A 144,179-nucleotide genomic window follows, 5' to 3' on the forward strand; every position below is an offset into this window, starting at 1 on the left:
CACCAATGCATTCAATTTCTTTGGGGAGGATAAGCACACATTTACAGGAGCTTAGCAAAGAAGCACACTATGAAGGAAAATTCATGTGATTTTGGTAACTCTGGGCTGCAGGCTTTGATGTCACTGATCCATTGGAAAATATTTACATCACACAAAGCAGTTTCTCTGTTAACTGATTATCTCTTGGTCCTCACTATACTCCAGCTTGGCAAAATCTCTTCTATCCTCAAGAACAGATGTAGCATTTACAAGCTCTTTCAACTTATGATCACATTAAAAGGGCATCAGATGCTCTAAATAACCATTGATTAGAAAAATGCAAATCAAAACAACTTTGAGGTACTACATCACACCTATCAGATTGGCTAACATGACAAAACAGGAAAATAATAAATGCTGGAGAAGATGTGGGAAAATTGGAACACTAATGCATTGTTGGTGGAGTTGTGAACTGATCCAACCATTCTGGAGACCAATTTGGAACCATGTGCAAAGAGCTATAAAAATGTGCATACTCTTTGACCTAGCAATACTACTTCTAGGTCTGTATCCCAAAGAGATCATACAAATGGGGAAAGGATGCACATATACAAAAATATTTGTAGAAGCTCTTTTTGTGGTGGCAAAGAATTGGAAATTGAGGGGGTGTCCATCAGTTGGGAAATGGCTGAACAAGTTGTGGTATATGAATGTAATGGAATACTATCATACTATAAGAAATGATGAAAAGGCAGACTTCAGAAAAACCTGGAAAGACTTATATGAACTGATGCTGAGTGAAGTGAGCAGAACCAGGAGAATATTGTACACAGTAATAGCCACATTGTGTGATTACTAACTTTGATAGACTTATCTCTTCTTAGCAATGCAACAATCTAGAACAACTCCCAAAGCCTCATGATAGAAAATGCTATCCACATGCAGAAAAAGAACTATGGAATATGAATGCAGATCAAAGCATATTACTTCCTCTCTCTCTTTTTTTTTCTTCTTTCTTATGATTCTTCCCATCGGTTCTAATTCTTTACAACATAACTGATGTGAAAATAGGTTTAATATGAATGTATATATAGAGTCTATATCAAATTGCATGCTGCCTTGGGGTAGAGCAAGGAAAGAAACAGGCAGAAAATTTGGAACTTAAAATCTTATGGAAATGAATGTTGAAAACTAAAAGTAAATAAATTTAAAAAACAAAAAAGGACATTAGAAAAAATGCTATTCTATTAATTTGGATAGCATTTCCATTTAAGCCTAAGAACTATAAAGCTTATCAGTGCTGTCCTTTCACTTCTCAGGGTCTTAGTTGAAGTCCCACCTCTCAGCACTAAAGACCAGACTATTAATCTATTAACCAATTAATTTACCAGCATGCTGTATTGTCCATTCAAGTTGTAACAAGCAGAATTTGTAGCAAAACAGCTCATTTTTTACTCTCTGAGAAAGACTACCTTCACTCACCAGGATTCTATGTCATCCAATTAAATATCAGTATATTTTACTATACAACAAAGGAACTGCAAGAGGTCTTTCCTCTTTAGATTTTTTACTCTCAAACTAGAGGGGAAAGTTTCTGAGAAGCTTCTGTCTCTTAAGTTCTAGGTGGCACTGAAAGGTAGTAGCTAGAACCCTCAATCTTTATTTAGCCAATCAGGAACTAACAGTCAATGCCTGCTTGTCAATGGACTTCTTCTATTACTAATCTCTTCAAACATGTGACATTCTCAATCTTCATCTGCCAGGTTCTTTACTCTTTAAACTCAGCCTCAGCCTCTTCCCTTCAGTAGTTTAAATATTGAATGTTTCCTGGAACTCAGTGACTTACACTCAGAAATTTCCCCTATAAAATCAACAGACTTTATTAAATAATATAGCATTTTCATATTAATTATATGATTTCTCTCTTTTTTAGTTTTATCATCTTAAGCCTTAAAATAGTTATATACAGATGAACCAAGAGACCATAAATATCCTACATCTTCAAGTTCTCAACATGGTCTAATGGTTTCTTCGTAGTTACATTTTTCTAGTTTTTAATAAAGTTCCTTCTCTGCCCCCTTTAAACTGTCAAATTGTTTATGTTCAAACAAGGCATTAACCCCATATTATTTACTTAAACCAAGTCTTTATATTTGTATCACAGTTCACTTTCTCTATAAAACTGCTCAAATCTCAAAACTTTCTTCACATACATATTTTAAAAGCTTTTTTTTAAAAATTGAAGTTATTTTCTTACTCCTTTCAGGAACAATGTGTTCATCTATAACAGAGGCAATGCTTTATATTCTTTATCAATTTACATAACTTTTTTTCCCTAAAAAGCAAAAGTGCTTTTTCTAAACTGCTTTGTATGAAAAGAGCACTATCGTAAAGGGATGTACTCCCTTATACTACTATGCAAAAAAAAAAAAAAGAATGAATACACCAGTATCTCAGGTATATTTGACCTCCTGTTCTTTTTCAATACTTGTAAATGTCAAATGCCCCACCCTACTCCTTGTTCCTCTGGACTTAGCCCCCAGTTCAGCTCAACTCAGCTAAAGAAGTATGTCTTCCATCTCTAAAAGAAAACCCATTCTCACCCCTCATCAGTATATGTGCATCTATACAATACAGCCAGTCTTGTGGTTTTGTTGGCCAGTTTTATCACATTTTAAAAGCTTAAAAGTGAACTTTTAGGAAATTAATGACATTTCCAGACATCTTGATTGCTTTTTTCCCATACATCCTAGAGAGGGCAGATTACTGCTGTTCAGTCTTTTGGTTTTCAAAGAGGCCCAGTGACATCACAGGGTGATATTTTGATTTGTGAGTGAATTGGACTTAAGTAAAGCAGAATTGCACAAAGTCATCAGCCTCACGCTCTCTTCCTGAGTCATTGAAGTCCACTGGCAGGACAAAAGTCAAGACAAGTGGCAATGGTCCGGGATGCAGTGGATGACCAAGTATGCCTGACCAAGCTCTAAGTGCTCCACAGCACCTGCTTCGGTCACCTTCATGGCCATTGGAACGAATTGTTCTCATCTGCCCATTTCATAAGGGAAAGTCTTTACATGCTTGGGATAGACATGACGTCATCCTAACTCACCAAAGGGCTTGAAGTCTGTTAGTTACCCTCAACCTGGTTTAGCCCATCTGCCAAGATGGTTTACCAGGGTGTGACCACTGTGCGTGCTACAGCTTCTTGGAGCCACAAGGGAGAGTTGGGTGCAGGCAGATGCCAAAGATGGATGAGGAGCCCTGAAGAGTTCAACAAGCGCTCATGACAGAGGTGCTAATCCTTCTATATTGTATGTATGTAAACACACATATGCATACACACATATATAAGTGTATGTGTGTGTATATATTCTTTTTGCTGTTCACAAGTAGTAGTAATGAATTTTGTAGTCAAGAAATGTATGATTGGGAGCAGCTAGGTGGCACAATGGATAGAGCACCGGCCGTGGAGTCAGGGGGACCTGAGTTCAAATCCAGCCTCAGTCACATAATACTTCCTAGCTGTGTGACTCTGGGCAAGTCACTTAAGCCCAATTGCCTCACTTTAAAAAAAAAAAAGAAAAGAAAAAAGATGCATGATTGGAAAAGGAGATAGAGTACTCATGTAGCAAGAATAAGAACTAATACAGTGCTGTTCTCATGGAATTAAAAAGACTTAAGAGGAAGATATCTAGTGTGTTGGGTTGGTCCTGTATGGAATATTTATGGGAGGTCATGAATAAAATGGGATGTGTATGGGTTATGATCTATAAAATTAGAAGAGGGACCCCTTCAGTGAAATATTGACACATAATATATTTGAGACAAAATTAGAAACTGTCACCCTCTGAAATGAAAGCTAACACAAATCACAATCAGTTAGATGAGATTAAATGAGTACAAGAGGAATCTACCCTAAGAGAGATAGTTGGTCATGAATCTCAGGGAATTGACCATCTAAAATGTAACAAATGTAAAGACAATTATTGTCCATTGATCAACCAACAAGCATTTATTAAGTGCCAGATAATGGGGATACAAAAACAAAACTGAAATAGTGCTTGCCCTCAAGGAGCTTACATTTTATTAGGGATAAAACACACCCACAAATATTGTCTTCTATTTCATATATATATATATATACAGAGAGAGAGAGAGAGAGAGTAGATGACAGACAAACAAGGTAAAATGGAGGGGATGCTAATGTCTGGGTGATCTGCACAAACTTCACCTAGAAGGTGGCATTTGAACAGAAATTTGAAGGAAACAAGATAGACAAGAGGTGGCAGTGCAAGTCAGGTATAGGGGAACAACTAACTGGGAAGGTACTGTTGAGAGATGAAGTGTCCTGCATGAGGAACAGCTAGGAGGCTAGTTTGGCTGGATAATAGTGTTGATAATAGCATGAAAAGGGAAGTAATAAAGTTAGGTAGGTTGGGGTTCAGTGTAAAGAGCATTAAAAGCTAAGCAGAGGAGCTTATATTCAATACCAGAGGCAACAGGAAGCCACTGGAATTTATTGGGTATGGAAATGACCTAGTCAGACCTGTGCTTCAGGAAAAGGAGTTCGGCAGCTGACCCTAGAGTAACATGTGCGTCAAAAGCTAACAGAGAAGGATCTGTATGTAATTCAGAATAAGGAGTACCAAAGAATAAGAATTTGTTAGGATGTTTATTGCATCATTATAGAAAGTGTGGCCCCTGATCAGTTGACAGCAATATCTGTCACTTAGCCAAACATATCCCAATAATTAGAAGCTATTATAATTTGAGGGCAGTATTTTTTAAGATTGTTTAGTTCCCTTTACCTAGAGTCTGTGTTTAGCAAATCATTATCTATTATTAACTTGTTGTTTCAAGTAGACTTTGTTAATGGGAAGGGAATGTGCTGACCAGCCAACCTAAGTTCCTGATTATGTTGGCAGTTTTATTCCTCTTCATAATTTAATAAATTGGAATTCTAGTTTATTAATCAGTCTTTTAATGAATTTGGTTACCAAGAATTATTTCCCAGAGCCTGATCAACTATCTTCATAGGCTGATAAAATCAAGTCTCTGAGCATGAAATGCTTAAGACTAGATTTCGACCCTGAGGTCAGAATGACCCTCCTTGAACTTTTGGCTCATAAGGCTCAGTATGAACAGCCAGCCAGTGGGTCTCCATCTTTTTATTTTATTAGTTTTTAAATTATATTTTGCATTCCAAACTTAAACATCAAAAAAGATCATTTCCATGCACACAGCAGAACACAAAAAGAGGATTTTATATGAAATCATGAATATTTGTTTCACATAAATTACTTTAAAAAAAAAAGATTATAATGAATTCCACACATTTCTTTCAAGACTGTCTTGCTTGTCTGTATTTCTGTTCTCTTCAGTGCATTTTAGAAAAAAAAAAGTTTCAATGGAATCACAGTTGCTAAAACCCCAGCCCCTCCATTAACCTAGGGACAAAAGGGGGATTTTTTTTTTTTTGGTAACAAGCATAAATGAATCCACACAGTGGCCATGTCCAAAATGTACGTATCTTACGTCATCACTTCTCTGTCAGGAGGTGGGTAACATGTTTCATCACAGTTCCTCTATCAAATAGTCAATAAACATTTATTAAGTCCTAATTATGTGCCAAGAACTGTGCTAAACATTAGGAATACAAATAATGAAAAAGATAGTCCCTGCCCTCAAGAAGCTTAAAATCTAATGGAAGAAGACAACACCAAAGAAAGCTGAAAAGGAGAGAAGAGAGGGGGAAGAAGGTATTGTCCTGGGGGAATGACAGAAAAGTCCAAAGGAGTGCAGCCATGTGGGAAATAGAGACATCGTGGAGGATTGCTCTTAAGGCTTTGAAAGATGTTTTTCTTCACAAGGGTATTATCCTTGAATAAATTATTCTGTTTCTGCTCACTTCACTTTTTTGTCACTTCATATTATTCAAGATTATGTGAAATTGTCTTATAATTTCTTACAGCTCAATAACATTCCATCCTATTCATAAAACACAATTTGTTCAGCCATCCCCCAAGTATTTAATAGGCAATCTAAAGCCCCGCCTTGGATTCTAGTCATTTTCTTTTCTTCCCTCCCTCTTTATTTCTCCCCCCCAACTCAGTTCAGGAATTTTGTTTTGCTTATGACACTATCCCCTCCCCTGTATCATCTTCCCTCTTCACCACTCCTGCCACCCCAATCCTCATTAGTCTCCCAGTTGAGTTGGATGCATCTCCACACCAAACTGCTTGTGTGGGGGTTCAGTTCTCTTGTGCCTGATTCAGGTAAGAGCGAGGTTCATTTGATATGTATTCCCCTCATCCCTCCTCTCCATGTTTGTGTATCATCAAACATGAATTATGAGGCCCATTCTATTAAAGGTGCATTTGTTTTCCTTGTAGGGTTATACCCAACTTGGCAAAGTTTATTCTTGGTTATAAGCCTGTACTTTTTGCCTTTTAAATATTCTATTCCAAGATGTATCATTCTCAACAGAAGCTGTTAGAATTTGTGTGATCTTGATTGTAGCTCCTTGGTATTTAACTGCTTATTTATGGATGATTGCAATTTTATTTTTTCTTTAATGTGGGAGCTCTGGATTTTGGCTGTAACATTCTTGGTACTTTTCCTTTCAGGGTTCCTTTTAAGGTAGTGAGTGGATTCTTTCAACCTTTACTTGGCCATCCTCTGGTTCTAATCAATCTGGCCTATTTTCATGTAAGATGTCTTAAAATATGTGTCTAGGCATTCGGGGAAGGGGAATGGGGAGTGGCTCATGGTTTTCAGGTAGTTCAATGCCATAAATTATCTCTCCTTGACCTGTTTTCCAGGCCAGCTGTTTCTGACGTCAGAGTTCAATCTTTGGATTTCGTTCCAATATTTCTTCCTGTCTCATAAAGCAGAGGTGTTAAACCAATGGCTTGCTGACCTCAACATTTCCAAATGCAGCCTGAACCAGATTAAAATATAATTGGGAAACATTTAACAAAGTTTTAAAATGCATTAAAACATAGCATTACAGGGATCCATATGTACAGAGTGGTGGCTCCTATTAAGTTCCATGTAGTCTTTGATTTGTGTTTGTTCTAGTCTAGTTTTCATAATTCCCATTTAAAAATAAAAACAATATTTAATTTTTTCCAATTATATGTAAAGACAGTTTTCAAGATTCCTTTTTTACAAAAATTTGAGGTTCACATTTTTTCTCCCTCCCTCCCTGCCATCTTCCCTTTCCAAGATGGCAAGCAATCTGATACAGGTTATACATATGCAATCATGTAAACATATTTCCACATTAGTCACATTGTGAAAGAAGAATCAGAATAAAAGGGAAAAGCCTCAAAAAACAAAATAAGTGAAATTAATATGCTTTGATCTGCATTCAGACTCCACAGTTCTTTCTCTGGATGTGGATAGCATTTTCTATCATGAGGTTTTTGGAATTGTCTTGGATCATTATATTGCTGACAAGAGCCAAGTCTATCAAAGTCCATCATCGCACAATGTTGCTGTTACTGTGTACAATGTTCTCCTGGTTCTGCTCACCTCACTCAGCATCGTGTAAGTCTTTCCAGGTTTTTCTGAAGTCCACCTGCTCATCATTTCTTATAGCACAATAGTATTCCATTACATTCATACACCACAACTTGTTGAGCCATTCCCCAATTGATGGGCAACCCCTCATTTCTGATTCTTGGCCACCACAAAAAGAGCTACTATAAATATTTTTGTACATGTTGGTCCTTTTCCATTTTTATGATCTCTTTAGGATACATACCAAGTAGTGGTATTGCTGGATCAAAGTTTGATTGCCTTTTGGGCATAGTTCCAAATCTGTCTCCAGAATGGTTGCATCAGATCACAACACCAGCAATTCATTAGTGTCCACATTTTCCCCCATCTTCTCCAACATTTATCATTTTCCTTTTCTGTCATATTAGCCAACCTGATAGGTGTGAAATAGTACTTCAGAGTTGTTTTAATTTGCATTTTTCTAATCAATAGTGATTTAGAGCATTTCTTCATATGACTGTAGATAGCTTTAATTTTTTCATCGAAAACTGCCATATTCCTTGACCATTTATCAGTCGGGAAATGACTTGTATGCTTGTAAATTTGACTCAGTTCTCCATATATTTGAGAAATGAAGCCTTTATCAGAAACACTGAGTGTAAAAATTGTTTCCCATCTTTCTTTCCTTCTAATTTTGGTTGTGCGGCTTTGTGCAAAACCTTTTTATGTAATCAAAATTAGCCATTTTGCATTTCATAATGTTTCCTATCTCTTGTTCGGTCATAAATTCTTCCCTTCTCCACAGATCAGGTAAACTATTGCTTGCTCTCCTAATTTGCTTATGGTATCACCCGTTATGTCTAAATCATGTACCATTTTGACCTTATCTTTGTATACTGTGTGAGACGTTGGTCCATGCCTAGTTTCTGCCATACTATTTTCCAGTTTTCCCAGCAGCTTTTGTCAAAGAATGAATTCTTATTCCAACAGCTGGAGTCTTTGGGTTTATCAGTAGATTACTATAGTCACTGACTTACTATGTCTTCTGTGCCTAATCTATTCCACTGATCCACCATTCTATTTCTTAGCCAGCATCAAATAGTTTTGATGATTGCTGCTTTATAATAGTTTTATATCTGGTATGGCCAGGCCACCTTCATTCACATTTTTTGGTTACTTTCCTGGATATTCTTGACCTTTTGTTCTTCCAGAAGAATTTTGTTATTTTTCCTAACTCTATAAAATGATTTTTTTGTAGTTTGGTTGGTATGGCACTGAATAAGTAAATGAATTTAGGTAGAACTGGCATTTTTATTGTATTAGTTTAGCCTACCCATGAGCAATTGGTAGTTTTCCCAATGTTTGGATCTGACTTTATTTGTGTGAAAAGTGTTTTGTAATTTTGTTCATATAATCCCTGGGTTTGTCTTATCAAGTAGGCTTCCAAATTTAATTTCCCAGTTATTTTCAATAGAATTTCTCTATCTCTTGCTACTGGGCTTTGTTGATAATATATGGAAATGCTGATGATTTATGTGGATTTATTTTATATCCTGTGACTTTACTAAAGTTAATTATTTCAAGTAGTTTTTTAGTCAGTTTTCTAGGATTCTGTAAGTATACCATCATATATCTGCAAAGAGTGATACTTTTGTTTCCTCGTTGCCTATTCTAATTCCTTCAATTTCTTTTTCTTCTCTTATTGCTAAAGCTAACATTTCTAGAACACTGAATAATAGTGATGATAATGGGCATCCTTGTTTCACCCTGATCTTATTGGGAAGGCTTCTAGTTTATCACCCATTACAGGTAATGCTTGCTAATGGTTTTCAATAGATACTGCTTATCATTTTAAGGGATGCTCCATCTATTTCTATATTCTCTAGGGTTTTTTTTAATAGTAATGGGTGCTATATTTTGTCAAAAGCTTTTTCTGCATCTGTTGAGATAATCATATGATTTCTGTTGGTTTTGTTATTGATATAGTCAATTATGCTAATAGTTTTCCTAACAGTGAACCAGCCCTGCATTCCTGGTATAAATCCCATCTGGTCATAGTGCATTATCCTGGTGACAAATTGCTGTAATCTCTTTGCTAATATTTTATTTAAAATGCTTGCATAAATATTCATTAGAGAAATTGGTCTATAATTTTCTTTCTCTGTTTTGACTCTTCCTGATTTAGGTATCAGCACCATATTTGTGTCATAAAAGGAATTTGATAGGACTCTGCCTATTTTTCCAAATAGTTTATATAGTATTGTAACTGAGCATTCTTTAAATGTTTGGCAGAATTCACTTGTAAATCCATCTGGCCCTGGAGATTTTTTTCTTAGGGAGTTCACTGATGGCTTGTTCAATTGCTTTTTCTAAAAAGGGATTAAGTCTAGTATTTCCTCTTCTGTTGACCTGGGCAATTTACATTTTTGCAAATATTCATCCATTTCACTTAGATTGTCAGATTTATTGGTATACAGTTGGGCAAAATAGTTCTTAATTATTGCTTAACCAAAGGTTTGTCTATTTTATTAGTTCAACAGTTTTCTTACTTTCAATTTTATTAATCTCTTCTTTGAGTTTCAGAATTTCTAATTTGGTGTTTAATTGGGGATTTTTAATTTGTTCTTTTTCCAGCTTTTAAAATTGCATGCCCAATTCAATGATCTGCTTTTTCTCTATTTTATTCACATAAGCATTTAGAGATACATAATTTCCCCTAAGTGCTGCTCTGGCTGCATGCCATAAATTTTGGTATGCTGTCTCATTGTCATTCTCTTTGATGAAATTATTGACTGTTTCTATGATTTGTTGTTTGATCCACTCACTCTTTATGATTAGATTATTTAGTTTCCAATTAACTTTTAATCTATCATGATCTGAAAAGGATGCATTTAATATTTCTGCCTTTCTGCATTTGAAATGTGAGGTTTGTATGCCCTGACACATGGTCAATTTTTGTGCAGGTGTCATATACCGCTGAGAAATATTCTTTTCTGTCCCAATTTTCTCCAGAGGTTTATGATATCTAACTTTTCTAAAATTATATTCACCTCCTTAACTTCTTCCTTATTTATTTTGTGGTTAGATTTATCTAGTACCAAGAGGGGGAGGTTGAGGTCCCTCACTAGTATAGCTTTGCTGTCTATTTCTCCCTGTAACTCACTTAATTTCTCCTCTAAGAACATGGATACTACACTACTTGGTGCATGTTTAGTATTATTACTTTATTGTCTGTGGTACCTTTTAGCAAAATGTAGTTTCCTTCCTTGTCTCTTTTAATTAGATTATTTTTGCTTTTGCTCTGTCTGAGATCAGGATTGCTGCCCGTTTTGGTTTTGTTTTTCTAAACTTCAGCTGAAGCATAATATATTCTGCTCCAGTCTTTTACCTTTACTCTATGTGTCTAATTCAAATGTGTTTCTTGTAAACAACATAATGTAGGATTCTGGTTTTTAATTCACTCTTATCCCCTTCTGTTTCATGAGAGAGTTTATCCCATTTACATTCACAGTTATTACTGTGTATATCCCTCCATCGTATTTTTCCTGTTTACACTTTTCTCTCTCTCTCCTTTCACCCTGTCCCTCACTTGTGTTTTGCTTCTGACCACTGCCTCCCTCATTTTGTCCTCCCTCTATACCTCCTCCTTTCTATTCCCCTTCCCCTCCTACTTCTCCAGAGAGTAAAAGATTTCTTTACCCAGCTGAGTGTGTATGTTATTCCCTCTTTGAGCCAAATCCAATGAGTAAAGTACAAACAATACTCACTCCCTTCCTTCCTTCTACTGTAACAGTCTTTTCATGCCTCTTCATGTGATATAATTTTACCCCATTCTGCCTCCCCTTTCCTTTTCTCCCAGTACAATCCTTTTTTTCACCCCTTAATTTTTTTTTATCATCACAAAGTCAACTTATACCCACACTCTATAATTATACTCCTTCTAAATTCCTTAATAGAGATACAGTTCTTAAGAGATACAAGTATCTTCTCATGTCAGGATGAAACCATTTAACCTTATTGAATACCATGGTGTTTTTTTTCTTTTCTGTTTACCTTTTCTCTTTATAATGTCTTGAAAGATGCTGTCCAGGCTCTTTTTTTGATCATGGCTTTCAGGTAGTCCAATAATTCTTAAATTATCTCTCCTGGATCTATTTTCCAGGTCCATTGATTTTCCAATGAGGTATGTTACATTTTCTTCTATGCTTTCATTCTTTGATTTGGTTTGACTGATTCCTGATGTCTCATAGAGTCATTAGCTTCTACTTACCCAATTCTTTTTTTAAGAAACTTTTTTTTTTCAGTTAGCTATTGTACTTCCTTTTCCATTTGGCCAATTCTACTTTTGAAGGAGTTGTTTTCTTCAGTGGGTTTTTCTCCTTATTTGACCAATTCTATTTTTTTAAGGAGTTGTTTTCTTTGGTCAGTTTTTGCACTTTCTTTTCCAAGCTGCTTTTTTTTCATAATTCTCTTGCATAACTCTCAGTTTCTTTTCCCAATTTTTCTTGTACTTTTCTTACTTTTTAAAATCCTATTTGACTCTTCCAAGAGCACTTTTTGGGCTTGAGACTAATTCATATTTCCCTTAAAGGCTTTGCATGTAGGCATTTTGACATTGTTGCCCTCTTCTGCGTGTTTGTATCTTCCCTGTTGCCATAGCAGCTTTCTATGGTCAGGCTCTTTTTTCTTTTTGTTCATTTTTAAAAGTCGAGTTCTGGTCCTGAGATACAGGGGGCACTGTCCCAAGCTTCCTGCACTGGAGGACCAGGGGTCTGGTCAGTGGTTTTCTGTGCCAGGACCTCTGGAGCTGAAGGCTTGCCCACTGCACTAGGGTGGCCTGGCCTAGTCATGCCTGCTGTGCTGGGGTTGGATGCCTCATAGCTGGCGTGCTCTACCACTGCTAAGCCAGAACCGTGCAGCCTCGGCTGCTGATCTGTACTGTGGCTGAGAGCCTCCTGCTCGCTTGCCCAGACACCATCCACAATGGGCTCTGTTCCCCTTTTACCCAAGTGAAATAGACCTTTCCTAAAGTCCTTCTAAATTATCTTGGGCTGAAAAATTAATTTCACTCTGTCTTTCTGTGGATTCTGTAGCTCCAGAATTCTTTTTGAAGCTTAATTTAACATTGTTTCTAAGGGGAAACCGGGGAGAGTTCAGGCAACTTTCTGGCTTCTCTCCACCATCTTGGTTCCACCCCCATAATTTCCATATCTTAAGTAAAATTTACTACTTTCTCATCTAAGCTATTCATTCTCCTTCCACATCTTCCCTTAAGAGCTTTTATTTCATTTTTTTTCCTCTTTCTTCACTTCTAGGTATTCATGTAGTACTTATGGAAAACCCACTTTTTTCCTTTGAGTCCTGCTTGCAGTTTTTATGGAATTATATTTTTATAGTGGTTGGCACCACTTTGATTTACTTCTTTAAAAAATACTTCAACAAACATTTTAAAAGTTAATCTCTTTCCATTACTCCTCTCCCCACCAACTTTGCAAAAAAATCAGAAAACTAAAAAGCCCTCTGAATAGTCTAGAAAAATAAATTCCCACATTAGCCATGTCCAAAAATATATTTCTTTTACATTTCAAGTCCATCATCTCTGTTAGAAGATGAGTGGTCTATTTCATATTCATTCCTTTGGAATTGTGCTCAATCATTGTGTAGAACAGAATTCTAAAATCTTTCAAAGTTATTTTTCTCTGTTATCACTCTATAAATCATTCTATTTCTGCTCACTTCACTGCACCAAGATGTCAGTTTCTTCTGATATAGTTCATTTCACCATTTTTATGGCACAATAATATTCCACCATATTCATGTACCACAATTTTTTTTTTGGCTGTTCCTCAATAGGACACTCCCTTTGTTTCTAATTCTTGGCTACCACAAAAAGAATTGCTATAAATATTTTTGTACACAGAGATCCTTTTCCTTTTTCCTTGATTTCTTTGGGGTATAAACCTAGAAGAACTATAAAGGATTCAATGGATATTGAATTTAGCAACTTTCTGGGCATAATTCCAAATAGTTATTTGATTTACTCATATCACCATCTTTAGTTCTGGGACTGGGGCTTTGTGCCAGGACCAGGCTCTGTTCCCTGCTACACTTTTGAGTGAGGCAGTTGGCTTTGCTTGGTTTTACCCTTGTTCTTACACTGACTTCCACCTTTTATGATTAGTTCCCCTTGATCTTTGAGGTTTAGTGCTAGTTTCAGGGTACTCTTTGGCATCTCAGGACAAATTGTTAGGGAATTCAGAGCCTCTGGGCCTCGGCTATCCTAATCTGAGTGTTACGGCACTTTGTTGATCGTTCCTGGTTACTGATGGTTGCCACTCCGTTGAGCTTCCAAGGTCCCCATCCTGGGACTTTCTGACTACCACCCTGTGTTTTCTCAAGAGAATCCCACAATTCCCAGTCTTATGCTTCTTGACAAAGAGCTCTGTCCTAACTCTGGTCACGCTGACATTTCCGTTGCTTAAGGAACCCTCTTTCTTATTGACAAATACGTTTGAGAATGATTATTCAGTTTAGGGGTAGATGTTATTGTAATTTTTCACTGGATTTCATCATTCTGATGTGAACTTCAGGGTTTTGCTCAAATAGGTGTGAGGAAATAGGGCACTCTGCCTTTCATTCAGATAGTTATCAAAGTCCAAGTGATGTTTTTTGGGTTTTATTTTGATTCTTTTAAGAAGCGAAGACTTGCATATGAAAAAAATGCTCTAAAATCACTATTGAGTAGAGAAATGCAAATCAAAAAAAAAAACTCTCAGGTACCACATCACAATTATCAGATTGGCTAACATGACAAAACAGGAAAATGATAAATGCTGGAGAAGATATGGGAAAATTGGGACATTAATGCACTTTGTTGGTGGAGTTGTGAACTAATCCAACCATTCTGGAGACCAATTTGGAATTATGCCCAAAGGGTTATAGAAATGTGCATACCCTTTGACCCAGCAATAAGCATTTCTAGGGCTGTATCCCAAAGAGGTCATACAAATGGGAAAAGGACCCACAGGTACAAAAATATTTATAGCAGCTCTTTCTGTGCTGGCAAAGAATTGGAAATTGAGGGGATGTCCATCAGTTGGGAAATGGCTGAACAAGTTGTAGTATATGAATGTAATGGAATATTATTGTGCTATAAGAAATGATGAGAAGGCAGACTTCAGAAAAACTGGAAAGACTTGTATGGACTGATGCTGAGTGAAGGGAGCAGAACCAGGAGGATGTAGTACGTAGTAACAGCCACATTGTACAATGACTAACTTTGACAGATTTAGCTTTTCTCAATAATGCAAGGATCTAAGACATCTCCAAAAGCCTCATGATGGAAAATACTATCCACATCCAGAGAAAGAACTATGGAGTCTGAATGCAGATTGAAGCATATAATTTGCTTTTTTTCCCCCTCATTTTGTTTTGTTTCTTCTTTCTTGTGGTTCTTCCTATTGGTTCTAATTCTTCTTTACAAAATGACTAATGTGAAAATGTTTAATAGGAATGTATATGTGGAGCCTATATCAGATTGCACGCCATCTTGGGGAAGGAGGCACAAAGGAAGGGGGAGAAAATTTAAAACTCAAAAGCTTAAGGAAATGAATGTTGAAAACTAAACATAAATTATTTTTTAAAAAAAATTTTTAAAAGTGTTTGTACGTAGTAGGGAAGGAGTCAAAAGACAAGAAGAATTTGAAGATGAAAAGACTGGAAAGGACAATCGGAGCAATTTTCTGAAAAAAGTAGTTGAGATCAAGGATGCCTACAGAGAATTTGGACTTGGCAAGAAGAGTTACCTCTTTATGCATGTTAGGAGTGAAGAAGATGGGGGAGGAGAACACACACAGGAGGAAGAACATGTCTGAGTGATATGAGATAAGGAAGAGAAGTAAAGAGGGAACTCACAGCAAATGACCTCAATTTTTTTCAAAAAATATGAGATGAAGTTCTCTGCTGAAAGGGTGAAAGGAATTGCTGCCATGGGAGGCTTCAGAGACGATGTGAAACTAGCACTATAGAGAGTGGGAGAGTGAATAGCTTAAAAAAATGAAATGATTGAGTTGCTGCAGTGAGGGCCCAGTTGAGAGAGATTAGGTAACATCTATAGGGAACTCAGCTTGTTTGAATGCTTTCTTCCAGCTCCTTTCAACAACGAGGAAGTAAACGAGCAAAGGGGGTGAATGTTTAGGAGTAATCCAAGGTTAGGGTTTCCCATGTAAGAATCAAGTACGCAGGCAGGGAAAGAGATTGGAGAGCAGAGAACAGTACGTTGAACTATTAACTGTAAGACTGATCTTTCAAAAGGAATAAAATTAAGGTGGAACCTGGGAGAATACTAAGGGATGAAAGGACTGGAGTTCTCCAAAATATAAGTTTAGGAATGGTAAGGAAAAGGAAAACAAGAAAAGATAAAAGGTTCTGATCTGATAAAAAAAAAAAAAACTTTGGAGTTATTAATTGTTGAAGTGAAACACTACTGGGTGACCGTTAGGTTAAAGGTGTGAGGGCAGCTAGATCACAGTGGACAGAGCACTGACACTGCAGTCAGGAAGACCTGAGTTCAAATCCAGCCTCAAACACTTGACACTTACTAGCTTTGTGACTTAATCACCCCCCCCAAAAAAAAAGATCAAGGGTGTGACCATTTCTGTATGAAGCTGGGGTGGAGATTTAGGCATTCTATAGTCTAATATTCCAAGATTAGAGAATTTGTGGGACCCATCAGTACTGAAAGCCCCTAATATATAAGGGCAGGAGTGGGGATAGAGAGGAAGACAGGTGCTAAATTTGGGAAATGAGGGAGAATGTCTTAACTGCTACTAGTATCTTAAATAGGTTATAAATTTGAATGGAGTGAACAGAAGAGGAGAGGCTGCTGATTGATACTGACTGGCAAAGGGAGAGTCTAGAAGTGATCATGAGAAAAAAGAAGTATTCCAATTTCCTCCAAGAAGCAGAATCAGGAAGTATGAAGGAAAGCCTACCTAAAGAGGTGGGCAGACCTGAGAATTAAGGATTAGGGAGTGGTATAGTTTACTCTTACATAGTTCTAATTCATCCCAGGGATTAAGAGAGAAACAGGTAGGATGAGTTTATTAGTCAAAAAGAGGCAGACCAGGAAGAGGGCACAGCTGGCCCTCTTCATACCCAGTGGTATCTACTGGTGATTCTCAGTGCCTTAGCTCTGCCTCTCCGGGTCTCTGTTCCACCCTCAGACTCCATGGTTTGCTTTGCTAGGGACTGAAGGAAATCACTAATAAAGTCAGTAGTTGAATAAAAGGAGTCAATTCCTTTGGAGGATTTCTCTCAGGTAAATACTCATAACAATGAGATATTTGAATTTCTTGTCATACTGTTTCTCTTTTGTATCAGTTCAGTGGGCCAGGTTCTCTGCTAAGTGGAAAGAAACTATTTGGCACAGTCACCACAAGAGTTGAATCATTTCACGGAGATAGCAGAGAAAGGATACATAAGAATATGAGTTACATAATGCAATAAAGTCATGCTAAGAGCCAAGATTCTTGACTACACAGTGCAAACTTGAATGAGGACCCCACAATGTTGGAGTTGGAGCTGTGCAATCCAACTGCCTTTTGTTCTGGATGGCCACCCAAACAGATACATATACAAATCAGCAAGTTTTGCTATTACTAATTGACAGAGAAGCAATGTATATTATACTGTCCATTATCCCAAACAGGAGCTCACTGACCACTTCGTGGCTCAGTGTGACTTATCTCATCCAAGACAGCTTTTGGATTCTCTCTTTTAAGATCATTATACTTTGGTTCTCAATTAGTCTAATCTCCAAATAATCTGTTCCTAATACTCATTCTTCTAGAACCTTCCACATCTAGTTATCTGCTTGAATAACATTTTTCCCATCTGAGTAATGTGAATTCACATTCTATTTGAGTGGTGCTTCATGACCCTTGACCTAAAATTCCCAATCCCACAGCTCCCTCATGCAGTACCATCCATTTCAGCTCATTTTAGTCACCTGATTTGTTGCTTGGTCTCTTTCTATATATATTCATCCACTCACTTCGATGTGTTCCAAATGGCAGATAAGTGAAGTTGGAATATTGTGTGTGAACTTACCACAGTCTCAAATCTCAGGTCAAGAAATAGTCTAAGTGATTAACAAAATTTTATCTCTCTGTCATATTTGTTTTCTAAAGCCTCTCTCTGCATACTCCCCCTCCATCACCACAGTCCCTAGAGCCTCTCTATGAAGTCTGAGTGTATTAACTACTATCTCAGGAAGATTGACTACACACTTTGCTGCCCTTCTCATGTTCCTGTTCAGCCCTCCAGAAGCTCAGTCTTGGCAAATGACACTGAGAAAGGCTCTATTCATTCACTGTAGTGTGGTATGAATTCTTGCTCAAACCCATTTCATCTAAAAAGAACTGCAAATGGTGGGGTAGTTGCTAGATATGCTTGAGTCCTTTCTGTCCTTACTTTCACTAGATTCTATCTCAAATGGAGATTGCTGTCTCATCTCAGTTTCACAGAGCCCTGTAAAATAAAAGGTTGAAGAGTCATGGAATGAAGCATAAGGGAGGCAAATAAGTCTAAACATACACATTTGTGAGGCGCAATTAGGTGGCACAGTGGGTAGAGCACTGGCCTTGGAGTCAGGAGGCTTCAGACACCTGACACTTACTAGCTGTAGGACCCTAGGCAAGTCATTTAACCCCGACTGCCTCGTGAGTGTAAGTGTGTGTGTGTGTGTGTGTGTGTGTGTGTGTGTACAGAGAGAGAGAGACAGAGAGAGACAGAGAGAGTGAGAGAGGAAAACCAATGGTAAGAATCCAAAACCCACTAGAGCCATCTAGTACCACAGGAAGAAGGCTACAACTTAGGCAGACAAAATATGGTTTATTCAAGCCCTGAAAATCAATGATAAGCCTCCAAATGCCATTAGGCATCCTCAGTGCCAGACTGGAGATCTGTAGGGGATACATTAGCCAGTATAAAACCTGATCCCTAAAAAATCTTCGTAGGATCACAGATTTAGAGCTAGAAGGGACCTCAAAAGTCACCTTTTCCAACTTTCTCATTTTACAGATAAAGGAAGTGAGGCCCAGAGAAGTTGTCTTTTGCCTTAGGTCACAGATAGTGAATGCCAATGTCAGTATCTTAACACTGACTTCTGATCAAGTATTCTTTTTATTATATTTTTAGTATAGCTTGACTTATATTTTCTTGCTTCTTTGAATATGATGGCACTAAATGAGTAACGGTGAATTCTCCCCCATCATTTGAAGAGGGAATATGGGAATTAATTTACAGTCTAAATTGTCTTTCTCTCTACTGAGGGAACAATAAGTAAATAGCTTTACTAACTTACCACTACAGAAGTAGAGCCAGTTAGTTATTCCTATGTACACTTTTCTCTGTTGCCTCTACTCTTTTAGTCAGTACCACTAGCTTCACTGGTATTATTTGATTATTATTTAAGTGCTTACAAAATAATGAATGCAAGGATCAGAAGTAATTAGTATTGACAATTTATGCCAGTTTTACATTTAATTGAACTTTTCCAAATTATAGAACCCAACTCCAAAACATGAAAATTACTGCCTGTTAAGGTACATTTCATTTTCTCTCCCAAAAGTTTAACACAGTAAAATACTTACAGACAAACGAGTAAGTTCAGTGCACTTTCAATAACTCATTGGCTGATAACAATGAGACAAAAATGGCTTCTATCCATGGAAAAAGATAGTTCCACAAAAAAGATAGTTTAACATTTTCAAAATATTAACATTAAATAAAAAGAGGGTGAGGGGAATAAAACACTGTCTTTCCACCACACAGAAATTTTCCTAGACAACATTAAATATTTGATACAGGGCTTTGCAACATTTGATATGCTAATCACAGACTGGCATCTCAGTCACTACTTCACTACTACCTACAACCTCCACTCCACAGTGTTCACTGCGTCCTCTCCTCCCCTTCCTCTAAGGTTCACTCTTACTGGATGCTTTTGTTAGGACACCAAAACTTCCCCTTCTACAAATGTCCTTCCACTGAGGACCATACCATCTTACTTCCATCTACCATCACTGCACTTAGATCTTTACCACCTTTCCTTTTATTCACTCCAACCTCACATTTGTTGCCACAGTGAAGGGGCCCACTGTGAATACCCAGAGTGAGGAATATTCATACTGCTGAGTACCCCAGCCACCATTACCGGCCCAACATTCTTAGTGTTGTCCCTAAACTTAGCACAGAAAGTTGACTACGCAGCAATGAGACTGGTTCCACAAATCCCACATGAAATCAGTCTCATCCCATTATAGTCAAACTGAATAAAATGTACAGAGGATGATCCCTGATTTAGAATTTAAACATTCAATAAAAATAAGCATCACATGCACTGTTATTGAATACTTTAAAATCTAATGAGTTTTGTTCATAAGCTGTATTTGTAACATTTGGTTTTGAAATCACACATGTAAAAAAAATTTAAAGTCTTAAAGCAGTGCTGTAGTGATTAGATTCAGCTGTTAAATAAGGGAAAGCATGTCTCCTATGGAAGAACTCCAAATAGCAGAAACAATAATGGTGTGATAAGCCTTCAACTATTCCTTGTATATGTCCCTCTCCTCACTGGTTTCTGTGGTCCACAGCTTCCATCCCTTGGTTTTACTCCTGCTGCAACAACTGCTGGAGCAAGGGAGGATTGTACCCCCTTATAACCAAGGGGAGACAAAAGAGGCTTGCAGTGTTCACTCCAAATGAGCCACTTACCTACCTGCTTGAGGAGTACTCCAAACACTAATCCCAGATGAGTTCAAGAGTACAAGCTTACCCTAGCAAGTGAAAGGAGGGAGGGAGCTCAAGTTCCCATATGGTACTATATGCTTTTGCACTGTGACAGAGGATTGTTTCTTCTCCACTAATGGCTGTAGCAGTAGCAGAAACAGCATGAAGGGCAGGATAAATATATCACTCTCTAGGGCTGGAATGGAACAGAGCCTTAGGGGAGGTTGCCATGTCACTGCTGCCTCGTACCCCCCAGATGCAACACATCACTGCCTTCTCTCCCCTTGCTGAGGCATGGGAGGAATGAGGGTAGTCTCCCTCTTCATAGCATGGACAGTTCATAATGCAGACAATTCTTTTGTCCTTTAACCCCGGCAGGACTCTACTATATGTTTAAATGAATAGGTCATAATGAAGTACTACTTAAAGAAATGAGCAACTTAAAATAGTTATGAGAAAATATAATTTGTTGTTGGAAAGGCATACTCTATAGCACATATACAACTAATTAAATTTGTCAGGTCTAAGAAAATCCTTTAATTTTTTCATCAGCTGTGATTAGGTGCTTTTGACCTTATAAATGAAATAACTAATTAACTCCTATCTATGATTTAAATCTATGATTTAAAATGGTATTGCCTGAAGAATCTACATTGAACCATTTGAAAAATGAAATAATAGCTTCAGAAAGTATTTAAGACTGTAAAATATTACCTCAGTTTTAACATTAATCTACAATCTTAAAATTTTGGAAATATTAACTCAGTTTAGCATTAAGTTCCTTTTACTGGTAGAAGTTGCTGTTTTGATAGTGATTCTCAGAGGCTGCCAGCTACCTATGTAACAAGTGAAGGAAAAAAAGAACCAGACAATGAGAAAATGGCATGTCTTTGCTGCAACACCTATACAGGTTATCTGTGCCATTGTTACTCAGGTATATTCAACAAGTATCAAGAATGCATGCCATTTTACTCCTAAAGCTAAATTAGCTTAAATGTCCTAAGTAGCAAATGATGCCAAGATATTAGCTATAAATGAAGTGTATGTTTTTGTAATATGCCCAATTAGGGATTTTATCTCTATATAACAATGTTTAAGTGGGTATTTAAAAAATATATAGTCTGCACAATGATTAATTTTCAGCTTAAAAAAAGTAACTGTGTGAGAAAGGGACAGATTTTGTGGTCAATTCTCAGTTATACATGTATGGATTAAATGTAACACAGTAAAGGTCAAGATGACTTCTTCTCGTCATTCAACATGCTTCTGGACTCCCATCACCAGTATCATTTGGTGTAGGCTCAAAGGATGTAAACTAATTTTAATACCAGTCTAATCAAAACATAATTAGGAAGATTAGTTTAGCAGAAGTCAGATAATGCATTTCAAAACCAAATATTAATTACACTTGGGATTATCCACTTATTTCTCTCTCCATTAGCGCAGATAACTAAGACTTCACCTTATCTACAAATCCACTAGTCCTAGAGTAAATGTGCTAACTAGAAAACTGCTTATTACAAAATAAATATTTTCAGTCTCTCTGCTCTAGATCATGTTAAACCATTAAGTTTTAAAACGCTAACATAGGTCACTTTTGGGAGGACACAAATACTATACAATCCTGAGCAAAGTGATAAAGGTACAGTTTCTTCGAGCTCTTTCTTATCTAAAAGACCTTTAGGAAACACTCAAAAGCCAAATTATTCTCATTTTCATTACATGTACCGTGAGTTCATTTTACTTTGGTAAATAATTTTTTCTATGTAAGCCTTCAAAGTAGAAAACAAGCGGAGTTTTGATCAGGATTCCTCCATCACCTTTTGACACTGATACAATAAATAATCCGGAAGAGAAGAGCAAGAGGATCTGAACCACAGAGCAACCATTCCTTCATGAGCCCTTAAGTGAAGCAGGCAGGGGACTGAGGGGAGCAGACGACAGGCCAATATTCCTTCATTTCCTAAAACAAAACAAAAATTATATATCCTCAGTCTCAATCAGTTCAGTAGCATAAGAATCCAAAATACATGATAGGAAACAATGTTGAAGTCTACCATTAAAGGTTCACTCGAGTTCATGTAAGCACCTTTCTGTTCTCCCAAACAACAGTTACTTATTAAGCACCTCCTCTAGGCAGGATACTAGGCTAGGTGCTTAATACTTTATCCATCAATCATTAAAATTCTAAATTTTATTTTTGAGAAGAAAAATCATGATGGAAAATTTATTTTTAAATGGATAATGATCTAAGACAAACATCACTGTTTTGAATGGAAAATGATCCAAGATAAATGTCATGGTTATAAAACAGTATTTGTATATGTGGTACACAAATGTAACATCAATGCTTTCAATTATTTTACTGTCATGTAAGGAACCATGAATACACTGATACTATATTGATTCCATTAATCAGATGGCAACTTTTCTAATACCTGGTAGATGATCTATGAGACTAACTATGGTCAATAAAAGGACAGCCTTTGGTCAATGTGGTAATGACCTCCTCATTTTATATTTTGCCACAATAACAAAAAACTGTCACTATAATGTTTACTTCTACAATACACATTAATTTATATCTATTTCTTTATTCTGTGGATAGAAAAATTAGAATTATATATAAAATCATGAAATGCATAAAAACCGATTATGTAAATAATACTAAATTTAATTTTTCCACATATAAAAATAAAATGATTATAAGCAAAATTTAAAAAAAGTGTTTACTATCAAAAGTAATAATGCTCCAGTTACTACTCTACAAGTAAACATTCAAAGTTTAGTGTAATAAGATTCTTTATGTAATAAAAAACATTTTTTTTACAAAGTCAGAAAGTAAAAAAATAAAAAACACTTTACAATTTGTTTGTAAGTGTGCCTTGGGTCCACCTGACAGAGATGACCCAAGTTGCAAATTGAGATGCACATTTTCTCACACAGACAATATGGAAATTAATTTTGCTTATCTATGAATTTGTTAAAAAAGTTTTGTTTTGGGGCAGCTAGGTGGCAGAGTGGATAGAACACTGGCCCTGAAGTCAGGAGGACCTGAGTTCAAATCCGACCTCAGACCAAACACTTAACACTTATCAGCTGTGTGACCCTGGGCAAGTCACTTAACCCCAATTGCCTTAAAAAAAAAAAGTTTTGTTTTTCTTTTTTTCTCAGTGGAAAGGGAAGTGCAGAGAGGAGAGTTAGGGACAGAATTACCTCCTCCCTCCCCCCTCCAAAAAATTATTGAAACATGCTATTTAAATGCACAGAAGAGAACAGAAAGAAAGCCAGAAGGAATCACAGACAAGCAGGACAGCTTTGAAAGTAACTTCTATTTATCATACACTTTAAAAGAAAAGTAAGCTATTCATTATAGAAATTTGCAGTTTCATGTAATATGCTCTTTTTGTTTTACTGTGTATATGGAAGTGCTCATTTTAGTTCATGTTTGTTAAGCCCAGAATTTTAAAAATAGAAAAAACCAAATGTAAATGGGGCCTTGAGTACCAATCATATAACAGTATATTTCAAGTACATAATAATTGCTAATAAATCAATATGCTTTTAAGATACTTAAAAACTGATAAATTATGTACCTATTTCTTCTAAAATATTAATTGAAAAGCCATAGAAGTATGTCTCTAAGCAATTCAGCTAGTTCCAAAAGAAGACAGCCCAAGAGTTCCAGCCAGCTGTTAGAGGTGTAGGATGAACAGTGGTCATTTGTAGGCACTATGGTGATATTTAAGTGTCTAATATATAATTACAGGTGCTTTTTGCATGTGGCATGAGAGGACAAATGGTAAAAGAAAAGGCATTATAAATATAAGGTTGTTTGTTTTTTTAAAAATTATTCTACAAACCTATAATATCAATGATGTGCAGTCTTAGCTTCTGCTGCAGGGTCTTCAGGACAAAAGGCAAATTGGCTTGAGAATCTGACACTTTTATGTTTTGTTTCACATCATTTGCAAAGGATAGCCAAAGTTTGCCAAAGTCTTCAGTACAAATCTTCATTGGTCTGAAATTATTTTTTATTAGCATATTTCCAAAAGAACTAAATTATTTAAAACACAAAAACCTTTCAAATGTCAAAGATATAAATAAAAAATATGTATCCTAACAATCAGTATAAAAGCAAAGCAACCTTGTTCCTCTTAATGAGAAGACATAATTTTAACTTCCAATTAGATACAAAAAAAAACAAAACACTTGCACCAGGAAATGTACTACTCAATTCCAAACTTACAGTTTACACTTCACATTGATGAGTCGTCATTACCTATTAATTTTATTATATCAATAATTATAAATAAATATTATATCAATGTGATTTCATCAGTCCAAGTATCCCCTTCAACAATGCACATAGCAACCCAATTGTTGGCCAGTCTTTCAGTGCTAAACCTCCCCATAATGAGTTAAGGTGATGACAAACATATAATCTACTGCCAGGTCCTTACTGCAAGCATACTGAGCTTAGAAGGACCTATCAGAGTTTGTACCCCACTGAACCCAGATTTATTTAGGTTTCTCAATGAGTCAAAGTGCGATTTTTTTTTGGTAATATTCTATGACTAATGTTATTACAACTTCAAAATATTTTCTTTCACATGTATTTTCATTTTAATACTTAAATACAATCATATAGCAGGGATTAGCCAGGGGTGGGAAACCTGCAGCCTCAAGCCCACATGTGGCTCTCTAGGTCCTCAAATGTAGCCCTTTGGCTAACTCCAAACTTCTCAGAACAAATTCCCTTCATAAAAGAATTTGCTCTGTAAAACTTGGACTGAGTCAAAAGGCCTCACCCAAGGACCTAGAAGGTCACATGTAGCCTTGAGGCTGCATGTTCCCCATCCTTGGATTAGACCAAAAGCAAATAAGAATTTTTAATAAAGTATGAACTTTAGAATAAATACTACACTTCGTCTGCTAATGTTTACTGCTCTGATGTGCACTCACAGACAAAGACTAGAAGTTCTTTGAAGCCAAGGACTATATCTTATAGTTTTCTTTCCCCCATAGGCCTAACTCAGGTAGGCATTTAATAAGTATTACATATACGCTTACTATAACATTTTAAAGACAGGAGAAAAAAAGTAAAAATCAAGCAAAACTTGAAAGTCTGAGGTTTTTTAGGGGTTTTGTTGTAAGTTTTTTTTTTAACAGAATCTTTGGTGTTCCCTTCTTCTCTACCATCATAAAAGAATGCTGACCTGAATGGTATATATGAAAAAAATAAAAAGAATACTGAATTCCCTAGAGATTATGTTTTCTCTCTTTCCTTTATAGCCTCTCACATTGCCCAGAAGAGTGCTCTGAACACAATGGATATTCAGTGTTATTTTTTCTTATTAATGACAAAAAAATTAAATATTCTATTAGAAGAGATTTTCCCATAAGAATTAGTTGGATCAAAGAACATTTAATGAGATAAATGAATTATACCTAAAGAAAAAAGCTGCTTTAAAAGAAAAAAGAAACATGAGAAATTTTAGGTTGAACCAATCCAGTTAAACTGCTGTCCCAAATGGTGAGAAATCAATTACCTAATGAAATCCAGTAGTGATAAGGTTACTGAAAAATCCAGCTGAATATATGGATCCTCTTCCACTTGACATTTAATATAGCCAGAAAGACCCTCCTCTGTAAAAGGCTTTTCTATGTGCACATGATGCTGGATGCTTTTGGTGCTTTCTGCTTCTATTATAGGAAAACAGAAGCCAGGATGCTCAAGGATCTGTAAAGCAATATAACACTGTACTGAAAATCTTGGAAAAAAGTATCAATAGAATTAACATGGGATAGCTGCCATTTTCTTTTTTGAAAATTGAAAATTTCCCCCTCTATGAGCAAAAGTAATCAAGAGAGAATGTTACTGGGGTTAAATTTTATAATAAAAATGTTAATGCAACCAAAATTTTTGTAAAAGATTATCAAATCTTTGCCAATGGTCCAAGCTATATTCAAAACAAAAACAACAACAACAAAAAAACAAACTCTAGTTCAATCCCTTGGTCAGTCCAATACAATTTGCTCTATAAAATAATTCAAATCCCATTACAACAAATTCCAAATTACTTTGTTGCAACAGAAAAGACATTATTATAGATCACAATTGCAGTCTGCTAAAACCAAAGAATAAACAAAAACAACACCCAGTCATTTAATGCAAGGCAATAAATAAACAAATTAAAAGAAGTACCCTGCATGCTACTAAGGAAAGAGGCGGCATCATTCACACATTTATCTCTCAGTGAAGGAAGCAATTATTTAGTAAGTGCCTACTCTGTGCCAGGAATTTTGTTAAGGGCTTTACAAATATTATCTCATTTGATCCTCACAACAATGTTGGAAGTAGGAGCTATTATCATCTCCATTTTACAGTTGGGGAAACTGAGGCAGAGGTTACTGATTTGTCCAGAGTAACAGAATTATTAGCAAATGTCTGAGGCTAGATGTGAACTCATCTTCCTGACTCCAGGCTCAGTGCACTGTGTCAACTACCTGCTTCACCCACTTTTCTCCTCAAATTCTTAGATTTTGAATGCATATTTTGTTCTGTTTTGATAGGTAAGTGTTTTTCTGCATTTTTCATAACAATGGTGGGGATATCTGAAAGTAATTAAACAAGAAAAAAATCTGAAAGAAATGGCACCAATTTAAAATTAAAAAAAAAACAACCCTCTTGATTAAGTCATTCATTTCTCTAATTGGGGCTCCTAACATTCTTACAATGTTCTCATTCTCACCTTCTTGAAAGTATGGAAATTATGACAGTTCTTTTCCTTTTTTATTTTTTGTAGAGGGGTAAAAATTGGTGGCTGGAATAAGTTTGTGAGCTAGTACTATAACCCATAAGAAAAATACTGATAAACAAAAAGTCTCCCTTTAAAGCCACAAAAGATGAACCATCAATTTTCTTACCTTGAAATTTTCTGTAGGTGTAATTTCTAAATTCGTACTCTTCAGTTCCAAACTGCTCTTGTTGGCAACCAACCAGACCAGCAATAAGCAGTCATCTTTCCAAATTTTGCAAGAAGATACTTTTAATATTTCATTGTTACAGAGTTCCACTAAATCTGAATGTACATGTTCATTTAGCTCTTCCAATAAGGAAGAAGTTAGAGAGATTTCATTAGCAAAGGAGGAAAGAATAGGACTAGCAGGGTGAAAAATCTCCATGCTATTATCTTCAAACAAAGAAGGTGGAGACAGGCTGCAAGCTGAGAGATTCTCAACCAAATGCAGTTCAGTGAGTGACTCAGATTTTAAATCTGATTCCAAAAATTCTGAACCAAGAGAACATTTCTTTAATCCCGTGTCTCCTTTGCCCTGAAAATTGTTCAGATGATCATCATCTTCATAAGGTGCATTTGACAAAGGATTGAAAGAAGAGCAGTTAATGTTATGTGCAATGGCTAGTTCTCTATTTTTGGTGTCACTGACTTTTGATTTCCTTCGGAACTTGTGAGAGACCGTATCTGTTTTTCCCAGCTGCAGAAAAAAAAAAAAGAAACTATTCCATCGATCATGAGTTTTGATATATTCTAACAAAATAATAGCCTAAATCTAGGCAGGTTCAAATGAACAATTTCATTAGCCTGGAGAGGTTCTGTATTGCAAAGCAGAAACTATGAAAATCACAATACAGAAAGTTAATAAGCCCAGAAATTTATTCTTGCAACTGCACAGCTTTGAATAATTTACTAAATTTTATTTGTTATTTTCAACTATTCAAAATTAGAAGTGAGGTCAGAAAGCCAACGTTAACCTAAACTTGAAGATCTCTTGTATTCTAAAGCATTAGACTATAAAACCAGACAGCCCAGTTCTCTACTACAAACTGAAGGGATGGTTGAAATGAACCTTGTGAAGGATATCCTCTGTATTTTTATGTAAAATATGACACTGCTTACATTTTATAAAAGATATAACATTACTTACATTTACAGCCCCATTTAAGGACATAGCAGAAACCAAGCTAGTGATGCAAATCAGTAAGTTGTAGGACATGAAAAAAATTCTGAGAATCCAAATGATGCCAAAATGAGAGTCCAAAGGAAAAATAGTTAAATGTGAAGAAGTTATTCTAATTATGATTAAAACATACATTCTATCTCTGATGATTGTTAAAAATGTAACACAAGGTGTATTAGAAGTTGGCATAAAAATTGTGCCCAGATAGAATCCCTAATAAATTGAAACTAGAACAAAATGCAACTAATGTAAATGAAGAACCTAACATTTAAAAGACCAAATGTGAGAAACATACATATATACACACAGGTAGACACACACATATACACATAATAAGGAAATATGGTGAGGCAATAAAAAAAAAAGAGTCGAACTTGAGAGTAAGAAGAGACAGGAGCCTGAAACTTGGGTATGACATTTACTACTTGTATGACCTGTGCAAGTCACTTAATCTCTGGCACCATCAGTGTTCTCAACTATAAACTGCTTGTATTATCTAGGTTATAGCATTACTGTTAGCACACTGAAAACTTTAAAATACTATACGTAAATATAAACTTATCCATATGCAGCATACATAGAACACATGACACATCTGGCCCATTCTTAATGCACATCAATGAAGATTTCTCATCACATCCAGGACCTTCCTTCAATCATTCCTTCTCTCTTATTCAATTTCTTTTTTTAATTCAATTTTATTTTATTTTCAGTTCTGAATTCTCTCCCTTCCATCTCCCTCCCCAACTCAACAGAAAGTGAGAAAAACAAAACTGCTACAAATAAGTATAGTCAAGCAAAAAAATTCTGTCATAAATCATGTCCAAAATAAAAAAAATGCTTCAATCTGCACTCTGGGTTCATCAACTCTATCTGGAAGTAGATAGTATGTTTTATCATGAGTCCTCAGATGGTTACTGTACTGATCAGAATTCCTAGGTCTTTCAAAGTTGGTTATCTTTAACAATATTGCTGTTACTGTATAGACTGTTCTCCTCGTTCACTTCACTATGTATCAGTTCAAACAAGTCTTCCCAGGTTTCTCTAAAACCATCCTCGTAATTTCTTACAGCATAATGATATTCTGTCAAATTCACTTAACATAATTTGTTCAGTCATTCTGTAGTTGATATCCCCTGACCCCCAGTTTCTAACTCTTTGCCACACAAAAGGAGCTACTATAAACATTTTTTAAAAAATACATGAGTCCTTTTCTTATTTCTTTGATCTCTTTAGGACATAGTCCTAGTAGCAGTATTCACTAGGTCAAAAGGTATACAAAATTTAATACCTTTTTGAGTACAGTTCTAAACTGTTTTCCACAACAACTGGACCAGTTCATAGCTCTATCAACAGTGCACTTATGCACCTGTTTTCCCACAGTTCCTCCAGCATTTGTCATTTTCTTTTTTTTTGTCATCTTAGCCAATCTGAAGGGTGTGAGGCGCTACCTCAGTTATTTTAATTTTCAATTCTCTACTTATTAGTGCTTTAGAGCAATTTTTCATAAAGCTATTAAAATTTGGACTTCTTTTTCTGAAAATTACCTATTCCTATCCCTTGACCATGTATCAATTGAGGAGTAGTCTTTATTCTTATAAATTTGACTCAGCTTCCTTTATATTTTAGAAGGGAGGTCTTTATTAGAGAAATCTTGATTTTTTTCCCCCATATACCTGCTTTTCTTCTAATTCTAGCTGTACTGGCTTTGTTTGGGCAAAAACTTTTAAATTTTATATAATAAAAATTGTCTTATGTTACCTCCCATGAAACTTTCTAATTCTAATCTGGTCACAAACTTTTCCCATATCCATAGATTCCTAATTTCTTCTATGATCTTTTAGTTTTGTTTATGATACCACCCTTCAGGTCTAAATTATATAGCCACTTGGTGCCTGTCTTGATACATGGTGTGAGATGTTGATAGTTTCCACCAGATTGTTTTCCCAGCAGTTTTTTTGTTGAAGAGTGAGTTCTTGCCACATAGGTTGGATCTTTCGCTTTATTAAACAGATTAGTATGTTCATTTGTTTCTATATTGTAAATTTAATTTGTTTCACCGATCAACTTATTTCTTACCTAGTACCAAACTGTTTTGATGATTACAATTTTGTAAACAACTTTGGAGATCTGATACTTCCAGGACCCCTTCTTTCTCACTAATGAAATTTTTTTCATTAATTCCCTTGATATTCTTGACCTTTTATTTCTCCTGATTAATTTTGTTAATATTTTTCTAGTAATGTTTTTAGTAGTTTGATTGGCATGGCACTGATTAAGTAAATTAATTTAGGAAGTACTGCCATTTTTATATTGGATCATCCTACCCATGAGTTATTAAAATTTCTCCAGCTATTTAGATCTGTCTTTATTTGTGTAAAGAGTGTTTTATAATTATGTTCATATAATTCTTGTGTATATCTCCATGAGAAGGTTCCCAAGTATTTTATATTTTCTGTAGTTATTTTAAATGGAATTTCTCTATCTCTTCCTACTGGATTTTGTTGGCAATATGCAAAAATGCTGATAATTTGTATGAGTTTATTTTATATCTTGTAACTTTGCTGAAGTTGTTCACTGTTTCAACTAGCTGCTTTTTTGTTGACTCTAAAGGATTCTCGAAGTAAATCATTACATTATCTGCAAAAAGTAATACGTTTCTTTTATGCCTGTGCTTATTCTTTCAATTTAGATAACATACTAATTTATCATTTTGAGAAGAGCTCTGTTCATTACTATGCTCTACTAATGTTTTTAACAGGAATGGGTGTATCTTTTCTTTTTGTTGTTGTTGTTGTATCTTTTCTCTCTCTCTCTCTCTCTCTCTCTCTCTCTCTCTTTTTTTGGCAATTGGGGTTAAGTGACTTGCCCAGGGTCACACAGCTAGTAAGTGTCAAGTGTTTGGTCTGAGGCTGGATTTGAACTCAGATACTCCTGACTTCAGGGCCAGTGCTCTATCCACTGCGCCACTTCGCTGCCCTCTGTTGTATCTTTTCAAAAGCCTTTTCTGCATCTTGATATAACCACATGATTGTGTTATTAATATAGTCAATGTTGTTTATAGTTTTCCTACTATAAGAGCAGCCCTACATTCATAATGTAAGTCCAATGCAGTCAAAGTGCATAATCTTTGTGATATGTTACTGTAATATCCTTGTCAATATTTTATTTAAAATGTTTGCTTCACCACTGATTAGGGAATTAGGGATACTGGTTGATAGTTTTATTTCTGTTTTCACTTTCCCTGGTTTAAGTATTATTACCGTTTTTGTGTCATACAAGGGATTTGATAGAATTCATTCTTTTCCTATTTTAGAACAATTTATGTAGTATTGGAATTAATTGTTCTTTAAATATTTGTTAGCATTTTATTGTAAACTCATCTGGTCATGGAAGTTTTTCTTTGGGATTTCACTTATGGCTTGTTTAATTTCTTTTTCTAAGATAGGCTATTTGAGTACTATACTTCCTATTCCATTAATCTGGGCAATTTATAGTTTTGCAAATATTCATCCATTTAATTTAGAATGGCAATTTTATTGGCACGCAGTTGGGAAAAATAACTCCTAATAATTTCTTTTATTTCTTCTTCATTGTGAATTCACCTTTTCCCTTTTTTTTCCTTTTTAAATCAAGTTAGCTAATGGCTTATCCATTTTATAGATTTTGTTTTCCAAAAAAACCATCTCCTAATTTTATTTATTAATTCAAGGTACTGGGGGGAGGGGGGAATGTTTTGCTTTCAATTTTGTTAATCTCTCCTTTGATTTTTCAAGATTTCTATTTTGGTGTTTAATTGTGGTTTTTTAATTTGTTGGTTTTCTAGTGTTTTAACTTGCATGTCTAATTTATTGATTTGCTTGTTCTCTCTTTTAGTGATGAAATTTTGTTATGTTGTCTCATTTCTGTCATTCTCTTTGATGAAATTATTGTTTCTGCAATTTAGTCTTTTGACTTTTCTATTTGTTAGGATTAAGTTATTTATTTTGCAATTAACTTTTACTCTTTGCTTCAAATACCCTTTATCGAATGTAGTTATTATTCCATTGGTGTTGATTTTTAAAAATTCAAACTATTTTTGCTTTTCTACATTTGCAATTTTTTTTTATGTCCTAGTACAGTCTATTTCTGTGAAGTACCATATATTGTTGGGAAATAGATACATTCCTTTCTCTATCCATTCAAAATTCTCTAGGTCTGTCATATCTAACTCTAAAAATTTTATTCAGCTCTGGCTTTTTCATCAGGAATGCTTTCACTAAAGATCCATTTTTTCCCTTATAGGGTTATGCTCAGTTTTGCTTGTAAGCCAAGATCTTTGCCTCCTGGAATATCATGTTCCAAGCTCTCCATTCCTTTAAAATGCTAACTACTAAATGTTGTATGATACTGACTGTGGCTCCTCAATAGCCGAATTCTTTTTTTCTAACTGCTTGCAGTACTTTCTCTTATACCAGGAAGCTCTAGATATTGACTGTAATGTTCCTGGATTTTCATTTTGGGGGTTTCTTTCAGGAAGTTTACTATAGATTCTTTCCATTCCTACTTTGTCCTCTGGTTATAAGAGATCTGGGCAGTTTTCTTTTATGACTTCTTGAAATGTGATGACCATTTTTTAAGCCATGGCTTTTAGACAGCAATCTAATGATCCTTAAATTATCTTTCCTCAATCTATTTTCCAGGTCAGTTGTTCTTGCCGAGATTTTTTTCTATTTTTTCAGTGTTTTGTTGTTGTTCAATCATTTCAGTCATGTCCAACTCTTTGTGACTCCATTTGGGGTTTTCTCAGCAAATATACTAAAATGGTTTGCTATTTCCTTCTCCAGCTCATTTCACTGATGAGAAATTGAGGCAAACAGGGTTAAGTGACTTGCCCAGGGTCACACAGCTAGGAATTATTTGAGGCCAGATTTGAACTCAGGAAGATGACTCTTCCTGACTTCCGGCATGGCATTCTATCCACTCTGCCACCTTCCTGCCCTTTTCAGTATTAAGACTATTTTTTTTAAGTGTCTACTGATGTCTCATGGAATCATTGTTGTTTTTCTGTTGTTCAGTCATATCCAACTCTTAACGACCCTGCAGACCACAGCATACCAATACTGTCCATGGGGTTTTCTTGGCAAAGATACTGGAGTGGTTTGCCATTTCCTTCTCCAGTGGATTAAGGCAAACAAAGATTAAGTGACTTGCCTACAGCTAGGAAGTGTCTGAGGCTAGCTTTGAACTCAGGTCTTCCCGACTCCAGGCCCAGAGCCCTATCTACTGAGCTACCTCATTGCCTCTCATGAACACATTAGCTTGCTTCTATTTTAAATTTCAGAAAATCATTTTGTGATTGTTTGCATATGTGCTATGTGTTCCTACTAAACTCCAAGGTCAGGACTAATTTTATTTATCTCTTTCTCCCTCCTCGCATCTAATACAATACTATGTACCTAAATGTTTGGTGAATTCCTTGACTTGTATCTAGGGATGCTAGAGTAATAGCATAAATGGGTGAACTAACAAGTTTAACTAATCTGTTTAGAAATACTCTTTGTGCCCATACTAACTGATTTTAATCCACCAAGAAAATTTTGGCAGGCTAACGTGCAACAAACAAAATAGAGCTTAAGTGAATCAAAAGACTGGACTGGGATTTGGTCAGCATGACTTTTTCTATTAGGGTCTGATTACTTTTGGTGTGACTGACAGCTGAGTGCTTGGACCAAGAACTGAGTAACCAGAGCCTGCACTACATGATTTACATGATGAAAAATGATAAGCACTTAGCACAGTGCCTGGCACAAAGCAGGAGCTTAACAAGTGCTTGTTTTCTTCCCCTTCCCCATTATAGACCACCTTATGTCTAGATGGGTGTGACTTGAAAAGCACTGGGAAAATAATCTCTCTCACCAAAAATAATTCATCACTGGCCTAACTTGGTGCCTGAAATTTCCACAATTAGTTACTCTTCCTTTGTGTTAAAGCACTGAAAGTAGTTGTTATGTTGCAGATGTTATATGGAATAACATTAAGTCATTATCATCTATTAATACTTTAGTTTGAAATAGTTTGTAAAATCCCTAGCAGTGAGCAATGCCCTAAGAAAATGGGATTCAAGATTGGTAACTTTTTGTTGTTTTTTTTTTTTAAGTGTCAAATGGAGAAAAAAGCTAGGACTACAGGTTACTGTTTTTGTTCAATAGTTTTTCAGTCATGTCTGACTCTTTGTGACATCATTTGGGATTTTCTTGGCAAAGATACTGGAGTGGTTTACCATTTCCTTCTCCAACTCATTTTACAGATGAGGAAACTGAGGCAAAGTGACTTGCCCAGGGTCATACAACTAGTAAGTGTCTGAGACTGGATTTAAACTCAGAAGATGAGTCTTCCTGACTTCAGGCCCAGAGCTCTATCCACTGCGCCACCTAGCTGCCTGCTTGGTCCCTACCAGGACACTAAAGTGGGGCACCATGTAGTTTAGTAGCAGGAGTGGGGAACCTGCGGCCTTGAGGCCTCATGCAGCCCTCTAGGTCCTCAAGTGCGGCCCTTTGACTGAATCCAAACTTCACAGAACAAACCCCCTTAATAAAAAGATTTGTTCTGTAAAACTTGTACTTGGTCAAAATGTTACACCCAAGGACCTAGAAAGCCACATGGGGCCCTGAGGCCACAGGTTCCCCTCTCCTGAAGGAGGGGGCATCTTGAAGACAACAACTCACAGCGTGGCTCATAAAAATGAAAGTACCAGAATAGAAACGGTGAGAAAGCTAAGAAAAATTTTGATCATTTTGAAATTCTTCTTGAAGCAGGTCCTCCACTTCATCATCCAGCCAAGTCATTGTCCTCCCTAACTAGGGAGGGCATTCTCCTGGATGGGCCTTTGTGTCCCACTCCAACACATTTTTTTAAAGTAATGTAGAAAAAAAAAGTATTGAACTATGTAGGGAAGTGTCTGGGAAGCACGAAGTTAACAAGCATTTATTAAGCACCTAGTATGTGCCAAGAACTGTGCAATTATCTATTTAGACTAAATATAAACCTAGAGAATGAAAGTTTTTCTCCTCTTTGTAGCCTCAGGAACCTGTTACATGGAAAGCACTGGACTAAAGAGGAATCATAATAACAACTTTGTCAATTCACAAATATGTGGTATTCGGTTAAGTTTAGAAAGTGTTCTCTCAAAATAATCCTGTGAGGTAGGTAGTGTAAATATTATCATCACTTCCATTTTACAGATCAGAAACTGAGGCTAAGAAAAGATTTAAATGCCTTGTCAATGTGCCTCATCACATTCAACAAGTGAGAGTTAGACTTCAAACCAAGGGCTCCAGACTCTGGATTCACTTCTCCTTCTACTACACCATGCTCTAACTCTAAGTAATCTCACTGATTGTATTCATTTAATTAAATTACAGTCTTGCTTTTTGGGAGGTTCTTAGTGTTTTTCTCTAGGATAGTCACTGAGTAAATTCTTACTATCCTTAATATTATCAGCCAGTAAAATTACATGATGCGTTATCCTGATTTTATACACAAAGTGCTATGTAACACCATGTACAGCCATGATTTATTTTCTGGCATAGGTTTAGGGGGAATATACGCAATAGACCTGTGGGAATGTCTCTGGCTGAATGGCAAGCAGTGCTAAGCTTTCTCAAAAACCCCTATTTTGCTTCCTTTGTAGACACAGTGATACTGTGGTTTTAAGCAAATTGGTAAGAAGTTCAAGGAGACAAGATTGCAGGCCCTGTTTCTCAACAGAAAGCAAAAATGTGGCCTATCCTTAAGATGTACCTGGTTACTATTTCTGCTACTGCAAGCATCATCTGCCTTTCTCCAGGGCAATTAGGATCCTCAAACACAATTTCCTCTCTTCAAAGTCTACTACAACAACTAGTACTTCCTTCTTCTATTGTTAATCATATTCCCTACTGTCCAGTCTTATTCAAACCTTACATAGCCCTCTCACTTTCCTAAGCATCAACTCCTTCCATTCATGCCCAGACTGTATGTCACTGTTTGTGTCCCTCCATGATTGTTCTTCATGGTGCTTCTGCCCAAAGTATGGATAATATAGATATACAGAGAAATATAACAAACTACTTACCAAACTGACCGCACTTTCTGATCCCAGCCCAACGAATAATGTTGAAGCCAGACGCTGTTTTTCTGCCTCTTCCTCTGAATGATGAAGAGCCTGGGACTGATCCTTCTTTATCATCATCTGATCCACATTCTCCACTAATGTACTGTCCTGAGCAACAGGTTGAAGCTCAGGGATGTTTCCCACTTTGTTTTCCTTTTTCGGAAGATAGCCTTCTTTTCCCCATAATTTTTTCACACCTTCCAGCTTCAGGCTATTTATCCTAAGGAAATTGGTAATGAGCCAAGTCAATTCAGAACCAAAGAATTACTTTCCTGAGATATTCTTCCAAAAGCAGCACTATTCCTATAGCTTTCTTGCAGTAGCTTATCACTAATATCACAAGACATAAGAGATGCCATATAGCCAGAATAAGACACAAGATTCTAGGCATCATCCACTGAATATGTGCCCTCATTTTAACACATAAATATATTCCTGAAGGCTTCAAAAATGAGATAATCCACTAGTGACATTCCAGAGATATTTCATTATACAATGGCTTTAATTTCAATTTCTTTGTCATATCATTAATGATCTCTACTCCAACACCTAAAAAACAATGCATAGTAGATAAAAGAGATGAACTTGGAGTCAAAAATACATGGATTTGGCCCTGCCTCTGACATAAACCTGTGTGACCACGGGCAAGTCATGCAAATTTAGTGTCCCAGAGAACTCTCTAAGGTTATACATTATAGACAAGTTACTGATTGATATTCACTAATGAAGAAAGTTTCCACACTAGGAATACCCTATCAGGGGCAGCTAGGTGGCACTGTAGATAGAGCTCTGGCGTTGGAGTCAGGAGGACCTGAGTTTAAATCTGGCCTCAGACACTTGACACTCACTAGCTGTGTGACCGTGGGCAAGACACTTAACCCCAACTGCCTCATCAAAAAAGAAAAAAAAGAAAAAAAAAAGGAATACCCTACCAATGAAAGCATATAGCCACATATTACTAAAGGAATCATTTTGAGAAACAAAGAATCTTTTCTAAATGTGCAGCTTGTTCCTAGGTTTAGTTTTAGTTCAGAGGGTTTTCTGATTTCGAAGTAAATAATACACTGTCAACTAATATATGTGCATGCTGAGTAAATGAAAGGCCTGAGAATCATTCTCTAAAATAAATATAACTTTAAAATAATTTTTTTAAAAATAAGCTCTTAAGAAAAAGAAAGAAGTACTCAGGAAGGAAGAATAGCAGTAGTTTTTTAGGATCTCTAAAACACATCTCTTTCCCAGATCAAAACAGTGATAAAGCAACAGCGAGAATGTTGCTACTCTCTTACTGCTTCCTATCCCCAGGCTAGCAGAAGTAACCGATTTGTTAACTCTACACATTCATCTTCCCAAGGAAGAGCTAAATTCAGGAATTTGCCTTACTTAGCACCCCCAGGATAAAAATAATAGAATGAGTGAATGCAGACACTGAAGTTTGTGGCTGGCATCATAAAGACGCCCTCTCTGTCTTGGTAAAGGTGCACTGCTTGTGGTGGTAATGATTATCACAATGCCTGTTTTGTAGCGAGTGCTCAGTAAATATGTTTACTGATAGACTGATCACAATGTTTTCTAATCCCAGCAGCTGCCTCTTCCTCATTTGCAGATTTAAAAAAGTAAGGAAGGCTTATAGAATTGGTAGCCTTTAGCCATACATGCTCCACATAATACCAGACTGTGCACAAGGGTTTGAACAGGCTAGAAGCAGGGAATCTCAGAGCCAGGAACTAGCCCAAGGGCCTATGAAGTGGCATATAAAATGTATAAGGAAGCCAAGCGAAAATTCAGTTAGATTTAACTACTTAATCCAAAACATAGACTGTATTACCTCTTCTCTTTAAACAATGGAAGTGGGAAAGGTTACTGTTACAGCACTGTTGCAATCAACTACATCCACAAGTGTTATCATGGCAGGGTCAGAAAATACTGCCCCTCTCTAGCTTTCACAGGAGCACCAATAAGCCTTTACACCTCAACACATAGAAACTCAATGCATGAAGAGCATTCTTCTAGACGCTGCAGAACCCAGGAATGTAAGGACAAGACATCACTTGCTAATAGACACACTTTTAAAGGAAAAAAATGAACTTTTTTTTAACATTTGGGGCTACTTGTGTCACTCACACATAAAGTACAGTAGCCACCAATGGATCCAATCCCAAGGCTGATCAGCACAGAAGCTTTGACCTGCTCCACTGCTAATCTCAGCCAGTTTGCCTCTCCTTACACAGGCTAGTAGCTCCTCACTCCTAGAAGCTTACCATATCAGTATCAGACTTAGTGAGGACACTCAATTGGCTTTATTTCTATTCTAGCTCAGAACTCCTGAGCTCACTGTTCAGGGATCACAGCATGCATAATCGCATCTGGCAGGATACATTCAGACAAGTCTCTTAGGCAGAGACCATATAACTTGACTTCCTATACCATGTCTAACATGAAAGCCTTAAGCAATTATGCTTTTCTTAAGTGAGGCACTAATAAAAAGAAGTTCCAAATGGCTTTTAAAAATCTGACTTATCAACCTATCATTTTATTCAAAAAGAATAAGGTGAAAACTGTTGGGCTTACTTATCATTACTTCCCTTTTGCACCATTTCTGATGAGTGAATTGTACGCTGATTCTTGGCTGCATTAATTTCTAATTATACGCCTCTGGAATATTAACTGGTCCCATTTAGCATGATATCACCCACAGGCCTACTATTGCTGACATTCAAAAAAGTTCAAACAGAAATGCAGTTAATAAAGTTTTGTTTTGTTTTTTAAGACTGGCAAATTGAGGAAACAATTAAGAAGCAGCTTAATAGCTATTTTTAAAAGCTTTTTTCCCTATATATTTCATTAACAGACATATTGTCAGTATTACCTATATCCCTCATCGATCTTATAGAAATTTCAGGAAAGAGACGTATATGTTCAACTACTGAGAAGTAGGGTAGCATAACAGAGCATCAAACCCCTCAGAAGACTAGGATTTGAATTCTAGCTCTTCCACTTACTCAATGTGCCCTTACATAAGTCACTTGGCTTCTATATATCCCGGTTTCCTGATTGTAAAATGTGACCAAAGCTCAGTGACAGACCACATGTCTATTGTCTGAGGGTCTGACTAACTTAAATTTGGAGAGACTCATCCGTAGGCTAAATACTAGTATGAAAAAGAACTCAGATAAATTTCAATGAAGTATCTTGGCTACTGAGGACAAAGAATGAAATACACATCCTTCCTCTCAGTATGGAGATACGAAACTGCAGGTACAGAATACTTCAAACAATGTTGCTTTGCTGATCAGTTTTGTTTAACTCTTTTTCTTTACAAGGGAGAATTCACTGTACATGGGACAGAGTTAATTTTGGGAAATGACTGTGATGTAAAAAAAAACCCATAAAAAGTATCAGTAAAAAATTTAAAAGAGGAAACTGAGAAGAAAATAAGAAGCTTCTCTGTGACTACACAATTATCCTGTGTGCCCCACTCTCTACACACAGCACGTTAACATTCTCAAACAACTTTTCTTAAGCTACCATTCCCATAAGTCACAAATATGCACAAGTAGGCTTTATAAGAAAATTTCAAAGTATTCAGCTCCAAGTCCAACTTGAATCTTCTGACATCTGTTCTGTGGAGCTATGCTAATTTCTATTTAATAATGGTGGGTTGCCATTTCTTTCCTCCCTCTTCCCCTGGCTTCTTAGTACTTAAGCCCTCTTGCCAACTATCATTTGCATTCTCGGCTCATTCCTCCAGGGGTAGGGAACCTGTGGCCTTCTAGGTCCTTCGGTGCAGCCTTTTGACTGAGTCCAAGTTTTACAGAACAAATCCTTTTATTAAGGGGAGTAAAGTTTGGATTCAATCAAAGAGCTGCACTTGAGGCTGGAGGCCATAGGTTCCCCACCCCTACTCCAGACCAAACCTACTGCCCTTTGACCTAGCTGAGTTGGCAGGCAAGGAAATGATATTAGGCGCAAAGAGAAAAACGCCACCACAATTGGAATTTATGCTACTCTATTCAGCACATCATGCTTCCATGTATTTATTTTTCATAATTATCTCATTTAAAGAATGATACCTACATGAGTAACAACTTTTAAATCACAATAATTTTTAATCCTATGTATTTTGGATGTTTAAAAACATTACTCTGAGAAGAGGTCTAGAGACTCACTAGGTGTTCACTGGACCACTAACTTGGATTAGCTGTGTGACCCTAAGCAAGTCCCAATCTTTATCTCATTTTACTTATCCTTATGTTGGGAATAATATTACTTGCACTGATTACAACACAAGTTACTGTAAGGAAAGCACTTTGCAAGCCTTAAAATACTACAAAAATGTGAGTTATCAGTATTATTATTCAAAATATATGCCAAACGTCCAAGGCAATTATGAAGATACTTTGAAAACATTTAAACACTAACATCACTTGAATAAGTGTGGTTATTTTGAAGGGCCATGACTCTTGTAAGTTATTTATTTTTTTTAAAGTTGTATTACTGATTTCATCTTATACATTTAGCATACTGCACTGAAACAGGACATTAAACATTTTCAAAAATTAACTTTCTAATAATTTGTAACCCAAGGACATTATTAAGCCATTAGAATGAAATGTGCTACATCAGATGTTACTATCCCTTTGGGAATTATTTGAACACCAGAAAAATTATGAGAATCCTAGAATTCATTCTAAACCATTAAAATAAGCCAAGAACATAAACAAATGGAAAATAAATGGCACACTGGAAGACAGACGTTTAAATATTTACATGTTCTCACCTAGCATCTAATTTCAACAAGAAAGGAACTTACTCCTTCTGTCCTGTTTCAGCACTATTCCCGGATACATCAGAACTAAGAGAGATGCCAGCTGGAGACTGCCGTCCAGTGCAACCAGATGAGGACATAGTTGAAGAAAAAGACAGTCCATATGGTTCAAAATTGAGAACTGGAATTTTAAAAGACAACAGGGGATCAAATTTAAAACAAAACACACAAAAAAGGGCAAAGTTATCTTTAATTACTTAGAGAATTAAATTCTTTGCACAGGCCGATTCCTTCTACAGAAGGAGTATTTCAGAACCAGATAGGTTATAGCAGTGATTCTTAAATTTTTTGGTCTTCAGACCCTTTATACTCTTAAAAATTATTGATGATTCCTCCAAAGAGCTTTTACTTATGAGAGTTAGAGCTATCAATATTTACCATGTTAGAAATAAAAGTTGGTATTCTTAATCTAAGTATTACTATGGAAAAAGTTTTGATCTCACATATCCAACTAAGAGAGTCTTGGGGATCCCAAGGGTTTCCGGACCACATTCTGAGAACTACTGGGTGACAGGATACATGACACATAGTACAAACAGCTATTTCCCCCCACTCTTTTAGAATATCACTTGCATCCAAGTTACACACTGAATTTATTAGATACTTTAAAAGAAAAAACAAGTTCTACATAACAAAGATTCAGTTTCATGTACAATCTTCCCCTGTCCTACAATGGAAATGGAAATGCTGATATTATTTGGTATTTAAGTTCAGAATAAAAAAATTAAACAAAGCCTTGTTTTTTATTTTTTAACCATCACTTATACACTGCAAATGGTCAACATCGATTCCTTCTCCATGTGAATGACCAAGTCTCCAGTACAAGACTTAATCATCTCCAGACAAGTAACAGAGATCTCCTGTGCACAAATACTGAAGTTGTTCTTCTTCCCTATACTGTCACATAAAGATACTATTCTTTCATGACTATGAAAATATACTATATTCTAAACTGAATCCCAGTTCCTCTTTTAAAAGGCCCTTCACCAGGCTTCCATGAATTTAATATAATCTTATCTCCCTACTCTGTTGTTCCTTCTTAGGGTAACAGATTCGGAGCCAAATAGCAACTTAAAGATCACTGAACCAAATGCCTTCGTTTTATAAATGAGGAGACTGAAGCCAAGAGAGATTATGCGACATAACCAAGGTCACATAGCTAGTAGATGTCTGAAGTAGGATTCAAAGCTACGTATTCCTGACTAGGTATTACATCTTTTTTAAGTCCACTACTCCCCTTCTTTCTCCATTACACAATGTTTCCTCAACTGATTAAATTCTTTTCAACACAGAATTTATCTATTCCCAAAAGAACCCCCATCTATTTCTTTGCCCAATGGATTCCTTCCTATTTTTCACATATGGCACAGTAAAAAGTTAATTAATATTACTTTACTGATTTGGAATAGTAAATCAGACAACTTACCAGCTACGTGACCCTGGGCAAGTCACTTAACCTCGACTGCCTCCAAAAAAAATTTTTTTAATTTAAAAAAAGGGGCAGCTAGGTGGTTCAGTGGATAGAGCACCAGCCCTAGAGTCAGGAAGACCTAAATTCAAATCCAGCCTAAAACATTTATTTTCTGTGTGACCTTAGGCAAGTCACTTAATCCCAATCACCTCCCACCCCAAAATTTCCTTTTTTAAAGAGCATCATCCTTTATCTTATAATTTAATCACAGAACATGGACTTTTAGCCATACTGATAAAGCTCAGTCAAGTTTAAGCAACCCATTCGCTAAAACTTGACCTAGTTAATATTTGTTTGGCGACCTGAAAAACAGATTTTAATCCCTTCTTGTTACTGGTTTATCTTCCAGGAGCAGATTCATTTCCTTCATTTCCGGTCTTCATTATATAATCATCTCTGTGTGTGTGTGTGTGTGTGTGTGTGTGTGTGTGTGTGTGTGTGTGTGTGAGATTTCGGACCCAGTAATCCTTTATTTAGTGCTCTGTTCAAAGAAAACTATGGTCCTAGTTAATTTTCCAAATTACACATCTCTTGAATCTCTTCTATTATTTTGCTTATACTCTGGCCTCAGTTTATATTATAGTTTGAGGGAAACAACCAGATGAAATCATGGGCAAAACTCATCCTCCCAGGTTTTCCTAACCTGGCATTTGTTAATAACAAAAACAAAGATTTGTTAGGCATCCACCATATGCAGGACACAAACAGGTAGCTTTCTTTTTGTTTTAATTAACTTTTATCTTCAATTAGCAAGTATTTTTCTCTCCCTCCCACTTTTCCCTACCCCACTCTTGTACAAATACGCATAAGTTGAGCAAAACCAAGTCCAAGGAGCAGCTAGTTGGTACAGTGTATATAGCAGTGGCCCTGGAGTCAGGAAGACCTGAGTTCAAATCTGGTGTCAGACACTTGACACTTACTAGCTGTGTGACCAACCCTAAGCAAGTCACTTAACCCCATTTCCTAGGCCCCCCACCCCCCCAAAAAAAGTCCAACATCAATCATATCCAGAAATGTATGTCTGCATATTAAGTTCATCACTTCTCTGTCTCCAGGAGGTAACATTATTCATCAGTAGGACTCTGGAATTATGGTTGGTCACTGCACTGATCAGAGATCTTCAGTCTTCCAACCTTGTTTGTGTTCACAACATTGTTAAAGGATAAACTGTTTTCTTGATTCTACTCATTTCACTCTGCATTAATTCATAACAAATCTTTCCAGGTTTCTCTGAAACCATTCATTTCATCATTCTTATGGGACAATAGTATTCCATTATATTCATAAATCATAAGTTATTCATCCATTCCCCAACTGATAGGACTCTACCAAAAGAGTTGCTAAGAAAGTTTTATATATAGTCAAGAAGACTCAATTTCCTGCGTCTAAATTTAGCCTCAGACACTTACTAGCTGTGTGGCCCTGGGCAAGTCACTTAATCCTGTTTGCCTCGGTTTCTTCATCTATAAAATGAGCTGGAGAAGGATGGTAAACCACTCTAGTATCTCTGTCAAGAAAACCCCAAATGGGGTCACAAAGAAGCAGACAAAACTGAAAAATGACTGAACAACAACAGTTAACAGTGATATAGATAGACCAAATGATATGTACAACTGAGTAATTTTTGAGACACAGTTCTAAGCTGCTTTCCATATTAACTGATTCATAACTCCCCTAACAGTACATTAATGTGCCAAACAGTAAATTTTCTCGAGAACCTCTTCATCTGTATCTGCCTCTCTAGTATCTGCCTCTCTTCAATGACTGCCTTTTGCATCCATCTCTCATCTTAACCCTTTCCCCCTCTACCACACTGTTAATTTTCTCTCTCTCAAGGGGCATGCTCAATTTGAGTCAATGGGAGCTAAAAGGGCTCTTACAATTCTAGACAAAGTATCTAGGAGCAGAGAAGTAACATTCTAGTCAGTTCTGGATGCCACATTTTAAGAAAAGCAATCCAAAAAAGGGTTCTTGGCCTGGGGTCTATGAACTTGTTTTAACATTTTGATTTAATCCTACATGTTTTATGCATTTAATAAACATTCTGGGAAAAAAAAAAAAGCACATCTGAGAAGGGGTCCATCTGCTTTACCAGACTGCCAAAGGGATCTATGGTAGGAAAAAAATGGTTAAGGAACCCCCAGTCCAAAGAAAAGCAATGAGGATAAATGACCAAATGAAAAAAACATTTGTTAGGCACTTACTATTTGAAACAATCCCTTTTCTCAAGAAACTAACATTCTAGGGGGTAGATAATATAGGATAGATTCTAATGGGGTAAATAACACATAGGAGATTTCAACTGCAAGTCATATGGAAAGATCTGATGGTCCTTAAGGTGCAATGGCAAAGCAGACAGAAATGTACCTTTTATAATGATATTCCCATTGATAAAATCACATTTGTTTATGATTTTTAGCCATCTGACAATGCCAAAGACTTTGGTGTCAAGAATTTTATTTTCTTATTCTTTAGGAGCTGTGGCTGCTGAGGAGGCAAAGACTTCAGATCCTACAGAAGCAACCAACAGACTGCATCTCCAGAGGTTTCTTCCCAGAAGGATGGCTGCAGGAACTAGGCTGGAAGTAGGATAAGTGGTCTAGGGATCCCTGGTGTTCTTAGGGCTCTTGAGTTTACTTGCTCATTGGTGGTAGCTGATGAGTAATTGCTGGAAGTGGCAAAGAGGATGGGCCCCTTTTCCATAGTGATTGCTTCCTTACATGATAACTACAGGGAGAGAGGCATGAAGTAGAGCAAGTATTTTAGGAGGCACTGCTCTTCCCAGGGCACCTGTGTTCACAGTCCTAGGCTGTTTAAGTGGAGGTCTGAAAAGAAATGGTGGTCAATGTGCTACCAGCGGTCATATGGCCTCAAGATTATGCTTTATGATAATTAGTTGAAGGAACTAAAAATGTTATGACTGAAGAGGGCATGACCTGGGAAGCAGGATAGCCAGCTTCAAAGAACTGAAAGGTTGTTACTTGAAAGAGATATTAGTGTTCAGCTTGGCCCCAGAGGGCAGAACTAGATGCAATACTTTGACGTTACAAAAAGGCAAATTTAGCCTTGATGTAAGGAAAAACTTCTGAATGATTAAGACCCTCCAAAAGTGAAACAGCCATGCCTCAGGAGGTAGTAAGCTACCTCCTCCTTCAGTGAAGTTCTTCCAGCAAAGGCTGGGTAACCAATTGTCAGGTATATTGTGGAAGGAATTTCTGTTCAGGCATGGGTTGAGTGACTGGAGCCTATAAGGTTCCATCTAATTCTGAGATTCTACATTTACAAGTTGCTTTATAATCTGTCCAGCATTTGAGAGCGGTAAAATTTTACCTTTAAAAAGATATTTTATTAACAAAGAATTCTTCCTTTTAGAATAAGCTCTCTGAAGGCACACTGACTAAGTAAAGGCATCACTCTCATACATCCATCCTTTGAAAAACTGAAAGCTATGAGATGGGGGTTCTAAAAGTGACCAAATGCTCAGCCAGAACAGCTTAAAGCTTCAGCTCCCTGGGGTCCTTTTTACACTTCAATCCCTTGTTCTCAGTTTCCAAAACCATACCATAAAGTGTTATACAAGAAATTCAGGGGGCAGCTAAGTAGCGCAGTGGATAGAGCACTGCCCCTGGAGTCAGGAGGCCCTGAGTTCAAATCTGGCCTCAGACAATTACTAGCTAGCTGTATGACCCTCCACAAGTCACTTAACTCCCACTGTTTCCAAAAAAAAAATCCAGGTTACTGGAACTGAACAAATCCCACTCCACACACACACACTCCTAGACTTAAATGGATTTCTTTAATTAACAAGATAAGTAGAAACATAATGAACTAAAACTGTCATATACCAGCAGTAAACTTAAAATACAGGTAAACATCCTTTGTAGCACACCACACTGAAGTCACTAAGAAAACAGATACCAGAGAATGGTCAAATTGGGTCTCTTTTGAAAATTATGCGTTTACATAAAAATGTTCAAGAAGATTGGAGGGGATAACCCTATTTCTGTTCAGCAAAGCACTGAGATAAACATTTACAGGAGTGGGATTGTATGTCTCCTACCTACAAAAGTGACTTCAACTTGTAAATCTCCCTTATTGCCCCAGTATAAAATTCAGACAATCATTATCTCTGGTTCCTCTGAGTCCTGAGACTGCCAAACTAAATGAACTGAATCAAAGACCTTGAAAAGCCATTTTACCTATGTTATCATCCTTTTGGACAATATAGTTCACGACTAGCTTCAAGACAAAGGTCCTTCTCATATCCAGAGTACGCACATAAAGTGGCCTCTCAATGACTTCAATGAAAGCATACTTGGCAAGATGATTTCTTAATTCATGTGAATGGATTGTGATCTGTACCCTTAAAGGGAGTATCTGATATCAATGTAATCATGAATCCAGTGAAGTATTTGTTTAACATCTCTAAGGCATGGTGCTAAGGCCTGGGGATATGATGATGAAAAATAATACAATCTATACTTTACCTCAAAGGAAGGATAAGCCATGTATATAAATAAATGCGATACAAAGTAGAGCATGTAAGAACAACAGAAGGGTCTAGACAAGGGATGGGGATCCCCTTAAAAGGATTTGTTCTGTAAAACTTGGACTCAATCAAAATGCCACACCTAAGGACCTAGAAGGCCACATCTGTGGCTGCAGGGACCCCACCTGTGGTCTGGAAAAAGTGCTATGAGAAACTTGCAAAGCTAAAATCACTTTCAGCTAGGGGGATCAGGGAAGGCGTCATAGAAGTAGTAGCACCTAAATTGATCCATAAAGAAAGAAAAGGATTTCAACAAGAAGAAAAGTAGACTGAGTATAATCTAGGTATTTGGGGAAAAGGCGAAGGAAGGGAGAGCTCCAGGAATACAGAGGCAGGAGAATGCAGAACAAAAGCAAATAACAGCTTATAGTCCAGTTTAGCTAGAACACCAAGTACAGGAAGGGGACAAAAGTAAAAAGAGGCTACAGAAGTAAGTTGGCATTAGATTGTGGAGGGTCTTAAATGACAGACTGAGAAGTCTGAATTTAATTCTATGGGGAATTAGAAACCATTAAAAGGTTTTCAGCAGAGAACTGTCATGATCACACAGGACAGCTAGAGGCAGTTAGGTGGCACAGAGGATAAAGCACTAGATCTGAAGCCAGGAAGACCTGAGTCCAAATCCCACTTCAGACACTTTTTAGCTGTGTGTCCCTGGGCAAGTCACTTAATCTCCATCTGCCTCAGTTTCCTCAACTGTAAAATGAAAATAATAACACCACCTACCTCACAGGGTTGTTGTGAAGATCAAATTATATAATATTTATACATTTCTTAGCATAGCGCCTGGCATATAGTAAGCAATATATAATGTTTATTCCCTTCCTCCTTTCCTTTCCCTTCCCATCCCTGCAGACCTCTGCATTAGTAAGATTATTTTGGCAGCTATACAAAGGAAGGGGAAAGACTGGAGAGAAGGAAACCAGTTATGTGCCTGTTACAATAGTGCCAGTCAAGAGCTGATAAGGGACCAAACTAGGTAACAGCAGAAGTAAACAGAAGGAGTTTGGTGCAAGAAATACTGGGGAGATGAGAACAGAGCTTAAGTAATGTTATCTGGGGAGTGAGAAAGAGGAAAAAGTAAAAAATGATTCCACAGTTTCAAGCGTAGGTGAATACAAGGTTTGTGGTTCCATCAACAAAAATAGAAAAGGTAGAAGGAGGGGCAGTTTTGCTCAGTTCAATGCTGGACATATTGAGTTTGAGGTGCCACCAGGACATCCAGGTGGGACTGCCCAACAAACATTTAGAAATGTTTCATACTGGGGCTGAAGAGAGAGATTGGACCATAAATTTGGGAGTCATCTGTACAGAAGTGATAAAGCAATGGGAATAAATGAGATTTCCAAAAAATGTAAAGAGAAAGACTATACAGAGAAGAGAAAGATCTTTTCTTGGAGCTTTGGGGGATGCTCGCACTTGAAAAGAAAGAGGAAGGACCTAACAAAGAAGAATGAAAAGATGCAGTCAGGTGGATAGGGGGAGAATTTGGAGAACGAATTGAAGTCAAGGAGAAAGTATCCTTAAAGGGTAGGGGGGAAAAGGAGGTGTCAACGATGTCAAACAGTGCAGAAAAGTCAAGGATGATGAACACTGAGAAAAGGTCATTGGACAGGACGATTAAGATGTCATTAGTAATTTTGGACAAAGCAATGCCAGCAGAGTAGCAGGAATAGAAGCCAGATTACAGGGAGCTGAAGAGAAAATGGGCAGTGGGAAAGAGGCAGCCAGTTCAGACTACTCTTTCTAGAAGGTTAGCAGCAAAGAGAAACAGGACAACAGACTGAGGGATAAGCACAGTCGAGCAAAGTTTTCATTTTTAGGACAATGAAGATTCAGCATGTTGGGGAAGTGAGTAAAATATTAGGAAAGAATGAAATTTTGAACATTGGTGCAGCTGCAAAGGGCAAGAACATGGGACAACAGACTGAGGGGTAAGCAGAGTCAAGGGAAGAATTTTTGTTTTATTGTTTAAAGAACAGAGGAGATTCAAGTGTGTCTGTAACAAGTAAGCTGGTGAAAGACAGGAAGATTTTAAAGATATGAGGGGTGGAAGTTGAGGGATGAGAAGTATGATTGTACAGTAGAATACCAGAGGAAAAGGGTATGAATGAGATCAAGGACTCAACAGCTGAGTTACAGTACTGGGTTTATAACCTAAAGATGTAAGCAGAAAGAAAAGCTTCTTATACATCAAAATATTAATCTAAGTTCTACTTACAGAAACAAAAATTTATTAGCAGATTACGTACCTATAGGAGGCAGCGAATGCCTGAACAAATTGTTGTATATAATGATAACAGAAAGTTACTCTACCATAAAGAAGGATGAACATGAAGAATTCAAAGAAATATGTTAGACTAAAATGAACTGATAAAGAGTGAAGAAAGCAGAACCAAAAGACAATTTACACAATGACTATAATAATGTAAATGACAACAGCACTAAAAGGCGACAGAATTCAGGTCAAATACAAAGCCCAACGATGACTCTAGATGACTCATATCAAAACATACTTCCTTTCTGTTAGGAAATGGTAAACTCTAAGAACAGAAACAGTTCTGTTTAGCTTCTTTTTTAAAGGGATAGTACTTGGTAGGAACTGTTTCTGTGAAGTGATTACTATTAAGATAAAGTGTATCAATTAAAAAGAAAAACTGGAGGGGTTAGCCTTGGCAAGGAGAGCCATTTCATACTGTGAGACTAGAGAGGATGGGTGAAATCAGACAGGTTATAATGTATAAAGGAGGCTGAGTGGGGGAGTTTAGGATGTTTAGCTTCAATTTTCTTGATAAAGGAGAACATTAAGAAAGGTTCATTAGCTGAGAGGGATGCAGGGATGCAATTAGGGGCTTGAGGGCCAAGGAGGTTAAGAAAAGCTGCTATGACAGGAGTCAAGAGATAATAAACAGGATTCACAGGACAGGGGAAGACTCAGTTAAATATCCAGTTCTTAAAGTTTTGCTGTCTAAATTCTACCTAAGAATGACCAGAGACACAACAAAGCAATGACTTGAACAGGCCTTAATAACACTTTTAAGCACGTTTCCTAAGTGTTTCATGCTGGAAGCTATAAAGAAAGCAAACAATTTATGCTGATCTCTTCCCATTAAGCCTGAATAACTCTTTATTAAATAGGCAGCTAGGTGGTGCAGTGGATAGAGTGCTAGACTTTGGATCCAGGAAGACTGGAGTTCAAATTCAGACACAGGCACTTAATAGCTGTGTGACTCTGGGCAAGTCATTTGGGCTGTTTGTCTCAGTTTCTTCATCTGTAAAACAGGGCTAATAATAGCATCTACCTTGCAGGACTGTTATGAGGATCAAATGAAATAATATTTGTAAAATACTTTGTAAACTTAAGGTGCTATATAAATGCCAATTTATAAAATAATATATTTATATATAATTTATTTATATATATTTAATAATAACATATATTTATTTACATATAGTTGTTATTACTATTATATTATCATGTGAAGCTAATGAGCTACCAGTCTATAGTGTACAAATGTGATTAAACAATCAGTAAACGACCAAGTGACAGGAAAATACTTTCACATGCTAATATTGTATTTGTTTTGCAGAATGAAGTGAAATAAGTAATTCTTAATTCAAAGTTTTTCTCAGAAAGATCCACCCTATCCGTCTGCTGATTTCTGAACTTCCTGCTTTCTTGATATACCACCCGAGGCCTCCCTGGGAACACATTCTGACTACCACCCCTTCTACCCACAGCAGTCCATGTGTTTATGTCATTTGCCATGGTATTTAAAGTTGTACTTCAATGTCTTTAATCAAGTCTTTCTTCTACTGAAGGCAGGGAGGTTCCCATGACTTTAATTCATCATGCTATCAAACAGTTCCCATTCATATTAAATCATTTTCAATGAGAGTTGATTTAACTAGCCAAGATAGTTTTAGTGCTCCTATCCTGTTTAAGGGAACCAAATGAATTGTGGAATCTTAGAGTTGGAAGCTATCTCAGAATTGATCTAATTTAATCTCCTATCCAATAACATACTCCCTAATAGAGGCATACTCCTTCCCTTAGGGGGCTGAGGTGGCTCAGTGGATAGATAAAACACTAAGCCTAGGGTCAGGAAGACCTGAGTTCAAATCCAGGATCAGACACTTACTAGCTGTGTCACCTTGGACAAGTCACTTAACCTCTGCCTCAGCTTCCTCCACTTGAAAAAAAAATGGAGATAACAATAGCACCTACCTCACAGGGTTGTTATAAGGATCAAATGAGATAATATTTGTAAAAAGCGCTTGGCACTGTGGCTGGTAAATAGTAGGCACAATATAAATGCTTATTCTCTTCCTACCCCTCCCTTATTTCTCTATCTTCCTTATCAGAAAGTCATCTAGGACAAGGTACTGTTTAAAAAAATATGATCTGGATCATGCTTAAAAGCAATGAGGTGTGGGACAAAAGAGAAAAAGAGGCTAAAAATCAGAAATTGGAAAAGAATGAGAGTAAGGAAGGACAGGATAAGAAAGGGAAGATCATATAATACTATGAGTACAGAGAACCCATCCTATGTAGATGGGGTACTGTAATAAGTCAGGAAGGCTGGAGATTTATAGGAAGAGGGGAGGAATGTTATCAGAAGGAGATCTGGAAGGAGGCCAAGATAAAGGACAAACTCAAGCCTGGATTATTTAGTCTTACCAGCAAAACACAGAAGCTCTTCACAAATGACAGAAGACCGAAAGAAATGGGAGATGAGGTGCTAGCTAATGTGTCAGGATGCATGCAGACTGTAGGTAAATGAGTTAACAAAGCATAAGGAACAATTAGGACAGAAGTATCAGCACTAGGACTAAAGGATATCAGCACATGTATCTTCTTTTGGAAGCAGTTCCAATGTTTCTGTATGCCAGCAAGAAAGAAGTAAAGAACAACAAAAGTGATTGTGAATTAATATCATAAGCAGTAGAGGGTCAATACAAAAGTGAAAGGGAGAAACAAAGTAGTCAGGATTTGTCTGATATCATGGATATCAGTTTTCGTGATGAAGACACCTTGGATGCCAACTAGTTCAAATCTGTCATTTTACAGCTCAATTAACTGAAGGCCTTTGACCAGAGTAATCAGAGAAGGGAAGCAATAAGAAAGGGAGGAGAACATAAACAGGACAGAGATTTGCCAATAAAATCAAGGTCACATAAAGTCCACATAGTAAACAATGTCAGAGGAGACAAAATAGATGTAATGATCTACAGGGAAACTACAATCATTTTAATGTTTCAAATCATCAAAAACAGAAAATGCAACTGTACTTCAAATAATTAAAAAAACTCCAAAAGAGTTAAAATTTCTTAAAATAAATATATAGCTTTTCTATGTAGTAAGTAATCTATAATAATATTAAGTTCCTAAAATATGAATCCCCCAGGACTGGTCTGGACCAGATTGGGTTGAAGAGGTTAACTTGATCTGGATTCCTAGAACTAACCTGTATTTCAGTGTTATAAGCCAGAGGCAACCTACATGCTCACATAATAAATAGGTACAAATGCTATGGCTCTGGGCATCCCTTTAGCCCACAGCTTCCATCTACAGCTACATGTATGAGAACATTTAGCTACTATCTGCGCATCAAAACAAATGCATTTTCAGAAAAGGTCAGATATATTCATTTCAGTAGTCAAATCTGGGATTTTGATAATTAGTGACTAAGCAAAGGAAACATCGCTGGGTAGTTTCAGTGGTATTATTTTTGTACTTTAGCTCAAATAGCACGTTGCAAGGAGAAAACAGATGAGGGAACCAAGGTACAGGGAAGTTAGCTCACACAATAACAGACAGTCTAGGTCACTCCTAACTCTGGGTGTCAACTAGTTCAAATCCCTCATTTTACAGATCAATTAACTGAAGGCCTTTGACCAGAGTAATCAGAGAAGGGAAGCAATAAGAAAGAGAGGAGAACGTAAACAGGACAGAGATTTACCAATAAGATCAAGATCACTCACGTAAACTGAATCTGGGTAATCACTCATTTTCTGAAGGAAAAACACTAGCCTAGAAGTCAGAAGACCCGAGTTTTAATCCTGGCTTTATTAACTAGTTCTATTTTGGATCATAAGATCATAGCCCTTGAGAAAGTCACAAATTCTTTGGTTTTTAAGTTTCTTCGCCTAAAAGGAAATAATAACTGCTTTACCAGGTCTGACTTGTGGTGCATCCAACTTAATGGTCTCTTTGACAGCAGTCACAAGAGATATGTGACACTAAACACCAAGAACAGAGTTTCTTGGTTTCTCTCAATAATTCATTATGGAGAGGCCATCTAAAATGTTTCTAAATCTCTCAAACATGCGTAATACACTCTGTGGAAAAGTACTTCGTTCTGTTTCATTCAACAGGTTTCAGCCAACAGATCTTACTCAGCACTGGCTTCTTGCCTAGCATTGTGCTAAGTGTAATGGGGGATACAACAAAATGTAATGTGATTCTTATGTTATCCTCAGGTCTTCAATTTAGTTGGTCATCCTTCAATGCTGTGGTGGTAATTCCTAGTTCTAACATATCACAATTTGATTAACAATTTAACGTTTAACCTATACACAGCCTTTAGGATTCTGTGACCAAATTCCCTCTTGGCTTGTTTCTTTCCTGAGTAAAAAGTCCTTCCACTTTTTAGTATGTCCTCATATAGCAGTTCATTTATCCTTTGACCAATTTAGTTGCTCTTCTCTGGATCTTTCTCCAGTTCCATTATTCCTTTCCTAAGGTGCAGCAATCAAAAATACATTCTATATTGCAAGTGTAGAAACACCACAGTCCTTAATAGGGGTAAAATTGTTTGTCTCAAAACTTTTTTGATTATATGTGGCATTCTTTGATTTTTAGGGCTATGGTATTGCAAGTAACAATTTTCACAAAGCAGGTATCTTTTTTTTTTTAATTTTTAGGCAGTTGGGGTTAAGTGATTTGTCTAGGGTCACACAGCTAGTAAGTGTCAAGTGTTTGGTCTGAGGCCGGATTTGAACTCGGGTCCTCCTTACTTCAGGGCCAGTGCTCTATCCACTGTGCCACGTAACTGCCCCCATAAAGCAGGTATCTTCAAGGAACAATTTACAATGACTTACAAGACGCTTTCTTGGATCAAAATGAAGAGCTTATCAGAACTTTCACTACACTATTCCTTGAGGGAAGAGACTATCTTTCGCCTCTGTGGTATACCCAGGGCTTGGCACAGTGCCTGGCATGTAGTAGGTGCTTCCTAAATGTTTACTGAATGAACTGAATTAAATAATATGATAGTATGACTCCCTAATCTGGAGTACCCAGGACCATCTCTATATCACTTCTTATGAAACTATAATATACCAGTCCCCTGGCACAGGAGCCATTCATCAACGATTATATGTGCTAGGATATTTGACTAATATAATCTTATCACAATTTTTTCCAAACTCCATGATGGATATCTGCTATTCCAGTGAATTTCCTATACTCTACTCTATACACACGGCCCTGTGATTCACACACTTCTGAGGCAGCATGTTTTACTTCTGGATATGTAATCAGGATATGCAATGTACAGAGAAGCTTAAAGTGCGACAAAAATATTAAATTTTTGTGGTTGCTTTATAACATGATTAAAAGTAATGTCCAAATGAAAGGTGTGTTACCCAAAGGACTGGTTCTATACAAATTATAATCACCTTTTCCCTGAGAAAGCTTTTCTTCTTGTCGCTGATGGTGAGGTTTATATGGTGCTGCTCCTTGATCTAGTCCTTCAGCCACAAAACCATCCAGGAAGGACAAAGAAGCATCTACCTATATTGAATGGAGAATAAAATTGGGAGTCTCTTTGAAAACATAAGCATGTAGGGAGTCACCCTTTAACTTAAATAATTTAACTTGATATGGCAACAAAAAATAAGGCATTTTATACTAATACTATTCACATAATCCATATAATTAACACATTCAAATTCTACTAATTTTTTAAATTACAGTGAAATGAACATAAGCCTAAATTCCAAAGCAATCTGCCCAAATTACTGACCTCTTAAGAAATCTAGTCATAGAAAATAGTAATTAATACAGCAGTATGAATTAGACAGCCTCAGCAAACACAATGAAAAAAACAGAACTGCTTACAATGGAACATTTAAGGCATGGTGACATCAGTTTAATTATGCTATTTGAATTCAAAAAGCTCTCACTTTTCATTTTAATTGTAATAAAAAGATAGATCAAAAGAAAAAGAGAGAAAAGAAAAGGAATTAGTGATAGTGGAAAAAAGTGAGGGGGAAGGGGAAAGAAAAGAAATATACATAATAACTCTGATCCAAATTAATGTATAACTACAAAAGCATCAATCATCTAAAAGTGGATATTCCCCAAATTATTTATATTTGACCTTTTTATATTTAATTTTGATCTTAAGGTGATGGGATTCAGAGCTGGAAGTGACCACAGGGATCATCTAGTTCATCCCCTTCACATCACAGATAAGAGAACTGAGGTCCAGAGGGGTTAAGTGACCTGCCCAAAGTCAAAGAAGTAGTAGGAGCTACAGTTCAGATCTGAACCATGGCTTCTGACTCCAAATCTAGAGTTGTATCCATTATACTATGGCTCGTCTGACAACAAGAAGATGTGATAGAAGAACTGAGTCTTCCATTTCCTTTGTATGCTGCAAAATACCTCTACTATTAGTCATCAATGCTACATGAGTTCACTGAAATAATGAATGAAAAAAGAACCCAAACTAGGATCTCTAATTCTTTACTTTCTTCTCCCAAATCCTTTGGTCAGTTTAATTCATAGAAACCTGAACATAAATGACTTCTCTTTGAAAATTTTTTGATTCAGACCAAGATAAGGAAATGTGGCTCACTTTGAGTCTCTAAAGGGGAAAATCTAATTCTGAGAATACCTCAACAGAGAAAGTAGATAATAAATAAAATTTATTAGTAGATAATCCAGAAATAACTGTATGATTTTGAACATTTAACCCTTTCTGATCTCCTTACTATAATTGCCTTGACAATGAACTAAGTAGGGTTCATGTTTGTTCCACAGTATGTTCTATACTCATTAGCTGTGACCTATTAATGTTACAATCCCCAGTTTCCTAAACACTTTACTTCAGATGTTAAAAACAACTTTACTAAAAACTTAAAGAAATACCCTGTTATATTTCAAAATGGTATAGTTTTCATAGAGTATAGATGTCTTACCACTAAGTCCTCACAACTTTTATCAATTGGAAGTAAGTTCTTCATAAGTTCCACCTTCTCCTGCAAATGTTTTAATTCAAAAGCATGCTGTCTCATACAAGTGTCCAGGGATACACTGAATTCCTGGATTAGTTTCTCAACCGTTTTAGAGGAGGGTGCTTGGGGCATCAATTTGGTCACCGCACCCATAATCCAAGCCTTTGTTTCGGAAGTGGTAGATTTATTCACAAGCAACCTGTAGAGTTTTGTTATGACGATCTCTGGTGTTCCTTTATCTAAAAGGTAGGAATATTCTCCTAATACCTGTGAATAATAAACAAAGAAATGATGATTACAGGCATATATCAAGTCAGACTGCAAATTAATCTGTGAAAATTAAACAATAAATACACCTTTCCTTACAATTGACTTTATCTACATTAGACATTCTCTAATAGCGAATGCACTCTTGAGACTGGTTCTACTGGCACATTTTAATATGAAAATGTACTTAAGGAATGGAACTAAATACCGACAATTTTCAGACATCATCATTTACTATTTAAATATGCTAGTAGCACATCATTACAAGATACCTCTTTCCAGACTAATCAGTTCTGGCTACTGATTTTATCAGCACATTTACATTTCCTTACCATTCTAAAATATATATGTATACATCAACAATCTGTGATTTAACTGGGGCAGACCAGCAATGCAGAGCACAACTCCTTTATGATTTAAGAGTTGCCGTGGCCAGTATCACCCTGCAGCCAATTTGGTGACAATTCTCTCTGACCTTAGCCAGGTTAGTTCCCAGAAGACTGATGTGTAGTCTATCACAGCCTCTGGTTATAATACACATTATTTTTATAAGTGATTTAATCCATTCATGACAGGTAGAATTCCTCCTGGACCAGAAACAACCCTTGAGCTGACATTTCATTGGCTCAGGGACTAAAGAGCATTTGCATATTTCTAATTTAGCACCATCAGGGCTGGGTAGAGGAAGAGAGTGTGATGAGGCAAAAAATGAAAGAAGGAATAATTTTTTTAAAAAGCCTTTTTTTCTCCAAGGACTTCTTCTTACCCACCCCACACCAGTCTGGAAAAAAATTGAAAAACAATAAAAAAAATTCTTTAATTAGATGTTTATGTATTGTGACTTGACATTTAGTCCCTCAACATGAATTGTAAAAGCTATGCAATAACTGTGGATAACATAAAAAAAATTCAATAAAGATGTATAATAAAATCATACAATGAATCAAACTACTAAAAGTTTGCTTTATAGAGCCAGAAAAATAACAAAATTGATCTGGAAAAACCAAAGGACAAGAATCTCAAGGGAAATAATGAAAAAAAAGTAAGAAAGAAGGGGGCCTGGTAATACCAGATCTTAAACTATACCACAAAGAAGTAGCCATCAAAATAATTTGATGCTGGTAAGAAATAGTAAGTGGAACAGATTAAGCACACATTATGCAGAAGCAAATATGAGCACAGCAGACTTGTTTTGGTTTGGTTTTTTTTTTAATAAACCCAAAGGTCCCAACTATTGGGGTAAGGAGTCAATATTTAGCAAACACCATTAGAAAAACTAGAAAGGAGTCTGGCAGAAACCAAGTACAGACCAATCTCTCACACATTATACCAAAATAAGCTCCAAATGGGTCCATGACTTAGACATAAAGGATGACATCATAAACAAAGGAATAGGAAGGAAATTTCCTGTCAAATCTATTGATAAGGGAAGAGTTCATGAATAAACAAGATATAAAGAGAATCAAAGAAGTTTAAATGGACAATTTTGATTACATAAAATTAAAAAGTTTTTGTACAAACAAAACAAATGCAGCTAACTTAGAAGAGAAGTAGGTAAATGGGAGGAAATCTTTGCAGCAAGTTTCTCTGATAAAGGTCTCATTTACAAGATAAAGAGGGAATTGAGTAAAATTTGTAAGAATAAGAGTTATTCCCCAACAGATAATAGTCAAAGGATATGAATAGGCAGTTTACATAAAAAATGCTTCAAATAAATAATAATTAAGACAAATGCACACTTAAACTACTGAGGGGACCCCCCAACACACACACACACACACACAACACACACACACACACACACACGACCATCAGATTGGCAAAGTTAACAAAAAAAGAAAATGACAATTCCTAGAAGGGTTATAGGAAAATAGTACATTAATATACTGCTAATGCGAACTACTCCAGCCATTCTGAAGTGATTCAGAACTATGCCCTAAAAGTTATTAAGCAGTATATACCCTATGACCCACAATACCACTATTAGGCCTATACTCCAAAGAGATCAGAGAAAGAGGAAAAAGACCTATCTGCACAAAACTTTTTAGTGGCCCTTTTTGTGATAGCAAAGAATTGGAAAATGGAGTACCCATCAATTGAGGAATGGATAAACAAGTTATAGTATATGGATGTGATGGAATTATTATGCAGTTTCAGAGAAAACTAAAAAGATTTGTATGAACTTAAATACTTAGTGAGGGAAGAAGAATCAGGAGAACAATGTATACAATAAAAAAAATTATAAAGACAAACTTTGAAAGACTTAGGAAATCTGACCAATACAATGACCAAGCACAATTCCAGAGGACACATGATGAAACATATTACCCACCTCCTGAGAGAGAGGTGATGGTCCCAAGAGTGCAAATTGATACTTTTTTTTAAGATAGCCAAGCAGGAATTTGTTTTGTTCAAATATAAATGGTTGTAACAAGAGTTTTATCTTTCTTTCTTTTTTAAAAGAAGGGGGGAGAAAGGTGGGAAGGAAAATAAGGTATATTTTTATTGACTGAAAATTTTAACTTCAAAAAAAATGCAACAATTTTTTTAAAAGAAAACCTAATGCAATGCTAAAATATTATAATACCTACACATTGAGAATTAGTTATTTTCGTGGACCCATAATTTCACAGTGCAGGTAGTTCCCAGTGGGAATCTTCCTTTACTAATGCAAATAAGCAGCTTCTTTGTAGAGAAGTTTAAAAGTTGCTTGGGCTTCTCCCTGAGAGGGGAAGTGACTTACCCAGGATGTTTCATAAGTAAGAATTGAACCCAGGTTTTCCTAACACCAAGGCCAGATCTCAAACCACTACACCACACTGCCTAACACAGTTATACTAAATCATTAATTAAACAAATAGATGAAAGGTTAAGAACCTTGTCTCAATCTGGACAAACCTTTCAGCCTTTAAAAGTTCATGAAGATACCACAAATGAAGCATCAGGGAAAAAAAAAAGTTGGTGTTATTGATAGTTCAGTTGATTGGACTAGTTAGAACAGAATTCCAGGTAGCAAAAGTTATAATCCATGAGTTCATTTTTTTCTCCCTAACCCCACCTTTTTCTTTTTCTTCCTCAGTTCTGTTCTGAAAATAAACACTTTCTGTAACTCCTTGACATCATGAAGGTTACTACATCCATAAAAACTATTTTGTTTTACTATCATGTTAATGCTTTCTTCTAAGTTGTGCTCCTCATTTTCCATCTGCTGAGTTTTGACTGCAGGAATATCAATGACTCCTCCAGAATAAACTTAACACCTGAAATTTCATCATGCAGATTGACTCATCTATGATAGTCAAGACCTTCTCAGCTCCCTCAGTTGAGATTGGAGTGTTGGAGGGCAGAACAACAGACTCCTCCTAAAGCCTTCCTTTAGACAGGGTTCAGAACTCTCAAGGTAACTCTTCATTTTTCAGAGAGGCTTTGCTTGGTTTTAACTCTACTTGGTTTCAATTCTGAACATCATTCCCCTACCCCTCACTTTTCAGTTTCCTTTTGTGTACTATCTTCCCCTATTAGATTTTAAGTTCCTTGAGGGCAGGGATGTTTTTGTATCCCCAGTGCTTAGCAAAATGCCTGGCACTAAACATTTTTCGACTAAGGTCAATTTGTTGTCTGCTTCTTATAAACAGGAAAAAATTAAAATATGCTAGAATCCTAAAGGATCAGCAAGTTATAGCTACTATTTGTAAGGAAAAAAAAATCTAAAAGTAAATTCAATGAACAGATTTGTAATTATCTGAGCAAGCTATAATTTTAAATTTAGTATACAAAATATTTTATGAAAAAAATTAACAAAGTGATCTGAGATCTGTAAGTAAGGCTAAAAAGATATGCATTGCATGTATTTTCCTTTTTTAAAAATGGTCATTTCCCTTTCCTCCTCCCTCATAATTATCTCTGTGGCTTCAAAATCTCCAAAAATGGTTACGTCTCACTCTGATACATAAAGGTTAACTATAATAATGATCTATAAAAACACACACCCTGATATATCCATAAGACAGGTACCTATGCATAGATGAACACATATGTAGAAGTCCACAAAAATTCAAATATCTATTAATTACCACATACACAATTCCATAAACTAGAGGTGTCAAACCTGTCTGCCAGCAAAAACCCAAGTAAGTGGGCTGCGACCAGATTAAAATATAACTGGGAAATGTTAACAAAATAAATAAAAATATAATATAAATAATGTTAATTTGAGGTTTTCTAAGTCAATATGCATCCCACAGGGATCTTTTTCTATTTAAGTTTGACAGCACTGATATAACTGAAAAAAAAAATAGAAACAAATACACACACACACACACACACACACACACATTCAAAGTGAGACAGTTCAGGAATTGGAAGGAGAAGAAAGAAGTGAACAGAGAGATATGTGGTAGGCAGTAAGGATAGGGAAAAAATGGAAAGATACCTAAAAGTAATAGAACATTGAAATCAATAAAACAATCATATAGCACTAGTACTACAGAGGTACTGTAACAACCAATCCTACAAATTTTAAGATCAGAGTATTCTGTAATGTACTGTGCTCACCCAGCTCATGACCTGCAGAAATCTCTGTGGATAAAGTGCATTTTCTATTTCTAGTAAACTGAGATAAGACTGGACTGCATAGAGTCTTAGCTGTTTGTCTTCGTTTTCATCATCAAAACCTATAGAGAAATAATACATCATTTATATTACCACTGAATCATATGTGGATGTTGTAATGAAATATATTTCATTTTTAATTTCCTTCTTTATAGAAAAGTACCAACCTTCTGCCAGGAGTCTCAAAAAATTGTTAGGGATATCAGGATGCATCACATCTCCTCCTACTGAAAATACAGCATTCATCGTCTGGATAAACCATTCATTATCAGGAGCATATGTAGTCACAATGTTAAGAAAATGTGTATTTCACAACACTACTTACTGAAATTATCTTTTCTTCTGGAATCTTTCCAAAAAAACTGATTATATTTGGTAGCAGCTTTATGTTTAAACTCAGAGAAAAATCTCAAACACAAACTCTAAGTTAGTGTCTCAGTACCTAACATTGTTCTTTCCACATAAAAAGTACTCAATTATATTTGTTGAATGAAAAAATGAATAAAATGGATTCATTACCTGACGATTTAAAGATTAAATCCCATGTGCATCATAAAGACCTAATATTACAGCCTACGTAAACTCAAATATATAATTGATTTAGGCACATACCTACTCAGTCCTAAAGAGTTTTTTTCATTCACCTTTTTTTCTTTTAGACTGAAAATATTTTCTGCTTTGGAAATAATAGAATCTCCTGTGTCCTAGTAACAGGTAAAATAGTCCCATTACAGAAATTTCAGGAGAAAAATGAAAGGTGGTAAAAGAGGAATCATGTTCCAAATGGAATGTTATTATGACAAATACTAGCATAAAAATTAGGATAGCTACGGATTATCCTAATGGAGAGGATCCTTCCTGTTCTTGCGGTGGATGGGAATTTTGTCCAGTGGATTTAATAAGAGAAATAAAAGACAGATTAAGATCAGCTTAAATACATGTTGAAAATCTTTGAGCCTAATATTATTCACTGAAAGAGAGGATTCAGGAGAAGGTGCATCATTCAAAAAAGCCTTGCTGTGCTGCCCTTGCTAGCAAAAAACTCTTAAAAACCACCAAAAAAAAAAAGATTACTATTGGCATCCTGAACTATAAATACTTCCATAAACACTTTTAGTCAGTTTTAAGAGGAAAAATGTCTAGTCACTTTAAATCTAAAGGTAATGTGTTGCTCACCCTCACCCCTCCCAGAAAAGGATATTTCTCAGCCAGCTCAGCTATTTTGCCAACTAAACTGATGATGATATATTCTTCTTTGCTCTGCTGCAAATATTCAAGCATCTTCTGGACAATAACACTTACATTCTGTGCATTAGTAATTCTATAAAGAAGTTCCAATGTCTATTTAAAGAAAGGAAATAAAAATATTATTACCAAACTATTCATAATTATGTCATTTATAAGCAGACAAGCAGCACATTGAACTATTAAAATTAATCAGATCATATCTGCTTATAACAGTTAATTTTACCCTTGTGTGGATAATCTACTTTTTTGGATTATCCACAAATTCTCCAATAAGTTCTGGGCTCTCAGATAATATATTCAATGAATGCATACTAACTTGTAATAGTCTAAGCAAAACACAATTAGAAAGCTAACAATGTTGCCAAGACATTTAAATATATATGTAGTGTACGTAAACTATATTGCATTTTAATAATCCATGCCATATCACCTCTCTATTGGTAATTGGTATCTAAGAACATCTTGGTACACATAATTAAGACCAGAAGTGTCTAAGCTAGAGGTCATTAAAAATTCTAAAAAAAAACTGCAAAATTATAAGATAAAGATAGCTCTACCCTGACTTTTATTTTTACATGTATGTGTTTGGCAACCTAAATAATAAATTCACTATTAGAAACAATATTGCCTCTTACCTTCTCATGGCACCTAAAAATTACACTTTCTGAGAGAATGAAAACTAATTATGCTTGCAGAAAATAATTAGAAAGAGAAATATTTTTCTCCTCCCCCTCAAAGAAAATATACTATATAGTCTCTTATTCGAGAAGGATCTGGATAAGTAAATACCAAGACCTATATCCACAGCCAAAAAAGTACCAAGAAAGTAGGTTCCTGGCTACAGTACTTCCTCACTGATGTTCAATCTTCCTGACCCAATACAAAATGAGAGATGAGCCCATGGTCCAAAGCTCTCCACTAGTACAAGAAACATTGGGCAACTTTCCCAGTTCCTGGGAAAGGCTTTCTAACCTAGCAAAGTTTCCAGAAAGTAGCATAAGACCAAAATACCACTGGATTATTCCCAGGGTAGTAGTTCTCTTATTTTAGGAGGTCATTACTAGCCCCAACAATCTCTGTGGTAACCAGTCTGTTTACTTATTCATAAGAGAATATGCACATACCCCACTTGCCTATCTTGTCAAAACTAACCTTTTTAGGTATTTCTTGGTTAAGTATTTTTAATCCTCATCACCATCACTTCCAGTAAGACATAAATCTTCTTAAAATTTTAATTGGGTGAGTTTTTTTATGTGTGCAATTACTATGAGAATACTAACTCCACATTAAGCCACCTAATCTATAGCATCTGGATGTATTAAGCACATTAGGTATATGTTACCTAAAGACCTACAATGAGATAAATAAGAGACATTTTTAATGCGTACCAAATTTGTTCCTTGTTTTAACAACTTTTTTAGTTTGGCATTCCAGTTTTCCCTCTGACCCTCATGTTAAAGTGTGAGTACAATATCTAAATGTCATTGGAAAATTTGATCAAAATTAGTCACTGGACAATTTTTTTTGAACTATTCCACTCTAAAAAGTAAACTTAACTCCCAGATTGCTCTCTTGGAGAGAGCCTTTCCTTATACTGAGTAGGTGGCACTGGAAGTGCCATTTATTATTATTCTTAGTTTGCCTTTCTATAAAACATAGCCAACATGCAGAAACCAACCCATTTTGCAAATAGGCTACCCTCCCTGAAAACTGGTGAGAACTACCCTAAAAACAGAGCAGATAAGACTATAAAGATGAAAAAAAGAAAACTTTGGCTTTAAGAAATCTTTTTATTTATTCAAAAATAAGGTCTTTAACTCAAAATGTCTAATACTTCTTTCTTTGTTAATCATATCAAGTTATTTTTTAAAATATTTTAAATGAACTTACTATTTAATCAGAAGTTTTGGTTCTTTTTTTCTTCCCCATCAAAACTTAATTAGTTTTAAAAGTTAGTATGCAAGTTTTTCCTCTATATTTGGCCTACTCCCACCTACTAATCTGCAGAAAACTGCCCATTTGCAGGTTGAATAGTTTCTGCACATAGGTCTAAACACACATATATAAAGACAAAGACAAATAATATATAAATATATATGTACATACATATATACATGCATATTTGAAAGCACTTTTACACAGGCCATAGATAAAAGGGGAAATAAAAATATACACCTTCCTTCCAAGGAGTTCAAATCACTTTATGGATATTTTAATTTGCTCTCTCAACATCCCTGTTTAAGAAGTCAGGCAAGGATTAATCTCTTTTACAAATGTAAAAACTGGGCTGCAGAAAAAAGAAATTATTTAACCTATATTACACTACAAATCCATGGCAGAGGTAGGGTATCCTAACTATGAAGTCAGTGCTCTTACCAAAAAAAGGAGGGCCTACGTCTAAATTAACCCAACAGATAATTGCATCTTCTCATTCAAAAGAATAATTCACGTACACTCCAGTTGATACTGCTGCATTTATTTTTTTGGAAATGTTCTTTCATTGATTGAATAGGAAAAACATTAGTGCCCAATGCCATTACTGAATGCTCAAAGGTCAGAATTTTTTCCCAGCATTTGAATAACAGTGAGAAAAGCTAAAGATATGGTAACACCTCACAAACACTACTCAAAATACCAATTTACCTCTCTTTTAATAATGGGATCAGGATGGTCTAAGCATTCAATTATTGTCATCTGGTGCTGAAGTGCCAGATTGGGATCCTGCTGGATAACATAGGTAAGAGCCTTTAGTCCTAGAAAAAAAGTTACAATCTACAAAGTGATTTGAAACAAATATATACAAAATTTTACAGACTTTTTCAAAAGTATTCCTGAAGTAATTAACTGTCTTACCTAAATATTTGAGATTTATTTTAGGAGACAAGACAAATTTTCCAATGCATCTAGCAGCCTTCTCAAGCAATTCAGGTTTAGGATAGATGGTATAAATTGTATGGACACATTCAAACAAAATAGCTAGAAGGAGATAATCAAATGGCAAATTTTTTTTCAACATAATAAATATAAGAACATATTTACACAGTACACATATAATCATAAAAGCTATTAATCAAACTGACAGAATGTTAAGACTCTTATCTATTAGCAAAAATGTAACTGACAGATTATCAAAGAATTACAATGTTACTATTTTCAGTTACATACTCAGCATAAAAGACTTGGGCTCAAGTCCCATGGCTAACACATACTAGCTCTATGACCTTGGCCAAGGTACCTGGCCTCTCAGAAGCCCAGGTTAACTCTCTCTCAGACTGCAAGCTGCAGAGCAGCTTTTCCTTCTGAGAGAACCCTACAACAACAAAATCAGATTTGGACCATCCCTATCTACTCCCAAAAACTTCAATGTTCCAAGGATCTATAATTTTATAACTAGGGTTACTCTGTGCATAGATGCAGGCTACCAACCCCTCTATAATTTATTAGCTGCTTCTTGAGAATTCTGATGATCAATTCTGATGTCACCTTGTGGACAAACACCTTGTGGTGATGAGGAACAGTACAAAGTTAACAAAAATACAAAGTGCAACAAAAATACAGAGTCCATCATCATCAATCAGTTATATATAATCACTAAAATTAGGTGAACATTACACATACTAAGTGGTCTCAAGGGTTTGCAAAAGTTACTATAAAAAAAATTTTTACTCTAAAAAATTACTATATATTGAATTGACTTTTTAACATGCCAAAACTTGACCAACTGAACATACTGTCCCCTTCAAAAGAGTCATCTTTACTAAAAGCCTTATTCCAATTATGCTGCCATTACTCAAAATATTTTTGGAACTCTTCTTTTGTATTGCTTCCAGGTTCTAACACATTCTTTTAACTATAGTATTATTTATCCCATGGTACCAAATCTTTACTCTCTAAGAGCGCATTAATTTCTAGAAACAGGCTAAAGTCATTTAGAGCTATGTCCAGCGAATATTTTGCATGATGTTGCTGGGGTTTGGGTTACAAATTATTTCACAGAAAGTTCATGGGGCAGCTAAGTGGCACAGTGGATAGATCTCTGGCCTTGGAGTCAGGAGGACCTGGGTTCAAATCTGACCTCAAACACATGACACCTACATGTGACCATGTGCAAGTCACTTAATCTCAATTGCCTCACAAAAAAAGAAGTTCACTGTGCGTTGGAGCATTGTCATAGTAAAGAAAAAACCATAATTACTCTTTTATACAGGAAAGAGTCTCTCAAGTGCTTTGGAATTCTACATAACAAGCATGACCTGATCTTGTGGAATAAAATTAATAAAAATAATAGTTATTATTACAACACACCTCACATTTCTATCAAGTTTTACAGTTTGCAAAGTACTTACGAATATATTAATTTTATCTACATGAACAAATTAATACCATCTTCACTTTTGACTCTCTGAGGCACAAGTTTTTTCTGGTCATAGACCTTGAACCTTTGCAGATCAAACCAGAAATGTCATGTTTTAATCATCAGTTACAATTTCCTCAAAAATGCATTATTTTTGCCCATTTCCCTTAAAAGATCAAAATAAGACTTTGCTGTTCTGGCTCATCACTCAAAACACGTGGCCATAATCTTTGTAGAAACTTACTTTATGCCCAAATTTTATAATTAATTCATTCAACAAATACTAAGTCACCGATATGTGCAAAGTGCTAAAGAGGATAATAAGAACAGTAAGACATGACTCGTGTCCTTTCTGAGGTTCAAGAGAAGAGACAAAAAATGAGTATGTCTCTTTATCAAATTTAATTCTTCAGTCACAATTGCCACAGTTAATCACCTATTTGAACAAATCAAATCTACGGCCCTTTCCATGTGTTTTGGACATGTGAGCAATAAAGAAAAGATTTGCAATGATGTAAAAAAAAAAGGAAAATATCTCCCATCTACTCATAGAATGGTAGCATTTCATTTTAAAATAACATGGCTACTTTTTCCTACCTATTTTAATGAGGTTTTTTTTCAGCAACTGAAAAGTCCTAAAAGAAGACTATCAACTCACACAGCCTACTGACTGTCAGTAGGGAAGTAAATTTATGTATGTATAATCCATTTAAACACCTTGCTATCTTTTCATAAGTTGGCATGATTTTATTCTTTGTCTATTCAAGTCATTGTCTGCCTGAGAATCTTCTAAAAAGCCAAGGACTTGGTTTGTATCATCTAACATGGTATCACATCCAATTATGTGCTTAATAAATGCTTTAATGAAGAGATGAAAAATACTGTAATAGATTCATAAGATCATGGATCTAGAGTTGGAAGGGACCTTATAGGTTATCAAATCCAACCCCTTCATTTTATAGATGAAGACACTGAGGCCAGAGAGGATAAGTGATTTGCCTAAGGTCACTCAGGAAATAAGTAGGAGAGGGAGATTCAAATCCTTATCCTGTGACTCCAAATTCAATGCTCTTTCCACTGTACTAAACTGCCTTCCAAATATTTAATTAAATACTCATTGTTCATATTTGCCACAGAATTGCTCAAAAAAGTTACATTTTTGGTCAAAGCAACTCATGGAACTTTGTGTTAGGGCATAGAGAGTCCTACATCAACGAAACGATCCACACCACTAAAACCAGAAACCTTTTAGTGTGCAGCTTCTTGATATCCTTCCACCTTCTGTCACAACATTCTGAATTCCTAAAAAGCTTCTGGTTAAATTATTATTCTGTAGGTTGTGACATATAAACATTTCAAGAGACAGTTTCTGAGCAATCATTTTATTTAATGCTAGCATATTATTAATAAAAGGGACAGCCATCTCTCCTGGACCAAAGACGAATCAATTGGTAGGCTCACAGTTTATATATGCTTGGAAGAGTATGTGTTCCTGAGGGTGGCAATCAACTCAACTGGCTAACAATTAATGAGAACATGAATATTATTATGAGAGTGGGCCTATTCTAATGGGGGTGGGGGAGAGAGACTTGACTCTGATTGCTCATTTACTCCCAACTCATCAGCAGCCTAGGGGAAATCCAGGCAAAGGATCTATATCCCCCAAACAATGGGCCAGAGTTTCAACCTTAGATTAAATCCTTTGTAATGTTAGGTGGGGTAGCAGTACTCAGATAGAGAAGAACCTTAAAGTTATCTGCCATCATCAGTCCTGTCCTTCAGAGGCTGAGCCTTGAAATGAGGACTTTAGAAAAAGGGGGAAAAACCTGGATCTTCCAAAATCATTAATTATCAATAACCATTTCTCTCAAAGTAGTTTAAGTGCAGCAACTCTGTGGTTCTTCATTTTTATATTCCCAACACCTAGCACAAATGTGCTTTGCACACTGTAGGCACTTAATAAGTGTTTGCTGAATTAAAAGTAAAATCTATGGCATTTAATGCATAGCTATAATATTATGAGACACATCTGGCTTCTACTATTTATGTTACTAAAAATTACCACATATATTTACCTACCATATGTGATATTGTGACTTAACTCAGCTCTTCTTAAGGACTCATCAAGAACATCATATGTTAATTCACTTGTCCTGTTTAAAAAATAATTTATTTACAATATAAAATAAAAGCTCTAACCAATAAACACAGCTTTAAAATTCGTATTTCAAAATCTTTGGTGGATATGTTCACTACAGAAAAAAATTAAAAGGCTAAAACTAAGATTTGCCCTCTCTAGGCCAATAGTCTGATCTGAAGGGCCTGGACTAGATGATCTCCAAAGTCCTTTTAACTCTAACATTGTACAAATCAATGAATTCCTTGGGTTCCTTTTTATTTATTTTTTTTTAATAAAAGCAAGCTCTGTTTCCATTAGCAAAATTTCAGTTTCTAAGTTTCTGTTTTAATATAATTTTCATTCATTCTTTATTATGTATAGATTATATTTACTGTTTTATCAATAGACTGGTGGATAAAATGGCTTACATAATCTTCTTCAACATTCCATTTAACTACTAAATCAACTTTTTTATTTAGTATTGATATTTTTATAACTTTATAAAAAAAACCACTCTAGATATTTATTCAAAACCTTATTTAAATTTTACTACAAGTTTATTGGAATCAGTCTGGACAAGATTCAATTTGGATGCATAGTAGTCCAGGGAGATGTCTTGAGACCTTCCCCTTTTCCCTACCAGTATTATAGCTAAAGACTTTTTAGCTAACATAGTTATTTAAGAGGTGTTGCTATTAAGTTTCTGCAATTATCTTCTATTGAATCAACAGATCCATACCTCTCCTGTGACTTTATGGTCAATATCTGATAGCCATTAACTTTTCAGAGACTGGCTAATAGTAACACTTTATACAATGTCAGAACCTAGAATAATATGACTACTGGAATAAGATGAAATTTAATAAGAGCAAATGTCAAATTCTACACTAGGATTCATAAAAATCAACTGCACAAGAACAAAATAGGTCAGTCACAGCTAGACAACAGTGCCTGTAAAAAAGATCTGAAGTCTGAGTTTCCTGCAGCTCCGTACAAGTCAATGCTCCAATAAGAAAGACACAGAATCCAGAATGAGGGAAGTCAAAGCCCTGCTGTCCTCCCTGGTCATGCCACATCCAAATTATTGTGATCAGTTCTGGGCACAGCATTTAGGAAGGACATTAACAAACCAGAGGGTCCTACAAAGAAGGGTAACCAGAATGATGAAATAACTAAAGAAGATGTCAAATTAAGATCTAATGAAGGAACTAGAAATGTTTATGGCAAAGAAGAGAAGATACAGAGTGTGGAGAGGAGACAAAGCTAGCTCTCTTTAAGTATCTGAAGAGCTGTCATTGAAAGAGGGGTTACACTCCTTCTTCATGGCCCTAGAAGTTATAAATAGGAGCAACAGGTAAACATTACAAAGAGACAGATTCAGGCTCCACAGAAAGAAACACTTCCTATCAGAGTTGGCTTCCTCAAAAAACAGCTGGCTCTCCCCAACTAAATATCTTCCAGTGAAGGCTGGACAACCACTACTTGGGAAGGTAAGAAGAAGTCTATGTTCAGGTACATAGCAGATTAGATGGCATCTGAGCAAACTTTCAACTATGAGATTCTGTAAAAGGAATCTGTTCCAGCCAAGAGACCAGAGACAAAGGACTATCTTCTCATGTTCTGCTAATTCAATAATGCAGAAATTTACTAGAAACATAGCATGCTGACAAACGAATATTATCTTGCGCAGAGAGAAGGATTCCATAGAAAAATGGTTCAGATAAATAAGAGATAGAGAGTCATGGACAAAGAGTGGATAAACTAAGTCACATTGTACAAAGTAGAGGTTTCACTTCTAAGATTCTTTTTGAAAAGGAAAAAAAATCCATAGGTATGTCCTGAAAAGTGACATTCATAGGCCACATTCATTTTACACAAGTCAGATTTAGGAAGAAAATTTACTCAGACCAATAAGGCATTTTGAAATAAGAGTCACATCTGCCTTAAGAAATATCCTATTTTTCATTGTTTTAAAACAAACATATGTACACGGGAAAAAAAAGTTCACGTTCAACTAGACTTTTCTCAATTCTACCTTGTGAATGAAGTACACATTTCTAAATAGTAAATAACCACATGACATTAGAAGTAACTGTACAGGTATAAGTTTGAAATGCACATAAATATCCCAAAGAGATGTTGTCCATTACAAGGGCATTACAACTGCTATATTTATTTTTTCCTAATTACTATAGAACTTCTCTTGTGATTTTTTTATCTAATAATCTGGCAGTATCAAGGTCAAATCATATATTCTAAGCCATGGGTTGGCAAAGTAGAGTCCACTGACTGTTTTTGTACAAGTCCTCCAGCCAAGAATATTTTTTACATTTTTAAATACAATAAGACTAAAATGTAAAAACCATTTTTAGTTCACAGATTAAAAAAAAAAGGAGCAGGATTTGGTCTTCTCACTCTAGTTTGCTGACCCCTACTATAAGCAATAATTACACAAAATAAAATCCTAGTATTACATGGTTCGTAAGGAAGGTTGTTAACGCCAGAATAATCAAGTGGCTCTACTATAATTCTTATTAAGTTTGATACAACAAATACCTAAGTTATTCCTTCAATAATAACTTAGAAGCCTACTAACTTGCATCCCAACAGAATACAATGCATTCCTGAAATAACTATTTTCACACTATATTTATACCATGAAACACCTTTACAGAGTCTCTTAAATTTACGGCAGAAATATTTTATGTGCTTGTCTGCCCTATCAACTCTAGTTTCCACCTCAAAGAAACATTAGTTGTTAACATCAGTGAAATGGAGGGGGTTGGGGGGTGAATACAATAATACAAAGACAGCTTCTTCCTGGGCATTCTTTCAAGTGGATGGAGGCCCGTAAAAGGAGGAATTCTCATAAGGTTCTTAGTGAGGACATTCCTGAAAGCAGTAGACTAGAGACAGGCTAAGAACCTAAATTCATATGCCCTTATGCAAAATGTTTTTTACCTCTGGAAGAAAAACTTTAAATTAATTAATAATTATTTCTAGACACCCATTATGGGCAAGGCAATAGCCTAAGCACTCTGGAGGATATAAAGTAATTTAAGACAAGAACCTTTGCCCTCAAACAGCTTAGAGTACTGTATATTTAGAGAACTCTAATATATACCCATGAAACACCAACTAACAACAAAGCAGTATATGAGAAGTGCCAAATAAATAATATAAACATTAAGTGCTACTGGAATCCAGAATAAGTTTTCACAGAATCAAAGAGATCACTTTAGGTGGAACTAAGATTTGAGATAGGCCTTTGGAGGCAGATAGAATTTGGACAAGCAGAAAAGGAAAAAAGAGAACACAACTCATAATGAAGTAACTGAAGGAATTTATATGCTCCCCAAAATAGTTCTTTTAACACTATTAAGTCACTAAGGTACCAGGAAAATATGGGCCATGATGAAACTACTAAATGTTTTGAGCTTTGTGATTCTGCTTCTTACTAATATTTAAATTTTTAATTGTCATCAATATCTTTTATTATTTACCTTTATCTCCAAAGATATTCTTCCCTCCTCCCCTACCCAGCAAACCATCCCTTGCTTATTCCTTATTTTCAAAAAATAAAATCATGTAGAAAAATTTACCTTGGATCATCTTTTCCTAGAAATCCTAATATCCTCAAGAGCTGAATTTGTAGCCAAGGTGCCGGTACACTGTGGTAATTGAAATCTACTGGGAGTTTTCCTCCCACTACTTGCTTCAAGATTGTTACAAAGCTTCCTGTCAAGTCCTTAAACACAGATGGATTCTCCTATATCAAGGGGGAAAAAAACTTCTTTTAAGCAAAGAATCTTATTAAATATGAAATGAATACAATCCATGTGCCTTAAGCAACTGATCAAGTTCATATTTCAAGTTCATATGCCTAAATTTAATACTTTGCATTTAATAAAGCAGTATTTCAATTCTGCACATCTGGTTTCTTCCATGACAACACAAGGAAACAAATAGAGCTCCTAGGATTTCCCAAACTCATGCTGAATCAACCTCAGAGATAGCCCTACCAGTTCAGTCAACAGTTCAAAAGTCCTTGTGAAACTCAGTTGGAAGCCTTAGCTATCAGTCATTACGGCAAAACAATATTGACAGAGAACTGGCATACTTAAATTAACAGTAATAACTTGACTTCTGGAATGCAAATCCAGAACTACTTGTTTCCTCTGAACTGTATTTGAAAAAGTAATTCAATGTGGCTTTTTCATCTAAAATTTAAATAGCCACTAACCTCTTAAGGATAAAGCCAATATGGCTGCTTAAATATTCGAGTGTGGTGGGGTCTGGGCAGGCTCTCACTGAAAAGGAAATTAGCTGTCACTTTATACAAACCATGTCTAGAGAACATCTAACACATAAAACTGAAGTCAATTTATAATCATTAAACAATAAACAACAGATGGCTACAATAGAGTACTAAGAAAGCCATATTTAAAAAAATTTTCTACCACCACTAGAAAACAATTAGAAGAATTTTTTTTGGTTCAGACCTATGATATCATCAATGTAAGGAACTACAGGTATGGAAAGTCCTTTCACCAATGCAAGATCTGCAACTTGCCTGTCCAATATTTAAGATCTTGGACAATTGCCAGAAGTGCTAAAAGGTTAAATGACTTGCCATTGTCAGAAAGCTTGTATTTAACAGATAGGATATGAAAACAAGTATTCCTAACTCCCAAACCAGCACTTAATTCCAGTATACTCTGCTGCCTCTTAAAGTACATACCTACTCATAATACATTCCATCATGAATATTCCAGTCTAATTAGGAAACATGTATTACCACTCCTAGATATAAAAAGGCACATTCCAATATTAAAAACTTTGCCTGTAAAATATTAGGCACTGTACATAATTCTTACCAATATAAAAAGCCAACTAAACTTCATACTTTGTCTATAAATACTTTTTAAAAAATTATTCTCTACATGCTAGGGAATTGTAGCAATCTACAAAATGCCTAGGGGATTACCTACACCACCGATACGTACTTGGCTGCCACCAGGGCCTCTCTTATCCTATCTTTTTTTCTGAACCCTTCTCCCACTTCCTTCCTTATTCCAGACACCTAGTACATTCATAATGTTCTTTGGCTGTACAAATCATGCAAGGGCACTCAATTTGTAGCGTTCTTTTTATAGGAATTCATGTTAAGTTATGAAGAAGACAAACTTCTCAGGAGTACTAGTATCTCAAAAGAGGATTTCATTAATCCAAATGTATCTCTAATTAGTAGAACACAATTCAGGAGGTATTTTTTTGAGCAGGAAGCTTTTAGTGCTACTTGCCCCTCCTAGTCTGCCTAGTAGGGAAGAAGATAAATGGAATCAGTTTTGCGGGCAAGCAAGAGGCCCTACACCTCACAGAGCCTGGTAAATAGGGCATACAAGCATGTGTTGGGACAACAAACCACAAATACTCAAAAGCGTACAAAAAGTCTGCAAGCAGCAGCTAGGCAGTACAGTGAACAGAGTACTGACCCTGCAGTCAGGAGTAACTAAGTTCAAATCCAGCCAGACATTTGACACATATTAGCTGTGTGACCCTGGGCAAGTCACTTAACCCAAATTGGCTTGTAAAAGAAAAAAGAAAGAAAGTTTGCAAATTCTGAAGGCTTTGTTGTGGCCAACAGACATTTCGTACTTTACAATGCAATGTTTAGAATTCTTAATCATTCTTTAATACCTACATTTTGTAATTAACCTCTGTAACATATATGGTATTATCAATAATCTATAAATTAAAAGAATTACACAAAACTTAAAGAGAAATAAAAAAATAGCAAAAAGTAGCATTTACATAGGACTTTAAGGTTTGCAAAGCACTTTACAGTGAGCCCCACGACAATCCTGTGAGGTGAGTGCTACTATTATTCCCATTTTATAGATCAGAAAATGAAGGCTGAGGAAGATTAAGTGACACACCTAAGGTAAGTGTCTGAGGCTAGACTGGAACTCAGGAGTTCCTCCAAGTCTAACACACTACCCAAAGTACCACCCAGCTACCTAAATGGTTTTAATATAATATTTTACTATAATTCTTTATTAATAATTCCTTATTAAACTAAACAACAAAAAACTAATCAATTTATGCTGACAGTAATTTTCAACTTACCTTAATCATGCGAAGGTAAATGTGCAGAGAAGCAGCCATAACCCCAACATCCCTATCGCAAAGTGCTTTCCTAAATTTAACATGAATGTGTTGAACTTGATTGGGGGCAATGAGATGGAATTTGTACAATGCCTGAACAGCTTTTCTTCGTATTATCTCCCTAATGATAAAAAATAAAATTTATCTAAATAAGCTTGATCAAACTGTCAACTACTCCATTAAAAGACTCTTAATATACGCAAAATGCATTCATAGCACTGTATTAGACACTGGGAAAGTTACAAAGAACATAAAACACCTAGACACAAGTATCTGGAAGCTTATAATTCAAACAAGTACAGGACTACAGCAAAATATTCGTTTTTAATTTACTATTGCCTCAAGATCAGTACTTCAAAGAGCAGTGATTATGTCAGTGTAGATACATCCTCCAACCATGAAGATTGTGACCCTTCTACAACCTACTAGGTGGTCTTCAAGAGTTTCTACAGTCAAAAATTTCATCACTCCGTAGCAAATCAGCTGCTGAGCACTGTCATCTATCTGAGTCTTTGATCCCAGTTCCATTTAGATTAGTGGAAGAGCAAATAAAGATAAACAATAAAACTACCATACACACACACACACACACACACACCCCACTTTACATTCATTCACTCATTTGAATCTCACAATAGGCCTATAAAGCAACATGGTATTATTATTCCCATTTGATAGTGAAGAAAAATCAGGTTCAGAGAACGAAAGCCGGCACGCCACCAGAAGTGAGATTAAGGATAAAGTGAAAATAGGACAGAGTGAACAAAAGTGAAGTCCATGTAACGAAGCTCAATTAACAACAGGTCTGTTTGTCTGGCCAGTGATACCAAACCAGGCCCTTTGAGCACAGTTGGCCTAAAGGGGTTTGCCTTTTGTTTTGGTTTAGCTCTTCAATTATTTCCTCCATATAGGCTGCTCCCAGAGAGGACACTCCCTTCATCAAAGCAGATCAGCAGCAATGTTCTGCAACCCACTGCCTCAGAATTACTTAAGACACTGAGTCACACAGCAAGGAATTTTTCAGAGGCAGAACTTGAATCCAGGTCTTCTTGACTCTGAGGACAGCTTTCTATTTAACAGCATGGCACACTGGAAAGAAAGCTGACCTTAATGCCAGGAAGATCTGAGTTTCAAGCCCATATGATACACACTGCTCGTAGGACCATGGTCAAGTCATTTAAACACTTCATGTTATCTCCAGGTAACTCTCTAAGACCCTAAATTGAAGAAAAGCACCTGACACATATTGGTAAAAGGAAATTTCCTCCCTGAGTGTCTCCTGGAGTAATGAAATCACAGTCTAACCTAGTCGCCTCCATGCCAGGCTGCCTCTATTCTAACAGCACAAAATCCTTCCTCTCATGTGATATAGATGGGGGGAAAAGCAGTAACTTTCTTATACCAGTGGCTGAGAGACTGGCCTTGGACAACAGATCTGCTCCTCAATCCTAAATTCAAGGTCATATTAATGAATATCAGAATCAACACATTTTTAGGAAAAAAGTTTTCAAAAGGTAAAGACACAAAATCAATTCATTCAGATAAATTTAAAGAGGCAAAAAATATAAGCCTCAACTCAAAAAAAAACCTCTAACTCAAGAGACTAAAGCACAACTCTTCCCTCAGCCCTCTGTGACATCTAGATTTTTTATCTTGACCAAGAGGCTAAAACAAGAAAATTAATAAAATCTGCCAGCATTTTTGTGTAAAATAGGACAATTTGTATTCTGACAAAATTGCCAAGCTGGACTACCTGTTAAGATACCTGGTATACTACTGGCCTTATCCTCTGGGAATAACAAGGCACTGACCCATCTTATAATTAGACAGTGAGTGGTGACTAAGGCTCTCAACAGCATCAAAAACTGCTGCTACCGCTTATCTTGATTCTCATCTACCAGCTGTTTGACTTTTAAATTTCAGCTCCCATCTGAGTAATGGGCAGGGATAAGGAAGTCAAGCAAAGAAAGCTATATTAGGTATTGTGGAGTAAAAGAAAATAAAAGTAGAGGCAGAACTGTGAAAGAGGCTGAAAAAAGAAAGACTATTTCTAAACCAAAAATTGAAGCTCAAAGTAGAAGCTCCTATTTTGAAATCAAAACTTCCTTCTGGCATATCCATTGTGACAGCTGGGTAACTAAATATTCCATTTTGCTTCTGAATTTATTAAGATTTGGAAAGGAAAGCAGGGATAGTCAAGAGAGAAAGATTTTTCTATAGAATCTTCTTTTCTACCCCATGATACCTTAAGAAATTCAATTCACCAATTTGAGACATTTTAAGAATGTAAAAAGCACTATGCTGAATGTTGGAAATATAGGGACAAAAATGAGACTATCCTCACCCTCGAGGCATTTACAGTCTACTGGGAAACTAGAGTTGGTGTTCTAAGCCTGGTTATGTACCTCATATTTTCTGAAAAAGTAACAACTTTAGGCAATGGGAAGAGAACAACTGGTAGGAGGTCTATGGTGAAGGAACAACAGATCAAAAAAAGGTAATTAGGATTAGAATGGAAAGAATTCAAAAAAAAATGTTAGTCATACTTCTGATACCCTTAGTATTTTTTTCTGGCACTTATATAATACTCTTTCTATGAAAAGAGAAGCAGATTAGGCTCAGACTCCCCCAGGACTGTTGGGGTATTCCGTATTAGTGTTTTAATAGCAATAGGGAATGGAAGTAATTACACAGTTCTTGCCACAGCTGACAGCACAACCCAAAGTGACAGCGCCAGATGGAGTCTGAAGACCTTGATTCTAATCTTTGTTCCGAGTTGGTGAAACTTTGCATGGACGTAGAACAGCTAGTCCCAACCTTGTCTTAAATCTTCCTTGGGTAACTTCTGGCTTCCCCTAGCTTCCTTCCCAACTTCTCTAGCTCTAGAGGAATAAGTAATGACTTTTGCAACAGTGACACTTTCCAAAGTTCAACAAGTAGTAGAGAGGGTATAGGGGTAAAACAGGATGAATCACAATGGGAAGGTGACAAATATCAATAAAAATGCACGGACCTTTCATTTCTCAACTTTTTGAGGTGTACCATATACAAATTAATAATCATGGCCACTTTAATTCTTTTTTAAGGAACAATCATATGCTGTTATGATCAAGGTAATCGATAATTACCAAAGAAAAGTAAAAGATGCTCCTCATGTTAATTAAACTTCTTCACTCTGTGCTCTGATATAATTACAAACCTGCCGCTGGCACACTCTTAAAGGTTTAAAATAATCTTTTAACACCATTCTAGATGATGTGTAACACCACTAGTACAAATGGTTAATACTATTCTAGGTGTTGGTAAGATAAAATTCTTAATTTTATGCAAATTAAAAATAAGGCATTTAAGGTAGGGAACCTCAGTAGCAGATAGCCTTTTAGCTGAGAAGATTCACTTTCCAAGATTTGTCTCAAAGGCATAAGCTATAAGGGAGAGAAACATTGGGAAGCATCACTTCAAGAAGCATAAAAGATAAAGAAATATGGTCTTAATAGCCACAAAAATTCATTAACAAAGATGTGATGGAAAACTGAAAGATCTTAGATGTATTAAGGAAAGTTCCTTTAGAAATAAGAAAAATGTATCATAAATGAGAAGTGTTTCCAAACTTAGGGAAAGTTAATAGGCTGAGAGGCCTAGCCCAGAACCAAAAAAATAAATAAATGAATAAAATAAAATCTTGATCTCAGAATGAAAGATTCATGTAGAAAGTTTGAGTTAAGGACACATAAGAGAAAGGAAAACTAGTAAAAAGACCATGTGCTAATGTTTACTCTCACGTATCTCTTGAAATGGGGATGTAGCTCTGATATAAAATAAGGCATCTTCAAAATAATACCACCCTTCATTTTTATAATACTTACAGTCTTTTAAAATCTTTTCCATTTTCTTAACTTATATAATTTTTTGAGGCAGGAAGGGTAGGTACTATCCCCTCTGTTTTTCATTTAAGATAAAAGACTGTGCTTTGGAAAATTTCTACATGTTTGGTGACTTTGGCATCAACCACAGTCACTGCCAAATCCTTATAGACTCTATGAAGCTCTTATTACAGTGCATCCTCTACCATTGACACCACTTTAAGTTAAAGCCAAGACAAACATTCAAGTTCAGTCTTTTGAAATTCATTTTAGGGAAGTATCTAAACAATGGATTGACTTACTTAGAATGTTGTAGCTTGTCCTCTATAAGTGGAAGAACAGCAGGAATCATTTCTCGAGGAAAGATCTGACTGACGATGGTAAGTGCCATGCATACTTCCACCAGGTTTGTGCTCTGCAAGTCCTATCAAGATTATTAATCAAAGAAAATTACAATTGTTGCAAATGTGGACACTCCAGGGGTTAAGTTTTAATGTTTAAGTTTTAATGAAGCTTAGTTCAAAAGTCCTGTGAATTCTACAATTTTAGTGTTTTTCTGTTGATTGGTATTAATTCACAATTCATTCATTTCATGCAAGTTTACCAGTAGTTTATACAAGAATTTCCCATTTAATTTGCTTTAACAAAGTCAAAACATAAATTAGAATACAGAAAGTTGAAAGAAAATGAAATTGTACTTCCCTTCTAATACTGACCAATGTAGTGTTTTTTGACTAAGATTGTAGTTGATAATCTTTTTAAGTAAGAGAACCTTTAAGGTCAAAAAATTTGCAGACCCCTCATTTGATAGCAGTTGTACAATTAGCACCTGCTGATTGAGAAAATAAATGCTAATGAAAAGCTACATATATATTCAGTAATTTTTAAATAAATTTTTATGCCATTGATGAAAAAACAAATTTGACACCTCTTGAAACCTGAGTTAACAACTCAGACTCTGAACTTAAATAGAAGCGGCCTAGTTAAAAAAAAAAGTTTTCATTCCAAAGGCCTGAAAAAAAACTTCCTATTAGAAAAAAATAAAAAACCAATAATATATAACTTTCAACAGAAAATCTATTTTTTTTCAGGTTTTATAGTTTGTAGGACCCAAATGAAGAACAAAATGTGCTTTATCAGCATAGGCACTTGAAAGTCCCTTTATAATAACTCTCTGGCCCCCTCAGAGGTTTAGGAAGGAAGACATTATACTAAGTAATTTACTAGACCAAAGGCAAAAACTATTTTACTACTTTCTTTTCCACTCAATAATTTAATTTCTCAGACTTTGACTCATAGTATTACCTAAATTATAAACTTTTAAAAATCTGTTTCTAGCATCTAGAATATTTGGAAAAAAATGTGGAAGAACTCAAAAAAAAATTAAAATTAATGTTAAAATGTTACGGCAGTGAGATTCCAGACTTGTACCCTAGCATTGTCATGAATTGTCCTTAACGTTTTGATCAAGTTTCCAGACTAAACACAATATTCACTACAGAATTATGATCTGTTTTGTTCTTTCCAAATTCTAAACCTAAAATGCATGGTAATTTTACATTGTAGGGGTAGTGTTTATCCTTAGGACAATACTACATATATATATTTAAGTGATATGTGGAATAGGGATTAAAAAAGGAAGTACTGTGAATTTTTTAAAGTCTCTACATCTCCTGCCTATCTCTTGATACATATGTCAATGAAATTTCAAATGGCCAAAAGACAGACAGCAGCTGAAAGTAGGACAGAGATAATCCACAGGCTGGATAAAAAAAGAACTTTCATTAAAAAAAAAGTTGTATTTTACAATTAGCACTGTATGAAAGAGGAGGTGAAACAGAACTATCTACCCACTCCTGAGGTTTTACTAACAAACTCAAAAATACCATTATGTTAGATATAGCTTGGAGGCCCTCAAGCCTACCTTAATAAGAATTGTAAAATATAGCAAAATAGCTCTCAGAAGCTGGTTGATGCCAAAGTCACCAGCTTATAGATTTTCTAAGGCCTTCTATTTTATCTCCTACTTACTATTCATTAATATATCCATCAAAAGGTATACACAAGAAAGATATGGAGAGAAAATTCAAAACAATCAATTATGAATTAGCAGCAATTTGGAAGGGAAAAAAGGTTTAAAGGGTGGAAAGGGGTAGCTATTTGCTAAAATAAAGGGATTTCAATTACCCCACTATTTTCTTTTTCCTATTCAAATAAATAATATAAAATTTGCTGCCATTTCTATCTTACACGTTACCATAGCAGAATAGTCTCCAACATCTTTCCAGTTTAAAAAAAAATGCAGACTAGCTCTTATTCCAGTCTCTAGAACACACAAGTACTTATTAATTCTGTACTAAGGATGGTGATAGTGGTGTTGCTTCTACATATTTCCTTCCAACCAGTGCCCATACTTTCACTCTCTCAATCAAAACCAAGTGGGGATTACAGTAGGGATAGAATCTAGTAACTGGCAAAAGAGGACTACCCCTTATTGCTCCACTTCTTCTAAAATGATCTTCGTTCAAAAAGCCAACAGGAGAAACTTCATGTACTTTCTAAAGATTAAAATCATAATGATATTTCCCAAACTGGCTATGTAAATAGTACCTTTACAACCGTATTCACAAGAAGTAGCAACAGTTCATGGTTTTCATGTAGAAATAAAGACACTGCCAAATAACCTACAAAAGACAATAAGGAAAAAATCCCTTCATCACTACTTTCCAAAAATAAATCAAAATGGTTACATAAAGCAATGTATGCCAAACTTCAAGCATTAGTGATACAAGTTAGGGGTCAAATATGAAACAGATTATACATTTTCCTAAGATCCAAAGAATATTAATGTCAAAGTGAGGTGAATGATTACAGATTCTTCCTATAATAATAGCTCACATTTACAAAGCACTTTTAAGATTTACAAAACACTTGCTCACAACTTGATGAGATAGGACAGTATTATTATCCCCACCTTATACATAAGGAAACTGAGGGCCAGTGAGGTTCAAGGATTTGTCCAAGGTCAGACAGCTAGTATGTGCTGGGGCTAGGACTCAAACTCTGGTTCTCTGACTACAAACCTAGTAGTCTTTCCACTACATTCTAACTGGCTTGTCTGACAATTATGTAGTCCATAATTACAGCATGTATCTGAAAGAGGCCTAAAATTTAATGGTTTTTCAAAGGTTTCCAAAACCTTTTTGAAAAGTTTTTTTAAAGTATCCAAATCTTATATGTCATTATAGATATTTTTTAGAAAATTTCGGTACTTACATGCAAAATAGTCTATATAAATTATGGTTAGGCACGAACTAATAAAATTTTATTGAAATTGCTAGAGGGCAGCTAGGTGGTGGAGTGGATAGAGCACCGGGCCTGAAGTCAGGAGGACCTGAGTTCAAATCCGGCCTCAGACCAAACACCTGACACTTTCTAGCTGTGTGACCCTGGGCAAGCCACTTAACCCCAACTGCCTAAAAAAAAAAATTGCTGAAGGAATTGTACAATTGCATTGTTGAGCAAGCTGCATGATGTTATTCAAATTCTTAATGCAAGAATTCAAACATTAAATAGGTAAAAGAAAACAATTCTACCAAAATATTCCAAGAGGGGGCATGGTATGGTGGAAAGTAGGCTGGATTTAAAAACCAAAGACCTCAGTTTGATTCCAGCACCCGCTACTTAACACACAGATATACCTTATTAAATCCCTCAGAGATAAAAGGAACATAGATATGGATGTGGAAGAGATTTAGAAGGTTGGTCATCTAATCCAAGCACTCATTTTACAGCTGAGGAAACTAAAGAGAAGCCAGTGCCTCACAAGCAGTAAGTGGCAGAGTCAAGATTCATCTAATTCCAAACTCATCACTCCTTTCTACTAAACCACACTGCCATCATTCTTCATCTGTAAAATGGAGAACTTGGGCTTGATGGCCTCTAAAGGTCCCTTCCACCTCTAAATCTGTGATCCTAGAATCTGGATGTCTCACACTATTTTATTTCTGCTATTCTTCTACATGGACTAGTTACCAGACTGCCTCACTGACAAGTTGCACTTCACCCCTTATCATATTTCAGGTCTGTAGATGGAGGACCCCAAGGTTGTCCTCATCCTGTAATTATCTGCCCCTCTTACTGACTATCCCAAGCCAAAGAAGAACAGACTTAGACACAGCAGACATCCTGATCTCACTACAACCTAAAAGCTGTATCTACAAAATGGGCAGCATCACCCCTGAAATGAAAAAAGAATAGCAGAGGTGAAGACTCCAGGGATGCCAGGAAAGAGGGGCAGTGGAACTGCAAGAAGCAGTCAGTTAATAAATATTTATTAAGTGCCTTCTATGAGCCAGGTACTGGGCTAACCATAGGGACACAAAAAAAGACACTCCCTGCCTTCAAGGAGGTCACAATCTAATGGGGAAAGACAACACCTGAAAAGCAAGGGGTGGAGAAGAGAAAGGAAGGAGGGCACCCAGCGAAGGGCATGAAATCCTACAGCCAGGTAGGAAATGATAAGCTGACTTTTCTAGGTACCCTCCTTAAATAGAAGATCTGGGAGAAGCTCTCTGAAGTCCACCCTCCAATCTCTCCCATCAGAGGGAGAGAGAGGCACAAGAGGCAAAGGGTACCAAAAAGATGAGAGCTTCAGAGCTCATTATATCTTGCAGGAAAATGAGTTTCTAGAGTCCAGATGAGCAGCCAGGTGGGAAATAAAGGTCAGAAGGGCTCTCGCCAAGACAGCCTATGAAACAGAGGTCAGGTCTTTTCAGACTGATTGAAAACTCACAGCTCAGTTCAACTTGAACACCACCTCACCCAACCCATCCATGTAAGTCTTGGGATGAAATCAGGTCAATAAGTGAAGGTAGAGAAACCCTGGTATACCTCAGCTGAGGGGAGGAGGCATTTGGGTGTTTATTACATAACTGCTGACATAAACTATCATTTCCTTCCATTAGTAAGCAGATAGGAGTAGGTGATATGTGGTACTTCCAACTATCTCTCTTTCTAGTAGCCAGTGGAAACTTGTTTCTTAAGGAAAAGTACCTCAGTCACATGCCATGAAGTTACACTGGAGACCAAGAGATAGATCACAGCCAGAACTGTGCACAATAACTATAAGTCAATCATTAACTATTATTTATCAAGTACCTACTATGTCCAGGACACTGTGATGGGCACTGCAGGAAAACAGGCCCTGAAAAAATTTTGCAATATGAAGAAAGAAGACATACAAAGACAATATTAGAACTTTGGAGCAGGCAAAGTTATTAAATTCTTCTATTGTTTAAGATTAATTAAATGATCCCTTCACCATACTATTATAATACCACTTCACTCTACCTCCCCAGTCCCAGGCAACCTGTTTCACAACTTTCTATGTAAACTGCAAATCCATACAGCCTCCTCTAGAGAGTTCATTCTTATTCTGATCAGTTCTAATACTCTTCAAGCCCACTACAACCTAATTTGTCTACATCCTCACCTCAAAATCAAAATGTCCTCATTATCTTTCACTTTAAACCTGTTTCCCCTTCTACATCACTGTTTCTAATAGTAGCACCAATATTACTCACCTCGGGCTTCCATATTCATTTCCTTCACCTCTCATATTTAATGAGTTACTAAGTTCTGTTGGTACCTCTGCAATATCTTTTGCATCCTGTCCCTCTTCTTTAGTCTCAGTGCCACCATCTTAGTAGAGATCTTTAGAAACACACAACTACACTACTGAAATAATCTCCTAACAGTTCTTCCCACCTCCATACTCTGCTCCATCTATTATGTAGTCACTCCCAGATTCATTTCCTTTACACCCAGATATGGTCATATCTCTCCAATGTTCAAGGCTCTTCAATGCTTCCCAAGTAAGTTCAAATGCTTATGTCTAGCATTCAAGACATTCCAAAGTATGGCACTACCTTCCTTTACTTGCCTTATCTCATACTATTCCCCATCAAGAACTTTATAACCTAATCAAACTTTGCAACTCTCTATCCTCCAAAAACAGTTTCACACTTCTATACTTTTGCTCAGTGTTCCCTATTGTTGTTCCCAACCCCTTCACCTCACAGGCAAAGAAACTGAGGCCTACAGAAGTTAAGTGATTCACCCAAGGTCACACAGGTAATAAGTGGCAGAGACAGTACTTGAAATGTCCTCCATTCCCTGTGCCAGTTGAGTTTGCTAACCATACTTTAAAAATGAATTCAAATGGAGGCAGCTAGGTGGCACAGTGGATAGAGCACCGGCCCTGAAGTCAGGAGCGCCTGAGTTCAAATCCGGCCTCAGACCAAACACTTGACACTTACCAGCTGTGTAACCCTGAGCAAGTCACTTAACCCCAATTGCCTAAAAAAAAATAAAAATAAAAATAAATTAATTCAAATGCCCTTCTTCAGAATCACAGAATTTCCAAGTTTAAAAGGCCCTCAGCAACCACAAGACTATACATTTATAGCTAGAAGGGATCTTAAAAAATCATCTAGTTCAGAGAATCTTAACCTGGAATCCATGAACTTATTTTTTAATAATCTGATAAGTTATTTCTGATATTCTGATATCAGTAGTATTCTGATATGTATTTCAATATGATTGGTTTCCTTTGTAATCCTATTTATTCTATGTCTGATAAACATTATTCAGAGAAGTTTATAAGCTTCACTAGGATGCTAAGCAGTCTGTGAGTAAAAAAGGTGAAGAACCCCTGATGTAGTCCAACCCCCTTATTTTATAGTCAAGGAAGCTGAGGCCCAGAGAAGTTAAGTGACTCATCTGAAGTTACACAGGAGTAAGTGGCAATCAGTATTCAACCTCCGATTCTCTGATGCCAAGGCTAGTGCTCTTTCCATGGCCTTCCCATGAGGGGTCACTACTATCTCATGCTTGAAAAAGAATCTTCTCTACAACATACCTGACAAATGATTCTCCAACCTTTGCCTGAAGACCACCAATGAGGTAAAACATTTATCTCCTGAAGTAGTCCAAGCCATGCTTGCATAATTTTAATTAGGAAGTTTTTCCTTACATCAAGCCTTAATCTGACTCTTTACAACTTTCCATTGTCCTAGTTCTGCTTTCTGGGGCCATAAGGAACAAATCTAAGCCTCTTGCAACATGATAACCCTTCCAATACCTGAAGCCAATTATTATTTTCCCATAAGTCTTCTCTTTCCAGGCAAAACACTCTAGTTCTTATGCTCATATGGCATGATCCTGAGGCCCTTCACTATTCTGGCTATTCTCCTATGGATATTCTCCCACTTATCAACGTCCTTCCTCAAATATAACACAGAACTGAACATGATACATTAGGTATCGTCTGACCAGGGCAGAATACAGCAGTATTATTACCTCTCTGGTCCTATATTTTATGCCTTTCTAATTAAAGCCTAAGAGCATATTAATTTTTGTGGCTGCCCTACCACCATTTTCTTATACTGAGCTTGATTTTGTTTTAAATCAAGTGCAAGACATTCAGCCCTATTAAATTTTATCACAGGAGATTTGGCCCAATATTCTAGCCTATCAAAAGCTTTTGGATCCTGACAATGTCATCCAACATTAGCTATCTTTCTAACCTAACTTTGTCATCTATAAATTTGATAACCATGGCAACTATAGCTTTGTCCAACCATTCATCAATAAAAATCTTAAACAACACAGAAATAACATTAACACAAATGTTAAGCAATGTAAATGTCAGTTTCCTCCATCATAAAATAAGTATGATAACAGCACCTACCTCAAACCTGGTGAAGATCAAATGAGAAAATTGTATGTAAAATGCTTTCAAACTCTACAGTGCTGTGTGAAGGCAAACTGTTGTTAAGCAGTCTATAAACTACAGTGTATTCAGCTCTAATAAAAAGATAAACCATGTCTGCTTTAATTCAATGGACATGATGGTCATAAATTTAAAGACAGTATTAAAAGACAGAAATTTTACAAACATACCAACTCTCTTCTCTAAGAGGTTTCCTTGTTGAGCCAACTTGATAGCATGTATATAGCCAAAGGAAGATTCATACCCAAGCATTTCACAATATATAAGTCTCACCATACATTCCTTCATCAGTCTCTGAAAAAAAAAATTAAATGTTAATATGTGTGTGTGTGTGTGTGTGTGTATATATATGCATATACATACACATTATATATATACATATACATAAATAAATAAATGGATCTTATAATGTTCTTTTATGACCAATCTACAATGAAGTCATTAAGAATGATGGTGTCGGACACAGGACCAAGACCTATGTTACAGGCTAACCATGTATGTCATATGTGCAAGAATTTGATTGATGATACAATGTTTTATTAAGACAGTATGGCAACATTAAAGTGTATAAGCTATAACTGTGACTAGCTGAATGCTGAATAAAAATTCTCATTACACAAAGCCATGTTTTTAAAACGTTCAAAAATTCTGGCATTAAGATAGGTGCACTTATAAAAAAAAGTATTAAAATATACTTAGTTATGAGCCCACATATTCCCCCCCCACATACACACACACACACCTCCCAATGTATTGTGACCAGGTGGCTTACCTACTACTAAGTTCTATCCTTCCAAAAAGCCTTTCCCTTAATGAATATTTTAAATTAATTTTCCTATTGAAAAGTGTTCTGACCAGCTGGCATTTAATCAATTCAACAGCTACATTTCTCACTGCAAATTAATAAAATTGTATTCTAGTTTGTCCTCCACCAAATCCTACCCCAATGCTCTATCATGGCATGGTGACCCTGGGGTCTCAAAGGCTCTACCACCAGAACACAAGCTCTCATAATATCTATGATGTTGTAAGGGATTAGAGTGGCCCCTATAATAGACTGACTCTGTTTTCCAACTCCCAAACTAGCTAATGACAGGGAGGCACCTGGTGATTAATTCTGAGCATGGCCACCCAAAACAATAAATAAAAATTAAAAATGGCTCAGCCCCTTTCTGCTTTTGCAGGGACACTGGCAGATGGGCAGGAAAGAAGAAAAGAAATGTGAACAATCACAGAACTTTTAGACTATCAATAAACTTTTGACAGTTGGTACTTCAAATATAAAATATTTGACCAATGGTCAAAGAGTAGACATATTATTACAGGAGCTAAAGCATATCAATCTTGACATTCTTGCTATAAATTAAAGCAGAAGGACACAGCAGCTAAATGGAAGGATGGCTCACAGACACTCCTCTGAGAGGCCAACAAGTTGATAAAGGAAATTTTACTGGATGCACAGAAACAACAGGAAACATTATTTCATGGGATATTTTGTCATAGCATGTTGCAATACTGATGATAAATATCTGCAAAAAGACCACCATAAAAATAACTGCAGTTTATGCAAGAACACTGGTTGCTGAGAATGAAGTGGATGAGGAATCCTAGGAATAAGAGCCTCCAAATCAAATCAACAGGCACTCTGATACTTGATGACTTCAGTGCAAAGGTGGGAAAAAAGTATGAATGAGAGAACTATGTGGGACAGCAAGGTCCAGAAAGAAAGAAGGAAAGAGCCCAGAGACTGGCAGGTTATACCAAAGTCTCATGCTACCATACCATGAATACCTTCTTCAAAAAAGAAACATACAAGTTGTATGTGGCAAATACCAAATGATGCCATAAAGAATAAAACAGATGATATTTTAACAGGGATGCAGACTTGCTATTGCTGTAGGAGTTATCTCTGAGTCAGCTTTCTTTCTAACCAAACCATCAACTCTTCTGAGGTAAGATCAGAAAATAGTTTTAAAAAAAAAAAAGAAAAAGAAAAAGGGGAGCAGCTAGATGGCGCAGTGGATAGAGTACCAGCCCTGGAGTCAGGAGGAGCTGAGTTCAAATTTGGCCTCAGACACACGATACTTACTAGCTGTGTGACCTTAGGCAAATCATTTAACCCCAACTGCAGGCCATGCCACAGTAGGCCTCGGGAGTGACAGAATCAGCAGCAGTGGCTTTCAAAGCTCTCAGCCCACAGACAATAAGGGGGTCAAACAGGAAGAGATTACTGAGAACCCTTTGCTGGCACTATGTGCAGTATTCTCCACTGCACTGCCCATACAAGGTTACAGGTCTTAGTCCCAGAGCAAGGAGGAGCACTAGTACACTAGAGGGTGCAGCCACAAGTGAACAGGCATTCTGGTCACAGTTCTAGAGTAGAAATGAATGCCTTTGCTTGCTCACAGACCACAGCACAGGCCAAGAGAGCAGTGATCACATCTCTGCTTAGATCATACCACCTTGGAAGTACTAAAAACTTACAGACTCACCCCAGAAGTATCTCTGCAAACAGCAGCATGAAGAGCCATAAGCTTAGGACAGTACCCACCATATTCCAGAAGCGGAGCCCAACTTTAACATAAAGTTATAAGTCAAGAAATAGTCTGGGGGAAAGCAAACAACCACCACCACCAAAACAAAACAAAACAAAACAAAAACACATAACCACAGAAAGTTACTATGGTGACAGGGAAAGTTAAAACATAAACTCAGAAGACAACGAAGTAAAAAACAGCTAAATCCAATGCCTCAAAGAAAAATGTGAATTGGTCTCAAGCCCAAAAAGAATGCCTGGAAGAACTCAAAAAGGTTTTCAAAGTCAAATAAGAAAGGCAGAGGAAAAATTGGGGGAAAAAAATCAGAATGACACAAGAAAAATCATGAAAACAGAGTCAACAGCTTTATAAAGGAGGTACAAAAATTTACTAAAGAAAATATCACCTTAAAAAACAGAACAGGCCAAATGATAAGAGACACACAAAAATTCACTGAAGAAAAGAACTCCTCAAAAAGCAGAATTGGACAAATAGAAAAGGAGGTTAAAAAAAAGTTCTGGGCAAGTGAAGCTAATGACTCCATGAGACATCAAGAAACAACAAAATAAAGTCAAAAGAATGAAAAAAATGGAAGAAAATGTGAAATATCTCAATGAAAAAACAAATGACCTGGAAAACAGATCAAGGAGAGATAATTTTTAAATTAATGGACTACCCAAAAGTTATGATCAACAAAAGAACCTAGAAATCACATTTCAAAAAATTATCAAGGAAAGCTACCTTGATATCCTAAAATCATAGGGTAAAATAGAAATTTTAAGAATCCACTACCTCCTAAAAGAGATCTCAAAATGAAAATTCCCCATAATATTATTGCCAAATTCCAGAACTCCCAGGTCAAGGAGAAAATATTGCAAGCTGCCAGAAAGAAACAATTCCAGTATCATGGAGCCACAGTCAGAATAACACAAGACAAATCTACATTAAAAGATCACGAGCCTTGAACAAAGGAACAAAACTGAGTATAAATCCTTCATGAGGAAAAAAATAGACATTTAATGAAACAGGACTTTGAAGCATTCCTGATGAAGAGATCTGAGCTGAACAGAAAATTTGACTTTAAAACACAAGAGTCAAGAAGCATAAAAAAGTAAACAAGAAAGGGAACTCATAAGGTATTCAATAAGGTTAAACTGCTTACATTCGTACATGGAAACCTGATACTTGTAATTCCTAAGAACTTTATCATTATTAAGGCAGTTAGAGAGAATATACATAGACTGAGGGCACAGGTGTGATTCGGCAATGATGGAATGATATCTAAAAAAATAAAATTAACGGATGAGAAAGAGGGATGCACTGGGAGAAAGGGAAAGAGAGAAGTAGAATGGGGCAAATTATCTCACAAAAAAGAAGTGTGAAAGAGCTTATACAGTGAAGTGGAAATGGGGGAGTGGCAGACATCACTTGAACCTTACTTTCATCGGAATTAGCTCAAAGAGGTAATAACATATACACTCAGTTGGGTATAAAAATTTATCTTATCCTACAGGGAAGGAAGAAAGTAAACAGATAAGATAAAGGAGGAAAGGGCATACGGGGAATAGGTGCTGATAGAAGGGATGGTGGATTGGGAAAGGCTGTGGTCAAAAGCAAAACACTTTTGAGGAAGGCCAGGGCAAAAAGAGAGAGAGACAGAGAGACAAAGAGAGAGAGAGATAACAGGGGGGAAACAGAATGGACGGGAATATACAGTAAACATAACAATGAAAAAATTAAGTTTCTCTGATAAAGGCCTCATTTCTCAAATATATAGAGAACTAAGTTGAATTATAAGAATAGAAGCCATTCCCCAATTGATAAATGGTTAAAGGATATGAACAAACAGTTTTCAGATAAAAAAAATCAAAGCTATCTATAGTCATATGAAAAAATGTTCAAAATCCCTATTGGAGAAATGCAAACTAAAACAACTCTGAAGCACCACCTCACACCTGTCAGATCGGTTAATATGACAGAAAAGGTAAATGATCAATGTTGGAGGGGATGTGAGAAAATTGAGGCACTAATGCACTCTTGGTGGAGCTGTGAACTAATGTAACCATTCCGGAGAGCAATTTGGCACTATGCCCAAATGACTATAAAACTATGCACACATACCCTTTTATCCAGCAACACCACTATTAAATTTATATCCCAAAGAGATTTAAAAAAATAAAAGGAAAAGCACCTAGATGTGCAAAAATATTCATAGCAGCTCTTTTGGTGGTGGCAAAGAATTAGAAATTGAGGGGATGCCCATCAATTGGGGAATGCCTGAACAAGTTGTGGAATATAACTGTGATGGAATACTAATGTGCCATAAGAAATAATGAGCTGGATGCTTTCAGAAAAACTTGGACTTACATGAACTGATGCAGAGTGAAGTGAGCTGAATCATGAGAATGGTGTACACAAACAGCAATGTCATAAAGATATTATACATACAAAAAAACCTGTGAATGACTTAGCTATTATAAACAACGTAATGAGCCAAGACAATTACAAAGGACTTATGATGAAAAATACTATCCATCTTCACAGAAAGAACAGAAGTATGAATACAGATCAAACTATACTTATTTTAACTTTATTTTTCTTGGGGGGGTTTTTTTGGTCTGTGTTTTCTTTCACAATTGACTAATATGGAAATATTTTTTGTATAACTGCAAATGTATAACCTATATCAAATCGTCTGCTTTCTCAATGAGGAAGGAGGGAAAACAGAAAATCTGGAACTCAAAAAATTTTTTTAAATTCTAAAAACTGTTTTTAACATGTAACTGGAAAAATAAAATATTTTAAAAAGAAAAAGAGAACATCATTAATTACTGCCCTATCTGCCTACTCTCCTTTCTATACAATATATTTATAAGAGTCACTTATATATAAACCAAGGGCATCCTTGATGAAGGTACTAGTAGGGAAAAACAAGGTTTTCTTAAGTAATATTTTAACTGAGAACTTATGATCCTACTGTGCTTGTGTGTTATGAAAAAGCAATTGATTCTGTAAAACAAAATACTGCCCTACAGGCTCTTTTATAACAAAGTATCTCCTCTCCATATATCACAAATCATTCAAGATGCATAGGATAATACATTTAGACCAAGCCCAACCCCTTATTTTAGAAGACGAGGAAACTAAGACACAGAGAGGTTAAGCAACTTGTCTTCCTAACATCAAATTCAGTGCTCTATCCATTATACCATGCTCCTGAGTCCTTAAAAGATATAACAGAAAGAACCCTGTTGAATGTTCCTCTCGTAATGAGCATCAGAAGAAGCATAAAACAGGGAGATATATGCTAAAAATGTCTACTTTCTAGATTACAAGCTGCATTTGGAAGAACAAATATGGAGCTTATCCAACAGTAGGTGTATCTAGGACAGACAGTATAGATGGACAATAAATTGGGCCCAAGGTTGAACAGAAGGAGAACCAGCTGGATTGCTTTCAGGAAAATGAAAAATTCTTTTATTAATCAAGTCTCTCAGGAAAAGCAAAGGCCCATATTTTGAATACAAACATTCTACCTATGTTGCTGTAGCAGTGAACCAAACGGAAAGTTGTATAGCAGGTATGAACAAGCTACAACATATAACCAACAAGGGATTCTAAGGAAGAACAGGAGTAAATGATGTCATCAAGGAATTTATGATAGGAAGAGCAGAGGCTAGTCACGTGGAAAGAACAAGGGATGACAGGTGGACATCCAAAGTGCTCCAATGGCACCCCCCGCAATGTCTCATACTGATAAACACATATAGAGTTCATATAATTGGTAAACTACATGCTATATATAGTTCTAATCTCTAACATCACCAATCAACAGTCTCAAATACAAAAGAACATTAAAACCTATTTGCATTAACGTTTCAAACTTACCAGTGTGGTACCGGGTGCAGAAACAGTTGCCTTTAGACTAGCCAGTTCCTGCTGAATTAATTTCTCTTCCTCCTGTAAAAAGTATAAACATATTATAATTAAATATTAATAATAATAGCATTTATGTAGCATTTTAAGTTGGCAAAGCACTTTACATGTTATTTCACTTCTTTCTCACAACAACCCTATGAGCTGAGGTACTATTATTATCCTCATTTTACAAATACAAAAACTAAGCCTGAGAGATTAAGTGACTTGCCCAGAGTTAGTAAGGATTTGAGGTACCATTAGAATGTAGGTCTTCCCAATTCTCTGTACCCAGTGCCATCTAGTGGCTTTAAATCACAGGATCACTTTTTTTTAAAATTCTCATTTTATAGAACAGAAGGGTATCGAAATTATTCCTAATCATAAATAATATTAATTAAAATGCTACTTTACAAATTAGTTATTTTGATAAAATTAAAGTTTTAGAGCATTAAGACTGACCAGATTATTTGCATTCAATATGACTAAAGGCATCAAAAGTATCCAGTTCCTATATCTCAGGGATTATATGACAACTTTATATCCAAAGAACACTATGGGTCCTGTATTACTATCCCTCCCCTCCTTCTATTACTTTCACTATCAAACTCAGTAGTGGATAGCCTAAAAGCTTCATCACAAATGAACCATTCCCATCTTCACTCAAATTTCTATGACCTCTCATGATTGTTATCAATTTAAATGAAGTTAGAAGAAAAGAATGGAAGATGGAAAGTAGTGGAAGAACTCCTTTCCTTTGCCTGTCTCCTATGTTGCTACATAAATACTGAAATGTCTTGCTGAAGTTAGAGAAGATAAAACAATGAAAATCCAGAATAAGAGATTTTCTGTTTCAAATAAGTTTCACAAATATCTTTTGCTTTTACAAGTTATAATTGGATATAAATCTTCCTCTAGCACTGAATCCTCCCTTATAACAAAAAAAAACATATAAGCAAAACCAATCTACTGATCAAAGCTGACAGCATGGGAAACATTTTCTAAGTGTATCTACTACCTTAGCTCAGAAGGAAGGAGGTATGTCCCACTGTCCTCTGAAACCCAAATCAGTCATTGCAATTACTCAGAGCTCTGCTTCCTTTTAATTTTGTCATTTACTTCATTGTGGTTATGTATCTATTGCTTACTTCATTCCACATCAATTCATAAGTCTTTCCATACTATTCTATGAGAATTCCTTGAATTCTTCATATTTATCATCCCTTTCCGCATAATAACAGTCCATAATATTCATATACTCTTCCAAAATTTGTTCAGCCATTCCCAATTGATGGGTATGCACCGTTTCCAGTTTTTTGATACCACAAAAAGTGTAAAAATGAATATTTTAGTATTTGTAGGGTCTTTCTCTCTTTGACCTCCTCTAGATACATGTCTAGTAAGAGGATCTTGGAAGAAAGAGTATGTATAGATTCAGAGCTTTAATAATTCCAAAATGTTTTCCAGAACTGTTAAATCTGAACTTTAAAAAAAATCTTAAATTTTGTCAAATCCTTTTGTCTTTATATCGCTTTTTTTATATATCCCCCCATCTTATCTCCTATTCTACCTAATGAACTATCTCTTACAAAAAAAAATTTTAAAGATTAAAAAACAAAGAGGAAAAAAGCAGATCAATAAAATGTTTATGAGTATATATCCATTATGTGTGCAGAGGAGGAGCTACATTTTCTCAACTCTTCACATAGTATATGTACTTTGAGGACATGCCTCAGGAATACAGGCATGGGGAGATAGAGTCAAATGGAAGAATTTTTTTTTTAAAGTCCATGTAATTTTAATGATCAAGCTTGGCCCCAGAGAAGAGTTGAGAAAATGCACTTAAATTTCTCTGGGTCTCAGTTTTCTCATCTATAATATGAAAGAACTGAACCCTGACTACTAACATTCCTGACAGCTCTAAAGTTAAGATGTCATGTGTCAATCACATATTTCTTGTATATCCCTTATGCCACCTGTCTATGGATTATTGCTAAAGAGACACTATAGCCTAACCATCTGTCCTTTCAGTCACCTGTAACTTTGATTCTTTGGAGGATGCGGTGTTCTAACATTTGCACTAGAAGAACACTGGTGGTAAAAAAAAAATGTTGAGGCTCTATGCTGTGGAATAGTTTGGGGCAATTAAAAGCACTATGCAATTTCCCAAAAAGTAACCTAGCCCACACTCTTCCTATTACTCAATTTGGGGCCCAACTCATTGTCTACCTGCCAATACTATCCTTTTTTAATTAGAATTTTTCTTTGATTAACAAACATGTATTTTTCTCTCTGGCCCACCTACTTTCCTACTCCCTCAAAAATAAGTAACTCTTATAACAAACAGGCATGGTCAAGCAAAACAAATTCCCACTTCAGCTATCTCCAACAATGTGTGTCTCATTCTGTGTATTTAGTCCATTACCTCATTATCAGGTGGTGGGTAAAATTCTTCTTCATCAGTCCTCCAGAATCATAGCTAGTCACTGGATTCATCAGAGCTCTTAGGTCTTCTAAAGTTTGTTGTTTTTATACCATAAATTGTTCTGGTTCTGCTCCTTCACTCTCCAAAAGTTCATATGGAGCTTCCTCAGTTTCACCTTTTCTTAAAGCATGATAGTATTTCATTATGTTCCTATACCATGCTTTGTTCAGTTGACAGCATTCCCTTAGTTTCCAGTTCTTTGACAGCAATATTATCATACATATATGCACTAATTTACTAATCCAATGAACTGACATCCAACTCTATGGTCTAGCTAGGTAATATACATTTTTCATTCACTTGATCCTTCCATATGGATTATAATATGCCAATTTCCTTCAAATAATCATGGACCTAATTAAAGAGGCATTGTAATATTCTGGGGCTTGATGCAATCAGCACAATATGATCTATAAAATGGTGCATCTTCAGTGAACCCCCATCCCACTTGAGCATTAGATAGAACTTTCACAACAATGCCAAACACCTTTGGTGAGAATGTATCTCCCTGTTTTGTGCTTTATTTCCTAATACTAATCGGTCAGTAACTTAACACAGTTACCAGTAGTTACATGTGCAAAGGATAATGTATGCATATATAAATTCTTGGCTGGAAGAAAGCCCTTAAAGTCATGTTTTGCTCTATAGTCTGCTCTTTTTTGTTAGCAACAAATGCAGAAGGATATATTTTCTCCACTTTGAGAGGGGTCAGGACAGAATAACATCTTATTAAACAGTTGAGTAAATAGTAATTTACCACAGACATCAACTCCTTAAACAATGATTTTCAGGTATGACTCCTTCTAATTGATGTCTCTTCTAAAGCTCCCTTTTTATAGTTGCTACAATATTCCTTCAGTGACAGCTTTCCTTTAATAAAGAAATGGCAAAATAATTTTTTAGCTTATAAATGCCTGAAGGCTTGGCTCATGCCTGTACAAGCTGCACTTGGCACTTAGCAGTCTTTAGTAAATATATTATACTTGTCCACTTTTTAGAAACTTCAGTTGATTGCTTTTCAGCAAACTTTAAGTGTCCCTAAGATCCCTTCAAGACACTGGAAGGCTTGAAAGATCCCTCAACTAAGTGCTCCACATACTATTATGTGTGACAGTTTATATTCCCATCACCTCTCACCCTGAGGCATTTTAATAGTCCAACTGATATCCTTGGTTCCTATGTTTCTCCTCACCAACTCATGTTTCACGCAGCTGCCAAAACAACATCCCTAATGCAAAGGTCTGACCATGGTTACTCTCCTGTTCATTGGCTCCCTATTTCTTACAGAATAAAAGGTATATATTCTTTAATCTGGCATTTAAGGTCCTCCACAGTCTAGCTCCAGCCTATTCTTCCAGACTCATTATTATTCCCCACCTTCCTACATATATTTTAATTCCAGTGAAATGAAACCATCGATTGTTCCCCAACTTTGTCCTGAAATAATCATAATCATAATGCTTTAATATCTACCAAATACCTAGCAAGATATGACCAGATGGGCAGAATTATACATTAGAAGCCCACTATCTTCCATAAAATAAAAGATGACAAATCTTAACACCACAAATAAAGACCTCAAAATATCTGTGAGAATTCAAAACCACTGTATTAAAACTGGCATGTCAGCACATACAAAGCTGTTGCCTACAATCCCCCTGATATAACACTGATCTGGAAAAATGTAAGGACAACATTTTAATAGATGTAGCCATACTAAATACCAATAATCTCCAAGCTATCTGGAATAAAAAGCTTTCAAAATATAGAGACCTAAGAAGAAATAATAGTCATGTGCAAACATGATAAAATGCGTAACAACCTTGTTACCTTGTCTGTCACTGTATTTGTCCCAAAGAGGCTTTCAGTCAACTAAAGATCAGCTTACATTCCAAAACTTTTATTCAAATTGCAAAAAAGTTACTCTTGTCACCTGCACAATGATCCACAGAACAATGCACATAAAAGAACAACAGGATAGCAAGGCCATTTTCTATCTGGACTCTAATGAATTAAGATGATACTAAGATTACTAATACATAGTAATAGCTGATATTTATAGTGGTTTTCATTTGCAAAACTTTGCATACATTATCTCATTTGGTACTCCCAATACTGGAAGATCCATAGTTTATATACATTTGGCAGCTAGGTATTGCGATGGGTAAGCATGCTGTCTTGGAGTTAGGAAGACCCGAGTTCAAATTCTGCCCAGACACTTACAAGCTGTGTGACCTCAGGCAAATTACTTAACCTCTCTCAGAATCATTTTCCCCATCTGTAAAATGGGGATAACATCCACCTCACAGTAAGTGTCCAGTGAGAGAACACATGTACATATATGCTATTATATGTTGTTGTCAGTCCTTTGTTTTCGAAGAGGACCAGTGACATGACAAGGGTAATATTTTGACTTGCCCATGAAATAGATTTTAAGCAAGGCAGAGTTACAGAAAGTCGTCAGCCTCGCTCTCTCTTCCACAATCATCCAAGTCCAGTGGCCAGACAAAAATCAAGACTGGCGATAGCCCAGGATGCAGTGACATCTTTGATATCCGACCAAGTTCTGAGCGCTCCACAGCACCTGCTACAGTTGCCTTCAAGGCTATTGGAACAAAATGTTCTCATCTGCCCATTCCACAGGGAGAAGTCTTCACATACTTGGGGGTGACATCCTCCTAATTCACTAACAGGTTTGAGGCCTGTTGGTTACCCTCAACCTCAGTTAGCCCATCTGCAGAGACAGTGTTACCAAAGTGCGGCTACTGCACATGCTACAGCTTCTTGGAACCACAAGTGAGGTTATACGTACCATATATTACACAATATATAAAGATATATTATATGTACATGTTTACATATGTGTGTATGTGTGCATGCACTTATGTTATTTGGTCTATATTTGTGATTTCTCTGGTGTAAGGAACTCTCAAGTACCAATAAAGATCTGGCTATTCTCCAATTTAGTCTTGGAATTTCAAGGAGCATTGGGAAGTTAAGTGATTTATCCAGAGTTACAGGGTCAATACATATTTGAGACAGTACTTAAACCCAGGTTTTCCTGAGTGGAAGTCTAGCACTCCATCCACTATGCCACAATACCTATAAATCTCTCATCTTTTTCAAACTCCTCAAGGTTCCCTGTCCTCATCTCTCCTAATGAGATGTTTCTAAGGTGCCACTTTCACTAAGAAGTCTTCCCTGATCTACAGCCTCCTCCCAAATGAAAACAATCTCTTCCTCCTCAAACTTTCCTAGATCACTTTCCTTCTCTCCTTAGCCCTTATGTTAGGTTATCTCGTATCTAGGGGTTCAAGAGCACTGGATTTAAGAATCAAAGAGACCTGAAGTCAAAACCTGTCTCAAGCTCCTACTATTTGCAAGCCACCTGATCTTTCTCTGCCCGCCCCCCCCCATTCAATTCAATAAACATTTATTACATGCTTACTATATGCCAGGGGCTGTGCTAAGCGCTAAGGATTCAAATATGAGGAAGAAAAAGACAGTCCCTGTCTTCAAGGGGCTTAAGATCTAATTCCAGAAGACAACATACACAAGTAAGCTGAAAAGTCTGCACGGGAGGGGAAACTGGGGGTAAGCATGCCTCAAAAACCTCAGTTTCCTCATCTGCAAAAATAGGAATAGCACCGATTGTTGTGAGGAACAATGACACCTAAAATTTCTTGCAAACCTTTAAAGTATTATATATGTGAGAGCTATCATTATCAGTAACCATTATTATCAATAACCATCGCTCTGTAAGTCAATAATACATACACACACACAATCTTCAGAAGACCTTAAATCCTTTTAAGGCAGACATTTTGACATTTTTTCAGCTTTGGGGACCCTTAATAAACATTGATTTAAGTGAATCTGTCCCTGGCAGTTCATGTGAGAAAACTCCTACTTCAAGAGAGGAGATGGGTTAGTCAGTCACTAGCAGTCAAGGAGATCCGAGTCCAGATTCTTTCTCAAGCCCTTACAACCTGCAAATCACATGATCTTCCTCAGCTTCAGCTGAATTTATTTCAATTCAATAAACATTTATTAAGCATCTACTAAGTACTAAGCGCTGGGGGTGCAAACAAAGGCCAAAAAAGTCTAATAGTCCCTGCTTTGGGGGGGCGAGAGGGTCAGAGTCTAAAGTCACTCGAGCAGGAGCAAAAACTGTGGCAGGAAAACCCCAGGGGAGGCCGAGGGGAGCCTCACACGCTTCAGGCACTAGTCTGGAGAAAGCCTCCTGAGACGCCCCTCCACCTGAGTCAGAGCCGGGGGCCGCCCTCCCTCCTCCCCGGCCGTCCCCAGCCCAGAGAGCAGGTGGGCCCCACGAGCTGGAGGCCTTGCTCCGGCTGAGAGGGGACCCCGGGGGGGCACAGGCTGACGTGAGTCCCAGGGGCGCCTTGGCCCCGGAGGAGCCCTAGGTGGGGAGGGGATTCCGGGGGTGGGGGACGCGGCTGAGCGGAGCTCCGGGGCTCCTGCCCGGCTGAGGGGGGAGCCCGAGGAGCCGCCCCCTCGCCCCGCCTCCCCTCCGCGGCCACCTACGTGCTTGGACGTGAGCGCGGTGATGCTGCGGATGAGACTGCCCAGCCGGGAGGACACGGACACTCTGGACACCCCGGAGCCGCCGGCCGCCTGGTGCTGCAGAAAGAGCCCAGGCAGCGCCGTCAGGGTCTTCTCCACGATATCGCTCATCGCAGCCCCCCCCCGCCGGCTTCCTTCTCATCCCGGAAGGCCCAGCGTGCCCCGGGCCTGGAACGCATTTCCTGTTTATTTGAAGAAGGAACTTTATTCGGGCCTTCGAAGTGAGCATGAACATTGCCGCGTGGGCGCCACCGGGGGGCGCTAGAGTCTAGCGACAGTTCCACCAGTCATAATTTCCGACTTGGCGAAAGGCTGAGCTTTGAGATTTCTACCAGGCATGCGTGACCAGTTTGCTGCTACTCAGGCCTCCTGGGAAAACCTCCACAAAACCATCCCACTCAACCCCACCCCCAAAAATCCCCCAGCACTAAACCAGAAAAGTAACGTTTGCATAGTGCTGTAAGGTTTGCTTTACCTATGTTATCTCATTTAATCCTTTAAAAAGTGAGATGTGTCACTGATATTATCATTCCCATTTTACAGATGAGAAGATTGAGGCTATGAGAGGGTTAAATGATTTCTCCAGGTCCACATTCAGACGCCGGTATTCTTAGCACCATGTAGGCACATTTACCCTTTCTGCTTCGTTTCTATCTTACCTTATTCCCCCGATTCCTAAAGCCTACCTACAATCCACTAGCTCACCTGGGTTCTGTGCTGTACTGAGGTAGAGGACCTTTCAGGATATGTGTTGTATCATCCTATCAGAATGTAAGCTTCTGGAGGACAGAAACTGACTCATTTGTGTATTTGTATCCTCAAGCCCTAGCACATAGTAGGGATGAAGACTGGACCTATGATTCCAGAGTCTAAAGAATTTCCTGGAATAGGAAACTCCCTTGGACCAATACAGGATGGCATATTCTCTTCAACTTAGAGTCCTAGGGAGTTGCCTAGAAAGTACAGAGAGGTGGGGGGGGGAGAACTTTCTGCCTGGATGCCGCATGTGGCCATCTAGGTCCTCGAGTGCTGCCCTTTGAATAAAGGGTAGCACTTGAGGACCTCCAGACCACAGGTTCCCCACCCTTGGGGTTTTTCCTTGCCCAGGGTCACACAGCCATTATGTGTCACAGATTGGACTTCAACCCAGATCTTCCTGCTCTCTGTCCACTCTGCTAGGCTGCCTGTCTGTGATACATAGTAGGTGCTTAATAAATGCTTGTTGATTGATGGACTCAGTGCCTGGACACCATACAGTGGATGAGGTGCATCACTCATTGCTGAACATATTCCTTTTCCTCTATATTCAGTTCGTTCCTCTATATCCCCTCTGCACCTCTGGTGTTTTGGCCAGTTCTAGGGATCACCTGAGCCAGTAGAAGTAACAGGATTTTTCACAGAAAAGGACATATGTCATTACAGAACACTTTTAAGGGGACACAATAGGTTTTTTTTTCATAAATGAGCAAATGAATGAATGGATGTGTCTATACACCAGAGGGTGAGGCAGAAATCATGGGTTTGTGGAGAAGGAAGGGAAAAATACATGAGGGAAAATGGATGGCAGTGGAAATGGATAGTACAGTGGAAGAACTGGCTTTAATGTCAGATGATGTGGGTATGAAAACCAGCTCTATCACTATCTGCGTGACCTTCAGAAAGCTATTTAATCTTTGGGGGCTTGTTCCCTCATCTGTGAACTGGAGGGTGTGGAGTAGATGGCCTTTGCTGTCCTTTTGAGATCTAGGGTACTTTACAGATCTAAAACCATGATTCTGTATATGAGAAAGGGGCATGATGACATTGATTAGAGGTCATGGAAGGAGAAAGTGTTAAAAAGCAAATGAAGTACATTCTAAATTGTTTTCAACTTAAAAGATTAATAAGGAAAGCGGCAGTAACAGCAACATTTCCAGACAACCTCCTACCTACCTCTCTCTCCCTGAGCACCTGACTAGGACAAATATTCCCCTCCCTCACTCCCAATGTGAACAAAGTGATGACCTTCAAAAACCCAGGACATTCTCCATCTCCAAGCCAGGAATGCTTTCCAGATGGGCACTGTAACCTAGGAATGCCTCTAGGATCTAGGTGTCTGAACAAGGAATCATTCCTTGGCTACCATAATTTCTACTTCCCAAATCCCCCTCTCTCTGGCCCAATACTAGCCCTAGGGTTTGTTTTTCCCACTTCTGATACATAAATCCTCTTTCCCCAGCAGCTCTCTATTTCCTGCCTAATAAAGATGGAAAATGGAAAAATGAAATGGAAAAAATATTGAAATGGGAGTCCAGAAACCTAGGTTTTAGTCTCAGTTCTTCCATTAATTAGCCATGTGATCTTAGGCAAATTCATCTGTAAAATACAGAGATGGGACAAGGTTTACAAAATTTGAAATTCTATTATTTTAAGTTGTAGCATATTCTCCTAACTTCTGTGGAGCTTAATGTGTCACCTAAGGACAGGATATCATGGGAAAGGGTGGGGAGTTTGGGGCAGAGTCTTGAAGGAATTTCTGAGCAAGGTTTAAGCACCTGTGTGTGAAGCATGCCCTTAGGTGACTTTGTGAGGAGCAGGACACCACACCATGGTGGAGAAAAGGAGACCCTGGGACAAGGGCATGAGGCCCTCTCCTTGGGGAGAGCGGTAGGTGGGATGAGCTGAGAAAGAAACTCCCCTGAACCCATTTTCTGGTAGCATTCCATTTTAACTAATGATTCTTGCAAACCAGGTGCTGGGCTGCATCATTTCTATACTTTGGAAGGACTGACAAATTTTGTCCTTACCTTCTAAATTTGGCACCTTGGGACAAAGACCAGGTTTTCCCTCCCTGGTTACAGCTCTTTTTAGAGACAGGAAGTAGAAAGGAATTAGGATATCCCTTAGATTTATTTCCTCCTAAATAAGACAAAGGAGTTTGGGAAAGGGGATAAGTAGGGTAAGACATCCTTCCTAGACAATTAGTAAGGGCCTAGTGGTAGGGAAGAGGCTGGAGGAGAAACCATTATTAATGAAGTGTTGTGCCTTCATTCATGAAATTTTATGTCCCAGTCTCACCCCATCCCACCTCCCCATCCATACAGCAGAAACTCTCTACCACGTTTACTCAAGGCCAAGCTCTTCCCAAGTGCCAGGCAATAAGAAGATGAAGGATTCAGCCAGAGGACTGCCAGGAGAGCTGTGGGTGACCATCCTGAAGCCAGATGGAAGTCCAAGTCAGACAAAATGAAAAGAACTACTCTCACCATACTGGGATTTCAGGCTCCCCAAGAAATTGATACAAATTCCAAGGACTTCTCTTCTGACATGGCATTTACAGAATATCACAGGCAAACAGGCTGATGACCACATCTTAGCACACTCAAGTCAGACCAAAGTCAGTGCTATGAAGTAACTATAAGGTCTGTTACATATGCTAAAGAGTCTTTGAATATGTTCTGGGTAATATCCAGAAATTCTCAGAACTTTTTTTTTTTGGTTTTACAAAGAAATATTTACTTCCAAAGTATAAAGCAAATCTGCTAAAAGTTTAGCCTTGTTCCTACAAGCAAGCAGTCTAGGTCATTTTGAATGCCAAAAAACAATATGAATATTTGTACTAAGTAGAATTCTTAGTTTTACATAAGGTGGGGGGGAAATGTAAAGATAAACATCTACATTCACCTTCTTTAAAGTCTTTCAGTCAGCTAAAATGTTTTATTGTTCAGTCGTGTCTGCCTCTTCTTGACCCCATTTGGGGTTTTCTTGGCAAAGATACTGGAGCACTTTGCCACTTCCTTCTCTTATGGATGAGGAAACTGAGACAACCAGGGTTAAGTGATTTGCCCAGGGTCACATAGCTAGTAAGTGTCTGAGGCTAGTTTTGAACTCAGGTCTTTCTGACTCCCGGCACAGCTCTCCATCCACTGTACTACCTAAATGCCCTTTAGCTAAAAATCATTTAATTCAATTCCAACCTTTATTAAATGTCTACTATGTTCAAGTCACTGTGCCAGTATCTGTGTCTTAGTTTCAATCTATGATCAGAAAATTAGTAATCTGGGGAAGAGCTGATGATTTTTCCCCTAATAAGGTCTACCTACCAGAAGATGCCTGTCCTGTTCTCATTCCATTACCAGCAGTCTCCCCACAATGATCTCACTCGCCAACCATCTCCCCATCACTGGAACCTAGGACTCTACTTCAGGTTCACCTCAGCTCTGCCAGGTGAGCTTTTTGCTCTTAATAACAAAATACATATAAATTAGTTATTTAAAGGATATTAGACTTGAGAAGGATCTCAATTCCCCTTCTTCCAGCCTCAGATTCTATTAGCTTATGAACTAGATATCACCTAGTCCAAACCCTTCATTTTACAGATGAGTAAATTAAGGCACAATGAAGGTAACTGGTTTTGCCAAGGTCATGCTGCTAGGGGCAGAGTCTAGAACTCCTACGCCTGAAACCAGGACCTTTTCCTTTACAATTAGGATCATAGGCTTAGAGTTGGATGGGAACATAGAGGTCATTAAATCTAAACCTTCATTTTCAGAAGAGGAAATTAATGTTCAAACTTGCCCAAGGTCACTAAGTTCTTCACCTAGAACTTTGAACATAATCCTTTAACCTTTAGTAGCTCTGCTAGCTACTAACCTAATCCTATTCAATAGGAAAGTTCAGATACTGATCCAGTCTCATACCCTAGCAGATAGGTATTCATTTCACCCCACAACTGGAGAAGAGTCAAACTCTCTATGTCTCACGGTTAGAAGATGGTATTTATCCTCCAGAGCAGCTACGTGGCAGTGAATAGGGGACCAGGCCTGGAGTCAGGAAGACCTGAGTTCAATCCAGCCTCAGACATTTACTATGTGACCATGGGCAAGTCTCTAAACCCTGTTTGCCTTAGTTTCCTCATCTTTAAAAATGAACTAGAGAAGGAAATAGCAAACCACTCCAGTATCTTTGCCAAGAAAACCCCAAATGGGGGTCACAAAAAGTCAGCTACAACTGAAACAAATGAACAACAATTCTGTTTCTCACTGGATATTAGTGCCAACTCAGTATCGAGGGAGGATGGATCTGCCCAATCAGAATCATTGATAAGCCCCTATCTTATTACAAAACCTTACTTCCTCCTTGAACAAACTTTTCTGAGCCCAAGTCATGTGAGCTTGGCAACATTCATCATCATCTTCATCACTGTCATAATCATCTAACAACACCTAGTATTTATTACATCTTAAGATTTGCAAAGCACTTTACATACATTAATTCATTTGATCCTCACAACAACAATATGAGGTAGGTACTGTTATCTCCATTTTAGAGATGAGGAAACTGAGGTACAGACAACTTAAATGACTTGCCTATGGTCACACAGTATCTGAAGCAGGATTCCTGACTCCATGTCTTTTGTGCTTCCTACTATACACCTAGCTGTGTAATGACATTACTTTCACATAGGAATAGACCAAATTTGCTCAGCTATGTACTATGTTCTCCTCTTGGCATAGAATCAATAAAAGCAATAAGTAACAAAAGATTTACTGCTCAGCTGTACCCTGCAGCCTCTCCCAGACCTAAGCCATTTTTAAAAATACATAGATCACTCTGAATCCAGGTTCTAATCTAAGAAATATGTGTGTGTGTGTGTGTGTGTGTGTGTGTGTGTGTGTGTGTGTGTGTGTATCAATTTGTTTAGGTCCTCCTCCACCCCCTCCTCTGAGCCAGCCAAAGAGTATATACAATGCAATACAGTTTGCAAGTTCTATTCAACTCATGTATTCAATAGATCTGGTCATTCAAATTAAAACCCAGGAACTCTGGACCCAGGACTTCTAGAAGCCCAGGGCATAGGCTTAGAGTCAGGTGAAAATCAGAACTCTTGACAGTTGGTGCTTTTCTGTTCCTTGTCTGGTCATTCCTGGGGAGTGAATTCAATGTCAATCTCTGTCAAGGAAATAATCCACTACCACCACATCACCATAATATCTCTGACTTTGAGCCCTTTAGTTTCTAGCACCCCTAATCCCACTACTACACTGACACTTTTTATTGCATATTTTTTGGCCACCGTCAGTCAAAACCTCACTACTCCATGAATCAGGGGAAAGCAGATGGAATGAGAGTACTATACCTGCCAGCATTTCTATAGTATTGATGGTACTGGTGATGGATTTTTTTTTCTGTTTAATTTCTATTTGTCTATTGGTTCTCATATTAGGAACCGTGCCCTGAAATGCCAGGGGTGTTATTCTCCCCTCTTTGAAACTCAGGTCATCAGTGAAGAAGCATCATATACAATGCACAGCAACTTTGGAACTGATAGATGAATTCTCTCTATAGGTAGAAAGGAACAGTATCAGGGGGGGAAATCTAGAATGGAAAACCATGTCAGCTACTTCAGAGCATGAGTTCCATTTGGACTTTGTGTACCTATCTGCATAACAAACTGCTTTCCAGTTTTCCCAGCAGTTTTGTCCTGTAGTGAATCTCAGTCCTTGGTTTATCTTGGTATTTTGCACCTGACAGATTCACAGATCAACTTTTCTATTTTTTAACCATAATCAAATTTGATAACTGTTACTGTTAGCATAGGATAAGATCTGATGCTGTTAGGGTACCTTTTCCTTTCTACTTTTTTCATTATTTCCCTTTAGATTCTTGACCTCATGTTCCTCCAAATGGATTTCATTTTTCATTTGTTTTTTCTTAGCTCTGTAAAGTAACTCTTTTTGGAATTTGATTGGCATAACCCTGAATCTATAAATTAAATTAGGTTGCACTTTCACTTTTTAAGTATATTGGCATGGCCATGATAATTAGTATCTCTTCAGTTATTTATGTCTTCTTTTATTTCTATAAAGAAGATTGCAGTTGTATTCATATAATTCTGTGTGTCTTGGAAAGTGAACTCTTTACTATTTTATACATTCTGTAGTTATTATTAATAGAATTTCTTTTCTCTCTCCTAATGGTGTTTTATTGGTAATATGCAGAATGATTGATGTTTTTGCCTCCCTCTCTCTTTATATCACAAAGTTATTCAGCAGAGCACACAGATTGTCCATCAGTTATGCTCTGCTTTCTTCATATGATCATCCTCCCTGATATCAGACATAATCATTATTATTCAGGCCCAGATTTACCGTGTCATCATTATCTCCTAATGTTCCTTCCCTTAATCAGACTTATAGACTAGGATGTGCCGCAGCCCGTTCTAACCAGCCTCAGAACCAACTGTTAAAGTTTCAGTGTGAGCATTTATTCGTCAGAAATCTACCCCTACAAATCAGGGCTTTATTTATTGCTTTGTTGATTGTCTAGACTTAAGCAAATGTTAATAACACAGATTATACTTAAAAATGCATGTGCATGCATGTTTCCCAGTTGTTAAACAGTGTGTGTTACCAGCACACCCCTGCTTATAGCCTCCCCTGGGGACAAGGAAGCCTACATTTTAAAACATGCTTACGGCAGAAGGCCTGAACACTGACACACGCTTTCTAACCCTCACCTTTCTTAAAAGGAGCAACTCAAGTTAGCAACCCTCTAAAGACGTACAATTCAGTCCCTATGGTAGAGTTGGAACCTGATCACAAAGAAAAAATTATTACACAACTCTGGTGTAAGATGTGGAGCCAGCTATTCACTTCATAACTTTATACCTGAAACCCACCCAGAAGCAAGCAGAACTAGCTCAGTTTTGCCTCAGGAGGCATATTGTCTATCAATTGTGCACCTGTATTGCTATGTAATAGTACAAGTACTTTACCACCTCTCAGTTCCAAGACACCACACACACACACACACACACACACACACACACTCACACACAGGCACGCCTCCCAATATAGTTGGCACTTAGCACTAAACACATGGAAGGCACTTGACGTATTTGAACTGAATAGCTGAGTTCATTCTATATTCGATTAGGGGGTGCAGAAGGGAAGGACATTGAAGACAATCTTGTCATTTTTTTTTGTGTTATTTTGCTTTTGTTTTTAAAGTGAGCCTTGGAGACAAAAAGATAAACTTGTGGCCAAATTTCAATAAATACTATTTGAAGCCCAAAACCATCAGCTAAATAAGCCATCAAGCTGAAAACTCAAGTATTCACCCAGACATGCTCTATAAATTTGCTGATCTTTGATGGTCATTAAAGGTTAAGCAGACATCTCCCATATAACGTATGATGGGGAGACTGGCCAATGAGGGCCCAGGTCTTGGGAACATACTTGGATTTGTCCTTCCTGGTAATCTATAAAGAACATATACAAATATTTCTTTCTTGGTTCTAATCTAACATGTGGAACTTAAGAAGCTGATTTCTAGCCATACATGACTAAAGGGTCTTATGCTATGTAATGATTAAAAGTCTTCTGATTGGCTACGAGTACAAGTAACTTAGGAGGTGCTGGATCAGAACTGAGGTCACATACACAAGGGCTGGCCTGATGACCCCTCTGTCTCTTTTCCTTTCTGGACGCAAGTGAGGCAAGAATTGCCCTGGGCTGCTGGATGGGGAAGCAGCTGCATTTCCTCCAACTGGCCACCATGTCTCTGTGACAAATACTGTCTGTTTCTTTTGTTTGTTCTTCCTCAATCTTAGGTGAACAAATATGCAGAGATGGATTTGTCCGGGTGGTGACCTTGTGAGATCACCCTGACAGTCAGCTGGAGTAACAGTGGCTGATGACTGAAGAAGCACCTGCACACACATGTGAAAACACAGTCACCTGAGGATGGGTGTGGCTATGTTTCCATCACAGAAGGATTCATCACAGAATTCCTTTAATTGGCAGGGTGCATAATTAAATTTAAAGAGAAAACATGATATTCTGGAAAGTCAATCAATTCGCATTTCTTAAGCTCTTACTATGTGCCTGGCTCTGTGCTAAGTGCTAACAATACAAAAAAAGACATAAGACAGCATCTGCCCTCAAGGAGAAGACCACATGCAACCACTCATGTATGAACACAAAACATACGGGATAAATCGAAGATGATCAACAGAGGAAAGGCAACTAGCATTGAGGGAGAGCTCTGTATTTTGAATCAGGGGACCTAGTTTCAAATCCTGCCTTTGTGACTTACTACCTGTGTAACCCTGGGCACATCATTTATTCTCTCTAGCCTCTGTTTTGTCATCTATAAAATGAGGTGATTAGACTAGTTGGCCTCTAAATTTCTTTTCTTTCTTTTTTTTCCTTTTTTTTTTTTGTGAGGCAGTTGGGGTTAAGTGACTTACCCAGAGTCACACAGCTAGTGAGTATTATGTAACTGAGGCCAGATTTGAACTCAGGTCGTCCTGACACCAGGGCTGATGCTCTGTCCACTGCACTATAAGTTTCTTTTCTGCTCTAAAGCTGTGATTCTAGTGGGTTTTTTAACTAATCAAGAAGGTTAGAACAATAATAATTTTTTTAAAAAAGCATCAGCTATTGCCTATTAAAGGTTAGTTAAAACTGACCCTAGCAGAAATATGATGTAAATCAATCGGAAAATTTACTCCAAAAATGAAATCAATTTACATTCTGCTTCATAGAAATACATTTTTGACATAGAGTGCGGTATCCTTACATAAAAAAAAAACATTTGGAGATCCATTTCTCGGGTGGTTGTTGTCCTTCGTTCTCAAAGAGGACCAAAATGACATCACCATATTGGGTCAAGGTCCAGGGTATCTGACTGGCTGACCAGACCAATAGGAGCTCAGAAGGCTCTACCACAGGTCCTGCACAAATAGTCCATGTAATTCATTGATTAAGAATTGTGCAACAAAATACATAAATACATGTGATAGCAGCTTCCCCATTGGCAAAATGAAGGCTTGAACTAAGTAACCTCAAAGGTCCCTTCCAGATCTGAGGTTCTATAATTAATAGCTCTATTTTGTGGACCCAAAACATGCCTGCCTATCTTGTACAACTCTTGGCTATTCCAAGTTCACCACAGGAGACTGATCTGAAGCATTAGGGGCCTTCCCTAAATTCTCTTATCATCTCAAGGATAATAATGAATGACTTGGACGGTTCACCAGTTCTCCCTCCCTCTGGCCACATGACCAGCCAATCTTTTTTATCATACATTTCTTTGGCAACATTGTTTTGGCAACTTCTTCTGCATAATTGTTGGTAATGTGCCAAGGCCTACTCATGGTCACTGAGTAACCTTCAGTTTCACTTCTTTGGAGATTGTGTTGTTCTATGTCTCCCAGTCAAATTACCTCTCTAACATAGGGTTATTATGGAGGAGATGACCATTTAGAGGTTTGAAAGTGGTGTTTAAAATATCACCAGAAGAGCTTTAGTATTAAAATGATGGTCTTTTGTTTCAGAGAGATGCTTGGTCAACCTATTTGTATTGATAATATATTAAAAATATACATTGCAATCTCAAGTGTTTATGGCACAATAGAGGCAATAATGCTATATTTAAAAACTACTGATCTTAAGTATGCTGAATTGAAGAAGATGAAAGAATAAATCTGAATAATGGCTTCAGTTCACTAGTAATTCTTTTCTTTAATAAATGGTAAGCAGATTCCTGTGGTGGCATTCATATAGAAAGTGGTCTCAGTATTCATTTAGAGCAGGAATTCTTAACCTTTTTTGTACTATGGCAGTCTGATGAAGCCTATGTACCCCTTCTCAGACTAATATGTTTAAATATGTAAAATAAAATATATAAAATTACAAAGGAAAGCAATTATATTGAAACACACCTATCAAAATAATAATTTTTTAAAAGCTCATAGATTCTAGTTTAACTATGGATTTAGAAGAACCCTCAAAATATAAATTCCTTGAAAGTAGGATTTATTTTATTTTTGTCTTTGTATATCAGATATCTCGCAGAGTGACTGCAAATAGTAAGTGGGTTTGTCGACTGAGTTTTTAAATTTTAAAGAAGCATGAATAATAATCTGTGAGACTACAAGGAAATACCTACTTCTTTTGTTTCCATTTTGTACTGAATTGCCAGGAAGACCTGATTGAATTCACCTTTGACATATCATGGATAAATCACTTAAGCTTTTCTCAGTGACCTAGGCAATCCTGGCATAGGTTCCCGAAGTGGGTGATACCCCCTGAGGGGTGCTGGAATGATCCAGGGCAGGCAGTAGTAGCCTCTGGTAAAATTGGGGAGCATTGAATAAAAATAAGTGGGCAGTAGAAACATAAGGAAAGAAGAAAAGATAGAGTTAAAGTTGTAATGATTACATTATTTTCCAAATAAACACAAAAAATGCAAGTTATAACCAATCAGTGGTCAAGTCTGCTGACAGGTCTTAACAAGCAAGTGTTGGCAGGCAAGTATTGTAGGGAAGTCCAGTATGCATCAGCAGGAATATGTACATGTAATGACTTGTTTATAATGCGATGCTATATGGTTGTTACATGATGCAATATTACATCATCAAAATTTCAATGCAGGGAAAAAACTACATATTTATAATAAATTATTAAATTTAAGATGCATAATTTTTTTAAAAAATGTTTTATATATGTTTTTGGAATGATGGAAATTTTTTTTAAAAAACTGTTAAAGGATTAAAGAAAATTGATTTCCTGGAGGGCGCTAAGTTATTTTTTTGAAGGGGCCGGTAGGCCAAATAAGTTTGGGAACCTCTGCACTAAGATAATACAGAGGAAGTGCTGACCTGCATTGGTAAAACACAAGACTTTACTTCTAACCAAAAAAGAAAAGGAAACACCAGATAGAAGTAAAAGGGAAAAGCTGTAGTCCCAAGTTCATGACCTTTGGAACAGAAACTGCTAATCCAGGTGATGCCAGTCAAAATCACCAGCACCAAATGCCAGGGAGGCTTCTGGGTTTTCTTTTTTTTGGGGGCGGTGAGTAGAATTCTTGGCTCATTTTAATACAGTGATCCTCCCCCCCCCATTTCAGATGCTGGTCTGGATTAATCAGAGGCACAAAGGCCTCCGTTTACTGCTATTTTCTTCGTGAAGAAGATGGAATCTGCCTGAATATGGTTTCACCCTAAACTCAAAAATTCAGCTACAGAGAGCCAAGTGAGGCCTTCTGGTCCTCTCCAGGGGGGTCCTAATACTTTAGCCAAAAGAAACTGACCTAACCAAGACCATTCCAGGTTGACACATGCTATTTTTCTACTCTCCCTTGGTGACTCAGACATTCAGTTCACAGAAACTTTTGCCTGTGTTTCCTTCCTTTCTTTTGACTGCTAGCCAGGAGACAAGATCGACAGCCTGTTTTCCCATTCCAGCCATTGGGTCAAGCCTGGTAAGAACCCCAGGCAAAGAGGGATCCATGTTTATAGATCCAGCTGCTTAACAACAAACACCAATGCATTCTCTGTCTAACCCAAAGATCTTCATGACCACTTATTCCAAGCAATATCCACCACAACAGCAGTTCAGTCCAATGAAAGTATTTGGACACGCCCTTGGAACTCCCTGTAATAGGATTTGACCTGTATTACCTTCTTTTCCCAATGGAGCTTGAGAAGAAAGTGGTTGAAAAAACAGTGCCCCTTCTATATTTTGAGAATATTTTCCCACACATAATGTTAAAAAAATATTCAGTTCCCAGGAAAGCTTTGTAAGGACTTTTCCCAATAGCCCACCCTATCCAGTATAAGAGGGGGAAATCGGCTCCAGATTAAACTAGCAGGAAATCATGGGAGTTTTCTAAATATTCATATAGGCAATGATCCAGACCACTGCAGGCCCAAGAGATGAACCAAGTTAGGAGAAACAGAAATAATAATTGATAGGCTTGAAACAGAAAAGGGGAGTGGTTATTACCTAATGAAATATAGAGTGGCTTAAAGGTACTGTATTTAGAGTCAGGTCTCTAAGATTTGTTCCAGATCCCCAATCTCCAAATGACAATATTTTATTTCTATCCATGGATTTCTCCCCACTCAAGTCTGAGCAAGAACTTATTGTGTAGGTGAGAGAGAGGGACCTAGTACTTTACAGGAATTAAATTCAATTCAAAATCATTTATTATGCACCCACTGTACTAGGCATGGTGTCAAGCATTGAGGTGTAAAGACAAAAACAAAATAAACTGTTCTCAAAGAGTTTGTGATCTGCAAGGTGGCAAAATCATCACAACCCTGGGATGTAGGTATTATTATTATTCCCATGTTACAGATGAGAAAACTGAAGCAAACAAAGGTTAAATAACATGCCCCCGGTCACACAGCTAGTAAGGCTAGATTTGAACTCAGGGTTTCATGTCCAGAGAACTATCCGCTGCTCCACCCAGCTTTCCTCCCTTCTCCTTTAGCTTCCTTGCATCTGGAAGTACCTATATTCAGCAGTGGCTCCTCCAACCATGAAGATAGGAAGAATCCTCCACACCCTCCAGATCATAAGCTCCTTGAGGACAAGTATTTTGTTTTTGTCTTTGTACCGCAGCACTTAACACAGTCCCTAATACATGGTGGGTATATATAATATATAATAATATAATAAATAATAAATGTCTTTGAATTGAATTAAATTCCTACAACATAATAGTCCTCTCTCCCCCACTTGCATAATAAGTTTTTACTCAGACTGAAGGGAGGAGAAATCCATGGACGGAAATAAGTAGCCTGTAATCAGATTGGTGATCTGAGGTAGGTAGACTGACAATAAAGGAAGCAGAAAAAAAGGAGGAAAGGAGAGAAAAGGGAAGAGAAGAAAGGAGAAAAGAAGGGAAGAAGGGAGAAAAGAAAAGGAGAAAAGGATGAAGAAAAGAAGAGAGGGAGGAAAGAGGGAAAAAAGGTATAAGCAGGGAAATAATAAAGATCCTAGGGCACAGTGAGGAAGTGAGCGAATAACAGACCAAAATGGGTTAACTAGACAAAGGTTAACAATGTCACTGGGGAGAAGAAAGGCCAGCTGGGACTAAAGTTGGACCCTAGGAATCTGGAGAGGTGAACAGCCAGCTGGCATCCAAATCAACTAATATCAATGACTAAAAATAGGGGTTAGGGGCCAAGCACTAGGGAACCAGTTCCTTCTCACACAATACTCACACTGAGTAGGGACTTTCTATCTTACCTATGCATAGGGCTAAGCAGGCTGGCAAAGATTAAAGAGCTTCTTTAAAAAGGTCCCTAGAAAAAGCAGCTATGGATTTACTCCACAAAAGCAATTAAACTGTTTCTACCTTTTGACCCAGACAGCTAGGTGACACAGTAAATGGGCCTCAAATCAGAAAAATTCATTTTCCTGAGCTCAGATTTGGCCTCAAATACATACTAGCTGTGTGACCCTGGGCAAGTCACTTTACTCTGTTTACCTCAGTTTCCTCACCTATAAAAGGAGCTAGAGAAGTAAATGGCAAACCACTCCAGTATCTTTGCCAAGAAAACCCCAAATGGGGTCAGGACAAGTTGGATGCAACTGAACAACAAACTTTTTGATCCTGCTAGGTCTATACCCCAAAAAAGATAAAAGAAAGAATAAAAAGACCCATATGTATGCAAATATTTCTAGCAACTCTTTTTCGTGGTGGCAAAAAATTGGAAACCAAGGGGTTGCCCATCAATTGGGAAATGGCTGAATAAGTTATGGTAAATGAATGTGATAGAATGCTATTATGTTGTAAGAAATGATGAAAGGGAGATTTCAGAAAAACCTGGGAAGACCTGTATGAACTGATACAGAGTGAAATAAGCAGAACAGTTTACACAATAAAAACAATATTGTAAAGACAACTTTGAAAGACAAGAATTCTAATCAACACGATGACTAACTACAAATTCCAGAGGACTTATGACGAAACATGTTGCTCACCTTTTGACAGAGAGATGATGGACTCAGAGTGCAGTTTGAGACATATCATTTTTTGCATGTGGCCAGTGTGGGAATTTGTTTTGTTTGACTATATGCTTTTGTAACAGAGTTTTGGTTTTTGTTTTTTTCTTCTTTCTCACTTCGTGAGGAGGGGAACAGTGGGAAGGAGAGAAGGAAGATTTTTATGGATTGAAAAAATAAAATTTAATTTTAAAAAAAGAATTACTGGAAAAGAGTGATTTTGCAGAAGTCTCTGGGGGCTGTATGTTCAATAGATCCACTAGGATAGAGCCCTGGGTAGGTCTCTGTACTGTGCCTAGGGAAATGTCTCTTGGTAGTTTGAAAAATTACATAATGTCTTTGTGAAGATTGTGACTAAACCCTGAGGTTGTATGTAGGCTTGGGCTCTGATGCTAGTTTCTTTTGGGTACTCTAGAGCTGATGAGGAAAATCCTAAAATAAGGAACTGATGCTATTTCTGTTCCTTCCCTTTTTTTTTGTTTCTTCCTTTTAAAAAAAAATTAGAGAACTGACTTTGGTTTGATTTTGATGCATTTTTCAAAAAAAATATTTGGTGTAAAAGTTGCAACTTGATTCCAAACATATGATTCTGGCCACTGTAGAAAAGAATAAAGTTAAAAATGTAAAAATGTCTTCACTGACTCTAGTGTGCTATGCCTAGAACAAACAGGAAACAGTTTTCTAGAATATTCCATCTTGTACCCAAGCTATGATGCACCTTTTTTTCCCTAATAAATAAATATAATTTAATTCAACAAGGATTTATTAAGCATCTATTATATGCCAGGCCAAATAATAAATAATAATGATAATGATACTAGGTCAGGTACTTATGCTGGGCAAAGGTAAAAACTTTAGAGGAGATGGTATGGAGTAGGTTAGAGGGGGAATGGGAGGGTAAGGGATGGATCCTTAGGAGGATAAAGGAGGGATTGTTGGAGGGGTGTAAGTTAAGTAATAGGAGGGTAAGGAAGTGAGTAGAAATAAAGTAGAGAAATCAGGAGGGATAGAAAATAAGAGATACGCACAAACATAAAAACAAAGATTAGGTGGCACAGTGGATAGAACGTGGGCCCTGGAGTCAGGAACACCTGAGTTCAAATCTGGCTTCAGACACATAACACTTGCTAGCTGTGTGACTCTGGGCAAGTCACCTCCAATTGCCTCAACAAAAAAAAACAACAACAAAGATTAGGAGTATAATCTGTTAGGGAAAGCATATTTTTATATATGTATGAATGTATGTGCATACGTGTACACATGTATGTATGTGTGTATATGTATATTGCTTGCATATATATACACACACATGCACATATATATATATATATATATATATATATATATACATATATACATATACATATGTATGTATATATGAACCACAATTAATTGTAGCCTAGGAGAGGAAGAGGGGGAAGAAGGGGGAGAAAAGAACAAAGTAAAAAGTGTACAGCAAAGAACCAAAGAAAACCTACAAGGAAGCCAAGAAAAGATGGACAGCTCTCAGTACAGCACATAGTATTTCATATACAGTCTTTCTTGAAATGGAAATCTATTGCTATATATTTTGAATCTTCTCATATTCTGCTATGCATGTGACATGTTTTTTTCTTTTCTTATTTTATATTTAAGTTTTAATATATAAGTTTATAATACATTTCTTTTTCTTTTCTTATTATGTATTTAAGTTTTAATTTAAATTTTTTAAAAAACTGAACAGTCCTCTCCCCAAGAAGCTAACATTCTAGAGGGGGAAATAACATATATGCAGACAAACAAATATAAACTATATACAAGATAAGTACAAAGTAATTTGGAAGGAAGAAAAAAGTGTTATTAACTAGAGCAGGGTTTCCTTTTTTTTTAATTTTCATTGATATCTTTTGGTTTTTATATCACCTAAAATTCTCCCAGTCTTCCTTCCCTCCATCAAGAGCAATACCAGATAACAAAGAATATTTTTGAGGAAAAAAGACAAAAAAAATCAGCAACAACAATAAATATATTTTTAAAAGTCTGAGGATATGTCTGCAACGTGCCGCATACATGAACCTCACACCTGTGCAAAGGAGTGAGAGGCAGTATCTTCTCATATCTCTTATTTGAGACTGTGCTTGTTCTTTGTAACATTGCAATATTGACTTTTGATTGTTTTGTGGTTGTCATTCTTTCCATTTACGTTGTTGTAGTCATCGTATTTTCTTGGTTCTGCTTACTTCATTCTCCATCAGTTCATTTGTATTCCCGTGCTTCTCTGTATTTATACTATTTGTCATTTTTTTACTGGTCAGCACTATTCCATTATATTCATTTATCTGTTTAACTATTCCCTAATGGAAAGGCATCTACTTTGTTTCCAATTCTTTGCAATCACAAAAAGTGCTTCTAAAAATCTTTTGTTGGACATAGAGACCATGTTACTATTAATGAACTCCTAGGAATATATGCCTAGTAGTGGAATTTCTAGGCCAAAGGGTATAGACATTTTAGTCACTTTATTCGTATAATTTCAAATAACTTACCAAAATGCTTATACTGATTCTCAGCTCCACTGAAAATGCAGTAGTGTGCCTATCTTCCCATCCCCCCTCCAACATTGATTAGTCCCATTTTCTGGTTATCTTAGGGCAGGAATATTTAACTTTGAATCTAAGGAAGCCTAAAGGATCCATAGATATATTTCAGAGGGTTTGTGGGCTTGGATAGGTAATCCTTTGTATTTTCTTTTGTGCATTTAAAACATTATTCTGAAAATAGATCCACAGGTTTCACCAGACTGCAAAAAGGGTCCTTGTTACGTAAAAAGGTTGAGAACCCCGGAATTACTGGGGTGAGAAAAGACTTTGTGTAGAAGGTGACATTTGAACTGACCTTTGAAGGAAGCTATGGGTTTTCAAACACTAAAGCTAAAGCTTAAATACTTTGGCCACATAGTAAAAAGACAGGACTCATTGGAAAAGACCCTGGTGTTAGGAAAGAGTGAAGGCAAAAGTGGAAAATATGATGAATACACAATGTCCTGGAAGTAATAAACACAAGCTTGGACAGACTTCAGGAGATAGTGGAGGACAGAAGGGCCTAGCATGCTATGTTCCATGGGATCACAAATAATAATCAACAATAAGAAGGGATTTTACAATGTAGAAGTGAAGAGGGAGAGCGCAGAGAGAATAGTCAGTCAACCAGTAATTATTATGCATTTACTGTGTGCCAGGCACTGTGCTGAGTGCTTAGGAGGAGAAAGAAAGGTAGTCTCAGAGGGATGGCTTGTGCTTTTTGAAAGTTCAGTTTGATGGTATTCGAGAGAGGAAAGCAGACACAGAATAAGAAGCCTAGATTTAGCTGTTCATTCCCTTTGCTAATTCAAAGGTTAAGGAGCCTTAAAGTTCTTGTGCTGTTTTTCCCACGAGGTGAAATGAGAGGCTGAGTTATCCACATCTCCCTTTGCCTCAAGGCAAAGTGCAGATTAGTGAAGAGCCAGATGTAGTATTGGGGTTCGTTGGGTTGGTTTTTTTCCTGTTATTCTTTAGTTTTGTGAGTGGGCTCCATTGTTCTGCTGCAGAAGTCGGAGACCTGGTTTTTAAGAAAGTTTCTCCTGTTTATGTGCTTGGATGCCTTTATCATTTCTGATGGGAAGAGAATAATCATTTATTAAGTGCCTACTATATGCCAGTCCCTGTGCTAAAACACTTTTTTACAATATTTTCTCATTTGATGGATGGTGACCTTTCACAAGCCTGCAAAAAAAGACTGCCTCTTTGTACCTTTCTTCCTCTTACACACCAGTATATCCAGTCTTCTTAGGACAGATAAGGGTTCTACCTAGAAAGACTCCATTTGGCCTTTCCCCCAACCTAAATTAAATTAAAATAGCCATATCATGAGCCAAGGTGATTTTCCTTTGGTCACTCCTTTTGGTATCATTATACTCCAAGATGGCAGCATGGGAATGGTGGGACATTTTACAATATAGGATACTGATGTCCAGAGAGGTTATGATTTGCCCAAGGATACAAAGATATTAAGGGGCAGATCTAGTTGGGTTTTTTTAAACTCTAGTCCTCTGCCTCTAAATCTTAAATTCTTTACACTTTTCATTAAAGCCTACTCTGCGTAGAATTGTAATTAGGATATGGTAGAAATATAGACACCAATAAGACCTTTAGGGTCCAGAAGAGATATCAGAGATCATCTGGTCCATCCTAGTCCATTTTTCAGATGAGAAAACCGAGGCCCAGGGAAGTGACTTGCCCAAAGCCATAGAAGTAGTTAAGTAGCCAAAATGGAATTTGAACTAGATCCCCTCATTCCAGAGTCATTGTGCTTTCTACTCCCTCTTCCTGCCCTCTTGGAGTACATAGACCAACAAAGCCTTGACCAGCAGCAAGAACACTTTGGATTCCTGAATAGCTATATCAACTTAATTTTATCATCTAAATGGTCATTAGATTCTGAGGTCACATGGGAATTTCAGGGTAGCTATGAGGCACAGTAGATAGGGTACTGGACCTGGAATCAGGAAAGACCTGAGATCAAATCCTGCCTCAGATATTTACTAGCTGTGTGACCTTGAGTCAGTAACTTAACCTTTGTCTCAGTTTCCTCATCTGTAAAATGGAGATAATAATGGCACCTACCTCCCAGGGTTGTTGTGAGGACCAAATGCGATAATAATTGTAAAGTGCTTTACAATCCTTAAAGTGCTATATAAATGCTATCTTTTATTATTATTACTATGTCAGGATAGTGAAGAGATACCTTTAGGAAAAGAAGACCTTTCTGTGCCCTTTAAATCATGTTGTATATGAGTATGGCTAATCTTAGCACAGACCTCCATTAAATTGGCCAACTTCATGTGCTGTCACTTGCGGACACTTGGCTGTATACTAGAAGGAGTGATGGTGATAATGGTGTCCCTCTTGAAGATGAGAATAGAAGTGAGAAAATGGCAGCATTGCCCTGAATTCCAAGTGGTAGCCTTACCAACACAGTGGACCTCCAAATCAAGTGACGAGAAGGGAATGATAAATATGACTCCTACTGTTACCCTCTTAAGAAGGTGGAGTAAGAAGTGGGAAGTGTTCCAGGCATTGATGAGTGTAGGAAAGGTAGGGCTCCTAGGGACAACCATTTGATCGTGAAGTAACTCCCAGATTCCCCTACCTTGCAAAGATAGATGGGAAAGGGCCAGAAATCTAATCTAATTAATATTGGAGGTCAATTTTTTGGTTTAATAATAAAAATTGTATCACTAACAGTACAGCTAGAAGGAATATACAAAGACAGAGGATACAGGAATAAGGTGAATTTGAGGGAATGACAAAAAAATTAAAGGATGAGAAAGAGAAGTACACTGGGTACAGAAGGAAGGGAGAGGTAGAATGTGGTAAATTATTTCATATGAAGAGGTGCTAAAGACCTATTACAGTGGAGGAGGAAATGGGGGGGGCAATGAGCATCATTTGAACCTCACTGTCATCAGTATTGGCTCAAAGAGGGAATAATATACACAGTCAGTTAAATATAGAAATCTATCTTACCTGATAGGGAAGAAGATCAAGTAGGAGAGGTGGGAGGAACTTACAGAAGGAAGGGCAGATTGAGGGAGGTGGTAGACAGAAGCAAAACATAGGTGAGGAAGAAAAGGGTAAAAGAAGAGAGAAGACAAACAAGAGGAAGAATAGGATGGAGGGGAAAAGACAGTTAGTAATCATAGCTGTGAATGTGAATGGGATGAATTCTCCCATAAAACGAAGTGGGTAACAGAGTGAATCAAAAATCAGAATCCTACAATATGTTGTTTACAAGAAACACACTTGAAGCAGAGAGATACACACAAAGTAAAGGTAAGGAGCTGAAACAGAATCTATTATGCTTCAGCTGAAGTAAAAAAAAAATAGCAAATGTAGCAATCCTGATCTCAAAGTAAAAGCAAAAATAGATCTAATTAAAAGAGATAAGGAAGGAAACTACTAAAAGTAGTTTCTTGCTAAAAGGTCTCATAGACAATGAAGCAATATCAGTACTAAACATGTATTCACCAAGTGATATAGCATCTAAATTCTTAAAGGAGAAGTTAAATGAGTTACAGGAAAAAATAGACAGCAAAACTACACTAGTGAGGAACCTCAACTTTCCCCTCTCAGAACTCGATAAATCCAAATAAAAATTAAACAAGAATGAAACTAAGGAGGTAAATCGAATATTAGAAAAGTTAGATATGACAGACCTTTGGAGAAAACTGAATGGAAACAGAAAGGAATATACCTTTTTCTCAGCAGCAGATGGCACCTACACAAAAATTGACCCTGTAATAGGGCATAAAAATCTCAAAATCAAATACAAAAAGGCAGAAATAGTAAATGTATTCTTTTTCAATCATAATGTAATAAAAATTACATTCAACAAAGGGCAGCAGAAATATAGATTAAAAATTAATTGGAGGGGCAACAAGGTGGCACAGTGAATAGAGTACTGGCCCGGGAGTCAGGAGGCCCTGAGTTCAAATCCAGCCTCAGAAACTTGACACTTACTAGCTGTGTGACCCTGGGCAAGTCACTTAACCCTATTGCCTAGCAAAAAAAAAAAAAGACAAAAATTAGTTGGAAACTAAATAATCTAATCCTAAATAATAAGTGGGTCAAAGAACAAATCATAGAAACAACCAATAATTTCATTAAAGAGAATGACAACCATAAGACAAAATACCAAAATTTGTGGGATACGTCCAAAGCAATACTTAGGGGAAAATTTATTTCTCTAAATTCTTTTTTTTTGTTTTGTTTTGTTTTGTTTTTTGCTAGGCAATGGGGTTAAGTGACTTGCCCAGGGTCACACAGCTAGTAAGTGTTATGTGTCTGAGGCCGGATTTGAGCTCAGGTCCTCCTGAATCCAGGGCCGGTGCTCTATCCACTGCGCCACCTAGCTGCCCCCATAAGAATTTTTTACGTCATTTTTTTTTTAGGCAATTGGGGTTAAGTGACTTGCTCAGGGTCACACAGATAGTAAATGTCAAGTGTTTGGTCTGAGGCCAGATTTGAACTCAGGTCCTCCTGACTTCAGGGCTGGTGATCTAGCTACTGTGCCACCTAGCTGCCCCCTCTAAATTCTTACATCACTAAAATGGAAAAAGATCAGATCAATGAATTGGGTATGCAACTAAAAAAGTTAGAAAAATAACAAATTAAAAGTCCCCAATTGAGCACCAAACTGGAAATCCTTAAATTCAAAGGTGAGAGTAATAAGACTGAAATCTAAAAACAAAACAGAACAAAAAACTGTTGAGCTAATAAATTAATCTAGGAGTTGGTTTTATGAAGGAATCAATACGATAGATAAGCCATTAGTTAATTTGATTTAAAAAAAAAAGAAAACCGAATATCTAGTACTAAAAATTTAAATGGTGAAATCACCACCAATTAAGAAAAAATTAAAGCAATCATTAGGAAATATTTTGCCCAATTATATGACAATAAATCTAGCACTCTGAGTGAAATGAATGAATATTTAGAAAAATGTAAGTTACCTACATTATCAGATCAGGAAATAGAATGCCTAAATAACCCAATCTTAGACAAAGAAATTGAACAAGTCATTAATGAACTCCCTAGGAAAAAATCCCCAGCGCCAGATGGGTTCATGAGTGAATTCTACCAAACATTTAAAGAACAATTAATTCCAATACTATATAAATTATTTGGAAAAATAGGCGAACTCCTACCAAACTCTTTTATGACACAAATATGGTACTGATACCTAAACCAGAAAGAGCTAAAACAGAGAAAGAAAATTATAGACCAATTACCCTAATGAATAATTGAATAAAATACTAGCAAGGCAATTACAGCAATCTTTCACAAGGATTATTCACTATGATCAGGTGGGATTTATATCTCAATGCAAGGTTGGTTCAATATTAAGAAAACTATCAATATAACTGACCATATCAATAACAAAACCAACAGAAATCATGTGATTATCTTAATAGACACTGAAAAGGCTTTTGATGACATAGCGCACCCATTCCTATTAAATACACTAGAGAGTATAGGAATGAAGGGAGCATTCCTTAAAATGATAAGCAGTATCTATCTAAAACCATCAGCAAGCATTATCTGGAATGGGGATAAGCTAGAAGCTTTCCCAATAAGATCAGGATGCCCATTATCACCACTGTTATTCAATATAGTGCTATAAATGTTAGCAATAGTAATAAGAAAAGAAAAAGAAATGGAAAGATTTAGAATAGGCAATGAGGAAATGAAATTATCCCTCTTTACAGATGATATGATGGTATACTTAGAGAACCTTAGAGCATGAACTAAAAAATTACTTGAAATAATTAACAACTTTAGCAAAGTTCCAGGATATAAAGTAAACCTACACAAATCATCAGCATTTCTTTATATGACCAACAAAGCGCAGCAGCCAGAGATGGAAAAAGAAATTCCATTTAAAATAACTGTAAACAATATAAAATACTTGCAAGTCTAAGATACCACCTCACACCTATCATTTTGGCTAATAGGATAAAAAAGGAAAATGATAAATGTTGGAGAGGATGTGGGAAAATTGGGACACTGATGACACTGAAAATTGGGACAACCAATATTGGTAGAGTTGTGAACTGATCCAACCATTCTGGAAAACAATTTGGAACTATGCCTAAAGGGCAACCAAATTGTACATACCCTTTGGTCCGGCAATACCACTACTAGCTTTATATCCCCAAGAGATCATAAAAAATGGAAAAGGACCTACGTGTGCAAAAATATTTGTAGCAGCCCTTTTCATGGTGGCAAAATATTGGAAATTGAAGGGATGTCCATCAATTGGGGAATGGCTGAACAAGCTGTAGTATATGAATGTAATGAAATACTATTGTGTAATAAGAAATGATGAACAGGCAGATTTCAGAAAATCTGGGAAAGACTTGCATGAATTGATGCAAAGTGAAGTGAGCAGAATCAAGGAAACATTGTACACAATATTAGCAATATTGTGTGATGATCACCTATGAATAACTCAGTGTTTCTTAGCAACACAATGATCCAAGACAAGTACAAAGGACTCACAAAGAAAATGCCATCCATATCCAGATAAAGAACTGATGGACTCTGAATGCAGATTGAAGCATATTTTTTTCACTTACTTTATTCTCTCTTTTTTTTCTTTTTCTTTTGTTTTTTCTTTCACAACTGTAACTAACATGTAAATATTTTTACATGATAGCACATGATAGCTGCCTAATATTTTCAGAAGGGGGGAAGAGAGGAAGGGAAGGAAAAAAATCTTGTAAAAGTGAATGCTAAAAAATTTTTTTTGACACGTAACTAGGGAAAAAATAAAATACTATTAAATTTTAAAAAAAAAGCAAAATAGTGGGGCACCTAAGTGGTGCAATAGATAGAGCACCAGACCTGGAGTCAGGAGGACCTAAGTTCAAAACCATCCTCAGACACTTGACACTAGCTGTGTGAATCTAGGCAACTCACTTAACCCCAATTGCTTCACACACACACAAAAAGCAAAATAGTCCTAAAACTACATGAGTTCAGAGAAGCAGAGTGGACTGGAGTTGTTAGTGAAAGCTTCATGGAGGAAGAACTTAAGGTAGATGATACAGTGGTCCTGGAGTCAGGAAGACCTGTGTTCAAATCCAGCCTCAAAGACTTCCTAACTGTGTGACCTTGGGCTAGTCCCTTAATCTGTCTGCCTCAATTTCCTCAATTGTAAAATGTAAAACTACCTCCTGGGATTACTGTGAGGATCAAATGAAGTAATGTTTATAAAGCGCTTAGTGCAATGCCTGGCAAATAGCAGATATTTAATAAATGTTAAAATTTGGCCTCAGACACTTACTAGCTGTGTGACCCTGGGTAAGTCACTTAACTTCTGTTTGCCTTCAAGGTGGCTCAGTGGATACAGCACTGGGCCTGGGGTCAGGAAGACCTGAGTTCAAATCCAGCCTCAGACTTAGCAGCTGTGTGACCCTGGGAAAGTGACTTAACCTTTGTTTGCCTTAATCCACTGGAGAAGAAAATGGCAAACCACTCCAGTATCTTTGCCAAGAAAACTCTGAGGACAACACTGGTGTGCTGTAGTCCACAGGGTCATGAAGAGTTGGACAGGACTGAATGACTAAACAACAGTAACAATAAATGTTTGTTCTCTCCCACCCTAGAACCTGAAACATTAGTTTTTTGGGGTTCTAGCAAGTTAAAAAAAATTTAGTATTGACCTAGTGACAAACTATATGTCTTTCATCCAAGGATCAGCTCACTTATATTCAGAGGCCCTTTACAAGACTGACCACAGGGTGATGAAATTTCCAACCACAGCAACTTTCAAAGATGCTTTGCCACGTCAAAGAGGGGTCACCGTCTGTATCAAAGGAGAGACAGCACCTATGTGCATGAAAATACAGATCTTTGGACTTTGATTATCTATTGGACTATATGTTTTTATATGATTGGATTATATTATTGTATTCACAGAAGCTTAAAATTGGAAGCATTATCCTTCCTAATTTGTATATGAAGCTAGTCCTCATTCAGAGATGACCAGTGAGAGGGAAACCAAAGCAGCCTTCTCCACCTGGAGGCAATTTGAATTGTTAGAATGCTTCTCCTTAAATCAAGTCACTGTCACTTTCATCCATTACTCTTGCTTTATCTTCTAAAATATTTAAAGACAACTTTCCTGTCCCTCCCCCATTAAATCTTTTCTTTGCAAAACATCCCCAGTTCTTCAGACAATCCCCATGTGGCACGGTCTCCACATCTGGAAGCATTCCAGTTTCTTCGTGTCATTCTTAAAGTGTAGTATTCAGAACTAAATACACTACTTTGGTAGTTTGACCAGAACTAAATCCTCTCTTCTCTAAATTCTCTTTAAAGCATCCTAAAGCCTTCCTGGGCCAGATGCTGGCATACAATGTGATATTTTGCAATTTCGCCAGCTCTGGCTGATTTGAAAGTTGAGTATCTGTTCTCAAAAGGCACAGTGATGTCAATGACAACAGAACTAAACACAATACTCCAGATGTAGTTTGACCAGAGCAATTATCTTCCTTCTTTTGGACACTATGTCTCTCAATTCAGATTAAAAGAGCTTTTGAGGAGTTACAATGCAATATTCTTGACGTAACATACTATGTCACTTATTGTCTATATTACCTTGGCACATTACCTCTGTCAAACTCAGTTTCCTCATCTGCAGAATGAGAAGAGTGGACTACATGGCCTCTAAGTTTCTTTTTAGCTCTAGATCTAAGATCCCATGACTCAAATTGAATTTGCATACCACTAAAATCCCAAGGTTTTTTCCACACAAACTGCTGTCCAATCCCACTTTTCCCATCCTATATTTGTGTGAATGGGTTGTTTTGTTTGGTTCTCATCTGAGTTGTAGAGCTTTGTGGTCATACCTATTAATTGAATCACATTGTATCTGTACGCATGCTCTTGCCTATCAAGATCCTGTTGGGTCCTGCTAGCTAATCACCCCAGCTTTGCGTCATTTACAAATTTGAGCATCATGGCATCTATGCCTTCATCTAAGTCACTGACATAAATCTTGAATATCCTGGTGTCCTGGGACACCTTACCAACAACCTCTCTCGGGTGGATATTGATTCATTTGTGCCTACTTTTTATATCTAGTCATTGAACCCATTCCAAATCCATCTGACGTCACCTAGCTCGCAGCTCCCTGTATGGTTCACAAAGATAACAAGAAAGACTACCTATCAAATGATTTGGTTACTCCAGCACAATCTGTTGGTGAGGCTAGGCTGGCGCTTAGTGACCACAGCTTCGCTTTATAAATGCTCACAAACTATCTTTCTACTAAGGCTGTGGCATCAAACTCAAATAGAAATGGGGGCCACTTAAATGCACAGAAGGACCTCCGCAGTCATTGTTGTTGTTGTTGTTCAGCCGTTTCAATCGTGTCAGACTCTTTGTAACCACGTTTGGGGTTTTCTTGGCAAAGATACTGGAGCTATTTGCCATTTCCTTCTCCAGCTCATTTTACAGATGAGGAAACTGAGGCAAACAGGGTTGAGTGAGTTGCCCAGGATCACACAGCTAATAAGTGTCTGAGGCCAGCTTTGAACTCAAAAAGATGGGGGCTCCCTGTTTTCAGGCAAGCACTCAATCCACTGTGCCACCTAGCTGCCCCTGAAGGCCATGTATCAACTTATAAAACCATTTACTAACATTACTTCAACAACAAAAACAATGTTTTATTGTATTCTTATTCATTATTTTTATGTCCCCATTAATTTTTAATCTCAGGAATGTTGTAGGCCACTGTTACTTGTGGTCTGTGTTTGACACCTCCATACTAAGGTGTGTGGGGTTTTATGTGATCTGTTTTGATGGAAGGAGTACCCAAAAAGATAGAATAATTGATTGTTTTATGTATCAATATTAATAAGTACCAATATGATGTAGGTATTGCCTACAAATATGTTGAGGATCCGTGATTTTGTCTTCAGAAGGGAGTCTCTCCTACAACATTGAAGTTCACAGCCCATCTCTGATGTGGTAAATAAATCCTAGGAAGTTTTTTGAGGCACAGACAGGATTCAGTAACTTGCCCAAGATCACACAGCTATGAAATGTCAGAAGTTGGGTTTGGATCAGGACTTTTTAAAAAACAAATGTTTTATTAATACCCCCTTTTTTTGTACTATCACCCTTCACTGACTCTCCCATTCCCCAGTCAGTAAAACTCACCCTTGCAACAAAGAAGTATACCTATACAAAACAAACGAACCCATTGGCCATGTCTGACAGTACATACTTCATTCCACATCCACACACTGCCATCTCTATGCCAAGTGTCAGGAAGCTTACTTCAGCATCATTGAACTCAGTGACTCTTCACTCCAAGACTGTTACATCATACCAAACTGCTTCCTGCTATACATAATACAGTGTCCAAATAAAGCGACTGTACATAAAAATTATGCCCAGAGGAAAACAGCTACGTTAAATCAACTGTTAAATGAACAAAGATTTTTCATTTGATAGAATGTGTAACTACAGGAACAAGGCCATGCTTGTAAGAATTGCTGACCAAGACATCGAAATGAACTCATTACATAGAACATGATGTTATAACAGTACTCGTTAAGGATAGAATTCTACTTTTATTTACCAGCCAAGTGTTCTCTGGTATAATGACTGATATGAGATAATTTGAATAGGTTGTTTATAGAGCTACTATTACTTTTTAAGATATGTGGTTCTTGCCACCAAAACAAGAGATTCACTTTTCCAAAACAGAGGTGATCAAGTTTCTTGGTTTTTTTTTGTAATCATCATGGACTTAATGACAATTAATAAAAACAAATAAGTAAACATACAAAATAAAGAGTAAAATATTAGAATCACTGAATAATAGAGGCTCACAATTTGGAGGTACCATAGAAGCCATGTCATCCAATCTGTACTTGATTAAGGGGCCCTGAGTTCAAATCCGGCCTCAGACCAAACACTTGACACTTACTAGCTCTGTGACCCTGGACAAATCACTTAACCCCAACTGCCTAAAAATTAAAAAAAAAAGATACCTGCTTTATGAAAATTGTTACTTGCAATACCATAGCCCTAAAAATCAAAGAATGTCATATATAATCAAAAAAGTTTTAGAGACAAACAATTTTACCCCTATTATGGACTGTGGTGTTTCTACACTTGTAATCTAGAGTGTACTTTTGATTGCTGCACCTCAGGAAAGGAATAACGGAACTGGAGAAAGATCCAGAGAAGAGCAACTAAATTGGTCAAAGGATAAATGAACTGCTATATGAGGACATACTAAAAAGTGGAAGGACTTTTCACTCAGGAAAGAAAAAAGCCAAGAGGGAATTTGGTCACAGAATCCTAAAGGCTATGTACAGGTTAAATATTAAATTGTTAATCAAATTGTGATATGTTAGAACTAGGAATTACCATCACAGCATCGAAGGACAACCAACTAAATTGAAGACCTGAGGATAACATAAGAATCACATTACATTTTGTTGTATCCCCCATTACACTTAGCACAATGCTAGGCAAGAAGCCAGTGCTGAGTAAGATCTGTTGGCTGAAACCTGTTGAATGAAACAGAACGAAGTACTTTTCCACAGAGTGTATTACGCATGTTTGAGAGATTTAGAAACATTTTAGATGGCTTCTCCATAATGAATTATTGAGAGAAACCAAGAAACTCTGTTCTTGGTGTTTAGTGCCACATTATCTCTTGTGACTGCTGTCAAAGAGACCATTAAGTTGGATGCACCACAAGTCAGACCTGGTAAAGCAGTTATTATTTCCTTTTAGGTGAAGAAACTTAAAAACCAAAGAATTTGTGACTTTCTCAAAGGCTATGATCTTATGATCCAAAATAGAACTAGTTAATGAAGCCAGGATTAAAACTCAGGTCTTCTGACTTCTGGGCTAGTATTTTTCCTTCAGAAAATGAGTGATTACCCAGATTCAGTTTATGTGAGTGACCTTGATCTTATTGGCAAATCTCTGTCCTGTTTACGTTCTCCTCCCTTTCTTATTGCTTCCCTTCTCTGATTACTCTGGTCAAAGGCCTTCAGTTAATTGAGCTGTAAAATGACAGATTTGAACTAGTTGGCATCCAAGGTGTCTTCATCACGAAAACTGATATCTATGATATCAGGCAAATCCTGACTACTTTGTTTCTCCCTTTCACTTTTGTATTGACCCTCTACTGCTTATGATATTAATTCACAATCACTTTTGTTGTTCTTTACTTCTTTCTTGCTGGCATACAGAAACATTGGAACTGCTTCCAAAACAAGATACACGTGCTGATATCCTTTAGTCCTAGTGCTGATACTCCTGTCCTAATTGTTCCTTATGCTTTGTTAACTCATTTACCTACAGTCTGCATGCATCCTGACACATTAGCTAGCACCTCATCTCCCTTTTCTTTCGGTCTTCTGTCATTTGTGAAGAGCTTCTGTGTTTTGCTGATAAGACTAAATAATCCAGGCTTGAGTTTGTCCTTTATCTTGGCCTCCTTCCAGATCTCCTTCTGATAACATTCCTCCCCTCTTCCTATAAATCTCCAGCCTTCCTGACTTATTACAGTACCCCATCTACATAGGATGGGTTCTCTGTACTCATAGTATTATATGATCTTCCCTTTCTTATCCTGTCCTTCCTTACTCTCATTCTTTTCCAATTTCTGATTTTTAGCCTCTTTTTCTCTTTTGTCCCACACCTCATTGCTTTTAAGCATGATCCAGATCATATTTTTTTAAACAGTACCTTGTCCTAGATGACTTTCTGATAAGGAAGATAGAGAAATAAGGGAGGGGTAGGAAGAGAATAAGCATTTATATTGTGCCTACTATTTACCAGCCACAGTGCCAAGCGCTTTTTACAAATATTATCTCATTTGATCCTTATAACAACCCTGTGAGGTAGGTGCTATTGTTATCTCCATTTTTTTTTCAAGTGGAGGAAGCTGAGGCAGAGGTTAAGTGATCTTGTCCAAGGTGACACAGCTAGTAAGTGTCTGATCCTGGATTTGAACTCAGGTCTTCCTGACCCTAGGCTTAGTGTTTTATCTATCCACTGAGCCACCTCAGCCCCCTAAGGGAAGGAGTATGCCTCTATTAGGGAGTATGTTATTGGATAGGAGATTAAATTAGATCAATTCTGAGATAGCTTCCAACTCTAAGATTCCACAATTCATTTGGTTCCCTTAAACAGGATAGGAGCACTAAAACTATCTTGGCTAGTTAAATCAACTCTCATTGAAAATGATTTAATATGAATGGGAACTGTTTGATAGCATGATGAATTAAAGTCATGGGAACCTCCCTGCCTTCAGTAGAAGAAAGACTTGATTAAAGACATTGAAGTACAACTTTAAATACCATGGCAAATGACATAAACACATGGACTGCTGTGGGTAGAAGGGGTGGTAGTCAGAATGTGTTCCCAGGGAGGCCTCGGGTGGTATATCAAGAAAGCAGGAAGTTCAGAAATCAGCAGACGGATAGGGTGGATCTTTCTGAGAAAAACTTTGAATTAAGAATTACTTATTTCACTTCATTCTGCAAAACAAATACAATATTAGCATGTGAAAGTATTTTCCTGTCACTTGGTCGTTTACTGATTGTTTAATCACATTTGTACACTATAGACTGGTAGCTCATTAGCTTCACATGATAATATAATAGTAATAACAACTATATGTAAATAAATATATGTTATTATTAAATATATATAAATAAATTATATATAAATATATTATTTTATAAATTGGCATTTATATAGCACCTTAAGTTTACAAAGTATTTTACAAATATTATTTCATTTGATCCTCATAACAGTCCTGCAAGGTAGATGCTATTATTAGCCCTGTTTTACAGATGAAGAAACTGAGACAAACAGCCCAAATGACTTGCCCAGAGTCACACAGCTATTAAGTGCCTGTGTCTGAATTTGAACTCCAGTCTTCCTGGATCCAAAGTCTAGCACTCTATCCACTGCACCACCTAGCTGCCTATTTAATAAAGAGTTATTCAGGCTTAATGGGAAGAGATCAGCATAAATTGTTTGCTTTCTTTATAGCTTCCAGCATGAAACACTTAGGAAACGTGCTTAAAAGTGTTATTAAGGCCTGTTCAAGTCATTGCTTTGTTGTGTCTCTGGTCATTCTTAGGTAGAATTTAGACAGCAAAACTTTAAGAACTGGAATATTTAACTGAGTCTTCCCCTGTCCTGTGAATCCTGTTTATTATCTCTTGACTCCTGTCATAGCAGCTTTTCTTAACCTCCTTGGCCCTCAAGCCCCTAATTGCATCCCTGCATCCCTCTCAGCTAATGAACCTTTCTTAATGTTCTCCTTTATCAAGAAAATTGAAGCTAAACATCCTAAACTCCCCCACTCAGCCTCCTTTATACATTATAACCTGTCTGATTTCACCCATCCTCTCTAGTCTCACAGTATGAAATGGCTCTCCTTGCCAAGGCTAACCCCTCCAGTTTTTCTTTTTAATTGATACACTTTATCTTAATAGTAATCACTTCACAGAAACAGTTCCTACCAAGTACTATCCCTTTAAAAAAGAAGCTAAACAGAACTGTTTCTGTTCTTAGAGTTTACCATTTCCTAACAGAAAGGAAGTATGTTTTGATATGAGTCATCTAGAGTCATCGTTGGGCTTTGTATTTGACCTGAATTCTGTCGCCTTTTAGTGCTGTTGTCATTTACATTATTATAGTCATTGTGTAAATTGTCTTTTGGTTCTGCTTTCTTCACTCTTTATCAGTTCATTTTAGTCTAACATATTTCTTTGAATTCTTCATGTTCATCCTTCTTTATGGTAGAGTAACTTTCTGTTATCATTATATACAACAATTTGTTCAGGCATTCGCTGCCTCCTATAGGTACGTAATCTGCTAATAAATTTTTGTTTCTGTAAGTAGAACTTAGATTAATATTTTGATGTATAAGAAGCTTTTCTTTCTGCTTACATCTTTAGGTTATAAACCCAGTACTGTAACTCAGCTGTTGAGTCCTTGATCTCATTCATACCCTTTTCCTCTGGTATTCTACTGTACAATCATACTTCTCATCCCTCAACTTCCACCCCTCATATCTTTAAAATCTTCCTGTCTTTCACCAGCTTACTTGTTACAGACACACTTGAATCTCCTCTGTTCTTTAAACAATAAAACAAAAATTCTTCCCTTGACTCTGCTTACCCCTCAGTCTGTTGTCCCATGTTCTTGCCCTTTGCAGCTGCACCAATGTTCAAAATTTCATTCTTTCCTAATATTTTACTCACTTCCCCAACATGCTGAATCTTCATTGTCCTAAAAATGAAAACTTTGCTCGACTGTGCTTATCCCTCAGTCTGTTGTCCTGTTTCTCTTTGCTGCTAACCTTCTAGAAAGAGTAGTCTGAACTGGCTGCCTCTTTCCCACTGCCCATTTTCTCTTCAGCTCCCTGTAATCTGGCTTCTATTCCTGCTACTCTGCTGGCATTGCTTTGTCCAAAATTACTAATGACTTAATCGTCCTGTCCAATGACCTTTTCTCAGTGTTCATCATCCTTGACTTTTCTGCACTGTTTGACATCGTTGACACCTCCTTTTCCCCCTACCCTTTAAGGATACTTTCTCCTTGACTTCAATTCGTTCTCCAAATTCTCCCCCTATCCACCTGACTGCATCTTTTCATTCTTCTTTGTTAGGTCCTTCCTCTTTCTTTTCAAGTGCGAGCATCCCCCAAAGCTCCAAGAAAAGATCTTTCTCTTCTCTGTATAGTCTTTCTCTTTACATTTTTTGGAAATCTCATTTATTCCCATTGCTTTATCACTTCTGTACAGATGACTCCCAAATTTATGGTCCAATCTCTCTCTTCAGCCCCAGTATGAAACATTTCTAAATGTTTGTTGGGCAGTCCCACCTGGATGTCCTGGTGGCACCTCAAACTCAATATGTCCAGCATTGAACTGAGCAAAACTGCCCCTCCTTCTACCTTTTCTATTTTTGTTGATGGAACCACAAACCTTGTATTCACCTACGCTTGAAACTGTGGAATCATTTTTTACTTTTTCCTCTTTCTCACTCCCCAGATAACATTACTTAAGCTCTGTTCTCATCTCCCCAGTATTTCTTGCACCAAACTCCTTCTGTTTACTTCTGCTGTTACCTAGTTTGGTCCCTTATCAGCTCTTGACTGGCACTATTGTAACAGGCACATAACTGGTTTCCTTCTCTCCAGTCTTTCCCCTTCCTTTGTATAGCTGCCAAAATAATCTTACTAATGCAGAGGTCTGCAGGGATGGGAAGGGAAAGGAAAGGAGGAAGGGAATAAACATTATATATTGCTTACTATATGCCAGGCGCTATGCTAAGAAATGTATAAATATTATATAATTTGATCTTCACAACAACCCTGTGAGGTAGGTGGTGTTATTATTTTCATTTTACAGTTGAGGAAACTGAGGCAGATGGAGATTAAGTGACTTGCCCAGGGACACACAGCTAAAAAGTGTCTGAAGTGGGATTTGGACTCAGGTCTTCCTGGCTTCAGATCTAGTGCTTTATCCTCTGTGCCACCTAACTGCCTCTAGCTGTCCTGTGTGATCATGACAGTTCTCTGCTGAAAACCTTTTAATGGTTTCTAATTCCCCATAGAATTAAATTCAGACTTCTCAGTCTGTCATTTAAGACCCTCCACAATCTAATGCCAACTTACTTCTGTAGCCTCTTTTTACTTTTGTCCCCTTCCTGTACTTGGTGTTCTAGCTAAACTGGACTATAAGCTGTTATTTGCTTTTGTTCTGCATTCTCCTGCCTCTGTATTCCTGGAGCTCTCCCTTCCTTCGCCTTTTCCCCAAATACCTAGATTATACTCAGTCTACTTTTCTTCTTGTTGAAATCCTTTTCTTTCTTTATGGATCAATTTAGGTGCTACTACTTCTATGACGCCTTCCCTGATCCCCCTAGCTGAAAGTGATTTTAGCTTTGCAAGTTTCTCATAGCACTTTTTCCAGACCACAGGTGGGGTCCCTGCAGCCACAGATGTGGCCTTCTAGGTCCTTAGGTGTGGCATTTTGATTGAGTCCAAGTTTTACAGAACAAATCCTTTTAAGGGGATCCCCATCCCTTGTCTAGACCCTTCTGTTGTTCTTACATGCTCTACTTTGTATCGCATTTATTTATATACATGGCTTATCCTTCCTTTGAGGTAAAGTATAGATTGTATTATTTTTCATCATCATATCCCCAGGCCTTAGCACCATGCCTTAGAGATGTTAAACAAATACTTCACTGGATTCATGATTACATTGATATCAGATACTCCCTTTAAGGGTACAGATCACAATCCATTCATGCCTTACAAGCCCTTTATATAGGATCTACCTAATGCATTAGAGGCTGTATTCTTTACAAATTTTTTTTACTTTCCATAGGTACTAGTGCATCCCTTTGGCCATTCATCTATTATCACTTGCTTTTGGTAAATGAACAACCCACCCGCTTTTGTGACCTTATGTTTCCTGGATGTTATCTTTCACTTTAGTTTTTAGGCACAAGTTATTTTTCTTTGTATGTTACAGCCTACTTATGTCTACCATGTATTTCTTTAGTCACTGGAAATTTTAATTCTTTGGTGATTCCAAAGTTCATGCCCATATAGTATCACCAAAAGAATATTATGCTAAAAAGATGGATTTTTGTGTCAGGGAGCTACTTGAAATTGTTGAAAGTGATGTGTATTTCACCAAATGCACTCTAGCTCATTCTCACTCTCTTCTTTAATTCTCATTGCACATCTGCAGTGCCTGTTCAAGACACATGCTGATGGCCTGACTCATTGAGTTGCCCATCCATCTGTATGTTAATAGAAATTTTTCATCCATTTTGTTTTACCTGTATGGGTGTTAGGCTGGTCTCTTGAGTGCTCTTGAATCTTAATTCTGAAGTATCTTGAGGGCTTGATGCAGTCAGCATGAAATCATTTGCAAAAAGAAGGACATGGAGGACCTCACTATCTTGTAGGAAATTTCTCTTCAACTTGCACTTTGTAGGTTATCTCTGTGAAGGTGGTGAGTCTTCAAATATGTCTACCTGATTTATGTTGATAATTAGAGCATCTCTGTGGTTACAGTTAGACATCCTGCATCCTACGCTGTTCAGCACTTTCTCGGTGATTTTGATGAAAGCACAGGTGCATGCTTTTAAAATTGCAGATGTCACAAAGCTGGGAGGAATAACTAATGTGCTGGGTAAGAGAGTTGAGATATAAAATGATTTCTATTGGCAAGAAGATCTGACCAGATCTAATAAATAAAGCCCTACACTTGGGGCTAAAAAAAAAATCAGCTTCTCCATTATTAAGACAATTTCAAGGAACAAGATCTGGAGGTTTCAGTGGACAGCAAGCCCTGTCAGTCTGTCCAGCAGTGTGCCATAGTAGTCAGAAAAGCTAATGTGATTTTATGTGTCATTAAGACAAGAAGAGTGAAGGAGGTTATATTCCCACTCTTTTCTGCCACACTCAACCCAGATTATTCTCTTCAGTTCTAGGCATCTCCTTCTCCCTCTACCCCTTCTACTTTTCTCTCCCTCTACCTTGCTCCCTATTCTCTTGCTTTCTCTTTCTCCATCTCTCTTTCCCTTCCTCCTTCTTTTCTCCATCCTCCCCCTTTAAGGGCAGGGACTACTCATGGGTCCTGTCCCCCTACTGGTCAGCAGATGAAAGGAAGTCCATATTTCTCTGAATTCTTCATATTCTACATGTCTCATTATGCAGTAATATTTCTTTGCATTCTTATATCACCTTTTGTTCTGCTGTCCGCTGATCAATGGATACTTAACTTTGTTTTCAGTTTTTTGCTACCTCAAAAAGTACTGTTCTAAATATTTTGGCAGATGTGTAAGTCCTTCGTTCTGTCTTTGACCTCCTTGGGATATGTTGGGCACATCATATCTCAGAAAGGACTTTGATAAGCTAGAGAATATCTAGAAGTGGATGACCAGAGTTGAAAGGGCAGTGGAGATCTTGTTATTTGAAGATCTGGTTGAAGGAATTAGGAATTCTTGTCCTGCAGAAGAAGAGACTTAGAAAAGACACGTGATTGCTGTCTTTATATATTTGAAGGGCTGTTGTGTAGTAGAAGGATGAGACTTGTTTTGCTTGGACCCAGAGGGTAGAGTTAACTCAGCCACCTATAGAATTTGCAGAAGCAGATTTTGGCTTAAGGTGTGGAAAACCTCCCTAATGATTAGGGCTTTCCAAAAGTAGAATGAGCTTCCTCAGGAAGTAGTAGATTTTCCATTACTACAGGTCTTCAGATATAGACTAGATGACCACTTTGACAAATGACAACAGAAATATTGCCAGAGATAGGCCCTTTAAGGTTATATGATTGCAGAGATCCCTTTCAATCTTGAGATTCTTTGGCTCTTTGGGTCTCAGTTTCATCTGCCAGAAAATGAAGGGAGATGTTTCCCTCTAGCTTTAAATTCTGCACTCTTGTACTTTTGGTTTCATTCCATGCTGTTTTCCATTTTAAAAAGTTTTTTATTATGTTGTTTTGAAATATCTTAGCTGCATTTAATTCCCTTAGTGATTCTTAACTGCATTCCTTTTGAGTGTCTCTATTCTTCAGTTGAACTTACCCATTGTTTTTTGGGGTGTAGGGGGCAAAAGGGAAGAGAAGAAAAAGAAAGCCTTTACTTCATTTTTAACATAGCTGTAGTCAATGTATACATGGTTCTGATTCTGCTGATTTCTTTTTGTATCTCTGCATAGAGATCCTTCTATATAGCCTTGTATGCTTCAAAGTTATCACTTTGGTAGCATCAGAGTATTCAATTGCCTTAAATGCAACATAGTTCATCTATTTTTCAATTGTTTGACATTTTTATTGTGAATAAATCAGTTGTTGATATTTTCACAGTGAGTTCCTTTGTTATTTTCATGGAATAAAAGCTTACAGGCAAGTCACAGAGTAGGTACCTATCTACAGTGGTAGAGGAAGTTCCTACCTGGGAGTTTATATTAATGAAATCACAGCTCCAACTTAAAAAAAAATAGCATCAAGTACAAATAGAATCACTCAGAAGGTATGAACAGGTTTTTTTTGAGACACTGCTTACATATTGCCATATGACTTCAAAAATTCTATTCTAGTCTGCAAACCCATCAACAGGACTCTGAAGCCATCTCCCTCTAAGATATATAAGTTCTTATTCTTGCAAGTAGACCTTGAACACAGAGAAGCCTCGATGACAGCAGATGACAACTCTGCATTGCTCCCCACCTGAGTGCATTAAGTCAGACTTACTGAGGAACTAAGGGGAACTGGACTTTCAACTGTGTTGGAATTAGGAGCATTGTGTAGAGTTATGGGTGCCATTTTTTTTTTTGAGAATGGGTCTCCCTATCTCACCCAGGTTGGAAGTGTAGAGGCTACTCAAGGGCCTGATCCCAGTGCTGATTGGCATGGAAGCTTCAATCTGCTCTGCTTCTGACTTAGGCTGGTTTACCCTTCATTAGGCAACCAGCCTTCCTTAGCCATCCCCTTGCCCCCAGGGGCTCATCACATTGGTGCTGGACTTAGTATGGACCTCTAATTAGCTTTAGCCTCACCTCTATTCAGAACTCCCAACCTCAAGCCACCTACCTCTTAAAATATGTGAATGGTATATCCAGAGACTAGAGGCAGCTAGTGGCTCAGTGGATAGAGTATTAGACCTGAAATAAGGAAAATCTAAGATCAAACCCAACCTCAGACAATTCCTACTATGTGACCTAGTCATTTCACTTCTGCCTGGCTTGATGTCTTCAACTTTAAAATAGGGATAATAATAGCATCTACTTCCCAGGATTGTTGTGAGGATCAAATCAGATAAAATTGGTGACGCTCTTGGCATATAGTAGGCACTTAATGAATGCTTGTTTCATTCCTTCTTTCCTTCCTTCCTTTTGTCCTAAAAAGTAAAAATAAAACAAAAGGGAGGAAGGAAAGATTACTGCTCCATACAAGGAAAAGCTTCCTAATAATTAGAGCTGTCTAATCATGGAGCAATGAAGTAATAAGCTACCTGTAATTGGAGATATTCGAGCAGAGGATAGATGTTAAAATAAAATAGATCCCTGCATCTAGTAGACTAAATGACCTGTAGGTTCAATTTATTCAGTTCTTTCACCCATGGCTCCAAGAAGCTATAGCATGCACAACAGCCACACCCCAGTAAAACCATCTTGGTAGATGGGCTAAACCAGCTTGAAGGTAACCAACAGGCCTCAAACCCATTGGTGAGTTAGGGAGATATCTACCCCAAGAATGGGTGGATGAAAACAATTTGTTCCATGAAAGTGGCTAAAGCAGGCATTGTGAGGCACCAAGGTCACCCACTGCATCCTGGGCCATCGCCAGTCATCCTGACTTTTGTCTTGCTACTGAACTTCAGTGACACCAGAAGAGAGAGTGAGGGTGATGACTTTGTGCAGCTTTGCCTCACTTAAATCCAATTTACACACAAGTCAAGATATCATCCATGATGTCTTTGGTCTTCTTCAAAAACAAAGGATGAATGACAATAAGGGTAAAATGGAAATTCCTTAGCCTGACATTCAAGACTTTTTACAATCTGGCTCCAATCTACACTTCTGGCCTATTTTTTCCAGTATTCACCTTCATATACTCTAGGTCTGTTACACAAACTGGAATACTAGGTATTCCTCAAATTCAGCTTCCCAAAACCCAATTCTGAGAATTTGTATTGGCCTAGAATACTTGAATTGTCCTGCATCCACATCCCCAACTTTCAAATTCTTTATCTTCTTTCAAGGTTCAACTCAGGTGCCATTTATCACCATCATCATCATCATCATCATCACCTGTACTGTCTTTTCAGAGCCCCAAGCCAGTAGTGTTCTCTGTCTTCCTCTAATATTTCTGTAGTATTTGGTCTACTGAGCCAGGCCTCTGCTGGTATCTGTTTAACAATTGACTCTAAGAAAATTCAGGGGGCAGCTAGGTGGTACAGTGGATAGAGCACCGGCCCTGGATTCAGGAGGACCTGAGTTCAAATCTGGCCTCAGACACATAATACTTACTAGCTGTGTGACCCTGGGTAAGTCATTTAACCCCATTGCCTAGCCCCCCCCAAAAAAAGAAAGAAAATTCAGGATATATGTTTAAGCTTGATCTTCGTTATTAATATTTTCTCCATCCCTTTCTTAAACCTAGACAATCAACAACATAATGAATCAAGCCCCACTCTGTAGTATTTGCCAGTTTCCATGATGTAAATGATCACAGTGGAAATTTAACCATTATTCTCCAAAGCTCATAGGAGCTGGCTCCAGCTCGCCTCCAATACTGTCTCCGTTATCCTCCTTCTTTCATTACCTTGTATCATATTTATCTTTTTGCATTTCAAGTCCCTCTAGTAGAATGTAAGCTTCTTGAAGGTTATATATTTGTAACCTCAGCATCTATCATTCTATCTTGTACGTAATACTACTTAATAAACTTTCAAACACATAATTCGAGAAGGAGGAGTGGCAAAGAACAAGGACAAGTAGCCAAGATGCCAGGGAAATGCTACCCCTCTAGGAAGGTTCACAGAGGAGATGGCATTTCAGGATCAATTTGAAAAATAAAATATGGTTTAGGAAAAAAGAGAGAGTACAAAGACTTGCAAATGATATGAAAGTCTTAGGCCATTATAACATGTACACCTTCTTGGGGGGGGGAATTAATAGACCCTGGCCATAGATAACACAAGATAATATAATAAAGAATGAAATTGATTATATTTTGATAGATAGAAAAATATTTGTTTCTCTGGGAATTATTTCTGAGTTAGTTATGACTGAGTACAGTAAGATCATTGAATTGTCAAAACTAACATCAGAATTAGCAAAGATAAAAATTTGCAACTGAAACAACCTAACCCTGAATAAGTAATTGATGATCAGAGATGGGAAGTGGAAAATAAAAATGATGACATCAACCATAAGAACTTTTTACAGAAGTTTAACCAATGTAAATTAGCCAACACTGCAAGGAGACCAAAAGAGTCCAGAAAGCATATTAGTCAGCAACCATCTGACTTGCTTGCCAAAGAAAGAGACGGCTGCCAAAGGCAATATTGAGCTAAAATATAAACTCATTTGTAAATTTTAAAAATAAGAATGATGGACAATTATGGGCAACATTGTCTCATAAAGCAGAGAGAAGCAGTAGAGAATAAAAAACCAATTTTAAAAAAAGTTTGGCAAGATATACAGCTTAACAAAGTCATCCCAGGGGCATTTAAAGATGAAATTGGAAGGACAACAAACAGAAGCAAAATGGGCAAAAAATTTGTAAAAATAATCATAGCAAATTATTTTCTCCATCAAGGACAGTGAGACCTCTACACATGGACCCTAATGTCATAGGCCTGGATGTGCTCATAGAGGAAATATCTGCAGAGGAAATGTCCCCAAAGCAAACAAAGATGGAGAAAGCAGCTGGGCTAGACAAACTATATAGAGAGGAGAGTTGTGTTTGGAGGGCATTGAGGGATTGAAATACAAAGAATATGAAGGAGAAGAATAGCCCAAAAGCATGGAAAAAAACTCAGGCCTGATTAATACTAATTAAAAAACAACTGAGAATATCAGTAGGTACAACCAATGTGTCCACTCTCTAATCAGTATAAAATCATAATGATGTTCATTCTCAGAGGACTTCCTCAATAAGGGAATTAGTAGGGAGAAAAGCAGTTGTCACAAACCATATTCAACAATGGGCTAGGGCTTTACCATTTAACAGTTAACTAGGAGAGAATATGTGATCCACCATGCTTGTCCGTTAAGCACAAAACAAGCATTTGACTTGGGAGAGCAAAATGTAGCTTTATGACATTTTTTACAAGGAGGATCCCATCCATACACCAAAATGATTCAAAATTCATTGGAAAATATAACAACAGAAATAACTCTATCCAATGACCTCTGGTCATAAATATCGAGAAAGGCATAGAAAAGGAACATGTAGCTCATTAAAGGTGTCCTCTACTATGATAGAGGAAATGATATGATGGCACAGATGCTCAGTTGGAGAGGAATCCCAAGTGGTTACTACAGTCCTTCAGGTGCTCTAGATTTCAAATGATATTGTGCCTATTAAACCAATCCCCACAACATTTCAGAGCCTCCTAGAAGAGATCTGCAATCACTCAAAGGAGTTTGGCCTGACCATCTAGAAAGGAAAGACCAAGTGGATGAAGAATGTCTATTGCTCAATCACAACATGCATTTGGATGGATGATTATATATATATATGTATGTATGTATGTATGTATGTATGTGTGTGTGTGTGTGTGTGGTGTGTATATATACATATATATATATATATATATATATATAGCTTGTCTATCATGATTTACGTTTAGGAAAGACAGAATAGCTGGACAAGTTGGACCCAGAGTTAAGTAAGAGGAGAGGAGTGAGCTGGGTTGCCTTAAGGAAATTTCAAAGTTCTTTTATTGACCTCAAGTTTCCCATGAAAACAAAGGCCCAAATACTATTAAGGGGAAAAAAAAGTTACTACTAGGTCTATTTCCAAAGATGATTAGGGAAACAGGGGAAAAAAAACAATATTTCTAAAACGTTTATTGCAGCTCTCTTTGGGGTGGCAAAGAACTGGAAATTGTGAGGATGCCCATCAATTGGGGAATAGCTGAACAAGTTGTGGTATCCGATTGTGATGGAATATTACTGTGCTATAAGAAATTATGAGCCCAATGATTTTGGAAAAATGTGGAAAGACTTACATGAAATAATGAAGAGCAAAATGAGCAGAACCAAAAGAATATTATGTATAGCAACAGCAATAATGTTTTAAGAATGACTTTGAGTGAATAAGTCATTTTGACTATTATAAATACCCAAATTAACTATAAAGGACATATGAAGAAAGATTATCTGCATCCAGAGAAAGAACTGATGAATTGAAGTTTATATAGAATAATTATATATACATATACACATACATATATATCTGTATGTATGTGTATACATGCACACACATCTATTGGTGTCTAATGGTGTCCATCTCTGGGGCAGGGGAGGAAAGAAAAAAAATGGGAAAAAGAAGAAATTTACATGATAACTTTGTTGTATATTTAAAAGGAATAGCAAGTTGTTCATAGTAGATTTGCAGTTTCATGTGCAATCATCTTTTTTATTATACTACATTACGGAAATGCTTGTTTTATTCCATAAATTTAAAACAAAAAAAATTTTAAAAGAAAAAAGAGAGAAAACAAAGGCTCACCTTTTAATACCAACAGTCTACCACTTTTGCTGTTTGGCAATGAGACAAGAAATATGATAGTATTTAAAGAATTAAAAATGAGCATAGCTAATTAAAAACTGATATCACACCAAGGGCAATAGAGAATATATGGTAGGTATGAGAAGTCTGTATCATATAATCTGGGGAAAACTTCAGAAAAGAACAAGAGTAAAAGACATCACCAAGGAATTATGAGCCAGGAAGAGAACATGAATTAGTCATGTGGTAAGGGTGAAGTATAAAAGGTGGACATCTAGAATCTTCTACTGCTACCTTCTCAATGTCACAAAAAAACAAGGAAGGCTTCCAGCACAGTGATTGAATAATCTGTAGTGAATTTATGGGAGGACAAAAAAAAGTTATACAGGCTAGATAAACATGGATGGATGGGGAGCTATATTATTGGAAGGAGCTTTGGAACTGATAACATCATAGATCCATTTGAGTATTTGTATATGAATGACAATAGGGAGAAAGCTTTTGAGTTTGAAGAGACAGTATATAACAGTAGGGCAAAATTCCAAACAATGGTTTGGCTTGGAAATACCAGTCACACTGACTAAATATCATAGGATCATAGACTTTGAGCCTTCACCTCTCACCTAGCCCAGACCCAACCTTGTAGGGGAGGTGGAAACACTCTTCAAAGGGTTGGTCCTTTCTCCTTGCCTTCCCTTTGCTACCTGCCCCAACCACCTCCCAACTCCTCCAGACCTCATCTGGTGGCTGCAGACCTGCCCCTGGGCAAATGTCCCTTTGCCTTCCCTTTGCCCTTCCTCTGACTCCCAGCCTCCATACTCCACAAAGGGCAGCCACTTGGAAAGAGCAACATGGCTACTTTTACTACTTAGAGAAGCTCCCACACCAACTCTAATCCTCCAGGTGAGAAGAAAGACTAATTAGCCTTATAATACTCCCCACCCGTTTCCCTACCACAATATTCCCTCACCTAAGACCCACCTAGTCTTACTAAATACCCTGATAGCCAAACCCCAGAGGAACTGTCCTAAAACCTGTTGATATACCCTTAAAGACCTGGGGTGTGGCCATGCTCTCTGTTTCTGCATTCTTAAGACTTTCTATTCATAAAAGTAATAATGC

At 37.0% G+C, this 144,179-nt stretch overlaps 1 protein-coding gene across 1 annotated transcript; it reads right to left on the reverse strand.

The window, feature by feature from the left end:
• Positions 1-18,991: 18,991 nt before the first annotated feature.
• AP4E1 (adaptor related protein complex 4 subunit epsilon 1) lies at positions 18,992-100,583 on the reverse strand. Its single transcript, XM_020980479.2, has 21 exons — positions 100,393-100,583; positions 93,336-93,407; positions 87,081-87,204; positions 81,726-81,799; positions 79,418-79,539; positions 75,214-75,373; positions 72,687-72,853; positions 69,045-69,118; positions 65,465-65,587; positions 65,255-65,364; positions 62,565-62,704; positions 61,531-61,643; positions 61,307-61,425; positions 56,450-56,752; positions 54,923-55,037; positions 41,205-41,340; positions 36,353-36,611; positions 27,205-27,774; positions 25,827-26,017; positions 24,138-24,295; positions 18,992-22,237 (listed from the first exon to the last, which is right to left on the reverse strand). The coding sequence occupies exons 1-21, from the start codon at positions 100,540-100,542 to the stop codon at positions 22,077-22,079; spliced, it is 3,441 nt and encodes a 1,146-aa protein (XP_020836138.1). The 5' UTR covers positions 100,543-100,583; the 3' UTR covers positions 18,992-22,076.
• Positions 100,584-144,179: the final 43,596 nt, after the last annotated feature.

This window comes from Phascolarctos cinereus, unplaced genomic scaffold (assembly GCF_003287225.1).
Source record: "Phascolarctos cinereus isolate Bilbo 61053 unplaced genomic scaffold, phaCin_HiC Scaffold_3;HRSCAF=262, whole genome shotgun sequence".
NCBI classification, from domain to species: domain Eukaryota; kingdom Metazoa; phylum Chordata; class Mammalia; order Diprotodontia; family Phascolarctidae; genus Phascolarctos; species Phascolarctos cinereus.

Bases quoted from the DNA above. Each gene is read 5' to 3' on its own strand.
- AP4E1 (XM_020980479.2), bottom strand. From the start codon at position 100,542: ATGAGCGATATCGTGGAGAAGACCCTGACGGCGCTGCCTGGGCTCTTT. The intron at 55,038-56,449 runs GTAAGACATCTA...CATTCAATATAG, and splicing joins AAAGTTGTGAGGACTTAGTG to GTAGATGCTTCTTTGTCCTT. The intron at 27,775-36,352 runs GTAAGTAGTTTG...TTTTTTCTGCAG, and splicing joins CAGAAAGTGCGGTCAGTTTG to CTGGGAAAAACAGATACGGT.